This window comes from Pinus tabuliformis, chromosome 2_1 (assembly GCF_031772625.1).
Source record: "Pinus tabuliformis cultivar Carrire ecotype Pingquan chromosome 2_1, CPIR1, whole genome shotgun sequence".
Classification (NCBI taxonomy): domain Eukaryota; kingdom Viridiplantae; phylum Streptophyta; class Pinopsida; order Pinales; family Pinaceae; genus Pinus; species Pinus tabuliformis.
Genome location: NC_142299.1, coordinates 455,401,087 through 455,545,265, shown reverse-complemented (window position 1 = coordinate 455,545,265; position 144,179 = coordinate 455,401,087).

Below are 144,179 nucleotides of genomic sequence, written 5' to 3'. Positions count from 1 at the left end.
ATATCGAAGATGTGTTCGTTCAACATTTTAGAAGTATCACTAAGGAAAATAATCCAGAAAGAGAGAAATGCATCATAGAAATTACAAAAAATATCCCTAAGCTGGTGTCAAGAGAGGATAATTTAAACTGAACAAACTAGTCACCGAAGAGGAAGTCAGTGAGGTTATTAAAGACATGCAGAATGGAAAAGATCCTGGTCTAGATGGTTTCAATGTGGATTTTTTTAAGGCTTGCTGGAACATGTCAAGCAAGACATTCTGAATGTTGTGGAGGATTCCAGAAGAAGCAGGACTATTCTAAGAGCCCTCAACACCTCCTCATCTCTCTGATCCCTAAACATGATTCCAGCCCTATTGCTGATAAGTATAGACCCATTTCTTTATTCAAGTGGTATATAAGATTATATCCAAGGTTTTGGCTAGCAAACTCAAACCTCTTCTTCCTTCTTTAATCTCAGGTGAACAATATGGTTATGTGGAAGGCAGACAAATCCTTAATAATATTATTCAGTCCACGAGACAGTTCACATGCTAACATGCAAAAAAACAGGCTGGTATGATCATGCAATTAGATATTGCCAAAGCCTATGACAAGGTAAACTGGATCTATATCAATATGATCCTTTCTGCTTTTGGGTCTGATCACAACTGGGTCAGATGGGTTCTAGCTCTAGTTACCTCTTCCAACTTTTCTATTCTGGTAAATGGATCTCCCTCAGATATCTTCACTCCTTCTAGGGGCCTCAGGCAGGGTGACCCACTCTCTCCCTTTCTCTTCATCCTCATGATGGAAGGATTGGGCAGAGCCATAAAGCATGCTAAAGCCTTGGAAAAATTAAGGGCCTTCAATTAATGGAGAATGGTTAGACAATGATTCACCAACAATTTGTGGATGATACAATACTGCATGGAATTCCTACTACAGTCAAAGAAGCTTCAGCATACAAACAAATCCTGAATAACTTTCCCTTGGCTACAGGTATGGAAGTTAATCTCTCCAAATCTAATTTTTTTTTCTTAAATACCAACATTTTAATTTAGAGAAATATCTCCAGAATTCAGGGCTTTCAAAGGGATTCCCTCCCTTCAAAGAATTTGGGAATTCCCCTACAGCCAGGCCCCTGCACAAAAGTATTTCGGAACAGGTGCTCAACAAGATGCAAGAGAAAGTTAAAAAATAGACTATCAGATCATTAAACCTAGACGATAGGTTGATACTGACAAAATCCGTTCTACAGTCAATCCCGATTTTCTTTTTATCAGCCCTCCCAGCTCCCAAATTGTCTTACAGCAATTCAGGAATATCTAGAGAGACATCCTCTGTGCAAGGAAGAAATAGGCCCTTGTTTCTTGGGATAAAATCTGAAAACCTAAGAGTCACGGGGTCTAGGCTTAGATGATCAGGAAAATTCTAAGTAATGTACTAGGAGCCAAACTCTAGTGGAGATGGGTTAAAGAACTAGAATCTCAATGGGATAAAACTTGGAAAGAAAAGAAAAATATGCAAGTTCATGGCAAAAAAATGATCTTATTAGAATGTTTGGAAACATAAAGGGCTCTTACATCTAGAATAAAGCCTAGGAAAATAGAAGCCTAGTACAAGACTACAGTTTTCTGGAAATCAGAGCAGGAGATCTTGCTCTCTTTTGGGAGGACAAATGGCAACAAGAACCAATGCTGTTAAAAGAGAACTATATTATTCCCAAGCAGGAACAGATTCCCAGGGATTAACCAAAGTTAAAGATTTCTGTAATCTTCCTCACAACTCCAGAAAATGGAGAAATTTTAGAAACATAGACTATAGAGATGAGAGCCCCCTAAAAACAAAATCCGAGGCAATTATGAGCATGCCAAGACAAATGAAAATCTTAGTAATAGAGGGGTAGGATCAGTTAAAGATGGGGCTCAATAAAGAAGGGAGAAGTGTGCAAATCCATAAGAATCTTTTGTTTTAGCTGGGAATTCTTACAGAGGTATAAGCGACCTTTGTACCATAATGAATCATTTTTCCAGCTAAATGTATCAGACATACTGGAATCTTGTTGTAACTTTCGAATAAGTGCCCATACTTCTTCGTCATTCCATTCCTCTCCTCCCTTGCTTCTTTTATCCAATCTGTTTGGATAATAGAAATGGTGCACAACAATGCTTCCACATCCTCATCCTTCCTTGAGAGTGCATCTGCCACCACATTTTGCTTCCCTTTTTTGTAGATGATTTCAAATTCATAACCCAACACCTTTGTGACCCACTTTTGTTGCTCTTCAGAGGATAATCTTTGTTCTAAAAAGTATTTAAGGCTATCATGATCCGTTTTTACCTTGAAGTGTCTTCCCATTAGGTAGGTCACCATTTCTTAAGTGCATGGAGTATTTTCCAACATTTCCTTCTCATAAGTAGCTTTGTGTAAAAACTTTCCCTTGATTGGATACTTTCAAAAGCAATGGCTCTTTCATCTTGCATTAAAACAACACCAATTCCATTTCTTGAAGTATCGCATTCCACAATAAAGGTTTTTTTGAATTCTGGTGTAGCTAAGACTGGTGCTTGGCACATTGCCTCTTTAAGATGTTCGAATGCCTTTGTTGCTTCTGGAGTCCATGAAAATGCATCTTTCTTCAATAGTGTTGTTAGAGGTGCTGCTATTCTCCCATAATTTTTAACAAACTTGCGATAATACCCTGTCAACCAGAGAAATCCTCACAGATGCTTTATGGATGTGGGAATTTTCCATTCCTTAATGGATTTAATTTTTCTAGGGTCTACCTTAACTCCTCCATGAGATACAATATGACCCAGATATTCCACCTCTTATACTCCAAAGGAACGTCTGGATCTTTTTGCATATAATTGTTTCTCCTCCAATAGTTGTAGCACCCTGTCAACATGTTCAACATGATCCTTCCAAGACTTGTTGTAGATTAGTATATCATCAACAAAACTAACAATAATTTTCTAGGGAATGGTTTGAAAATTGAATTCATCAAACCTTGAAATGTTGAAGGTGCATTGGTAAGGCCAAAAGGCATGACCAAAAATTCATAATGACCCTCATGAGGTCTAAATGTTGTTTTCGGAATGTCTTCAATCTTCATTATGATTTGATGGTATCCTAAACGAAGATCCAACTTGGTGAAGTAAATTGATCCATGCAATTCATCTAGTAATTCATCAATGACAGGAATGGGAAACTTATCTTTAATAGTGAGCTTGTTGAGCTCCCTATAATCCGGACACATGCGCCATGATCCAACCTTCTTCTGCACCAATACGACTGGAGCAAAGAAAGAACTTTGACTTGGTTGAATTATACCAGCCTCTAGCATTTCTGCAACCATACATTTAATTTCACTCTTTTTGGCATCGAGATATTTGTATGGCCTGGTGTTTGGAGGAACACTTCCTCGAATCAGATGAATAGCATGATCATGATCACGAATAGTGGGATACCTTTGGAGTCTCAAATACCTTGGAATGATTGTCCAAGACTTTTTGGAGATCTGGAGAAATAGATGATTCCACTGTGGACACATCTAGCGAACATAATTGTGCAATTACACCTTCTGTTCCTTTTTTAGAAGCTTTGTCATACCGTTAGAGCTAATTATCTTTCCCGGTTTCCCTGCAATACCCCTTAATTCAACTTCCCTTCCTTCCACAGAAAATTTCATGAAAAGTTTCTTGAAAATTAAAAGCTATTGTACCCAAGGATTGTAGCCATTGGACTCCTAGTACAACATCAGCACCTCCCATTGGAATGGAAATCATTGGGCTAGTGGATGCATATTCTCCCATGGATAGCTTGATATTATGGCACTTTCCCGAGCAATTTGTTGTTCCTCCATTTGCAACCATCACTTGATACTCTAGTGCTGGATATAAGAAGCAATTCAATTCTCTTTCTACCTTACAATGAATAAAATTTTGGGTACTTCCTGAAACAATCAACACTATTACCTTTTTCTCTTGATTTGTCCTTCTATCTTGATGGTTTGAGGAGTGGTAATTCCCACCAATGCATTACAAGATATGGTTGGATTCATTTCTTCTTTATCTAGGCTTTGTTTCTGGATTATATCCTCTTATTTTGAACCTTTCTTACTCCTTTTTTCTTCCTCCTCTTCACAATGTATGTAGAATAATTTCTTCTTAGCACACTTATGACCTTTAAGTATTTTCTATCAGAATTCTAACAATGTCCTTTTGCTCTTTTTTCTTCCAATTGTTTGGTGTCAACCTTATAGGTTGTGGAATACTAGTGGAAACAACACTTCCATCTTTATAGTTGTGAGTGGTATGCTTCCTAGTTGCCATAATTTTGCTTTCCATTTTTCTTGTTAACTTGAATGCCTTCTCTAATGAATCAGGTTCCCAAAGGCGAACATCATGTTGGATATTATCCTTTAAAGACCCTATGAACACATCAATCCTATGCTCCTCTAGAATATCGTTTACCCTTATGTTTATTTTTTGAACTCCTCAATGTGCTCCATTATTCAACCCTTTTGTTTGAGACTTATCAATTGGCTAAAAAAAGTGTTGCTTTTTTTGTATCCTCATAATGTGCTATCAATTCTTCTGTAAAAATTTCCCAAGTGATAAATTGTTTACGAGAGCAAAGTCATTGATACCATACAAACTGATTTGGTTCCAAATATAAAGTTTCAATACGTACCTTTTGTGTGTTTTGCACATTATTGAGATCGAAAAATTGCTCCATCTATAATATCCATGTTGCGGGATCCTTGCATCAAACTTCCTCATATCAATTTTTGGAATATGGTAGGTCTTTGATCCAAAATTAGAGTCTATGGAATCATGATTAACATTTCTTTTGTTCTCATCATGAGTTTCCTTTAGTACCCTTTCACCATTACTGACCCTTTATTATAGCAACTTATTCATATTTATAATCAATTCTTCCATGTCTGTCTTCAAATCTATCTTCAAATCATCCATCTTGGCTTCCACGTCATTCATCTTAGCTTCTACACCTTTCTTTAAACAATCCATATTAGCTTCTACACCTTTCTTTAAACCATCCATCTTATATTCTGTTCCTTTTTGTGCAAGGGACAGTTGTTGCACATGGTCTTGTAATTTTGATATACCATGTGCATTTCTTTCTCTTCTTCATGAGTCATGCTAGAGCTTTCAGGTTTCTTACTAGGTGTTTTGAATTTTTCTTCCTCAAGACATCAGTTACCGATAATACTTCTCTACTAGCCCTTTCAATTCCCTCAAAATAACTTTCAAACCAAGCTTAAGAAAAAATTTAAGAAAATCTACACACCTCTTTTTCACTTTGTAGGAGCTCGATATTGCCTCTCATGTATCTCTGTACTTTTCAATAATCTAGATCTAGATTTATGACCTGCAGCAGCCCTTTGTGTCCTCCTTCCAATTCCACATGTCTGACCCAAATTGGATTATCCAAGGAAGTTATGCGAAATCTCCCACAGTGACTTGATTATAGACTAGTTCAGTAGAGTGAACTTGTATGATGTGCCACGAGTCGCATACTCTTTCTGTACCTTCTTCTTACGAAATTTCAATTCGATCCCCAGAGAGAAAGTTATGACGTTTTTCTCCCCAGGTCACCTATTTGGAATGTAATTCAGGAGTCTGCAAAAAGACCAACTTCCTCAGATCATATCTCAGCAAATATATTTGCAAACAGCTCTAAAATTCGGACTGGAGGTTCAGCGTGATTTCTTATCAAATGGGTTTTTTTTGCAACTTCTGAAACGTTGCAGAAAAGAAGATATAATGAAAATACCACGATGACCTGTTTGGAGCAGCGAAACCCTAGAATCCAAAGCTCTGATACCAAATGTTATGAAACCAACTCAAGAAAGGATAGAAAAGATAGATCAACGCCTTAGAATTCAACCTCTTCGAGGGGGAAACCTCCTTTACATTACATAAATGAACAATTCTAGGATGATTCAAATGACAAAACCTCCTTTCTATATATAGGAATCTAAGGAGTCACAATATAACCAAGCCGACCTAACAATAATAATATAAAGCCACAAAAATAACAATAGAGGGATTCTATGGGGCACAGTAATAACAATATGGGGATAATAGGGGCACAACAATATTAATAAGGGGTACAACTACAATAGTAATGGGTAATCACTAGTATTATAGGGACCAAACATCATTTTACATCTAGGGTTTCTAGAATCTCTACTAGGGTTTCATTGTAAACTCTAGCTACAATTATTAAAAATTTAATAAAACAACTAAGTTAGGGTTTCAATCACATGAGAGCATATACACCTAAGGTTTCATTCCTATAAATTTAAATTAACTATTATAAAGGTTTTATCATCAACCCTAAATTTCAATAAACCCTAAAGAGCTCGGGTTTTATCATATGTTATAAATATCATCAACAAAACATAAAAAGTTAGGGTTTTGTAGTGAACCCTAAGGGTTAGAGTTTTACCTGGGTAAAAAAAGATAGATAGTGTAATAAGGGTTGATTTAATTCAAATATTAAACACCCTAATAAGAATGTTGATGATTCATAATCGTAGACATGAGAGAATTAGTAATATAAAACTTTTAAAGATAACGTGATAGTACATTCTTATATGAAAAATATCTAAAACAAATCTTATAATCTTAAAGATACCTTCGTTGATCCTTTTAAAAATCTTGTAGGTTTTCCTATTGAAGGGATCCCAATGCAACAAATATTCTTTCTTTTTATTGGAGTCTCCCTCTGAAACAAGCAACAATCCTTAATCTAAGAACCTTTTAGAGCATACTTGCAAAATTTAGAAGACAAGGGGAAAATGGCGGGAGCAAGCAGCAAGGTTTCAGAAAGTAGCAATGACTCTTTCTAATGGAGGGCGACAGAGGAGGTAGCTCGGCTCCCTCCTACAAGGATGCGGTATCCAACAAAGGCAAAACACCGGTGATAAACAACAAAGGCATGGCTGAGGAAAAAAACAAAGATAATGATAAGGGGATAGAGGGACCAAGACCAAGGTAAACAGTAGCATAAAGGACAAGGAGGAAGAAGACAAAAATCATGGTTCTCGAGACCAAAAGCAAAAGGGACCTTGTAAGCCTAAAGGACAAATCACTCCCAAAATAATAGTAAATGATCCTGCTATGCAAGCGCACAGAGAACACATGGGTAACTATGCCATTATCTATAAATTTCATGGGACTATGGCCCATTGAAAAAGCTTTACAAACGTGGATCAAGTATCACTGGAAACCCAAAGGAAGCATTGACCTACATCTTGGGTCAAAAGGATTCTTCACAGTAGTGTTCTCCAACATCGAAGAGAAAGGCAGAATATTCAAAGGAGACCCTACTTTTATGTAGCAGCTGGTCTCTATATGAGGCCTTGGATGATGAACTTCATCCCAGAGCGGGAAACCTTCACCTCAGTTCTAGTATGGTATGGCTATATTCTCTACCTCTTGTTTATTGCAAGCTGAATCGCTAGCAGCTATTGGCAATAAACTACGGTGTTTTGTCAAATTTATGAAGCCACAAGAAGAGGGAAATATACCTCCTTTGCAAGAATATGTGTGGAAATGGATCTATCATAAGCTCTTCCAGATGAAGTTATTTTGGAAGTTTTTGATAAGGAATGGGTGCAAACAGTGGACTATGAGCATATCCCATTCGGATGCCATAGATACCATGAACATGGACACCTATTCAGAGTTTTCCCTTTTAGCAAAGGAGACAACAAAGGAACCTCAATACTGCGGAGGATACATAAAAATTTCAGAAAGTGGCAAGCAGAGGAAAAGGTGGAAAAAAGAGAATAAATCAACAACAGAAAAAGAGGCAGAAGGTCAGTCAAAACCAGTTTCAAGTGCTAGACGAGAATGGAGAAAACACAAAGGAAATCAATCTCAGGAAGAAGATCCTAATGAAAATGAAAAGGAAGAAAACAATAAAAAATCTCAAGATATGGGTTATCAAAATGAGACTATTATGAGTGAAACACAAATGGAGATGGACCAGGAAATGACCCAAAGAGAAATAGATCTGGAAGATCATGAATTATAGGAAATTATAGATAAGGAAAACATGGACCTGGAAGGATTCTTAAGGCAAGGATCCAAGGGAGGAATTGAATCAATACCTCCTAAAGAATGCTCTAGAATAAAACCATTATTTTTATGGAAAACCCAGGAAAGAGGGTTGGATAAAGGTAAAAGTATTCACAAGCAGGAGCACAGAGGTGTAAAAACTATGAAATTAACTCCAGGATTAGCAACTAGAAATCCAGCAAAGAAAAGGGGCAAGAAAAAGAAAAATGAGCTCTTGATGGAGTGTGGAAAGCTAATGATATATTCGGGTAAGATGAAATACTTAACCAATTACTCTTTCACAAATATTTAATTATGAAGTTCATATCTTGGAATATCAGAGGTCTAGGTAGTAAAAGAAAACAAAGAATGTTAAGTAACATAATGAAGCTATCAACACCGATATAATCTTTATTCAGCAAACAAAATGCTCCATTCAAAAATTAAAGCAAATCCATAGCAAATGGATGGATAGATTTGAGTTTCTCGAAGTGAAAGCAGAGAACATAGCGGGAGGCATCCTTATTGTATGGAAACCCTAAAAAGTCAACATATTAGATGCAAAGGCATCAAGAAATTATTTATCTGTTATTACTCAACCAGTGGGAGTCATGGATACTTTCCTGGTCACAAATGTTTATGGTCCACAAAGAATAGATGAGAAACTAAGACTCTTAAATTCCTTGGTAGAGATCAGAAGCATAAATGAAGAAATAACTTGGGTCTTAGGAGGAGATTTTAACATGATTAAATCACTTTCTGAAAAAAAAAAAAGGAGGCACCAGATTGCTTAATAAAGACTCCGAACTATTCCAAACCTTCACAGATGATATGAATCTGGTTGACTCGGCAATGCATAATGACCTTTTTACTTGGAACATCAAAATAGGAGGTGAGGCTCAGGTAGCCTCCAAGTTAGATAGATTGTTGACCTTAGAGGAGCTTATGCTAGCAAATAGAGAAATAACAACTAAATTTCTCCCCTTTAGTGGTTCTGATCACTAGCCGATTCAATTAGAACTCAAGGGGTTTGATTCTCCCAGGAATAAACCCTTCAGGTTTGAGAATATCTGGCTCTCCCACCCAGACTTCATCAACAACATTGAAAAATGGTGGATTGAAGATCTGCAGATCTAGGGCACTAATATGTTCATCCTACACAAAAGACTGCAACATATTAAATTCAGACTCAAAGAATGGAACAAGAAGGTCTTTGGTAACATTTTTGTGGATACAAAGGCAGTGGAAACCAAACTACAGGAACTCAATCAAGCATTGATCACAGAGGGTTTTGATAAAGTTAAAAGTCAGCAAGCTGATAAATACCATCAAGAATGGGTGGAATTATGCAAACAAGAGGAAATCTTTTGGAGACAAAAGTCTCGTATTCAACGGCTCAAAGAAGTGAATGTAATACTAAATTTTTTCATAGATCCACCTTAGCTAGTATATCTCACAATAGAATCTCTTCGATATTGAATGACAATGGAGAGCTCCAAATCTCTCATAAGAATATCGAAGGTTTGTTGGTTCAACATTCTAGAAGTATCACTAAGGAAAATAATCCAGACAGAGACCAATGCATCATATAAATTACAAAAAATATCCCTAAGCTGGTGTCAAGACAGGATAATTTAAACTGAACAAACCAGTCACTAAAGAGGAAGTCATGAGGTTATTAAAGACATGCAGAATGGCAAAGATCCTGGTCCAGATGGTTTCAATGTGGATTTTTTTTAAGGCTTGCTGGAACATTGTCAAGCAGGACATTCTGAATGTTGTGGAGGATTCCAGAAGAAGCAAGACTATTCTGAGAGCCCTCAACACCTCCTTCATCTCTCTGATCCCTAAAAAGGATTCAACCCTGATTGCTAATAACTATAGACCCATTTCTTTATGCAATGTGGTATATAAGATTATATCCAAGGTATTGGCTAGCAAACTCAAACTTCTTCTTCCTTCTTTAATCTCAGGTGAACAATATGGTTATGTGGAAGGCAGACAAATCCTTAATAATATTATTCTAGTCCACGAGACAGTTCACATGCTAACCAGCAAAAAATAGGCTGGTATGATCATGCAATTAGATATTGCCAAAGCTTATGACAACAAGGTAAACGGGATCTATATCAAGAGGATCCTTTATGCGTTGGGTTTGATCACAACTGGGTTAGATGGGTTATGGCTCAAGTTACCTCTTCCAGCTTTTCTATTCTAGTGAATGGATCTCCCTCAGATATCTTCACTCCTTCTAGGGCCTCAGGTAGGGTGACCCACTCTCTCCCTTTCTCTTCATCCTCATGATGGAAGGATTGGGCAGACCCATAAAGCATGCTAAAGCCTTGGAAAAATTAAGGGCCTTCAATTAATGGAGAATGGTCAGACAATGACTCACCAACAATTTATGGATGATACAATACTGCATGGAATTCCTACAGTCAAAGAAGCTTCAGCATACAAACAAATCCTGAATAACTTTCCCTTGGCTACAAGTATGGAAGTTAATCTCTCCAAATCTAAATCTTTTTTCTTAAATACCAACATTTTAATTTAGAGAAATATCTCTAGAATTCAGGCTTTCAAAGGGATTCCCTCCCTTCAAAGAATTTGGGAATTCCCCTTACAGCCAGGCCCTTGCACAAAATTATTTCGGAACAGGTGCTCAACAAGATGCAAAAGAAAGTAAAAAAATGGACTATCAGATCATTGAACCTGGACAATAGGTTGATACTGACAAAAACCATTCTACAGTCAATCCCGATTTTCTTTTTATCCAGCCCTCCCAGCTCCTAAAGGTGTCTTACAGCAATTCAGGAATATCTAGAGAGACATCCTCTGGTGCAAGGAAGAAATAGGCCCTTGTTTCTTGGGATAAAATCTGCAAACCTAAGAGTCACGAGGGTCTAGGCTTAGATGATCAGGAAATTCTAAGTAATGTACTAGGAGCCAAACTCTGGTGGAGATGGGTTAAAGAACCAGAATCTCAATGGGCTAAAACTTGGAAAGAAAAGAAAAATATGCAAGTTCATGGCAAACAAAAATGATCTTATTAGAATTTTTGGAAACATAAAGGGCTGTTACATCTGGAATAAAGCCTAGGAAAATAGAAGCCTAGTACAAGACTACAGTTTTTGGGAAATCAGAGCAGGAGATCTTGCTCTCTTTTTGGAGGAAAAATGGCAACAAGAACCAATGTTGTTAAAAGAGGACTATATAATTCTCAAGCAGGAAACAGATTCCCAGGGATTAACCAAAGTTAAAGATTTCTGTAATCTTCCTCACAACTCCAGAAAATGGAGAAATTGTAGAAACAAAGACTATAGAGATGACAACCCCCTAAAAACAAAATCCGAGGCAATTATGAGCATGCGAAGACAAAGGAAAATCTTAGTAACAGAGGGGTAGGATCAGTTAAGATTGTGGCCTCAATAAAGAAGGAGAAGTGTGCAATTCCATAAGAATCTTTTGTTTTAGCTCGAATTCTTACAGAGGTATAAGTGATCTTTGTACCATAATGAATCATTTTTTCCAGCTAAATGTATCTGACATACTGGAATCTTGTTGTAACTTTCGAATAAGTGCCCACACTTCTTCGTCATTCTTCCATTCCTCCCTTGCTTCATTTATCCAATCTGTTTGGATAATAGAAATGGTGCACAACAATGCTTCCACATCCTCATCCTTCCTTGAGAGTGCATCTGCCACCACATTTTTCTTCCCTTTTTTTTAGATGATTTCAATTCATAACCCAACATCTTTGTGACCCACTTTTGTTGCTCTTCAAGAGATAATATTTGTTCTAAAAAGTATTTAATGCTATCATGATCTGTTTTTACCTTGAATTGTCTTCCCATTAGGTAGGGTCTCCATTTCTTAAGTGCATGGAGTATTTCCAACATTTCCTTCTCATAAGTAGCTTTGTGTAAAATATTTTCCTTGATTGGATGACTTTCAAAAGCAATGGGTCTTTCATCTTGCATTAAAAACACACCAATTCCATTTCCTGAAGTATCGCATTCCACAATAAAGGTTTTTGTGAAGTCCGGTGTAGCTAAGACCGGTGCTTGGCACATTGCCTCTTTAAGATCTTCGAATGCCTTTGTTGCTTCTGGAGTCCATGAAAATGCATCTTTCTTCAATAATGTTGTTAGAGGTACTGCTATTCTCCCATAATTCTTAACAAACTTGCGATAATACCCTGTCAACCAGAGAAATCCTGAGAGATGCTTTATGGATGTGGGAATTTCCATTCCTTAATGGATTTAATTTTTCTAGGGTCTACCTTAACTCCTTCATGAGATACAATATGAACCAGATATTCCACCTCTTATACTCGAAAGGAACATCTGGATCTTTTTGCATATAATTGTTTCTCCTCCAATAGTTGTAGCACCCTGTCAACATGTTCAACATGATGCTTCCAAGACTTGTTATAGATTAGTATATCATCAAAAAATACTAACACAAATTTTCTAGGGAATGGTTTGAAAATTGAATTCATCAAACCTTGAAATGTTGAACGTGCATTGGTAAGGTCAAAAGGCATGACCAAAATTTCATAATGACCCTGATGAGGTCTAAATTCTGTTTTCGGAATGTCTTCAATCTTGATTCTAATTTGATGGTATCCTAAACGAAGATCCAACTTGGTGAAGTAAATTGATCCATGCAATTCATCTAGTAATTCATCAATGACAGGAATTGGAAACTTATCTTTAATAGTGAGCTTGTTGAGCTCCCTATAATCTGGACACATGCGCCATGATCCAACCTTCTTCTACACGAATACGACTGGAGCAAAGAAAGAACTTTGACTTGGTTGAATTATACCAGCCTCTAACATTTCTGCAACCATACGTTTAATTTCACTCTTTTGGGCATCAGGATATTTGTACGACCTGGTGTTTGGAGGAACACTTCCTTGAATCAGATGAATAGCATGATCATGATCACGAATAAGTGGGAGACCTTTGGGAGTCTCAAATACCTTGGAATGATTGTCCAAGTCTTTTTGAGATCTGGAGAAATAGATGATCCCACTGTGGACACATCTAGCGAACATAATTGTGCAATTACACCTTCTTGTTCCTTTTTTAGAAGCTTTGTCATATCGTTAGAGCTATTATCTTTCTCGGTTTCCCTGCAATACCCCTTAATTCAACTTCCTTTCCTTCAACAGAGAATTTCATGAAAAGTTCTTGAAAATTAAAAGCTATTGTACCCAAGGATTGTAGCCATTGCACTCCTAGTACAGAATCAGCACCTCCCATTGGAATGGAAAGCATTGGGCTAGTCAATGCATATTCTCCCCATGGATAGCTTGATATTATGACACTTTCCCGAGCCATTTATTGTTGTCCATTTGCAACCATCAGTTGACACTCTGGTGCTAGATATAAGAAGCAATTCAATTCTCTTTCTACCTTACAATGAATAAAATTTTGGGTACTTCCTGAATCAATCAACACTATTACCTTTTTCTTCTTCATGATTGTCCTTCTATCTTGATGGTTTGAGGAGTGGTAATTCTCACCAATGCATTACAAGATATGGTCGGATTCATTTCTTCTTTATCTAGGCTTTGTTTCTGGAGTATATCCTCTTCTTTTGACGTTTCTTACTCCTTTTCTTTTTCCTCTTCACAATCTATGTAGAATAATTTCTTCTCAGCACACTTATGACCTTTAGTGTATTTTCTATCACAACTGTAACAAATTCCTTTTGCTCCTTTTTCTTCCAATTGTTGTGGTGTCAACCTTATAGGTTTGTGGAATACTAGTGGCAATAACAATTCCGTCTTTATAGTTGTGAGTGGTATGCTTCCTGGCTGCCATAATTTTGCTTTCCATTTTTCTTGCTAACTTGAATGCCTTCTCTAATGAATAGGTTCACAAAGGCGAACATCATGTTGGATATTATCCTTTAAAGACCCTATGAACACATCAATCCTATGCTCCTCTAGAATATCGTTTACCCCCTATGTTCAATTTTTAGAAAACCTCAATGTGCTCCATTATTGAACCCTTTTGTTGAGCCTTATCAATTGGCTAAAAAAGGTGTTGCTTTTTGTATCCTGATAATGTGCTATCAATTCTTCAGTAAAAATTTCCCAAGTGATAAATTGTTTACGAGAGCAAAGTCATTGATACCATAGAAATTGATTTGGTTCCAAATATAAAGTTTCAATACGTACCTTTCGTGTGTTTTGCACATTATTGAGATTGAAAAATTGCTCCATTGATAATATCCATGTTGTGGGATCCCTTGCCATCAAACTTCCTCATATCAATTTTTGGAACATGGTGGGTCTTTGATCCAACATTAGATTCTATGGAATCATGATTAACATTTCTTTTGTTCTCATCATGAGTTTCCTTTACTACCCTTTCACCATTACTGACCCTTTATTATAGCAACTTATTCATATTTATCTTCAATTCTTTCCATGTTGTCTTCAAATCTATCTTCAAATCATCCATCTTGGCTTCCACGTCATTCATCTTAGCTTCTACACCCTTTCTTTAAACAATCCATATTAGCTTCTACGCCTTTCTTTAAACCATCCATCTTAGATTCTGTTCCTTTTTGTGCAAGGGACAATTGTTTGCTCTTGGTTTTGTAATTTTGATATACCATGTTGCATTTCTTCCTCTTCTTCATGAGTCATGCTAGAGCTTTCAGTTTCTTACTAGGTGTTCGAATTTTCTATCCTCAAGACATCAGTTACCGATAATAATGCTCTACAATGCCCTTGAATTCCTTCAAAATAAATTTTCAAACCAAGCTTAAGCAAAAATTTAAGAAAATCTACACACCTCTTTTTCACTTTGTAGGAGCTTGATATTGCCTCTGATGTATCTCTGTACTTTTCAATAATCTAGATCTGAATTTTATGACCTGCAGTAGCCCTCTATGTCCTCCTTCCAATTCCACAAGTCTAACCCAAATTGGCTTATCCAAGGAAGAGTTACGCGAAATCTCCCACAGTGACTTGATTATAGACCAGTTCAGTAGAGTGAACTTGTATGATGTGCCACAAGTCACTGTTTCGACCTATGGATTTAAAAATGCAAAAAAAAAACTACAGTCCTTCCTCTTTTGTACCTTCTTACGCAATTTCAATTCGATCCCCAGAGAGAAAGTTATGACGCTTTTCCCCTGGTCACCTGTTGGAATGTAATTTAGGAGTCTGCCAAAAGACCAACTTCCTCAAATCATATCTCAGCAAATATATTTGCAAACAGCTCTAAAATTCGACTCGAGGTTCAGTGTGATTTCTTATCAAATGGGTTTTTTTTCAACTTCTGAAACGTTTCAGAAAAAAAGATATAGTGAAAATACCACGATGACCTGTTTGGAGCAAAGGAACCCTAGAATCCAAAGCTCTGATACCAAATGTTATGAAACCAACTCAAGAAAAGATAGAAAAGATAGATCAACGTCTTAGAATTCAGCCTATTTGAGGGGAAACCTCCTTTACATTACGTAAATGAACAATTCTTGGATGAATCAAATGACAAAACCTCCTTTCTATATATAGGAATCTAAAGGAGTCACAATATAACCAAGTCGACCTAACAATAATAATATAAGCCACAAAAATAACAGTAGAGGGATTCTATGGGGCACAGTAATAACAATATGGGGATAATAGGGGCACAACAATATTAATAAGGGGTACAACTACAATAGTAATGGGGTAATCACTAGCATTATAGGGACTCAACAACATTTTACATCTAGGGTTTCTAGAATCTCTTCTAGGTTTCATTGTAAACTCTAGCTACAATTATCAAAAATTTAATATAACAACTAAGTTAGGGTTTCAATCACATGAGAGCATATACACCTAAGGTTTCATTCCTATAAATTTAGATTAACTATTATAAAGGTTTTATCATCAACCCTAAATTTTCAATAAACCTTAAAGAGCTCAGGTTTTATCATATGTTATAAATATCATCAACAAACCATAAAAAGTTAGGGTTTTGTAGTGAACCCTAAGGGTTAGAGTTTTACCCGGGTGAAAAAAAGATATATAGTGTAATAAGGGTTGATTTAATTCAAATATTAAACACCCTAAACAAGAATGTTGATGATTCATAATTGTGACATGAGAGAAAATTAGTAATATAAAACTTTTAAAGATAAAGTGATAGTACATTCTTATACGAAAAATATCTACAACAAATCTTATAATCTAAAGATACCTTCGGTTGATCCTTTACAAATCTTGTAGGGTTTCCTATTGAAGGGATCCCAATGCAACAAATATTCTTTCTTTTATTGGAGTCTCCCTCTGAAACAAGCAACAATCCTTAATCTAAGTACCTTTTAGAGAATACTTGCAAAATTTCCTTCCAAGGAAAACACAAGAGAAATGACTTTTGGTGTAAAGTGGGGAAGCTCCCTCTAGATCTCACATCAACCTAATATTTTGGAATATTCCTTTAATTCATCAAAATAACTTAATAAAAATATATATTAAATTTATGGTCCCTAGAAATAAAAAAATATTGATCCTAGAGACAAACATAAGCAAAATTATACAATAATAAAAACAATAGCATATACATGTGTAAAAGGATATATGTTCACCCAGTACCCCCCAAAATTGACTTTTCACCCATAAAGCCAAAAAGCCCCCAAATAATTTGTTTTCACTGGAATTTTAACTGTAAAACTCATTCACATGCATGCCATCTGTGAACGTCGAAGCCATCAAATCACATCCAATTACACACCAAAAATGCCGCAGACTACCCAGACATACTTGCAGCCTTTACAAAAACCCCTTCAACCATCTACAGTCACCAGTTACCCTGTTCAGAGCCATTTGACCTCATTTATAAGTATATAAACCAATTTTTCACCCACTACCCTGTCAATTTCAGAGAAACCAGTGATTGAGTATTCTTATTTAAGATTAAAATTAATTAAGGAATTTCAAGCAACATAAGCCTACTCTGTGTTGAACCACTGTTGCCCTAAAAACACTACAAAATTACCTCCCCCATTCTCAAATATACAAGAACTGAGAATGGTTGCCTAAATTGCCACCCCACTTAGACCTGGACCACCTCCCCCTGGCTGATAGGGATTTCCAGATAAAGGACACCTCTGTCCTAGAATCCCCACTCAAAGTATATTGTCAAAGTAGGGATAGATACTTGAACCACACTGATGAAATTGGTCTGTGGGAGTCCAATTACCTAGGTACCAGTTCACCAGAGTCCACATTTTCCCAGAACTTGTACATTATTTCCATGCCAACTATGTCCCTAGTCAAAGAGCTGTCATGGGCCCTAACCAGGCCATACTTTTCACTATCACTGTTTAATCTATAAATGAGATGCCACAACTCCAGCCTAGTCAAAACTGAACTCCCATCTCAATTGGATACCTCTTAGACTTATATCATAAACTCAACCCTACAAGATTGGCCCAAGTAATCCAAACCTTCATCATAGAAGAAAAGTATACCCCCAAAGATCCCTCTCCATATGTAGCAGCTTTATTTTCTCGTTGGGGCATAAATATTATGGATATGATATCTAGTTTCCTGGGTTATACCACTACTGCATATATTGATGATATTATTTTAGCCTTCACGTCCATATACACTCCAGGGCAGCCTCCTATTGTCATATATGACTATGCTTAGTTCATAGTTGATCGGATGCATGAACAGTTCCTCAGAATGAGTAATGAGAGAGTCTTCAAATACTCCTCTGTCTTGTATCACCTTTTCCTATATTACCAGTCAGACAAATTCCCACTTACCCTGAAAAATTGGATACCAAGGGCCAACAAATATCAATCATATTCTGGAGCCCATTGATTCATCAACATCCCTCCCCCTATTCATACAATGAATTCATAGATTCCTTTTTCCACCCTGTGATGACCATGCTCAGTGGAACCCCTCCACTAAGAATTATTCATGAGATTAGGAGAGTCCTTCATCTAAACATCAATCATCAAGTGGGAGATTGGTACTTGTACCAAAACCACACCGAGATCGGGATTTATGGCTATGAGTTGGCCCCATACAAACTACCTGAATACCTCCCATTGAGGTTATTTTCCCTAGAGTAGTACAGGTAGATAATAAATTCAGATGACGTAAACTTTGTTAAATCCAAAAAGAAATCCCAACTCAAGATCAAAGATGAATTGGGTCCTTTCATTTGTAATAGCAGAGAAGCTGGAAAGGAGGCAAACCTAATCCTTTAGAGATAAAAACTAAAATAGAGCTTCATATGGAGATATGATCCCTTGGATTTCATCTACAAAAGAAGGTAGGAAAGCAAGATGGTTCCCTATATCCATCATTGCATCCCTGAGATAGAAAATTATGTCAAACAATTGCAATGGGTGGAAAACACTTTATAGGACATGGATAATACTAAAGTTGCTGTGGAGAACACATTAATAGATCTGGAAAAATAACTTGATGAGGGTCCTTTCCTAGAGGTACCAGAACAATCAGATAGGCTAGAACAGTTATATAAACCAGAACAATCAAACAAGACAGAACGATCAAAAGAACCAGCAACTACTTCAACTGCCCATCCAGTCATGCAAACTCCTCAGAATGAGGAGAAGGTCCAAAAAAGGAATAGAGACAGGGATTCCACTTCAGGAATGCCTACTTCTGATGTACAACAAGAATAAAAAAAGAAGACAAAAGCCCAATCTAGCCTCTGAGCAAGATTTCACTGATGACTCAGTTGAGGTCACCAACACAAAGGTTGAAAGAAGCAGGCCCACCATTCCATCTGGGAGTATCCAAGATCCCTCCACATCACGGACTCAGATGTTGATGACGAAACAAAGTGTTGAGATATCTTCCTTTAGAATGCCTACAGATAAGGACCAAGATATTAAGGAAAGATACAAAGAGATCAAAGCTAGAAATGAGAGGCTTAAGGCCCAAACATATACCCAATTTGAAAATGACCCCTAGTAATAAAAAAGGCTAATGTCAGCCTTTTATATCAAAATGCAAATGAATTTCATCAAGCCAACCAATCAGCCTCCAAGAGTAGCATCATATTTTGAAAAGGTGGATTTTGAAGTACTAGCAAGGGATATCCATCCCATTGACCACATTAAGCTACACAAGAAAACATGGGAGATGATATACTCCACATTAATAGCGAAGGCCATTACTGCCCACCAATTACAGAACTCCCTAAACAATATATCAACACAATTTTATTTGGAGAAGGCCTCCTCATAGGCCAAGGATAATAGAATCAAGTCCTTAGAGGACTTAATGATTGAATTGGGACACAATCCCAAAGATGTAAAAGCTAAAAAGCAGCTGATTAAAAAAAAGATGATGACATTGTTGCACTCAAGAAGCAGCTAAAGATACCCCAACTGCATTACCCATAGACAAAGGAAGTCCTAGAAGCACAACAAGGACATGAAGAGCTCATGGACTTGGTCCTGAAGCTATATGATCAACTCAAGGAGACATAGAAGGATTTGGACACTTTAATTCAGTCAAAGTAAAGTGACATGGCCACAACTTCTAGAATTTTCATCCCCACAGTATCTACAATAGTTCCTTCCACACTGGCAGCATCATTTGCACCCATTGCTCCACTTGCCACAACATTGCTAGCAACAACAGAATCTACAAAAGAAATAGGTACATAGGTAGACAAAGCAGCAGAATTAGTAAAATCCATGGAAGAAATGTCTATCCAGGCTATAGAGATGAAGAGACTAAAGGAAAAGGTAGCATGTCTAGAAACTGTTTGTAAACTTGCCCTACTCCATCAAAAATAAGAAACACAAAAGGCACTGAGAATGGGTGAGAGACTCAAAATCCTGGAGAAGGATTTAACACTACCAAAACGATTGGGGAAAACCAAAGAAATGCTCTAGGCCAATATCATTGACTCTGTCAATGATATTTGGCAATCAATTCACGTTATATTTGAGCAGACAGAATTATTGAAGATAGCTACTGAAGAAGTTATCCAAAAAGTAAAGGAAGAACTGGGGGATAAACCAGAGGATGTCAATCGACTCATCCACTTCCTAAATAGTGAGAATATATGATCTCCATGAGCTTAACATAGAAGATAGGACTAAGGCCATTCTAGAGATTAGGAATTTTCTTTCCAAAAGAAACCTTATGCTTAACTTAGAAGAGAAGTTCCATAACATGGAGATGGCCATTGATAGGTTCATGGCTAAGTTTCAGATTTTGAGGGAGAAGGGTCTTCCCAGTCCTATGGTCATTAATGACAAGCTCATGCCCCAGATGGACTATGGAGATAAACTAAGAAATTTGGCTAAGGAACAAGCAAGTTCTTCAGCAATTAAAGCCCTGCCAACAGGTAGTGTTATATGACACATTGGAAAACTTATTTTTCCTAGAGCATGAGGTGAAACACTTGCTCCTCAATAAGTCAAATTTTGCAAAGTACACGGAGGCAGATGAAATCTACAAAAGGATGATGAATGCAAAACTAAATGATGCAAAATGGTGTGAAAACATGATAGATTTAGTGTAATAAATTTACATCATAAAGTTCTTGCACAGTAAATGAAGGTGACCATTAAAACAAGTAAAAGTAGAGTAACAAGGTCAAAGAGTAGTAGGGTAAAAGAGTATCAGTTGAAAGAGGAAAGAAAGAAAATCCTTGCATAGAAATGATACAAATATCGGCCAGCTTAAAGGCCTCCAACTCAACTGAAATAGCCATCAACACCACAATAAGAGGACAACATGAATCAGTTCAACATTTGTCCCTATCTTCATGAAAGAAAGCTATTTTTATTCCCTAGATTATGTCTCAAGCTGTTTTGAGATATTTTATAAATATTTTTGTATATATACTTCATATTTTGAAGTATTAAGGGTGGATTCTTATACTTTCAATAAAATTTTGCTCAAATACTGTAAAAGCTTTTGTATCACTGACTGGGCCAGCATGCTGGATTGATAATAAAGATCAGATATTTCAAGGGATTCATGTGTAAAGCAGAGTAAAAATAACTAATTTTCTTGTGTTGTTTTATCTCCCTTAAAGTTGTTTCATAATCTTAAATTTTTCATAAGTCTGAATGTTTAACTTGAATATTATTTCAGAACTTGCTTAACTGCACTCTGTCTTACTGTTATACATTATTAATGTTTTCTCTTAAACTATATTAGCTAGGGAGTTATTAACTGCTTCTTAGCTTTCATAGTTTATCCTTTGGTCTATAATAAAGGATTCTTATGTGCCCTTTACTCATGGTTCACTGTTGTTCTCCCATATTAGTCTCAATTTGAGGATTCTTGATTGCCCTCTCACCCCCGTTAAGACTCAATTTCACCATTTAGTCCAAGGATTTCTACTTCACTCTGCTATCTTGCCCCTTGAACATTCCCTTAGTGATTTAACTCCATCTTTGCTACCCCTTCTTTGACTCTATTTCCCACTGGCCTAAAGGCATCAACCTATCAGCCTGTTTTAAGGGTTCCAACACCAAATCTTCATAGAAATCAGAAACCCCCTAAACTCCAGAAGTAGCCTAGTATCTAAGAAAAAATAGTTAAATTATATAGAGAGAGTGCTCTTTGAGCCATAATTTAGCTAGATCCTATGCTTAAAATTTGGTTTGTGGTTACCTCGAAGCCTTGCCTTCCTCCAAAACTTCTAAGGAAAAGTTTTTAGTGAAAGCATAGTGGCCACTCCACTAGGGAATGCAAAACTCAATCTCCTAAAACTTTAAGGAAATCTTAATCATCATCTTTAGCCCCTTAATGTCATTTTTTATATAAGTTTTAAAATTTACGCTAAAGAACATTTAAAAGGTTATAATTCTGGCTACCAGGAAAACTCATTATACCAAGTCCAACCTGGATCCAAACCTTGTAGTTATTATGGATGATCCAGGCATTATTATAAGGAAATCAAAAAATAAGAGAGTCCAGCTGATAAAACACCATTAGTTAAAGCTAATTCTTGTCCTGATGAATGGTTGCTTTTAGAAGATCTACCTTTTTGTGTGCAATTTGATCTCTCACTGTTTAGAAAAAAAATTGAAAGTGTGCTTAATGAAACTATTCTAGATCCTGATTTTATTGCAGACCTTGAAGTTCAAAGAGCTAATAGATCAATCGACGAATATATTATGAATACTCCATTATCATCCATTATTATTGCTCTGATTGCTGAACTTTCTGCTCAATCCTCCAACATTATTAATACCCCTTCCATCATTACCACACCATCCATTATTTCTACTACAATTCATTCCACTAGTCCACTCATTCCACATCTCCCTATACAAACTAGAATCTTGTTTCCACCTATAAACACTCCCACTTCACCCATTTTCCCTTCAAGTTGACTTATAAATACTTCTATATCCCCTATACACATAATTGTCCCTTTTATCCCAATTTCCGTTATATAAACCCCTTCATCCACTGTTAATGTTTCAATTTCATTTGTAGATATTCCAACTTCAACTGTTAATATTCCAAATTCCACTACTAATATTCTAGTTTCAATTCGCAATATTTCATTTTCAATTGTAAGCAATACTATATCATCCATCCCCATCTCAACCCAAACTAATCTTCCCTTATCTCTGAGCCAAGCCAAATATTTAGCCATGGCCAATAAATATTCCCTTTGGGGTTTCCTGGTCAGTTACATGACCTACCTAAGGACTTTCAAAGCAAAATTCAATTATTTGATGCTACAGACCTACACACTGCTCAACAACATGTTAATAGAATGAACAGTTATTTTGAGCTACATGAGATAGATGATGCAGATGTAAGAATGAGACTTTTTTCCCAAAACTTAGCTGGGGAAGTTAGAACATGGTTTAGAAACTTAGTTGTTGGTAGTATTGCAAATATGACAAACTTTCATAGGATGTTCATTGAGAGATGGGAGAGGAAGAAAAACCCATTGCAGATACTTTATGAGTATGAGAACATTAGGAGAGGGACTAAAGAATCAGTTCAAGACTATTGCACCAGGTTTTATAGCACTTACGATGCCATTCCTGCCAACCTTAAGCCTCTTCTTGATCTTGCAATGATGAAGTTCCATGATGGTTTTGATCTAGATATGGCCTATCAACTTAGGGAAAGAGAGCCTGAAACCCTAGATCAAAGAAAAACCAATGCAATAAAAGTAGAGGCTAATCTTTTCGCCAAAAAAGCCGAAGAAGAGATAGAAAGGAGAGTAGGATTTGCTGATGAAGCTTCAACTTCTGATGGTAAAGTAGATCTTTTGTCCAAAATTGTAGAAATAATCATGGATAGACTTGATAACCTAGATAAAGAAGCATGGGATAATCAATAAGTACCCCTAGTTAGGAATGCTAATTTCAAAAAAAACCAAAATCAAAACCAAAACATAGGAAAGAATGGACCTGATCAAAACATTAGATCCCCTTTTCAAGAAAACTATGCAGAATCGTCTGGTCCTGATGATCCAGAACAATATACCCAAATCAATATAATGGTATTAGATGATCAAAACCCTAGATTCCTCTCCCAGTATGAGGAAGAATTGCATATGCTCCAATAGCTTCAAACCCAGTCTGGAGAGTCATTTGACTATAAACAGGTGTATGAATCTGCCATATTTGAAGTGCACACACAATATAATTTAAGAAGTAAAAAGAATGTTGGTCCTCCTGACCAAAATAGGAAAGAAATGGAATCAACCCAAAATAGCAAATAAATTTCCTGTGTCAAAGGTGCTTAAAATCCTCCCTAGACTAAACCAACGTCCCCCTAGTCCCATCATTGAAGAAATAGCTGCCAACCAACCCTTGGTTGAGCAGCCATCCACATCAGTTCCACTTAAAGAACCAGAGAAAAAAACCCATAATGATAAATCTGAAAATCCCCATGAGGAAATCCCAAGTAAACAAAAGGAAGGTAATTACAACCAAAACCCCGTTCCAAAGGTCTAAAACCCTTCCTCATCATTCAATTTGTGAGCAAAGATATCCAAGCTGAAAATTTCAGTCCCTTTGACTGAACTAGTTAAAAACAAAACTTACAAATGACAAGTAAATCAAACCCTGAACATTACTGAAAATGAAGACTCAGTTAACTTATTTGACGATAAACTATAATTAATATTTGGACCAGATGTTAATGGCAAACTACAAGATGGAGGAATTCCACCTTTTTACATTAGCCTTAATATTCATGATAAAATATTATAGAATTCCATGTTATGTTCTTGGGCTTCTCACAACCTAATGCCAAAATCAATGATGGAAAAATTGAAACTAGACATTACTAGACCTTACAAAGACTTGTTCTCCTTTGATTCAAGTCAAGTAGAATGTCCAGGGTTAATCAAAGATTTGTGTATTACCTTAGTCCAATATCTTTCCAAGCGCATCCTCATGGACATTATAGTGGTTGATATCCCACCAAAATATGGCATGTTGTTGTCCAGATCTTGGGGAGCCAAGCTTCAGGGATCCCACCAACTGGATATGTCATATGCCACAATTTCTGTGTTTGGACAACCCAAGAAACTATACAGAGAAACTTTCATGAAATACATGATAAGAAGTCAAGATCAACCTCAAAACTATCCCATCTACTCCATGCATTTAGATGTAGACTCTTTTATTATGTTCAACATTAATCAAACACCAAAAGAAACTCCTAACAACATTGTTGTAGAACCAAAAGAAATTGTAGTTTCCACTGCTAATGAATGTAAAGAAACTTCAGAATTGTGTAATAAATAAAGTAATCAGGTTGCTAGAAATAAAAATAAATGGGATACTGATGACGAGAACTATGTACATGAAAACTTATGGCATTTAGAATTCGATGGCTCTGTAAATAAGCTAGGAGTAGGAGCAAGAGCATGGATTTATAATTTAGAAAACAATCAATCAAAAGGCCATGGCTATAGGTTAAATTTCAGATGTACCAATAATATGGTTGAATATGAGACTTTGATTCTAGGTCTCAAGGTAGTTAGGAATTTAGGTGCTCAAAGAGTTTCAATCATAGGAGACTCAGAGCTAGTTTTAAATCAAATTAAATGTGTATATATTAATAAAGAAATTAGACTATGTTATTATAGAGGAACCATTGTAGAAATACTCAATACTTTCCTAGAAACACAGCTTCCAGTAGTTCCTAGGAAGCACAATATGCAAGCCCATAGTTTAGCAATGTTTTCCAGTAGCTGCAGGCTACCTTCCAACCTAACCATCAGTACACTTCTGAGGTTAGGCAAAGACTTTCAATCCCAGATAATGTGCAGAACTGGCAACTATTCTCAAATGCTAGACAGATAAACAACTTCTTAACTTTAGAAGAATAATTTTCACATAGTAACATAAACACTGATACATCCATAGATCTTAACTCTAGGGGTGAAGTAATAATAAATGAGCTAGAAGGTAGTGAAGCAGATGGTTTTAATCCCACTAAATTCACAAGGTCAGATATAGACAACCTAGAACATGTTGAGATTGATGAAACAATTAATGATGAAAACAAAGTAATTAATCTCAAGGATAATTTCTTACCAAAAGGTTTAACCCCTTTGAAAGACTTATTTGATTCAAATGATGCTCCTAGGAAGCCTAAAATGGAACCATTAAAATATAATATTTAAGAGTGTAACATAGGATCTGTAGACGATCCCAAGCTAATCAAACTATCAAAGTCACTCCCTTTAACAGAAAAGGTGAAATATATTGAATTATTGAAAGAATTTTAGGATGTCTTTTCTTGGATCTATGGGGACCTTAAATCCTATGACACCAGCATCATCCAACACATGATTCGTCTCAAAGAGAATCAAAAGCCTTTCAAACAAAAGCTTAGGAGAATTAATCCTGTCATGTTACCTTCAATAGAAAAATTCCCGAAGAGAATGTATGATGCCAAGATAATTGCACCAATACGGTTTTCTGAATGGGTCTCAAACTTGGTCCCAACCAGAAAGAAAACTAGTGAGATCAGACTCTATGTAGATCTAAGGAACCTAAATAAAGCATCACTTAAAGACAATTACTCTCTTCCCAAAATGGACCGCATATTACAAAGGGTAGTTGGGTCAACCAGAATCTCATTACTAGATGAGTTTTCTGGTAACAAGCAAATTTTTGTTCACGTTGATGACCAACCTAAGACTGCTTTCACCACTCCTTGGGGCAACTTTATGTATGTCAAAATGCCTTTTGGGCTAATGAACGTAGGAGCCACTTTCCAAAGGGTTATGGATATTACCTTTTCCAAAGAAATCATGATTTCCTTGTGATATCTCTTGATGACATTATTGTTTTCTCAAAATCAAACAATCAACATCTACATCATCTAAGGCGGGTATTTATAAAATGTAGAAAGTATGGCATCTCTTTGAACCCCAAGAAATATTTATTTGGATTGGAAGAAGGGAAACTGTTAGGGCATATCATTTCTAAAGATGGCAAAAGAATAGATCCTGCAAGAATTGAATCCATATTGTTGATACAACACCCTAAGAATATCAAAGATCTACAAGCCTTTTTAGGAAATATGAACTTCCTTAGAAGATTTATTTCTAACCTAGCAAAGTTAATTGTAGTACTAAATAACATGTTGAAAAAGGATTTGAAGCTAAGTTGGACTGTCGAAGCTAAGAAATCATTTTAAGACATCAAGATAGCCTTGAAAAAATCCCCGGTATTAGTTAGTCCCAAATTTGATAGGGATTTATTTTTTTTTTCCTTTGCTTATGAGCATACAATAGCTGCAGTTTTATAGCATATTAATGACCAAAAACCCATTGCTTTCTTTAGCAAAGCCTTAAGAGATGCTCCCTTAAAATACAACATAATGGAGAAACAAGCATTGGCTTTAGTCAAAGCTATCAAAGATTTTAGGGTATATATTTTGTATTCTCATATAGTAGCCTATGTTCCAAATTTTGTAGTCAAAGACATCCTGACTCAGGAAGGTATTGATGGGAAAAGGGGAAAATGGATTGCTACCACCATGGTGTATGATATAGATATCAAACGCACAAAGTTAATCAGAGGCTAAGGCTTAGCTAAACTTATGGCTGAGTTGAACTGTCAGGCCTTAGACATAAATTTTATTGCTACACTAGATGAAAGAGAGGATATGGCAACTCCACAGATCAGTCAAGCCTTTGTTGAATCACCATGGTATGCTGATATCACCTAAATTTTACAAGACTTACAAGCTCCTCCTGGATTATCTAGAACCAAAGGTAGGTTCTTAAAAATAAAATCTTTGAAGTTTTGTATACTTGAAAATGCTTTGTTTTGGAAAGATAATGAAGGAACTCTCCTTAACTGTTTGATAAAAGTTTAGGCTGAAAAAGTTCTATAAGAATTTCATGTAAGTGACTATGGTGGACGCCTCTATTGGAGAACCACTGTAGATAAAATCTTAAGGGCAGGTTTCTACTGGCAAACTTTGTTCTTTCATGTCAAGAGATTTGTGACCTCTTGTCACAAGTGTCAAATTTTTGAAGGAAAAGGAAAACTTCTTCCATTACCCCTTAAACCAATCACTATTGAAGTACCTTTTCAACAATAGGGTTTAGAATTCATTGGTGAAATTCATCCGCCCTCCTTTTCCCAACATAAGTGGATCCTCACAACCACACACTATTTCACAAAATGGTTAGAGGCCATACCTTCAAGGAAAGCCACATATACTATTATTAATAACTTCCTTGAAGCCAAAATCCGGGCTAGATTTGGATGCCCAACCAAGCTCATTACTGATAATTTAGCAGCTTTTAAATCCAAACGAATGATAGAATTCTGCAATAAGTATCACATTACCCTAGGACATTCTACATCCTACTACCCTCAAGGAAAAGGACTGGCAAAATCTTCAAACAAAAGCCTGGTGAATATTATTAAGAAGTTACAGGAAGATAATAAGCAAACACGGAACAAGAAGTTAGTCAAAGCCTATTAGCTAATAGACTAACCACCAAGAAGTCAATTGGTACATCCCCCTATCAGCTAGTGTATGGCATGGACATTATTTTTCCGTCCTCTTTGGTAGCACCAGTGATGACGATGCTCCAAGAACTGCAATCTGAACAAAATCATATACAGAGGAGAAACCAGACTATTCATCTCCAGCAAAACAAAGAAGAGGTCTACATCAGATCTCAAGTTGTGCAGGAAAGGATCAAAAATATTTTTGATAGAAGGACCAAGGCAAGTGATTTCTACTTAGGTGATAAAGTACTCATGTTGGACTCGAGAAGGGAAGATAAGGGTAATAATGGGAAATTTTATTTCCTATGGAAGGCCCCCTATATCATTTATGCTTACAGAGGAAATAATTCTTACTTCCTGAAAAGACTTGATGGTATTGAAGAAGGAGGACGACCAGTGAATCGTCAAATGCTCAAATACTATATTGAACCTAGTTACTAATTTTAGTTATCATTTGTACATACTTTACTTTCTAAAACCTAGAGTTGATTGGATGGTGATTTTTGAAGTTGAAGCCCAGAGAGAAGGTCGTAAGATTTAAAGGTTTTACTGTAATAAATAATAATAATGCAAAAACATAAAAAGGAAATGTTGCAAGGTAATATCACAGCAATTCAGAAGGCCATTGATCTACAAATTTCTTGACATTTCACCAGGAAATGTCATCCCCAAGTGGAGCCACTGTTATGTTCCTATAACAATAAGAGTCATAATTTTGAATGATTGAGATTAAACCTTGTAATATTTTACATACCTTTGCTTTTGCAAATGTTTTACATATTCAAAAAATGAAAATAAAAATGTAAAGAGGGTATATCCTAAAGGAATAATCAAAGGACAAAAAGAATAAAAAAGGTCAAAAAAGACGAAAAAATATGAACCCCAAGAAAAGGAAAAGACCATGAAAGTGAGCAAGCCAAAATGCCACTCCCATGTACTTTTATGCATAATAAAATATTGTGTGCAGCTTGTGACCCTTTCCACAATCCATGATAGTCAAAGTGTTTAAACTTGGTTATTTCATGTTTTCAGTTTCATGTCTATAGGTAGAGAATAAAAATCTGGCCAAACAATGTAACCTTGGCAGATAATTAGATAGGTAGCATAAATAAAAGGAGCTCAACTGTTTAATCTGAGCCCTTGGATGTAATAAGGTTATATTTAGTTAGTTTACTATTGTAAAGAAAAAGAAAAATATTTTATAAGGGTTTGCTAGCTCAAATGCACCCTAATAAAGTGAAGTAAAAATGGTAGGAAAGGTAGATGGGTAAGTAGGAGAGAGGTTGCAGAAGTATGATGATTGGTTAGACAAAAGAATATTTATCATTCTCATCATAAAAATTCTAGACATGAATGAAAATCAAGCATGCAAATGAATTTCAAAGTCAATTAATTAACTTCTTCCATTCATTTCACCTTTTACTTAACTGATTTCCCATAAATAAAGTTCAAAGTAATTAAAACCTTTAAGTCAAAGAGGCTCATAGAATTTCTTTGAGTTTTGGAGGGGTTGGAATCTTGGCTCAATGATTTATGGATATCAAGTACTGAATTCCCCTCATAAAAATTCATCCCCCACTTCAGTTCATTCATTTTCCTAAATAATGTTCTTTTTCTAAGGATAAAACACTTTTGCCTAGGAAAAGCATATTCCCCCCTACATAAAAAATTTTCATATCAAAACTCACTGAAGCACATTACCCTAAGTGTTAATGTTAACATGTGAAAATCATTCAAATCACAAAAAAAGAATTTTCTTAGTGTGTTGTGTCCCTTTTCTGCCCATTCATATTACTTTTATATATTAATTCCCATTACCCTTTCCTCTCTCTCTCTCTCTCTCTCTCTCTCTCTCTCTCTCTCTCTCTCTCTCTCTATATATATATATATATATATATATATATATATATATATATATATATATATATATATATATATATATATATATATATATATATATATATATATATATATATATATATATATATATATATAGATATATATTAAATCCCTTACATTAATATCCCTAGACCTAGTTTTAACTATAAAACTACGAATTTCACCAAAACCCCTATAAAGCCCACTAACTAATCGATCTATGATTATGTTAGGAAAAACCCCATTTAAATCCTCCATTAATCACCCTGATGGCTTAATCCCGCCTTAATCTGTCATTAAAATCGATACTGCCGCACTTAAGCACTCACGGCCCCCCCTCACTATCGTCCATGCAGTTTCCCCGCTCGATCACCGTGCGATCATATCCCTCCTCATCCAACAACCCTCATCCATATTAGGCCAAACCAATGTTCTTCCTTTACCTGCCTGAAAAAGTAGTTTTTCCACCACCCCCTAATGTTATGTGTCAGCCGATGAGTGGAATTAGATTGCCCCTCCTAAAAACCACCCGACGTCCATAAGTGGTGTGATAGAAACCGTTTACCACCCGCCTGCTACATGAAAAAAATGACCACTATTCACCCCGTACCCGCCAAAATTGACCTTTCGCGCATAAAGCCAAAAAGCTCCAAATCATTTTTTTCACTAGAATTTTAACTCTAAAACTCTGTTTACATGCGTGCGACCTGTGAACATTGAAGACGTCAACCCATGTCCAATTTCACTCCAAATACGTTGCAGCCTGCCCAGACAACCTTGTAGCATAAACAGAACCCCTTCAACCATCTACAGTCACCAACTGCCTTGTTCAAAGCCATTTGACCTCATTTCCAAGTATTCAAACCAACTTTTCACCCACTACCCTGTCAATTTCAAAGAAACCAATGATTGAGTATTCTTAGTTAAGTTTAAAATTAATTAAGGAATCTCAAGCAACCTAAGACTACTCTGCGTTGAACCACCTTTGCCCTAAAAACACTGCAAAATTACCTCCCCCATTCTAAAATCCGAAGAACTGAGAATGGTTGCCCCAATTGCCATGGATATGAGACCCATATCTACATCACACTTAGACCTAGAACACCTCCCCCTTGCCGATAGGGATTTCTAGATAAAGGAAACCTCTATCCTAAAATCCCCACTCAAAGCATTCTCCAAAGTAGGGATAGATACTTGAACCACACTAATGAAATTGGTTTGTGGAAGTCTAATTTGCTTAAGTACCAATTCCCTAGAGTCCACATTTTCCTAGAAATTGTATATTATTGCCATGCCAACTATGTCCCCAGTCAAAGAGCAGTCATCTGCCCTAACCAGGCCATACTTTTCACTATCACTATTGAATCTATAAATGAGATGCTACAACTTTAGCCTGGCCAAAAATTGACTCCCCTCTCAATTGGAGACCTCTTGGACTTATATCCCAAACTCAGCCCTGTGAGATTGGCCCAAGTAATCCAATGTTATATGATCCAAAAATAAAATATTATCATAGGTTATAAAGTTTGAATAAAATAATTATTAATTTAAGATATTAAATTAATAATTATTATTTTAGAATATCTAATTATTTAATGGAGACATTTAGAATTAGTATATTGTTGTAACAAGATATGACTCTACAAATGTGTCGTATCTTAAGCTCTATTTTAGGAGATTTGTTAGCAAGTTGTTTGAATAGCATTAATTGTAAGTGGACACTTGTTATTTAATAAGTGATCCATACTTTGAGGTAGTTAGGACATTTTAGCTTATAAATATCTCATTGCAAGAGTGTTTTTTTGTTCAGGTGTAAACTCTTGCAAAATCAATATGTAATTTTTTTATTTTTTTATTTTTTATTTTTATTTATTTATTTATTTATTTATTTATTTTTATTATTTAAATTTATTTTTACTTTAATTTTATTTTTTATTTTTATTTTTATTTATTTATTTTCTGATTAATAAAATTACGTGTCTGAGGACAATTATGCCATTATTGTGGTATCATAGCTCCAGTAATGCTACAGTGGATGTGAGGAGGAGATTCCAACTCTACAAGTTTTTGGAAAACTCCATTGAATTGATCAACAAATGATTGGTATGAAATTGTCCAGTTTTGTGTCCAACAAACAAACAAACAAAAAAATCTTATTGATTTTATATTTTTATTCTACAAATCAATTTGTGTATTATTATTAGATTTCTTTTATTGCTATTCACGTTCAGTCATTGAAGTCTGAGAGACAAAAAAAGAAAGAGATGTATTTTCCAACAGCCTAAGTACATTGAAAACCAACGAAGATCTTGTGATTCATTCTATAACTAAGAGTCATCAGCCGTGTTAGGTGCACTGACTAATGGGTTCAGAATAGGTGGGTGATCAAGGGATGTGTCCAAGAATTTAGTACTAAACAACTTGTGCAGTAGGTGTGGTTAGTACAGTGTGCTAGAAATTAACCCAGTGACACGGAGAGCCATTTGCTAGTCGATTTTAGCTAGGAATCTTGACGTGAGCTGACCGACAAAACCCCATTTGTAGTTAAAGTCTTCAATGAATTCAATGAACATTTACTGCACAATTGTCGTGTTATTTACTGTAGTTCACATACCTTAATCAGGTTTCCTGGACCGCATTTAGACTAATGCAAAAGAAATATAATATGTTCTCCAGCGAAGTTGTTCAGCGGTTCTTTCCCACTTTATTCATGACTACTATCATCTAAAATACCTACAGATCCATCAACAATGAAAAAATACAACACAAGCAAATCAATGTTGGAGGCCTGAATTTACATGTTGCAGAGATTGGATCAAGTCTAGCTGCGTTGATACTACATGGATTTCTAGAAGATATGGTAGAAGTCATGACTCTGGACGCTAGTGTACTCAGATGCAAGAAAGGGAGAAATGCTCGATGCTAGATTCCAAGTTTGTAAAAAAGCATGACACCACCATTCCCAGATGATGTTAGTGGCTTGGATTTAGTCTAACATCAATATTGACTTTGGATTTGTATTAACCACTAGTTATTTACCATACTTGATTTGTAATTTGGAGAGATAAGGTATATATTTTTTATGCAATGTTTTATTGGTGTAATAAGGATTTTGTCATATTTGTGGAGTAATAAGGTTATTTGTAATTTTTTGGAGTAATAAGGAGATTTTTATTTGTAATTTGTTTTTGGAGAGATAAGTGTGGCATTGTAACTCAAAGTAATTTTACTTTGAGGGCGGGTAATTTTTTTTTACCAAGATTTGCAAGATCATTGTAAAAGATAAATTTCAAAAGTTATATTGTAATTTTTTGAGAAATTGACTAGAGCCAAGTGCAAAGCTCAGTAATTTTTCTCCTGTTTCAACGAATATACGAGGGTCAAGGCCAAGCCCCAATAGATCATTTTTGTGTCGTGTGTTGCATGTTCTGTTGCCCATATTGATATTTTTTTTAGCCTGATTCTTGGTGCGATGGTTCAACACTACAATGTCAAAGTTGATTAATTTGTTTTCTGATTCTGACAAACTTGAAGTATAAAATATTATAAAACATGGCAACGCCTCATCGAAATCACTCTCATTTATAATGAACTATGGCATGGTATATGTGATGGTTATATTAAGCCAAATAAACCCACAAATGCAGCTGCACTAGCAAAATGGGAAGTTAAGAATGCCAAAGCAGTAGCTCTCATTAAATCTTCTGTCAATGATAAAATGTCTATCCATATAGAAAATGCTACAGATGCATGGTCTGCTTTGAGGACTTTTAAAGAATTCTTTGATACTCAACCTAAATCAAAGAAAGTCAATCTACAATTAAAATTATTGCAACAAAAATTAACTGAAGGAGGTGATGTTCTTGAATATATCTCAAGACTTAAGAATATTAGGTAGGAAATCATTAATGCTAGTTTTCCAGCAGTAGATGATATTTTTATGGTCACAATTTTAATTGTTGGACTTCATTCTTCCTAGTTTGAATATTTGTTGCTAAGTCTATATATTATACATCCTTTGGTTAAATAATAAGCACTTAATTCGACCTTGACCCTATCTCCTGGTAGTATTCATACAGAATTACATCGAATCCTACCCGAAATATGAGTCAGAATCTGATATCCATTATCTGTCAGAACTCGAAACATACCATTGGGGAGTGATTCAGTAACCAAAGCTTCCGCATGGATCAAATTCTGTTTCTTCATCGAATCTCCTCCTCTTTTGATTCAAAAATTTGACTAACGTGCTTGGATGAAGATGAATGGTGTCTCAACTTGCTTTGATTTTTCATACTATGGGGATATCTTACAGAATAAATATTTTTGGACAACATTTGGATTAATTACCATACATAACATAAAATTTCTCCTCCAATTTTTTTTGTCGAGCTTCTCAATCCGTCAAAATTCCTTGGGAAGTAGAAAGAATTACGATCCCCATTCCACCTAGAGCCTTTGGAATTTCTCAATAATTAGAATAAATTCTCAAACCAGGTTTGTTGGTATGCTTTGACGTGGTCATATATGTCCTTTTCTTCCTTCTCCGATATTTTGAAGTCGATATCAAAAAATATTTTTGGCCTTCCTGATGTTCCCTAACATCTTCTATAAAACCTTCTCGTAAACACATTTTGTGGAGACTCTACAATTAACTGGTAAGTTAGATAAATTTTAATGAGATCTGTGAAATGTTGACCCAACATGATAAAACCTTTGGGAAGAAAAAGACAGTTGGTGAAGATGTTTTCTTCACAGAGGCCAACACTAGTAAATCATCATCAAGTGACAGTTCTCGAAACAGAGGAAGAGGGAATTTCAATCAGAATCAAGCAGCACATAATGTACAAAGTTTAGGTTGAAGCCAAAGTAGAGGAAACAACTTTAATAGAGGCAACAGTTCAGGCAGGAGTAATTTTCAAGGCAGAGGAAACAATCAAGGCAGAGGCTATTTTCAAGGACAAGGAAATAATAATCAAGGTAGAGGACAACCTCAAAATAGAAGTCAAAGAAGAGGTAGAGGATAATCTTTAGGAAGAGGAAGAGACTTAAGTCACATTGTGTGTCGAAGATGTAACAAAGTTGGACATTATGATGAATATTGTTAAACTTCTCTTAATAAAATTCCCAAGTTTCATCATCACTAAGAACAATTTGCAAATGATCAAGATGATGATAACTTAGAATATGTTTTTACTTCCTTGCTGGCATTGCAACTTTCATCCCATCTTAGAATTGATTATGAAGATACATGGATCTTGGATTCAGGGGCAACTAAGCACATGACTTGTCGACGTGATTTTTTTTGGAATTTTCAAGATTTCCAACTTAATTCCGTTTTTCTTGCAGATGATACAAAACATACTCCTTATGAAAAAGGCATAATTAAATTTTTTCTCCCTAGTACTGGAGAAAAAATGATTTCAAATGTATGGTATGTAGCAACCTTTAAGAAAAATTTGTTGTCTTTAGTCACGATTTGACAAGCAAGACATCAGGTAATTGTGGAAGATGGTCTAGTTAAGATTAATTCAGTCAAACAAAGCTTGAAAATTGTGATGAAAGACTATGAAGATGAAGGACTATTAAGGATGAAAGGGACAATTATTCCAAGGCACTCTCATTTTGCAAGGGAAGTGACTACAGGAATTTCACCTATAAGATTATGGCATGTAAGATATGGACATTTAAATTTTGATAGTTTTTCTCAATTGCAGAAACATGGGATGGTTAAAGGACTTCCCACTTTCAAGAAGTTAAATGAAAAATGTGAAGCTTGCATTTATGGAAAACAAAGTCGAGAAAGCTTTCCAACAAGTTCATGGCGTGCAAATAGGTGGCTACAACTAGTTCACAATGATGTTTATGGACCACTACAGACTTCATTCGGTGGTTGCAAATATTTCTTACTATTCATGGATGATTTCAGTAGAATGACTAGGGTTTATTTCTTAAAGAAAAAGTCATAAGCATTTGAAAAGTTTAAAATTTTCGCCAACTTGTTGAAAATAAAGTCAAAGAAAAGATAGGTACTCTCAGGACAGATAATGGGGGATAATTCACTTCAAATGAATTCAAAACTTATTGCATTGATAATCGCATAAAACGAAATCTTACCAATGTTTACACTCCACAGCAAAATGGAGTAGTAGAGAGAATGAATCACACCTTGTTAGGAATGGCGAGTTCTATGTTAGCTTTTAAAAGGTTAAGTCCAACATATTGGGCAGAAGCAATTCATACAACGGTCTACTTAAGAAATAGATCTCCAACTACTTCTTTAGATAGAATCACAACTTATGAAGCTTGGTTTGGTTTCAAACCTCGACTTAAACATCTTAGAGTTTTTGGATTAGTATGTTATACCTTAGTTTTGAAAGAAAAACGAACTAAGCTTGGCTCAAGAAGTTTGAAATGCACAACAATTGGATATTATGATGAGAAGAAAGGGTACTATCTTTTTATCAATGGAAAATTTATTGTGAGTAGAGATGTAATTTTTGATGAAACCAAGAGTAAGAGTGCTGAAGAAATCAAAAGTCTTCTTCAAAAGTTAGAAACTAAAGACAGTCGAAAAAAGAAAATATACAAAGTCAACCAAATTCACCAAATTGGTATGAACTTGATTTTCCTTCATCTGAAGATGATTCATCCAGTACATCTACTTCAACAACACCATCTTGATCTTATAGAAATTCATCCACATCTCAAAGCAGTACCAGTTTTTCTAACAGTGGTTCTCCACCTCCAAAATCTCCAACTGATCGACGAACTTCAGTTTATATTAATCCTCTTTACAATGATGGTGACTTTTCAGAATCTCAAACAAGTGAACATCAACTACTGAAATGGGCAATTCAACTTTTAAAAGATGTAAAGCCTGATGAGCAAAATAAAACAGGCACATGAAAGTCACACAGAAGTGAAGGAAATTTTTCCTTGACAACACATGATTTTACTAAACCTTCCACATACAAAAAATCAGTAAAACATAAAGAATGGTAGCAGGCTGTGATTGATGAATATCGAGCAGTAATTGATAACAAGACTTGGAAACTTGCTGATTGTCCTCAAAATTTTAAACCCATAGGATGCAAATGGGTTTACAGAATTAAGTACAACCAAAAGGGCGAACTTGAAAAGTATAAAGAAATACTTTTTGCTAAAGGTTTTGCATAGCAGGAAGGCATTGATTATGGGGAAACTTTTGCTCCTACAGCTAAATGGAACACCATCTGATTAACACTTGCATTGGCTGCTCATAAAGGATGGAAATTTCATCAAATGGATGTGAAAAGTGCTTTTCTCAATGGGGATTTACAAGAAGATGTGTATATGACACAACGACCAGGTTTTGAAATTTAAAGGAAAGAACAGAAACTTTGCAAATTGATCAAGGCTTTATATGGGTTAAAACAAGCTCCCCGAGCTTGGTATGAAAAAATGGATGAATATCCTAGGAAAGTTTGTTTTCAATGAAGTAAATCTAATGATACTTTCTATGTGTGACAATAGGGCAAATATCTGGTGATTCTTGTTATGTATGTAGATGATTTTATCATTACTAGAAACAATGATGATCATATTGCACAGGTGAAAAAGGAGTTACACACAAGTTTTAAGATGACAGATTTGGGATTACTTCACTACTATTTTGGAGTTGAAGTCTTCTAATTTCCACATCATATTTTCATTTCTCAGAGTAAGTATGTAGCAGAGATTCTTCATCGTTTTGGATACAGGATTGAAAACCCGTTCTTACCCCCATGGAGCAAAACTTGAAACTTTCAAAATTTGAAGGGGGGATGGGGGGGAAGGTGGAAAATACTACTTACAGATAGTTGATTGGCAGCTTGATTTATTTGACAAATACTCACCCTGATCTATCTTATGCAGTCAGCATGCTTTCATGTTTTATGCAAGAACCACGAGACAACCACTGGAATGCAGCCAAAACAGTTCTTCGATATATCCAAGGAACAAAATATTTTGATATTCTTTACACTAAGACTAAAAAATATGTACTTGCTAGATATTTAGATGTCGACTTTGCTGGAAGTATTGATGATCGAGCATCAACATCAAGTTATTTAATGAACATAGGGTCAGTAACAGTATCTTGGAGTTGTAAGAAACAAGCTACAATAGCCACTTCTTTAGCAGAAGCAAAGTACATTTTAGCATGGGAGGTAGCATGTGAAATTATTTGGTTGCGCAGAATTTTGTAGGTCTTGGGCATTTCTCAGGCAGAAGCTACATCATTATTCATTGACAGCTAGTCAACCATCAAAACTGCTAAGAACCTAGGTTTTTATTCAAAGACAAAGCATGTGGACACCAAGTATCATCATATCAGATCTCTCATTGTCAAAGATGTCCTCAAGCTAGTTTATTGTCCTTCCAAAGATCAAATCTCCGACATTTTCACGAAACTACTTGGCAGAATACTAAGTTCAGGGATGAACTTGGTATCTGTTGCAATGTATCTTTGGATCATGGGGGGAATGTTAGGTGATCCAAAAATAAAATATTATGATAGGTTATAAAGTTTGATTAAAATAATTATTAATTTAAGATATTAAATTAATAATTATTATTCTAGAATATCTAATTATTTAATGGAGACATTTAGAAGTGGTATATTGTTGTAACAAGATATGACTCTACAAATGTGTTGCATCTTAGGCTCTATTTTAGGAGATTTGTTAGCAAGTTGTTTGAATAGTATTTATTGTAAGTGGACACTTGTTATTTAGCAAGTGATCCATAATTTGAGGTAGTTAGGACATTTTAGCTTATAAATAGCTCATTGCAAGAGTGTTTTGTTGTTCGAGTGTAAAATCTTGCAAAATCAATATGTAATTGTTTTTTTCTAATTAATAAAATTACGTGTATGGGGACACTTCTACCATTATCCAAACCTTCATCATAGAAGAAAAGTATACTAGCAAAGACCCCCTCCATATCTAGCAGCTTTATTTTCTCGGTAGAAATATTGTGGATATGATATCTAGTGTCCTGGGTTATACCACCAGTGAAATCTATTGATGAGATTATTTTAGCCTTCATGTCCATATGCACTCGAGGGCAGCCTCCTATTGTCATATATGACTATGCTCAGTTCATAACTGATAGTATGCATGAACAGTTCCTCAGAATGAGTAATAAGAGAGTCTTCAAATACTCCTCCGCCTTGTATCATATTTTCCTATATTACCAGTCAGACAAATTCCCACTTACCTTGCAAAAATTGGACACCAATGGCCAACCAAGATCAGTTATCTTCTAGACCCCATTGATTCATCAATATCCTTCCCCCTATTCATATAATGAATTCATAGATTCTTTTGTCCACCCTATGATGACCATGCTTAGTGGAACCCCTCCACCAAGAATCAGTCCTGAGATTAGGAGAGTCCTTCATCTAAGCATCAATCATCAGGTGGGAGATTGGTACTTGTACCAAAACCACACTGAAATCAGGATCTATGGCTGCAAGCTGGCCCCATACAAACTACCTAAATACTTCCCAATGAGGTTATTTGCCCAGCTCAAGATCAAAGACCAATTGGGTCCTTTTATTTGTAATAGTTGAGAAGATGGAAAGGAGGCAAACCTAATCCATCAGAGATTAAAACTAAAACATAGTTTCATATGGAGGTATGATCCCTTGGATTTCATCTACAAAAGAAGGTAGAAAAACAAGATGGCTCCCTATATCCATCACTGCATCCCTGAGATAGAAAAGTATGCCAACACATTGCAATGGGTGGAAAACACTTTAGAGGACAGGGATAATACTAAAGTTGATGTGGAAAACACATTAATACATCTAGAAAAGAACTTCATGAGGGTTCTTTCCTGCAAGTACTAGAAAATTTAGATAGGTTTGAACAGTCAAATAGGCTAGAATAGTCAACCAGGACAGAACCATCAGAAGAATCAACAACTACTTCAAGTGCCTATTCAGTCATGCAAACTCCTCAAAATGAGAAGAAGGTCCCAGAAAGGAATACAGAAGGGGCTTCCACTTCAGGAATGCCTACTTATGATGTACAACAAGAATCAAACAAAAGACAAAAGCCCAATCTAGCATCTAAGCAAGAGTTCATTGATGACTCAGTTGAGGCCACCAACATAGAGGTTGAAAGAAGCAGACCCACCACTCCATCTGGGAGTATGCAGGAGCCCTCCACATCATAGACTTAGATGTTGATGAGGCAAAAAAGTGTTGAGGTATCTTCCCTTAGAATTCCTGTAGATAAGGACCAAGATATTAAGGAAAGATACGAAGAGATCAAAGCCAGAAATGAGAGGCTTAAGGCCCAAACATATGCCCAATATCTCAAAATGGCCCCCACTAATCAAACAAGGCTAATGTCAGCCTTTGATATCAAAGAAGGGAAAATGCAAATGACTTTCATCAAGCCAGCCACTTAGTATCCAAGAGCAACATTAGATTTTAAAAAGGTGGATTTTGAAGTACTGGCAAGGGATATCTATCACATTGACCAGATTGAACTACACAAGCAAATAGGGGAGATGATATACTCCACATTAACAGGGAAGGCCATTGCTACCCACCAATTAAGGAAGTCCCTAAACAATATATCAACATAATTTCAGTTGGAGAAGGCCTCCTCACAGGCCAAGGATAATAGAATTGTGTCCTTAGAGGACTTAGTGATTGAATTGGGACACAATCCCAAAGATGTAAAAGCTACAGAGCAGTTGATTAAAAATAAAAATGATGACATTGTTGCACCTAAGAAGTAACTAAAGATACCCCCAGCTACATCACCTATAAACAAAGGAAGTCCTAGAAGCATATCAAGGACATGAAGAGCTCATGGACTTGGTCCTGAAGCTAAATGATCAACTCAAGGAGACAGAGAAGGAGTTGGACACTTTAATTCAGTCGATGAAAAATGACTTGGCCACAAATTCTAGAACTTTCATCCCCACAATATCTACAATAGCTCCTTCCACACTGGCACCATCATTTTCACCCACGGCTCCACCTGCCACAACATTGCTAGTAACAACAAAATCTACAACAAAAACAAGTACACAAGGAGACAAAGCAATAGAATTAGTAAAATCCATGGAAGAGATGTCTATCCATGCTACAGAGATGAAGATACTAAAGGAAAAGGTAGCATGTCTAGAAACTGATTATAAACTTGCCCAACTCCAGCAAAAGGAAGAAACACAAAAGGCATTGAGAATGGGTGAGAGAATCAAAATTTTGAAGAAGGATTTAACACTACAGAAACCACTGGGGAAAACCAAAGAAATGTTGTGGGTCAATATCATTGAATCTATCAATGATATTTGGCAATCAATTCAAGTTATATTTGAGCAGACAGAATTAGTGAAGATAGCTATGAAAGCTATCCAAAAAGTAAAGGAAGAACTAGGGGATAAACCAGAGGATGCCAATCGACTCATCCACTTCCTAAACAACAAGAACAGATATGAGCTCCATGAGCTTAGCATAGAAGATAGGACTGAGGCCATTTTGGAGATTAGGAAGGTTCTTTCCAAAAGAAACCTTATCCTTAACTTACAAGAGAAGTGCCATAACATGCAGATAGCCATTGATAGGTTCATGGCTAAGTTTCGGATTTTGAGGGAGAAGGGTCTTCCTAGTCTTATGGTCATCAACGAAAAGCTCATGCCCTAGCTGGATTGTGAAGATAGACTAAGAAAATTGGCTAAGGAACAAGCAAGTTCTTTAGCCATTAAAGCCCTACCAATAGGTAAAGTGTTATATGACACATTGGAAAACTTATTTTTCCTAGAGCGTGAGGTGAAACACTTGTTCCTCAATAAGCCAAATTTTGCAAAGTAGATAGAGGTAGATGAAATCTATAGAAGGATGATGAATGTAAAGCTACCTGATGTGGAATTGTGGGGAACATGATAGATTTACAGTAATAAATTTACATCAGAAAATTACTGCACAATAAATGAAGGCAACCAGTTAAAACAGATAAAAGTAGAGAAGCAGGGTCAAAGAGTAGTAGGGTCAAAGAGTATCAGTTTAAAGAGGAAAATAAAGAAAATTTCAGCGTAGAAGTGATAAAAATATCAATCAGCTTAAAGGCCTCCAACTCAACTGAAACAACCAGCAACACCACAATAAAAGGGATAGCATGAAGCAGTTCAAATTTTGTCCTTATCTTCATGCAAGGAAGCTATTTTTATTCCCAAGATTAAGTCTCAAGCTGTTTTGACATATTTTGTAAATATTTTTGTATATATACTTCATATTTCGAAGTATTAGGGGTGGATTCTTATACTTCCAATAGAATTTTGTTCAAAGACTGTAAAAGCTTTTGTATCACTGACTGGGCTAGCATGTTGGATTGATGAATAAAGGTCAGATATTTCAAGGGATTCATGTGTAAAGTGGAGTACAAATGAGTATTTTCTTGTGTTGTTTTATCTCCCTTAAAGTTCTTTCATAATCTTAAATGTTTCAGAAGTTTGAATGTTTAACTTGAATATTATTTTAGAATTTGCTTAACTACACCCTATCTTACTGTTATACATTATTAATGTTTTCTCTTAAACTATCTTTTCCAGGGAATTCTTAACTGCTCTTTAGCTTCTGTAGTTTCCCCTCTGGTCTATAGTAAAGGATTCTTAAGTGCACTTTACTCATGATTCACTCTTGTTCTCCCATCTTAGACTTTCTCTTAGGATTGTTGATTGCCCTCTCACCCCCATTAAGACTCAATTTCACCAATCAGTCCAAGGATTTGTACTTCACTCTGCTATCTTGCCCCTTGAACATTCCCTTTAGTGATTTAACTCTAGAATTTCTACCCCTTCTTTGACTCCACTGCACAATGGCCTAAAGGCATCAACTTATCAACCTGTTTTAAGGATTCCATCACCCAATCTTCATACAAATCAAAAACCCCCCTGAACTCCGAAACTAGCCTATATATAAGAAAACACAGCTAAATTATATAGAGAGAGCCCTCTTGGAGACATAGGTTGGCTAGAGCCTATGCTTAAAACATGGTTTGTGGTTACCTCGAAGCCTCCCCTTCTTCCAAAACTTCTATGGAAAAGTTTTAATTGATGACACATTGTGCAATTCTAGACTGAAGCCTTGGCTGTGAGTCAAAATTGCTCAATTTTTGAGATGAACCCCAGTGTTGGGTTGCATTTCACATTTACCAGAGGGAAGGTTTCTTGGCTGTTCTGTGCATTTCTGGAGAGAAACAAGTAGCCTAGATGAATTACACAATTTCCAAAGGGAAGGTTGGTTCCCTTCTAGAATTGCACAATTTTCCAGGTGAATACAACAACCAGAAAATGACTAAGTCCCGTAGTGTCATCTTGTTGATGGCAAGCAAACAAGTTGTCACACACAAGCCGGTAAGCCATTGAAACTCAACTGAGGCATATGTACTTGGACAGTGAAAGACGGTGGTTGTAGCTACTACAACATAATTAGAAGAGAAGTATGGCATTGGTAACTCTTTCGATTTGGCAGATATAATAAGAAGGTTAAAGGAAGAAATAAGGAGTTGTAAGGAAGAAAATGGTAGAATGTTATAGGAATAAGAGAAGTTATCATAGGTAAATGTAGTGATTCTTTAGATTTTGTTAGATTTTCAGTGAGAGGGATTAGCCATGAGCAGGAGGAAAGGACTAATGGGGCATATAGTAGTAGGTCGCATGGTGGTCACAGGTGATATGGTGGTGACATGGTCAGAGATGGAAGATTGTTGGACACTTTGGATACAAGGAGGAATATACATAGGTACCATTCTAGTTCTGGTTTTGACATACATGATGATTGGTATCATTATCATCCTTAAAGGAGGAGTGATAAGGGGTACTTTCCAGATGAGTTGAACAAAGGAAAGCCAACTACTTTTGATGGAGAGATGAAGAAATCGTAGGATGCATAGGAATGGTTGCTTGGTATGAAAAACTTCTTCAGGTTGCATGATTATTTAGAGAATAGAAAATATAAAGTAGCTACATTCAATCTCAAAGGTAAAGCATACATTTCGTGGGAAGATGTGAATAATGTGAGAGGTATACATGAGGAATATTTGACTTGGAGTGAGATTGAATGACTATTCGAGAAGAAGTATTTTTCTGAGAGATGCTTTGATGACAATGCAAAGGAATTCCATGAGCTAAATATGGGGTCTATGAAAAATGATGAGTACATTAGCAAGCCCTTGGAGCTATTGAGGTATGTGCCTTACCTCGAGGAGGAGAGGGCCAAGATTCAGAGAATCACTAGTGGGTTATTGATGGAATTCAAAGATAGGATTGAGTTCAATGAGCCTAGATCATTAGAGGAGGCCATCTGGAAGCTAAAGCGTTGTTATGAAAAATCGAAGCACAGATATGAGACCAAACCAGACTTGAAGGGAAATGAAAAGAGAAAAGGCAAATGCAACAAGAAGCGAGTAAGATGACATGATTTAGGTAATAAGGGGATTGTTGCACTGCCAAAGAGGTTCAATGCATCAGATAGAGGACAAGGACATCGATCTTAGGAGCATAATGAGGGTGAATGATGGAAGCCTATAGAGTGTTGGACTTGTGGAAAATATCATTTGCAGTAAATATTGTCTATAGAATTAGGGTGGTAGGCCTCAGATATATAGTGCACAAGACAAACAGAAAGTTTAGGATGTTGGTCAGAGCATTCCTCGTATTTATGTAGCATTAGATAGCAAATAGGAAGAACATAAGGCATCTATCATTAAGGTGGATGGTAATATTTTTGATCAAGTTATTTATATTTTGATTGACCCTGGATCTAATTAGAGCTATGTTAGTCCTGACTTGGTGCATAAGTGTGGTCTGAGTAAGGAATTCCATGCAGAATCTTAGTTAGTGCAGTTGGCTACAGGTAAAAAGAAGCGAGTTCATCATTGGCTAAGATCTTGTGAATTTGATTTTAACGGTATGCCTACCACAAAAAATTTGGATGTATTATCGTTGGGATCATACAGTATGTTTTTGGGCATGGATTTGTTGTATCTTCATAGAACCTGTTTAGTTAATTTACTTTCCTAAATTTCTTGCATAAACTATCAACTAAGGTTTGTAAGCTGATGAAGTGTGGTGCACTATATGTGCTTAGTTAACCTTTTTCTTACTTCATTTTTTTTTTTTTTATGTTGTTTTTGGGGGGTTTCTGTTCTTTGATGTCTAAGAATGTACAACCTAAAACTATGAGAAAATTTAAGTGAATCTAATGAATTTTAAAGGAAAGGAAATGTTCCTAAGTTAATCTAATTTCCTAAAAATGGACCAAGAACAGTTGGCTAGTTAGAACCTAATTAAAAAAACAAAGAATTTATCTTATCTTATCATTAGTCCTAATCCTTGGATCTAATTCTTAAAATGAAGAATGAAATTGATGTAGAAGGTAACTCAATAATTGCATTCATTAAACATTCAACCATTCAATTTTGGAATATGATTAAATCAACCTCCTTGAAATGATTATTGGGAATATGAGTGATGCAACTAAGTGAGGATATGAAACCAAAAAGGTAAAAACATGTAAAACTAATTTTAAACAACTAATGTCAAGCATTACCATCTTGAAGTGTTGTGCAAGACATCAATTATACCTTAGTTCCTAAGTTCTGTTATAGACATATTTGGGCACTGCAACCCCAATCTTATATGTAGATAAACCAAGGGCTCTTTAACCCCTAAAAGTGTTGTTTCATACCTGTTGTGCCCTACAACAACCCCCCATTTCATAACATTTTTATCACAAACAATTTACATATGAAATGGGTCCCTTTTAAAATTTTTAATTGGCATTAATAAACTTGTTCAGTTAAGGTATGATAATCAAATGAATTTGTGCATAAAACCCTTGTTGAACAAATAATGAGCAATTTTTGAGGTTAAGGCCAGAAAAAGCAATCGCAAGATTGGCTGCCATCTTGGTTTTTCCCGATGCGATATCGCTATCAGTCATCGGCGATAACCAATGCCCATAAAGAAAAAGCACATACCTTTTTCCCGATGCGACACGATATCGGCGATCGGCTATCGGCACGACACTATGTCTTGTGAAAAGTGTTTTAACGCTCCGACCCGATGCGATATCGCTATCGGCAGTCGGTAGAATCCTACGCAGTTTCATAAGACGTTCATATCTTTTCCCCGATGCGATATCGCTATCGGCATTCGGTAAATCAATTGGGAATTGTTTTCGCGCGCTGATACAATGTCGCAATCGGCGTTCGCTAAAGATCCTTCCCAAATGATAATGTCATTTACACTCCCGATGCGATTTGATGACGCTTAATGATGACCTCAGTTTCCAAAAGGTGATTATTTCAAAACATTAAAGTTATATTTAATCCGATTTGACAACAACACAGATCTCAAGATACCGTTAAGTAAAGGGATAAGGTAATGCATGCGTATTTAAAGCTTTGCCCCTTCGAATTAACGAGCAATTACGATTAGACCTTTGAAAAAATCTATTACACGCTTTAAGGGGTCATTCGGTTTAATAACTTAAGTAATGGTCATTTATGAAGCTGCAGGCCGTAAAATCACCATCATTGCATCTACGATGCCTTCTCAAATCATTAGATCCGCAGCCTCTTTTAGGAATAATCTCGCCACGCTTCAAATCATATATTTATCCCGTTATGGATTGTCATTGTTATTTCTTTGTTACGATTTCTCTTGCACTTGTGTAGAATTCGACTACCGAGAGAAGTCTGAATATGATGGGAAAGAAGTTCAAGAAGGTGGCAGGTTCTACTGCGACACCTGCCTCAGGCCAAGCTGCTACAGCTTCAAGGAAAGGCTTAATCTCAGATACTACATGCACTGGTCTTACTGGTACTACATGGCAAGGGACATACAATTTGCTAGAAGGAGAACAACCAGAAGCAACAGTAACGGAGGCAAGTGTGGATGAACTAAGAAAGTCTGAGGCAACTCTTAAAGATTTGGCTGACTCCTTTCTGCACAGAATAGCAGCCAGGGAACAAGTCTTGCCTTATACTGATGTGGTACGTTGGGCAATTGAAGAAATTCCTCTCACTAATAGAACCTTCATTACTAAGGATGGAAGGATTTTCGGCTCCTTCAAGCCTGACGACTTGAGACGAATGTATCATTTGCCCAATCCCGAGCAAGTCCATAACAGAGCATTTGTGGAGAAATTCGCCAGAGAGAATGAATCACCAGCCGAACCTCTCCGAGATTGGAGGCAAAATCCAGCAAAACACAAGCAGGATATGTCGGGTAAGTACTCCAATGCTTCTTTGGCTTCACCTTACTGCTATGTTGGACTTATGATGTGTAGATTGTGGGGATTTCATGATTCTGCAAATATCCATGTTGATATGGTTCCCTTAATGGAAGCGGCCGTCAATAGTATAATTATGGATTGGGCCACTATCCTGTCTGATAAGTTGGTCTTAGCTATTCGTGAGTTTAGGGCCAAAACCAGAGTCACTGAGAGAAAAATCCCACCTTTCTATTACTCTGCCTACATTATGGATGCCCTTTGTTTTAATTCTGAGTTTCCTGTCCTTGGTTGAAGATGGACAACCCATGACCCAACACCTATTCATTTGTATCATCGTAAATTGTGGAAACCCTCTCACAAAGACCATTTGTACCAAATCTGCAATGGTTTTATGGTTCCCGTTCACTATTCTATTTTTGACAGACCTATCCCTAGGATTTCCTATGAAGCCTCTTTTGACCTACCAGCCGTAGCCCATTGGTTTGGCGAAGAATGTTTTTCTTATATCAGAGTTTTTGGAAGCAATGCCAGGCCACATGTTCTCCCCTTATACATGCCAGACAAATTGTTAGCCCGAGAAATCTCCTATCAGATCATGTCTGAAGGTGTCACCCAAACTCTCAAAGAGGACAAGAAGAGAGGATGGCCATCTTTTCCTTTAAGAATTGGAGTTTATACGCTGCTAAATTATAAGCATGCAGAAAAGGAAGCAGCAAAACTCCAAATGCTATCTCTAGTTTCTATTCCCAACAGACTCTATGACCCGAAAAAGACTGCTTTCATTGCCTTAGAACAGGCTAAGCTGACAAAGGTTGTTCATCAAGAAGACCAGTTCGACGACCTGTTCATGGGTGTTGATTCAATAAGCCAAGTCAGACAACTTGCTGCGATGAGATATGAAGATGTGGAATTAACTGAATTTAATAAACTTAGAAAGCAAAGGTTGCAAACTTTGCCTCTAAAGTTATTATCCACAACCCCAACTTCATCCTCAAGCGAGCCTGATCAGCCAGAAATAAATTCACCTCCCGTTACAATTAGAGAACAGGAGGAAAGTCAAAGCAAGCTGCAGGCAGAAAGACATAGAAGAGAACAAATAGAAAGGCAGCAAAAAGCACAAATTGAACAAGAGCAAAGAAGGCAAAGGGAGCAAGAAGAACAAAGAAGGCAAAGGGAGCAAGAAGAACAGAGAAGGCAAATGGAGCAAGAAGAACAGAGAAGACAAAGGAATTGGAGGAACAGCAACGAAGAGCACAAGAAGAGCAACAGCGGGAGGCATTCGAAGAACAGCAGAGGATAGAAAAAGAGAAAGAACAGAGTAAGCAAATCTCTGTTGATACTGAATTGATTAAAGAATGGAATCAATTTGATTCCATTATAAGTGGTAAAGAAGCCTCCAAAGACTCAGATGCCTTAAAGACTCCCGATACTACTCTTTCTCCGGTTCTTGAAGGAACCAGCGGCCCACCCATGGTACAAAGTGTTGAGGAAATTACTCAAAGCCCAGCTGATCAAATTGATCTTCAGGTAGAGGAAATTCCTCCCCTAGACATTTTCTACAGCCCTAAGCATAGAGCCGTTGTAAGACGCTCAAGGAAGAGACGAAGGATTGATCAACCTTCTGTTTCAAATGAGCAAACAGTCACGGGCAATGTCGTCTGGAAGGGAGAATTAAGTCCCTCTGAAGATCTGACAAAGCTGTCGCAATTTGCGGGAGCTTATTCAACGGCAACCATTGACAAAGCATCCGAAGTGAGTCTTCTTTTGAAGACTAAAGAGCATGAGGTCTACACATTGCAAGCGGAAGTGATAGAAGCAAGGAATAAGGCAACACAGGCAGAAGAACAATTGCTGGTCCAACAACAAGAAAATCATTTGTTAACCCAGCAAATTGAAAAACTGAAGATAGATCAGAGTGACATTCAAAAGGCACAAGAATTGTCAGAAGCACTATCTCAGTTGGAGGCAGCAAATGAACTGTTGTTGAAATCTAAAGAGGAGCAGATAATTCAGCTGTCAGCACAGCTTGAAAGTATCAAAAGTGCCAAGAGTATTGATGATTTCAAAACAGAGGCAATTCTAATAAACGGCGCATTGATATCTCAGACCAGACTCTTGTGTCAACAACTAGTCGAAGCTGAGATGCTCTGTGACACATCTACAGCAGTATGTGAGCAAATCGAGAAAGCCAAGAGTAACTTGGATCAGGCCGAGGAAGATATAACAGATTATATTGAATGGCAAGACACTCCAGAAGGTAAAGCGTCAAATTTTTCCCGAATCTGTGTAACATATAAAGACATACTTTTTATGGAATGGAACACACAGGTAATGAAGGCGGAAAGGGCAGCATCCAGGTGCAAAACAATTTCCAAAAACATGATCAATCTAGTCAATGATACATTGTATCTGGCTAACATGATTTCACAATGCACACCTGGAAACATAACAACCGCGAATATGCTGGAGCACAAGAATTATCCTCAGCTGGAAGAACAAGGGCGGTTAATTGCTGGAGTGAATACCTTGACCGCCGACGCATACTGGCTTTTCCTGATTAAACCGCATTCTCAAAGGTCGGCTCTTAACTGCCTAACCGACGCTCTCCGATACCTGATTGCCGATTTCCAAGATGCCACATACGATGCACAGCTGACTTCGCGCCTCAATACTCCACCAGAAGTAGAGCCAATGCTGGCGATATGTCAGCGAAGGAGTAAAGGCAAAGAGACCTCTGCCTGAAGCATCATCGCCGACTGCCGAATCATCCAGATGGACAATGATATTTGTTAATGCCGATTTAGTTGTTTTTCAGTTTTAGATATTTAGATATTTTTAGATTAGTATAGTATTTATAGACCCTTTCATTGTTTTGGAAAGGGTCGTAAAATTTTGTAAAAGACTAAAAGGCTGAAGTTTGCACTATTGTGCTTCAGTCTATATTCTTTTTGAAACTCGACCACTGGTCCTTAATTTTACTTGGAATGCTGTTTTAAGTAAATTGTGCACTATTGTCGTTTGCTTGGGATGCTTTCTGGTTGGAAGGAAGGACCGCGACATAGCGATTAATATATTGGATTGATCAAACAGCTTGCATGGTACTATTATCTGTATCTGTTCTCTTTTCTGTTATATAAATTGCTGTGTTATTACTCTGCTATTATTGATTACATGTATGCGATATAAAGACAAATTTACATTTCATATCACTATTGAATGTTTTGTGATTTGTTATCTCTTTCACTCATGTATGTAACAATGATATAAATGACTGAGTGCAGTAATTCGCTATTATCGCTCTGCATAACTATTTATGCAGAGCAATCTTAAATGGTTTAAACATTTATGCTTACTGTTAGTGACATCTATATGCCTGCCATTAAGCATAGGTTATCAAACGCTGCATTGTCTGAATCGATAAGTCCCGGGATTAGCTTATAGTTATTATATTTCTTTCATAGTTTAGTTATTTGTTTATTATCACTTCATATCCTAAAATCATCCATTCATCCTGTTTACTTATAAATCTTTGGGAAACTGGTCCCATTATCCCCAGTCGGAGCCACTATTCCAAACGGAAAAGGAGCTGCACTAAGTTCCGGACCGGGTGGTTTCCCCGATGTTGTTGCAACGAATTTCGGGGCATCAACGATACCCTAAAGGATCATGGTCAATTGATTACATCATTCCCCAGAAGTTCCACCTAAAAAACCACTCAGAACTCGCCAAAACTAGACCATACTAACTGCTCCACTGTTAGGGTGCGATGCATACTGACTCCTACACTAGCTAGGTGAGATGCATACTGAAGAGGCCTTCTATGGGGTGCGATGAGTGAGAATGGACAAATGTCTGAGACAATTTGCTAAGTGGATGCTCATGGAATCTTCTAGAAACTTCTCCTATGACACTTGCCTCTCTCAATTCACGCAGGAATGAGTAAGAGATCCAAGAAATCTCCAAGTGGAATCAAGAACAACAAGTGGAATGACACTAATAAAAAACCGAGAGATGACTCACACCCTTGCAGACATCTATAAATGGATCCCTCATCTGAGAGATCTAGAGGCTGGAATTTTGTAATTTGTAAGGAAGTGTTGTTAGTTTTTCTTTGAGAAGGAACATTGTATTGTTGGGTGATCTTGCTTTTGATGAGGTGAAGAGGGCTTTGATGCTGGGAGGATGATGCTGGATCAGACAGCTGAGTTGTAATCCTCTCTTCTATTATTAATAAAGTTCTTTGAGTTTTCCTCCATACAATCGTGTATTTGTGAATGTTTTTATTTGTAAATGCCATTGTATGCTCATTGTATTTCTGATTCTATAATGCTTATGATATCTTAGATCAAGATGCTTTGATGGTGTTGTGTTGCTTCATTTCTACAGGTATTCTCTAAGCGGGACAAGTAGGAGAAGAGTTGCAAGCTTTATCAAGGAGGAGAGAAATCAATCAAGAAGTCAAGAAGAAGATCCAGGTTGGTCCCTTTACTTCTCTCTTATCTATCGTACATAGAGGAAATCGTAAATTGCTTTGATTGTTTGTTTCTAGGATAGCTTCCAATCCTAGTGGGACTAGCAGATCGAAAAGGCACTAGTTTTCTCAAAAACAGAATGGAGACTCCACTGGGGAGAAAATATTTTGTTTGTTTGTTGTTTTTGTTTGCTTTATAAACTATAGATGGAGCCTGAAGTGAGCCAGATAGACTTCAAACTACTTTTGCTATGCAATTGCAAAGTAGATGAATGCCACTTTAGTCAATCACCGGTTTAGTTTATGAGTTGAAAATCTGACTTACAAGCATCCTAGATGCCCTTGTGGTAGCTCATTAACCTCCCAAGATCATACCCCTGTACTATTCTCTTTACTGTCCATAATAACTCAGATTAATCCACTAAAATCAGTCGTAAATTTGAGCCAAAACCCATCACAGTTGTGCTCCCTGGCCCATCGCACTGTCTGTAAGTGGAATCTAGTATGCATCGTACTTCCCATGTGTAGTAGATGAGATGCATCCCTATTTTTATGAAGCAAAGGTGTGATGACTGAGTAATCCTATTTCTCTCCTTCAAATTTGGGGTTTTTGTCCTTGTTTTTAGCTCTGTTTGATTGTTTTGTTGCTTATGAACAATATCTCATTGTTGAAGCCTCCTTGCTTTACATAGTTCAACCTCCATTGATTAGTATTAGTAAATTCGTTTATGTATTTTTCCATCATTTACAGTCCTTCATCGAAAAGTTTCTTAAATTGAACTGTCGTGTTGGTGCAAAAAGTTTCGTAGCTGTCGTTTTCATCAAAAAAGAGAAGTGTCGTAAAGTCTTCCTTCTCTAGATAGTCAATTGAACTTTTTGTTTTGTATTTTATTTGATTTTTTGTTATTTGAAGTGTCAAAATCATTTTCTATTAGAAATTGAAAAGTTTCGTTTAGTCTTCCTTTCCATTCTGAAAAGAAATTGTCGAAATGTCACTTTGAAGAAAATAGTTCAGATCTATACTTAGTTTTCCTTTTTGGCATTCCTCACATTAAGGGAATAAAAAAAAATAACATGCATTTTCATTTTAATTTATACTGTGTGGGAAAAATGATTTAGGAAAAGTGCATTTAGTTTGTGCTCTTTTCTCTTTGTTTGAAAGAATCGTAATCTTCTTTCCTTAGTAGCTAGGATTTTCATTGCTAAAAATAAACAATGATTGTTTATCATTTTAGATTGCATATTTAGGAATTTTACATCTACATCACGTGGTGAACCTTGAAAGACAAACTTCTAAAAAATATCAACTCTAAAATAAATCTCAATGAACTTAACAACGCTTCAGAACCTAACACAACAGATCTAGAGGTCTAGGCTAGAGGTGTGTTCCGGCGTAGTAAAATCTAGTAACTATCGTTTTCATCGAAGGTTGGGTGATTCCTTCTCTTTGATACGACAAGTGCTAGCACAAACTTGTGCTCCCCATACTGTTGAGTATATATTGGGAGACCACAATAGGCTTATATCCTTTATCCATAGGAAGCTACGTCTACCGCCCTGTCGATCGCAATACACTGAACACAGCATTCGGGAAGATTGACTGTCATACATAAGTCCTTAGTAATTTCTCTTTAATTTACCACCAAGGTGTATATTGTAGTTTTGCGATTGGATTGGTAATCCCTCTCTCTAGATCTCTAGAGTAGTCAATTTCATTCCCTTTTAACTCCTTAAAATAAAAGTTCTATCTTAGCACTTGTCACTTCAAGCTCATTAAAAATCGAAGGAGACTAGAGTCGTCTTTAGCTTTTTCTCAACTCTTAAAAATTGAAAAAGAAAAGTTGTGTCAAAGCATTCTTAAAATTTATTTAATATGGAATAACATTTTTCCCCTTTATTCTATGTTGATCAAGTAATCTGCAATTGTGGAAGAAATTTAATCAAAACCCTATTGATTGCGGAGACTAGTGAGTCAGCCGTCTTTGACTCCAGAAAAGAAACCATTCTGGGAAAAATGGTCTCGTTTAACTGAGTCCAATTCTCCTAGTTTATTTGAAACTTGTGTTTCAATATCATTAGAGACTACAGTTACTCCGATCATTTCTGGTACATCTGCCTTTACAGAAGAAGTTCCACAATTACAAGAGGACATTAGAACTGATCCTAGTGTAACGATGGACACTTCTATACCTGAAACAGTTCTGGCAAGAGATGATCCAGAGACTGGAGTTCATTCACCTGAACATCTGGAAATTGAGTTCCAGAATTCAGAAGGTGTCACCCCTCCAGTATCTGTAACCGCAAAATCTATACCTTCTTCGGCTCTAGAAATATTTTATGGACCTGATCGTCTACCTCTTCCACCTAGACTGATTGCTATAGAAGAGATACTAGAGGATCTTCCATTCAGTACCCAATTACATTTTGGAACTGGGATCCACTTATATCATTGTACCGCTGAAGTTAGTTCTTTTAATCATCCTTCATCGAAAGTTCTTGTCGAATCGCTAGGAAATATTTTGGATAGACTAAATATGTCTAAACAACCATCAACATCTAGGATTGTTTCATCTGATATAGCCACAACAGAACTTCCTGTTGCTATTCCTACGATGTTTGTCGATATACTATCTATGCCAACTAGTTATCACTCACTAGATTGAGTCCACTTAGGGACTGTTTCGATGACATGGTTTGTTCCTATTTGTTCATCCGGAATCCTATATGGCATTTCTTATATTGAAACTCAACAAATTGCTCCTGCATGCTAGTATCAAATTGGGCAGTCCAGTCTTCAAAGACCAATATATCTGTTGAGCACTGGATTGCCGCCATATGGAGCGAAGTATGCTTTTTCATTGTTCCCTCTTGGAGAATAACCATATGAGAGTTCACAACAAAATTCAGGTCAAACTCGAATTACATCCAGTGGTTGGGTACCATTATTGCCTCAACAACCAAGGGTTGTATATTCAATGAAACTAGCCCAACCCATGTCAAATATTCCCACTACACCTGTTATTGTGACTGTGTCACAAGTACAAGCTCTACCTATTGTGTGTCAACCTCAAGTCTCTCAAGTTGTAGTACAACAGCCTCTTGTCTCTACGACTCAATCACAACATCAGGTTAGTGCTTCCTTAACTGGAACAACTCAAGCTCAAATGGGTACTATCACTATGCATCTAGGTCAATCATCCAGTATTGGGCGATAGAAAATGATCCAACAACCATGGCTGGTACAATATCAACAACTGCAATTCCAACAAACTTACTGAGGACCTAAGCAACAAGGCTTTGTAGGTAATGGACAACCGCATTTTCAAAACAGTTATCAACAACCATACTATAATGGTTATGTTCTTCAACCCTATCAAAATTACCAACATCAGATACATTATGCTGGTATGCAAAGACCTACTGCTCAGGCGATCCCATCTTATCCTAGGTATGCTTCGCCAAACCTGAATCAATAGTTGCTTTTTGTAGAAACTCTAGAATTACTATATTTGAACTAGCTGACAAATGATCCACTTGCATATGCCCCTTGGTGGCCAGTGATTCCTCATAAACTTCCCTCCTATATTCCTAAATTTAATGGAAATCTAGGTGAAGATCCATTGTGTTAGGCCCCTATACTACTAGTGTAACCCATTATTGTTATTAGTATAACCCACTTATTACATTGATGTACCCATGTAGTGCCTATATTGTTACTATTGTGCCCCATAGAAACCTACTATTGTTATTATTGTGCCCTTACATTATTATTATTATGTCGGCTCTGATTATGTTATGACCCCTTAGACTCCTATATATAGAAAGGAGGTCTTTTCATTTGTATCATCGAAGAATTGTTCATTTATGTAATGTAAAGGAGGTTTCCCCCTTGAAGAGGCTGAATTCTAAGGCGTTGATCTATCTTTTCTATCTTTTCTTGAGCTGGTTTCATGACATTTGGTATCAGAGCTTTGGATTCTAGGGTTTCGCTGCTCCAAACAGGTCTTCATGGAATTTTCACTATAACTTTTTTTCTGGGACGTTTCAGAAGTTGCAAAAAAAACCCATTTGAAAATAAATCGTGTTGAACCTTGGGTAAAAATTTCAGAGCTTTTTACATTATATTTACGGAGATATGATCTAAGGAAGTTGGTCTTTTTGCAGACTCATGAATTACATTCCAAACAGGTGACCTGGGGAAAATCGTTATAACTTTCTCTCTGGGGATCGGATTGAAATTTTGTAATAAGGTACAGAAAGAGGATGAATGGTAGTTGCGTGTATGAATTTTTCAGATCCAAAGGTTGAAACAGTGACTTGTGGCACGTCATACAATTTGTCTCTACTGAACTAGTCTATAATCAGGTCATCTTGGGAGATTGTGCATAACTCTTTCTTGGAGAATCAAATTTGGATCAGACTGGTGGCATTGGAAAGAGGACACAGAGGGCTACTACATATCACAATTTTAGAACTTAGAGATCTGAAAGTATAGAGTTACAGTCGTTTCAACGTCGAGCTCCTAAAATCAAGAAAAATCAAGATGAGGATGTTTGATGGCAAGGATCTGGTAAATTGGATACTCCAGATGGAGCAATATTTTGATCTACATGGTGTACAACTGTTACAAAAGGTATGTATTGCATCTTCATATTTAGAACCAGATCAATTTTTATGGTACAAAGGGCTTTGTTCTCGTAAACAAGTTGTTACGTGGTCAATTTTCACGGAGGAAATGATAGCACATTATGAGGATACAAAGAGCAACACATTCTTTAGAGCAACACCACAACAATTGGAAGAAAAAAGAGAAAAAGGGCTTTGTTACAATTGTGATAACAAATGAACTAAAGGTCATAAGTGTACTGAGAAGAAATTATTTTACATAGAATATGAAGAGGACGATGAAAAGGATCAAGAAACAACAAAATAAGAAGATATATGCCAGGACCCCACCCCAGAGAAAGAAGAAATGAAGCAGACCATATCTTGTAAAGCATTGGAAAGAATTACCACTCCTCAAACTTTCAAGATAGAAGGACATATCAAGAAGAAAAGGTGCAAGAAGTGAAAGATCACATCGACAAAGAAGAAATGAATCCAACCATATCTTGTAATTCATTGTTCTAAATTACCACTCCTCAAACTATCAAGATAGAAGGACATATAAAGAAGAAAAATGTTCAAGAAGTGAAAGATCACATTGAGCATCAAGAAATGAATCCGACCATATCTTGTAAAGGATTGGAAGAAATTACCACTCCTCAAACTCTAGAGATAGAAGGACATATCAAGAAGAAAAAGGTTCAAGAAATGAAAGATCACATCGAGTATCAACAACAAGTTCTCCAACTTTTAAAGGATAATGCCACTTCAGTGAAAAATCAAATGAAACAACAGGTAGATCAACATCATAGTGAAAAATGTTTTGATGTAGGTGATTGGGTATTTTTACTGCTACATCTCAAGCAAGCTATTTATGAGAAGGAAATGTTGGCAATACTACATGCACTTAAAAAATGGCGACCTTACCGAATGGGAAGACTCTTCAAGGATGAGGATGTGGAAGCATTATTTTGTGCTATTTATATTATCCAACCAGATTGGATAAATGAAGCAAGGGATGAATGGAAGAAGGACGAAGAATTATGGCCACTTATTCAAAAGTTGCAAAAGATCCCAATTCAAACAATATTTCCAGAAATTAAAGAGGAAGGAAAAATCATATTGGAACCTGGAGCAGTCACAGAAACAAGAACCCGAAAGCTACGAAAGCGATCAATTTCAGAGTATCTCATCAAGTGGAAGAACTTACCCACTGAATATTCCACATGGGAGGACAAGAATTTTATACAGAAGCATAAAGAACTACTCAAGCGTTGAGGACAACGCTTTTTGAAGGAGAGGGGCATGTTAGGCCCCTATATTACTAGTGTAACCCCTTATTGTTATTAGTATAACCCACTTATTATATTGATGTACTCATGTAGTGCCCATATTGTTACTATTGTGCCCCATTGAAGCCCACTATTGTTATTATTGTGCCCTTACATTATTATTGTTATGTCGGCTATGATTATGTTATGACCCCTTAGACTCCTATATATAGAAAGGAGGTCTTTTCATTTGTATCATTGAAGAATTGTTCATTTATGTAATGTAAAGGAGGTTGCCCCCTCGAAGAGGCTGAATTCTAAGGCGTTGATCTATCTTTTCTATCTTTTCTTGAGCTGGTTTCATAACACATCAAATCACGTAATGACTTTTCATTTTTCGTGCTCATTTAACACCCTAAATGATGATTCGATTAGGCTTCGCCTTTTTTAGAGAACGCTGACTGGTCCGGCAGCGAAATGGTATATTGAATTTCATAGAACTTCATTTGACAACTTCAGTACCCTTTCCACTACTTTTCTAACCCACTTTCAGCTACCCATAAGGTACAAAATGGGGACAGAACTCCTTACCAACTTTAAACAGAAAACAACCACTCACATATCTAATCATATTCATGAGTGGGGGCATCATCGTCGAATGGTAAAGATGTATATTCCTGATCAGCTCCTAGCTGAGTGGTTTATTAAGTCATTATTACATTCAATTACGGAAGATGTGGCGAAGGGAGGAGTTGTCACTAAAGAGCAAGTCATTGCTCGTGCACAATATTTAGACTTAATCTATACTCAGTCTGGAACGCTCTATGACAAAATTCTTGATGCTCCTAGGCCAGAATTTTTCATTTCTCCCCCTCCTAAATCAAATTGGGACTCTCACATCGGTGACGACGTAATCGGTACCTTAAGCACGCAAACCACAAAGGCTCCATCTGGTAGAGCCCTTGCAGTTTCTAGTCAAAAATAGAATGACAAACCTCTTGCCTGGGAGATTAATGTCGTGTCATCTGACAAGGGCAAGAATCCAAAGCAACCAGGGGGAAAGAAGAAAGGGAAAAATAATAAGAAGAAACATGAGAGTTCACCTCCTGAAAAATCTTATAAAAACTCTACTGGGCAAAAGAAACCTCTTCAACCATGTTTCATATGTAATGAGGACCATTTCACAAAAAAATGTCCACATTGACCTGAGGTTATGAAATTTTTAAAACTTCAACTACCTCAATGGTGTTGATTGATCCATTTCAAAACCTAGAAACTAATCTAGTTGCTATCGATCATGCTTCCACATCACAAGTGCTTATGCTATCCATCTCGAAATAGCAAAATGATGCTTTGATATAGACAAGGAATATATATTATGGGAATCCACAGTTGTTGAACAACAAGGCTACAGATCAACCTAGTAGTTCGGCAAAAAGTTCACCAGAGGTTGTTCCACCCATCATTCCTAAATTAACTATAAAGCCACCAAAGGGAGTAGTACATAAATCGACATTTAATCCTCATGCTCGAGCAGCATAGAATTATAATATAGTGGAGGATCTAGCTCAATTGCCATCCGCTATGTCGACCCTTGAGGTACTACAGAATTTCCGCTCCCAAAAGTGGGCTTTGTTATCAGCAATAGGTGGGATTTATCCAAAGGATTCCAATATTGTGGCCATTAACCATAAAGGATACGAACCTTAGTTACCGGCCCAACTCGCTTTCCTTATCTAGGTAAAATCCCTTAATAAAACTGTTCATCGAACAATCATTGATGAGGGGGCACCTACTTGCATTGTGTCAATGAGTTGCTGGAAAACTTTAGGTTCACCACCCTTGTCGTGATCATCAATGACATTAAAAGCATTCGATGGAAGAACATACACGCTGTATGGGATTTTAAGTAACTTGCAAGTTGAACTGGGGGGCAAGACAATAGAAATTGAGGTCAAAGTGATTGATCGAAACCTTGACTACAATATCTTGCTGGGAAGGCCATGGATTTATGCTATGGGTGCTATTGTGTCTACATATTTTAGAAAGATTGCATTTCCCTTAAAAGGTGGAATTACAATTGTTGACCAACTGACCTTTTTCCCCAACAGTTCACAAGCTACAGGAAGCATTCCATTGATCCATGGAAGTTCTCAATCGCTTTAAAATATCGAAGTAGGTCTCCTAAAAGATCCTTCCTTAATGGGTACTTTTGCCCTCCCACCTTCAAGCAATCTGGCGGAAGTGGTCACAGTGGAAACCTGTCATATGATATCTTCTACATCATCAAAGATTAAGAAGAACTCTAACCATTTTGAAAGTGTGGATCATCGCGAGGTGTTGCTCCCAAGCCCCATTGAATCTTTGTAGTAGTCAATTTTCTGGGCCTGGGCAGCGAACCCAAATCAACACTCAGCGAGTGTTTGGATAGATAGGTCTCTAGAGTATGGTAACTCTTCCGATCCTTGGTCTAGTATACATTCTATAGACGAAGGAATCATTTAGTCGATGATGATAGGAGAGACACCATAAGAAGATTATCACCATCATTCCCACCTTCAAGGTAACGATGAAGATTATTCAAGTGACCTTAATCATCCTTCATTTTTTTATTTTCTATCAAATACTATAAATACACTAGATTCTAAACAAAATCTATCCAATATTGAGGAAACTATTGCCATTAATATCTCGACCAAACCTAATGTTGTACAAAATATTCATGTTGGAAAATCGTGTTCTCCTTCAGAATTGGAAATATACTGTGCTCTCTTTCATGAATTTAGAGATGTCTTTTCATGGTCATACGAAGAAATTCCAGGCATTGACTTGAGCATCATTGAACATGAAATCAAGATGTATCCAGATTCAAACCAATATGACAACGTCTTTAACTGGCTCACCCAAATAAAGTCAATGCCATTAAAGCAGAAGTTGAAAATATTTTGCATGCTGGTTTCATTTACCCTGTTCCTCTCACTAATTGGGTATGGAATATTGTCCTTGTGATGAAAAAGAAAGGAACAATTAGAGTGTGTATCAATTATAGGGATGTAAATAAAGCGTGTCCAAAGGACAACTACCCTACACCCTTCATCGACCAGATAATTGATGAATGCATTGGATGCAAAATATTTTCATTCATGGCTGGATTTTTCGGATACAACCAAATCAATATCTGCCCATAGGACCAGTTGAAGACTACATTTATATGTCCATGGGTCATGTTCGCGTACTGTAAACTACCTTTCAGTTTGAAAAACACAAGGGCAACTTTTCAAAGGGCAATGAACTATGCCTTCCATGACATCAAGCACATTGTTCAATTGTATCTCGACGATCTACCAATTCATTCGCGAAAGTGGACTGATCATATGTAGCATTTGAGAGCCATATTTCTATGTTGTCGACACTACAAGATACAACACAATCCACATAAGTGTGTGTTTTGTGTTGGTTCCAGTCGATTACTTAGTTTCGTAGTTTCTAAGGATAGAATTTGACTCGACCTATGTAAGGTTCAAGCAATCCCCAACATGCCTCCACCTTCAAATTTGCTTCAGATTCAGAAACTCCAATGGAAAGAAAACTTTCTAACGAGGTTCATTCCAAATTATGTAGAACTTGCTAAAGGTTATACGTGTCTTTTGAAGAAAGAACTACCCTTCAACTGGGATCAGGTTGTGTAAGCTTCCTTTGATGCTTTAAAAGGTTCCCTAGTAAAAGCATCATTAATGTATGCTCTTGACTATCAAAAATACTTTAACCTGTATCTCACCGCTACAGATACAACCATCGCCATGGTTTTAGTACAAGAAGATAATGGAATAGAACATCTTATGTATTATTTAAGCCGCAATTTAAATGATACAGAAAGCAAGTACTCCTATGTTGAAAAGATGGCCTTAGCAACTATTCAAGCAGTACAGAGATTTCAACACTATATTCTCTTTCCCAAAACCACCATTTTGTCATATTGCAACCCTATGACCTAGATTCTATCGTGTCAATTACTAGGGGGAAATACTCCAAATGGATAGCCATTTTGCAAGAGTTTGATCTGGAATTCACCAAATCCAAATCAAATAAATCTCTCATCTTCACAGAGTTACTTTGTGACCTCCCATAGTTGTCCAATGATTTAACATCTAAAACATCAATCGTGGATGAGACTCTGTTTCTGATATCATCAAGCGATCTATGGTACGGAGATATAATGATCTATCTCCAAACCCAAACCTTTAGGCCTAATACCTCTTGCTCTAAATAGCAGCGTATTCGATACCAAGCCAAAGACTACATGATCGTCGACGATGCACTTTACCATCGTGGTGTCGATACAATTCTACGAAGGTGCCTCACGCATGAGGAGGCTGAAAATGCCCTGAATTACTGCCATTCAGGTGCATGTGGGGGGCATCTATCTGGTTATGCTACTGCACAAAATATCTTACGAGCTGGTTACTTCTGGCCCATTATATTCAAAGATTACATAATTGCAGTCAGAATTTGCCATGCTTGTCATATTTTTTATCGCAAAACTAGACTACCTCCTGCACCACTACATCTAGTAGTTTTTGTTGGGCCATTCGCTAAATGGGGCATAGATTTCATGACATGTAACCCCACCTCGGTCGAGGGGCATGGGTATATTATAGTCGTTGTCGACTATTTTACAAAATGGGTTGAGGAGATGCCTACATTAAACAACAGCGGCGAAACGGCTGCTCTTTTCTCTTTTAATCATGTAGTCTCTATATTTGGTGTTCCACAGGCTATAGTCACAGATCATGGATTGCATTTTTGCATTCACAGACCATGGGTTTCATTTTTGCAATCACATGATGGTCGAATTGGCTGGAAAATTAGGACTGTCCCATGATAGTTCTACTCCATATTATCTGCAGGCTAACGAACAAGTTGAGGCAATCAACAAAGTCCTTAAGCACATGTTCCAGAGAATGATTGGAGTCCACAAAAGGAATTGCATTTAATCCTGTACTTAGCTCTGTGGCATATAGGACTTCAGTGAGAAATACGACCAGATTTATGCCTTTCCAGTTGGTGTATGGTCTGGAAGCTATCTTACCCATTCAGTGCGAAATTTCATCTCTCAAGCTCGCCATTGATCTGATTCACAAAACTTTAGAGGAAGAGGCTCATTTCTTGGAACTAATCCACTTGGATGAAACCCGTTGTGATGCCGCAATGGCTAATGAATCTCATAAGAAACATGTCAAGGCACAATTTGACAAAAATGTCAAGCCTTGTGTCTTCTTAAAAGGTGACCTAGTCTTGCTTTACGATCAGGACTCTGATAAATTGGGAGCAGGTAAGTTCGAACCATTATGGATAGGCCCCTACATTGTCAAATTAGTATTGACAAAAGGAGCTTACGAGCTGGTCAATTATGATCGGATTCCACTATCGCAACCCCGAAACAGGTTGTATCTTAAACATTACTATGCTTGATTAAGTGTAGTAATCTATTTGTTTTGTTACATTTTTTTTCCTTTAGAGTTGTCATTTTGGTTAGGTAATCTGCTTCACTTTTGTTGTAGATGGCAGACATTTTGGAACCATTTGTTGGGTATGCCGATGGAGCTATTCATAGTACGTGGAACCTATCTTCTGCGGCTTGGGACATTTTTGCTCCAAGCGACGAGTTAGTGAGTTTCAGGGGATATGTATTCGTCGATTGATGAACAACATTGCTAAGTATAGTGCATTGATTTAACTTCTCTCTGATACCATTTTTCATGGCATATGTTGACTCATTGTCAGGCTAGACTCACAACTCGTCATCCTACAGCTTACTGGCGTTTATTCCGTTCGGAACCCAGCTATTTATTGTATGTTCTTAAGAGCTAGGATTTTGTAAAGACAGTTTGATTCCATTCAATATCAACACATTTCTAGAAACTTAAACACATTAACTGATTCATTAGCAAACTATGTGTTGGATAGACATTTGCAACATTTGTAAAGAAAGAATTTCACATTAACATTTGCATCTGGATCGCATAACTTAACCAAAATAAAACTCAGAAAATAAAAAAATATAACTGTTTATAGTTTTTACAAAATGATTTGTGTCTAAGACAAAATTGGTCATATGACCAAGAAGATAAAAAATGAATGCAGAAAAGCATCCTAGACTAATGATGCTGGTGATAACATGTCACCACCTGTGCAATCATACGCAAGAGCCTAGTCCATCGACTCGGCACGCCAGTAGTATGGCACTGTAACCTTAGAGGTAACTCGTCGGTCCTCACATCTTGAATACTAAGAGTGAGGTCCTCGATCTGATCCTGTAACACTACTAGGGTCTTCTCTACGTCCACATCGTGAAGGATGGCCCTCCCTACAGCCTCTCCTACTGGAACGTCATTTGTCACCATTGGGCATGCCGCTGGTCGCACTGGTCCAATATCTGCACAAGTATATGAGTTTGATTAGTCTTGATAACTTTTAAAGACAGAAAAACATTATAAAATTGATAAAAAAAGATATGGTCAAATCATTTTACCCATAACACTCCACTGCTCACCAGCTGGTAACGCCAAATCCAGGTCACCTTGGAAATCCATCCCAACATATGGATAATCTACAAATACCATCTCCTGACCGTCGAACCACTCAAAGAAGGCATCAAAGAAGGAAATCTGTGATTGACCCGTGTGTCTGGCCATAAGATCAACCCACCTCTGCATCCGTGGTTCCCTCGGTGCTAGCAATCCTAGTGAAATGTACTGAGGCTACATCAGTGGAATCATCTCCAAGGCAAAAGCAGTCAAGGAAGTATCGCCTCACACCAGTTGAACACCTTTATCAATGGAATGGATTTGCCTCTGATCTGGAATACCTAGTTGATCGAATCCCAAGCATTGAGAAAATACTGCAACAAACTGATTTGTTTCCTCATGCTAGATATGCGGAAGAATTTGAGCAAGTCACAGTTTCGCAATGCAGTAATTGTAACCTGGTCATATAAAGAAATCATGTCCTCTTCTTCATGTTCACGTTCATGCCATGTGACAACCATCTTGATCCAAAAAATATCTGAGACACAGAGAAAAGATTAATTAGGATCCAAATTTGAGCAAAAGCAGGCAAAATTTCATGAAAAATCATTGTATAAAGATGCCCTTCTACGCCCATTGCACCCTGCCTTTGAGCAAGGTAGGATGCATACTGACTGGCCAGTTGGTAGCTCAGTATGAATCGCACCTTTCGATACTAGAAAGATGCGATGATTGGGGAACAAAATCTTCAAACCCCAAGGGCCCAGAAATGTGAAAAAACATGCTCAGAATCAAAGAAGGATGGAATGAAAATGAAGAGCTCAGGGTTAGCTCTTACCTAGTCCTGATGGTGCAGAGAATATTCCACCAGATCTCCCAAAAATGACCAGTGTAATTTGAGGGGGAAAACCACTCCAGAGCTCAAAATCTAAAATTTGAAATAAAATGATGAAAATGAAAGGTGAAACTTCTTTTATGATTTCTATTCACGTACTTCAAGAAAATTTTTATTTTTAACTCATTTTTCATACATATATATGTATTTTTAATCAGTTTGATGGAGTTATTGAATAGGTTGAATGACAAATGAAAGAATACAATGTGCTAAACAGTGAATTAAACATTTTGACCACAAAATGAGCAATGTTATCGCATGGTTCAAGCTCGTTAAAAAATAAACCTACCAATGAGCATATGTTCCCCCAGAGTTCAAGCTTGTTAAAAAATAAACCCACCTTCAGTAAATAACCTTCGTGATTGCCATAATATCAGCCTTTTGAGCCTTGGTTGTGTTCCTACCATCACCTCCATTCTTTTGGCTGATCATATGCTTCCACTTGATTGTTTACCATTTTGAGGAACAACTGTGATGAGTGGTCCTGTTAGCCACCCTCTTCACATCACCATGTTTTGAGAAGTTCAAAGCTTACCCGGAACCAGCTGCTACCATAAACACCACTCATTCTTCAAAAAAGAGTCTACTTTAAACTCTTTTCAGACTCATTAAATGTGGAAATATTGTCGAGCTATTGGCCTCTCCAGCTCGCTAAAGTGATTGGAAGTGCCATACCTCCTGTATATTTTAATATTTTTCAGACCTGAGGGATTATATCACGAAAAGTTCGAGCACTTGTCTTTTTGGCTCGCTAAAGTTATCGAAAAATCATCCCTTTCATATTATTTTAATCTTTTTCAGACTTAAGGGATTATGCTATGAAAAATAAATACTGAGTTTCCTTTTCGTCCCTTCTCAAACTCTCTAAACATGAAAAGACCAAGTTATCCTTGTCATTAAACTCATTAAAACAATAGTAACAAACTTGTTCGTCGGGACAAGAACAAGTTTCATTGTCGCTACGCTCGCTAAAACATAGCGACAGGTTTGCCCGAAGGGCAAATTTTAGAACAAGCATATGTTATCCTCCTCAAGCTTGACAAAAATAAAGAGGTAATGGTCAACAATGACTGGGCAAAAAGGGAAGAAAACTTAAAGAATTTTATTGGTAGCAGGTCACTTTTGAAAATGGCAATTTCACTCCATCACCATGATTGAGTCGGGATGGGTTATTCCATTCACCGATCATATCACCATTGGTCTTCTACACCATCCATATTTTGGGGTTACACCAATCCATCTTAGTGTCGCCAATATGTTCAAGAGAAGTCATTCAGAGAATTCACCATCTAGTTAATGCCTCATCCACTGCAATACCTTCACCCTCCATTTTTCATGGCTGCCATTCCTGAACCTCATATCATCAGATCGTTTTCACCTCCAGAAAATCATTTTCTTCATTTCATGTCGTTGATTTGGGATACATTAAGGCCCTCCTATGACGGGTCAATTCTTGTCGACATCAGCTCATTATCCAATAAGTTGACTTAGAAACAACCCTTTCAGTACTTTGAAGCTTGCATGCCTCAGTGGCAAGTTTCTCACTTCCGGTGACAAGTTTACATCAATGGGCTTCGACCAAAAGATTTTCCGTGGCTTTTGACATCGGATCATATATTCACGCCACATAAATTGTACTATAGTACCTTGAGGGTCATTATCATTATCGGTGATTCCTCTCACGCCTGTTAACAGCTTACATTATTGGTTGGTAATCAGGCGATGTCTTTCCATGTTTGACTTCAGGACATCTTTTCACATGGATCAACTTGTACATCGGGCAAAGATTGAATGAGTTTGAAGACCCCAGATCTAGTTTCATCCATCCGGGCTGTGATATATTCAAGAATACAAAGACATCAAATGTACACAGAAGCTGCACAAATGATCATCCAAGCTAAGGGATGATGACTCTACAATAAAGAATCATTAGTCAGCAACTGCAAACAATTATCTGTCCTAGGTAGATGAAAATGAATTTATAAAGCTGAGCATGGGAATGCCCACTTCAGCTAGATCATCAAAATAATTTGATGATGATGTATTGTATTGTATCTTATACAGTTCATATTCCAGTTCGAATACCTCGGATCCTCATGATAAAACAATTCACCTGACATCTAAGGATTTACAACTTCATGCTTTAGGGGGAAAATGTTGTAGACATATTTGGGCACTGCAACCCCAATATTATATGTAGATAAACCAAGGGCTCTTTAACCCCTAAAAATTTTGTTTCATACCCTAAAGGATCATGGTCATCTGATTACATCATTCCCTAGAAGTTCCACATGAAAAACCACTCAGAACTGGCCAAAACTGGACCAAACTGACTGCTCCACTGTCAGGGTATGATGCATACTGACTCCTACACTAGCCAAGTGAGATGCATACTAAAGAGGCCTTTCGTGGGGTGCGATGAGCGAGAATGGACAATGTCTGAGACAATTTGCTAAGTGGATGCTCATGGAATCTTTTAGAAACTTTTCCTAGGACACTTGCCTCTCTAAATTCACCCAGGGATGAGTAAGATATCTAAGATATCTCCAAGTGGAATCAAGAACAACAAGTGGAATGACACTAATCAAAAACCCAGAGATGACTCACACCCTTGCAGACATCTATAAATGGATCCCTCATCTGAGAGATCTAGAGGCTAGAATTTTGTAATTTGTAAGGAAGTGTTGATAGTTTGTCTTTGAGAAGGAACATTGTATTGTTGGGTGATCTTGCTTTTCATGAGGTGAAGAGGGCTTTGATGCTGTGAAGATGATGCTGGATCAGACAACTGGGTTGTAATCCTCTCTTCTATTATTAATAAATTTCTTTGAGTTTTCCTCCATACAATTGTGTATTTGTGAATGTTGTTATTTGTAAATGCCATTGTATGCTCATTGTATTTATGATTCTGCAATGCTTATGATATCATAGATCAAGATGCTTTGATGGTGTTGTGTTGCTTGGTTTCTACAGGTATTGTTTAAGCGAGACAAGTAGGAGAATAGTTGCAAGCTCTGTCAAGGAGGAGAGAAATCAAGCAAGGAGTCAAGCAGAAGATCTAGGTTGGTCCCTTTGCTTCTCTCTTATCTATCATACATAGAGGAAATCACAAATTTCTTTTATTGTTTGTTTCTAGGATAGTTGCTAATCCTAGTGGGACTAGCAGATCGAAAAGACACTAGTTTTCTCAAAAACAAGTTCCTAGGAAAATAACAGTGTACTGAGTAAATTCAATCACTGTATGACTTAGACATTTAACCATTTAGTTTAGGATCATCATCATCTTGAAATGGATTTTGAAAACATCCATTAACAAAGGTAATTAGCAATTCTATTCTAAGAAAATGAATGACAAAATAGTATGAAAACTAAGAAGTTGTGTATTCTTATTACTTCAATCTTAATTTAGTTTGGAAATAGAGTCATTTTTCTCCACGAAATATCTTAGAAGAAAAAGGTTGTACAATTATGATTTATCATTATGCTATTGATTAAAAACTAAAATGAAATATCATCCTAATTTAGAAAACAGATTTGCTGAAAATAGAGTAATGGAAATTGAACTAAAAATAACAAATGAAAAACCTCTTTCAATGCAGGGACCCTCTACAACTAGCGTGGCTAGAATGCTAGCTAGTTAAGAATGCACTTTAAACAATCATTGGTAACACAAAATTTGTATTATGAGAAAAACAAAGTTTGAATACATAGTATCAACGAAAAGCTTGAACTTAACACACAATTCCTTCTAACTTCTAACTTCTTATCCGTTCCATGCAACAGATATTTAAAATAAAGTAACATAACTATTTATGAGATATACTTGCTACAGGTGGGTAATTCAAATTAAATTGTACATGATTGTTTATGAGATAAACTTGCTACAAGTGACTAATTCGAATTGCAATAGGACTATTGAAAACTTTTATTAGCTACAGGTGGCTAATTCAAATTAGATTTACAACAAAACTGTTAAACCCTTGATTAGCTACAAAAGAGTAAATCAAGAGTCCTAGATTCCATCTTTGACCATGACCTTAGGCTTGCTTTTCCATCAATCTGGACCGGGTGAATAGGATATAATCGATGTGGAGATGATTCTAGAAATGCCCATGTGGCCCAATTCTTCACTTGACCCCTTGAACCTGCCAAACCATGAGAGTAGCTATAGAATCCACAGTTAGCTATAGAATAGGCTGCATTCTATAGCTAATTTGCAAAAATATATTCAAATAGTAAGAACATGAAAATATAATATGGTAATCATTTCAATTCTTTCCTTAATACAAAACACATAATTTATCATTGATTGGGTCTGTAATATTATGAGAAAGTGAGGGAGAAGGGTGAGAAAACATGTCAAGGAGAGGGTAAATCCTGAGGTTCAACATACCCCCACTGCAAAATCATTGCATGTCCTCATGCAATTTGCCAAAAAATGTGAGTTCTTCCTCCCCGTTGCATTTGCTCAGACACCTCTACTAGTACATCCAATTTCCTTTTTTTGTTCTTCTTTGAAGTGACTATCATTATGGGCTTTCTCATAAGAAGCTTGTACTTAAGGTTAATGACTGCTCTGTTCAAAATCTTATTCTTTCTTTTCAATTTCCTATTTTTCTTATACCATAGTCCTAGATGTAGAATGGTATTATCATGAATTGCCTTGTCCAATTTATTTTGTTCCTTCAAGGTATCATTCTCCTATTTGATATGTCTGTTCAATATCTTTAATTCATTAATTTCCCATTTGAGAGCAGCAAGTAAGCGTTCTTGTGGATTGATAGAAGGTTCTAGGTTCATTGAGGCACTTCTCTTCTCTAGTGATTCTATATAGTCATATATATTTTGCTTCACTGGGTCTATACCTGGAGATATTCTACTTGGGCTACCTTAAAAATGATGAAAAGGAGAATTTTGAGGACTGTGTGCTAAAGAGATGTTAACAGGAGATGGTTCTCGGGTTTCTTTGTCTAAATTTATAAACTTTGTCCCTTTTGATGATGATTTCTTTACCAAACCTCAGAGTCTAGAGCTCCTTCTAAGTTGTGGGGGACTTACATTCTCCTCATTTGTGACCTTTTTCTCCTTTCTTATCTTCCCTCTTGCTTTGATTTGCTTCCTAATTTCTGTCAGTTCTTTAGATATTAACTTTTTATCGTCTTTCTACAATGAAAACTCAGGTCTATTTTCAATAGTTATACGAGTCTTCTTTCTTCTACTTCTTCTGAAATTATCTTCTTTAGGTGACTTTGGTGCTTCTTGGAAATGGTTTCTAATAAGGAAATTCTCCTAGGTATATCCTATTCTTTTTAAATGAAACTCAATCAATATCTTTATTAGCCCATGATGATACATGGTTGTATTTATGAACTATATTCTCTTTTGCACATTTGAGGCCATCCTTCTTAAACTATTTAGCAAGAAGAAAGGAAGATTGATTTCTCCATTTTCTACGAAATTCATCAGTAAATGGATATGGTAGACATACATGCAGCCAAACATTGCCTCACAAGTGATAAATTTCTATAAAACCAAGAGCATGTTCCTCCACTTACTTTTAAGAGCTGAAATGGGAATACCTTTTCTAAAAACAGAGACATCCATACCTGGGTTTTGGAGTATTACTTTTCATGATTCATTGTGGAAATCCTTGTTCTTGAACCATCTTTCACCATTCCTTGGAAGTTCTGTAGCCTCAGTCATGAATGACTCAGTCACTGCAAACTTGATATCCCCAATTTCTACCTCTGTGCCATCAAAATATTGAGCAAAGGATTTTGTAATCTCCTTATGAAAACCATCAAATTTCTTAATGAATTTAAGCCATCCAGATTTCTACAACATTTCTTTGAGATGTGGGTATCCTTCCATGTACTTTACTCCTACTGGTTCTTATCTGACAATGATCCCCATCCCTTCTACTACACAGAGTTCTCAACCTTCAGAATTACCCTTCCCATTTTATGAAATGAATTAGCTACGAATATGGTGAAAGGATCTACGGGTTTCTATGAAATAAATAGTTGGTTGAGGTTTTGGAGAAACATAGACAAGTATGTCATGTCATAGTCATGACCATTAATAATCAACGAGGGAGTTAATTATGGACCGTTATTTGACAAAATATGGAGGATGTGGCAGATATGTAGTATGATGGAGATTGCAATCAAATAAAATGTTGATTTCTCAAGGAAACATATGAATATCCATATTATATATGATTTATGTTTTAACCTTGCTATTTACAATATGCTTTTGCACTTTATATTTTCGAAATTAACCTTTTCGTTTGTTATTTTCTTTGGTGTTAATCCGTAGGTACCCTTTTAGCATATTTGTCTTCAAAACAAGATTCTTCAATTTCCTGCAATCATCATTTGTTTGTAAGTTGTATAATTATGCCAAAGTTTCTCAATGAGATATGGTTGCAGAATCAAATTAGCTGCAGAATGGAATCAGCCACGAAATAGGATAAAAAAATGAAGTATGGCTATGGAACATGAATGTGAAATGAAATGGAAATGGAATATGATAGTGAAATGGAATGAAAGTGGAGTGAGATGGAATGAAATTGTAAAATAAAATGAAAATGGGGTGAGATGGAATGAGACTGTAAAATGAGATGAATTTTCAGATTATGAACTGCAAATGAATGTAGCTTTATGTCACTATTTATGACAGAAAGGAAGTGGAAAATATAGGATGTCAGAAATCTTTGATTTTCACCCTGTATTTTTTGTATAAGTATGCCAATTAATGATTGGTTTTCATACTTATACATTTTATTATCATTATTATTATTATTATTATTATTGTTTATGTTTTTTTATGATTATATATATATATATATATATATATATATATATATATATATATATATATATATATATATATATATATATATATATATATATATATATATAGCAAAAATAAAATCTAAGTTAGTGGAGAAGAAGAAGAATTCTTCACCAAATTCATTTCAGTGTTATCTTGGAAAATCTTGATAAAATCCTCTCTTGAAATTGGCTTATGATATATCTTCAACCGATGACCATTCACAAGAAGACATACCTTTCTTTCTATTGTCCTTATTCTCATCGCTCCAGTATTAAATACTTCTTCAATCTCATTTGGACCAAGCCAATGAGTCTGAAACTTTCCTTGAAAATATTTGAATTTTGAATAGAACAAAAGTGCCCAATCCCCTTCTTGAAACTTCTTCTCCTTGATATACTTATCATGACATTAAGCCATTTGCTGCTAGACTATACTAGTTCTTTGAATTGCATCTTTCTTGATTTCAACAAGCTCATTGAGTTGCTCCAATCTATGTTTCTATGCTTCTGATAAATCTAGTCTTAATTGGATTTCCATCTTGAAGGTTCTAATTTGAAACTCTATACAGAACATGACTTGCTTCCCATCAACAATCTCATAGGGAGTATGTCCTGTTGTGTTCCTCCATGTAGTTCTGTAGGCCCATAAGGCTTCAGGAAGCCTTTCTGCCCAATCTTTTTTGTGTATATGTACATTCTAAGTGAGAATTCCTTCAATCACCTTATTGGTACATTTAACTTGACCATTTTCTTGTGGATGATAAGGAGTAGAATTTCTATGTTTGATCTTGTAATATTCCACAAGCCTTTTCCATTATTTTAGATGTAAACTGAGATCCCTGATCTGTCATAATTTCTCTTGGAACACCAAAATGAGTGAAGATGTCCTCAAAAAGAAAATAAACTACAGATTTTTCATTAGCAAAGGGTAATGCTTTATCCTCTACCCATTTAGTGACATAATCAATGCGTACCAAAATATACTTCTTTTGTTTAGATGGAGGCTTAATTGGTCCAACAAAATCCAAGGCCCATTTTTCAAAAGGTTCAATGAGTACTTGAGTTTTTAGTGGCATTTCATCTAAAGGAGCAGGCTTTCCTACCCTTTGGTAGCTATCACACCTTTTGACATATTCTTTGGCATCTATGAAGATGGACAGCCAATAATATCCATAATGAAGGATTTTATAGGTTGTCCTCTTGTCAAAAAAGTGTCCACCATAAGGTTCATCATGACATGCCTTAAGAATTTTATGAATTTCATCTTCTCGAACACATATTCATATCATGAGATCTAGACCTGTTTTATACAATTCATTAGTAATCCATGAGTAACTTACACTTGTTTGAATGATTTTTCTTTTCTCCTTAGGAAACAAATGTGAAGGTAATTTTCCTGTGACTAAGTAATCAGAAATATCTACAAACCAAGGGGTCTGAGTAGTTACTGCAAAAATATATTCATCAGGAAATTTATCTTCAACTGGAGTGGCATCTTTGATATTTTGATTCTAGACAAGAAATCAGCAACTGTGTTTTGTTTTCCAGGTATATCTAGAACAGTGATGTTGAATTCATGCAAGGGTAATAACCATCTTGTAACTCTACCATTAGTAATAGGTTTATTCAATAAGTACATAATTGCAGAGTGATCTGTATGAACCAATCTTTCATAGCCTGTTATGTAATGTCTGAACTTGTTGATAGCATGAACAACATCTAAGAATTCCTTTTCAGCCGTAGTGTAATTCAACTTAGTGGGAGTCAAATTATTGCTTGTGTAATAGATGGCATACGGGTTCAAATCTATTGTTCCTAATATAGCTCCTAGAGATGTATCTGAAGCATCTTTTGAAATGTGAAAAGGTAGTTTCCAATTTGGACCTCTTAAAATGGGTGCTTTAGAAATTTCTTATTTTAAAATCTCAAATGCCAACTAGCAATCAGGATTCCAATTGAATTCATAGTCTTTGGAAAGTAATTTAAAGAGTGGGGATGCTAGTTTAGTGAAATTTTCTATAAACCTTCTATAGTATCCTGTGAATCCTAGAAAGCTTCTAACATCCTTTTGAAAACTTGAATTGATATTTTAGAGATGACTTCAACTTTGGATTTATAAACTTTAATTCCATCTCTTGAAATATGATTTCATAAAACAATCCCTTCTGTAAATATCATAAAAGAAAAAAAAAATCATGGCTTAGTGAAAGGTTTGCTTCCATACATCTTTTAAGTCATCCATATACACCTCTACACAATCATGTATTAGATCATAAAAAAATCCTAGTATTGCTCTTTGGAATGTTGCAGGTGCATTGCACAATCCAAAAGGAATTACTCAGTAGGCATAAGTTCCCCATGGACAGGTGAATGTGGTTTTATCTTGACCTTCAGGTGCTACCCGAATTTGATTGTAACCACTAAAACCATCCAAAAATGAGAAATACTTCTTACCTTCTAATGTATCTAACACTTCATATATAAAGGGAAAATGAAAAATATCTTTTAGGATATCTTTATTCAATTCTCGATAATAAGTACATACCCTCCATTTACCATTATTTTTAGGCACAATCACTAGAGGAGGAACCCACTGGCTATCTGAAAGTGGGTAAATGAAGTTTACATTTAGGAATTTTTGCAACTCCTCTTCCACAATTTCCCTAAGATTTGGATTCATCCTTCTTTGAGGTTGTCTGATAGGTTTACAATTTTCCTCAATTTATATGTGATGTATACAAGTCTTAGGACTAATTCTTTTCATGTCAGTGTATTCCCATGCATATGCAGAAGAATGTTCTTGTAATGTTTTGATTAGCTTTTCCTATTGTAGTTTTTCCAAGTTATTGTTTATGTTCAATGTTTTACCTAGAAAGATTTCAACTGTAGAGCTACCAAATTCTTCCATTGAATAAAAATACATATCCCTAGATGAGAAATATTCAATATTGATTTTTTCTTGAAATTTTTCATATTCATATTCTAGAGATGATTCAATATTTTCCATTATATTTAATATTTGACTATCTTCACTAATGGTTGAAATAGTAAAGAGAGGCTGAATATCATTTTCATCTATCCCTGTAATTGTTCTTGCTGGATGATATAGAGTGAATTTCTTAGTTGAGTTACCATCATAGATATACATATCACCAGATCTACAGCTAATGAAAGCATCATCTGTAGCTAGCCAAGGTCTTCGTAATATAAGTGGATGTCCTCCTAGATTGTTCTTAGGGGTTAAGATCATAAAATCAACAAGGTACTCCCAAGAGTCTAAGGACAATAAAATATCTTCTAACACACTATTTGGTATGATTACAAATCTATCTATCAATTGCAGCAATATAGGTGTATAAAGAAGATTAGGAAGCTTGAGTTGTTCCATGGTTTGTTTGCTCATGATGTTTGTTGCTGCTCCTAAATCAATCAATGTATTCAGAATTTCAACTCCATTTATATGTGTTTTTACAACTAGACTTCCTCGATCTACGTATTTTTGTATGCCAATTTTTCCCATCATTATGTCTACTATTTTTCCCACTGGATGAATTCGTTTTATTTCTTTTGTTTTTCTTCCTGGTTTCTTCATGCTCAACTGTAATATTTTAGCTAGAATTGGAATCTCCCTAATGGCTTGTAACAAAGGGATTTTGATACAGACATTTTTCAATTCATTTATAAAATCATAATTACGCAACATAATGTTGGAAATAATACTGAGCGGGGGGGGGTGAATCAGTATTATCAAAACTATAAAACTTTTTCAATGCTCAGAAACATATACGCTACTTTCGTTAAGTGAACCAGCGTGTACACGCAACTGTGTCTAAAGAAAACAGCGTATAACCAGAAATATTATAATTCAGTTAGTTTATCTTCAGTTAAGTGCATAAGGACATTATTCACCATATTAAGAGTAAACAGATGCAGTAGAAAAGATCACACAAAAACCACACATATGAACACCATGATATAAGGTGGAAACCCAATGTGGGTGAAAACCACCTGCTGCAAGTCGTCTCTATCTTTCTTTAATATGAAACTTCAGTTTACAATCTTTTGTACTGGTGCAGCCTTATACCAGTACGCAGGCTACAACCTGCAGAAGGCTACAACCTTCTCTCGTTCTCCAAACTTGGAAAGGAGCTCCAACCCCCTTTGCTCTTGTACTAGCCAAGATACTAGTACGTAGGTGCTGGCCTACAATCTTCTTTCTTTCAGGTACCACCTTTCATACATTTTCAGACTGGATATTCCTGAAGCACAAAATTACAATCTGAAGACCACAATTCATTCAACTTTCACAACAAATCATTGAAGCACAAGACAACCAATACTAGCATCATCAATCTTTGAATCACTGAACCACTGAAACCATGTCAACACCTATCACCAGAACACAGAGCAGACTACAGAACTCTGAAATATCAGTCAGACCCAACTGCAAACCCAAAAATCATGCTTCAAAAGATACACGCTACTTCAATGAAGGCAACCCGCGTATACACGCGGTTTTACCGAAGACAACCTGCGTACAAATCTAGAAATAACTTTTCATGACTTGCAGCTATACCAGATATCAGTTAGACCTAGAACATAACGTTGCGTCAATATGCAGATCTAGAAATACGCATAATCAACCATATCATAATAGTGCATTTCAAATCATTAGATCCCGATCTATCCTTAGATCTAGTCTTCCATCACCCGAAGTGATCTCTCAGCTTAGATCAAGCAACCCAGAACCTGCATACCAGATCTCTTTCTTTTTCAGATATTCAAGCCTTTTTCAAAAGATGCACTTGCCTAATGATCTTCTTCTCCTTATATAGCCTTAGGCCTTGCTCAATACCAAGAGCCAAAACCATAGAAATCCAAAACCATCAACTTCAAAACTAGAGATCTACACGTCTGTCGAGGTACTTTGGTCCAAAGACATGGGCACAAGTACCGAGGACTAACTACCATGGACCAAAAGGAAACTTCCCGACATATACGCCCTTTTCTGTTCATGCATCTTTGTGTATACGCGCCTTAGTATATAGCTCTCCTGCGTATACGCGACTTAGTATGCATATCACCTGCGTATATGAGATTTCTCTTCATTCTTGTAGTCTGGACGGAGATCTGTCATCAAAGAGAGTTGCCATCAAGGACAACACCTGTATCATAGCGCCACACCTGAGCCAAAATGCCAACAATCTCCCCCTTTGGACTTGATGGCAACCTTCAGATCCGTAGAATCATTCTCCCCCTTTGTCATCAAGGGCAAAGGGCTGTGCTCCCCCTGAGGACATGCTGATACCTCTGCTTGGCTATGCTGAATCATGCTCCCCCTGACTGTAGGCCAGATCTGCAAAAGATGTTCTTCAACAAGAACCAAGACTTATACACCATAAGGGACGTTCCTATCACCAAAAGACTCAATACATACATCCATACTCCCTACCAAGAGGGGACACATCAGAAACAACCAATTATATTACATCATTCATCCCAGGCATAGTGGGGAAACCAACATAGGCCATTGCATGACCTTGACACCATAAAAGAGATATCACACAAAAAAATACATGACATAGAGACAACAGATCTAGACCAAGACTTATGAAAGTCACCAGCAGCATCTGATAAACATTTTTTAGATCAACAACCAGGATTTATTTCTGAGCTCCTTCTCCTGAAACCAACAACCAAAACATCTAAATGCCAACAATGCTTTATGAGACTTTTAAGCTGCTCCCCCTGAACCTGTGCCTGCTGCACCCCTTGAAACTGTGCCTGAAGAATTCTGACATACCCATCTCAGACCTTTTCAAACCAGAGATTTCCCTTGCTGTTCAGAACTCCATATACGCGATTTCACCTGCATAAACCAGCGTATGTACGCGGATATACTTTCTGCAACAAGCGTACAACATACACTACAACATACACGCGACTTACCCCGCATAAATCCGCGTATATACGCCGATATCCCTTACGTAACTTGCGTATACCAACTTTTCTGTAGAACAGACAAGCTTTAACAGCAGGATGAAGCATCAACTACTCCCAGCTTTTGTCTGAGATATTCAAAAGTTTCCCTGGGCAGTGGTTTTGTGAGAATATCAGCAACTTGTTCCTTAGAAGGAACATACTCCAACTTGACCTTCTACTCAAGTACTTGTTCCTGAAGAAAATGGTACTTGATTGGTATGTGCTTGGTTTTTGAGTGCATGACTGGATTCTTTGAAATGCTGATTGCACTTGTATTATCACATAAGATAGAGACTGGTGGAGTGCAAGTGATTTGAAAGTCCTGCAAGGTCTGCATCATCCAAAGAAGTTGTGTGCAACAAGATGCCGCAGCCACATATTCTGCTTCAGCTGTAGATAAGGCAATCGAACTCTGTTTCTTGCTGAACCAAGATACTAATCTGGAACCCATGAAGAAAGCACCACAACTTGTGCTTTTCCTATCATCCACACTTCCAGCCCAATCTGCATCTGTGTAAGCATGAAGAGTGAGATCTGTATTTCTAGGATACCATAAGCCATAGTTTTGGGTCCCTTGAAGATACTTGAAGATTCTTTTGACTGCCTGAAGATGAGTTTCCTTTGGGTTGGCTTGAAATCTTCCAACAATTCCTACTGCATGTGTAATATCTGGTCAGGTACCTATCAAATAAAGCAAACTCCCAATCATGGATCTATAAGTGGGTTGGTGAACTGCTGCTGATTCATCATTTGCACTGAGGCTGCATCCTGTAACCATGGGTGTATATACTGGCTTTGACTCTTCCATGCCATACTTCTTCAAGATCTGCTTGAGGTATTTGGTTTGAGACAGGAAGATACCTCCTTCATTTTGTTGGATTTGCAATCCAAGAAAATATGTCAATTCTCCAAGTAGTGACATTTCGAATTCTTTCTGCATAACCAAGGCAAAGTTTTGACTCATAGTCTCTTCATTGCTGCCAAAGATAATATCATCTACATAAACAACAAGAATTAGCAATTTGTTATTTTCAACTTTTATATAGAGATTGCTATCTGCTGATCCTTTTGAAAAGCCTTGTTGGTGAAGATATTTGTCCAACCGATAGTACCAAGCCCTTGGAGCTTGTTTGAGTGCATAGAGAACCTTTTTCAATCTGCATACAAGGTTTGGATCATTCCCAAGAATGAAACCATCTGGCTGCTCAATATATACTTCTTCTTCTAAGTCTCCATTCAGGAAGGCTGATTTCACATCCATTTGAAATACCTTGAAGTTTTGAAAGCTTGAGAGAGCAAGGAACATTAGGATGGCCTCAAGTCTTGCTACAGGAGCAAAGGTCTCTTCAAAATCTATCCCTTCTTGCTGCGCATACCCTTTACAAACAGTTCTGGCCTTGTTTCTAATTACTTCTCCATTTTCATTCAATTTATTCTTGAAGACCCATTTTGTCCCTATGACATTCTTATCTTTTGGTCTAGGAACCAGTTCCCAAGTGTTGTTCTTTTCGATCTGCTCAAGTTCTTCATCCATTGCTTTGACCCAACATTCATCTTTGCATGCCTCTTTCACATTTTGTGGTTCAGTGGAGGAGAGTAATGCCAAATAGCTTGAAGCTTCTACAAGTGTCCTTCTTATTTGTACTCCTGCTTCTTTCTGCCCCACTATCTGAGATTCTGGATGATTCTTTTGAACATATCTGGATGGAGTCTTCTCTTCTATTCTTGTCTGCTCCTCTGGTTCTTCTTGAGGTTCTTCTTCTTCATCATTCTGCCTTTGAGGATAATCTTCATCTTCTTCAATTTCTTCACGATGAATTTGCTTAGGAATGTATCCCTTCTCATCAACCACTACATCAATGCTATCCACAATTCTCCCAAGTCTTTTATTGTAGCATTTGTATGCTTTGCTATATGGAGAATAACCAAGAAGAATACCTTCATCTGCTCTTGGTTCAAGTTTTCCAAGTTGCTCATCAGTATTCTTAATATAACATTTGCTCCCAAATATTTTGAAGTGCTTCACCGAAGGAGTCTTACCACTCCAGAGCTCATGAGGTGTTTGAGTGCTATTTACTCGGACATTTGTTTTGTTAAGAATAATAACAGCAGCATGTGCAGCTTCACCCCAGAAGGTTGCAGGAGTACCTGATTCATCGAGCATAGCACGAGCCATTTGTTGGATAGTTCTGTTCATTCTTTCCACAACCCCATTTTGCTGAGGAGTTCTAGCTGTAGAGAATTCTCTTCTTATCCCATGTTCGTCACAGAAATCAAAAAATTCATTTGAGGTGAACTCCCCACCTCTGTCAGATCTGAGGCACTTAATTTTGTGTCCTGATTCGTTTTCAACCAATGCTTTGAAGGATTTGAATTTTTCGAATGCTTCATCTTTGTGCTTCATAAGCCCTAACCAAACAAACCTTGAGAAATCATCAATGAATAATATCAGATATTCTTCTCCTCGAGGTGTCCTTTTCCTAAATGGACCACATACATCTGTATCAGGGAAAATTTTAAGAACCCCCCCTAAATTTATAAATATAATAAATGGGCGAATCTCCATGGTATATAGGAAAAATGGAAGGCGATTTTATCAATAATATAATATGTATATATAATTTTTTGGCGAATCTCTCACCAGGCATGGCGAATATTTTACTCAATTATAAAATATTGTAAGATCTTGCGAGTCTTTCACTAAATAATAAAACTTTGTAAATTCCTAGTGAACCTTAGCATAGGCTACATGCTGGTTTAATTCCCCCATTTAAATAGGCTACATTCCAGGTGAATACCATGGGTCAATACCATGTGCCATTTTGGTGAATACCATGGGTCAATACCATGTGCCATTTTTGTTTTTATTAATTCTAATATTAGGGTTAATAATGGTTTTTTGCATGGTATTAATAACAATCTAGTCCATGGTATTTGTCCCATAGTATTTTGGCCATAGGTTTCACCTAAATATAACCCATTTTTTGAGTGTTCGTAAATATAAGGTGACTTATGGAGTAAATATAAAAAAATGTTTTATTTGTTTACCATACCTCTCGTTTATTTATATTTTTATTAATTTACCATACCTTTTTTACAAAGATGGTATTTGGCCCATAGGATTCACTTAAATAAAACCTCTTTCTTGAGCCTTCATTATGGACTAAATATAAAAAGAGGTTTTATTTATTTACGATACGTCTAGTTTATTTATATTTTTATTTATTTACCATACCTTTTGAGTAAGTATAAAAAGACGTTTTATTTATTTACCATACCTCCACTTTACTTATATTTTTATTTTTTTACACCTTTACATATATATAAGGTGACTTATGGAGTAAATATAAAAAAGGTTTTATTTATTTACGATACATCCACTTTACTTATATTTTTATTTGTTTACACCCTTACATGTATATAAGGTGACTTATGGAGTAAATATAAAAAATGTTTTATTTATTTACCATACCTCTCATTTATTTATATTTTTATTAATTTACCATACCTCTTTTATAAATATGGTATTTGGCCCATAGGATTCACTTAAATAAAACCTATTCTTGAAAATGGGCGAATGGATTCACTTAAATAAAACCTATTCTTGAAAATGGGCGAATGGAAGGTTGTAAGTCCTAATTTCAAGGCTAAATTTACCTTTTTTACCCTCTCCCTTAAAATAAGGTGGGCTATTTGAGGTGATTTGTAAAAATGTACTATGATACAAAATATTCGCCCACTAAAAATTTAAAACCCCTTAATTTCGCCAAAGGGCGAACATTCGCCCCTAAAATTATCCTTGATCTGTATGGACTAGCTCAAGAGGCATGCTAGCTGATCCTTCCTTCTCTGGAAAGTTAGTTCTGGTTTGCTTTCCAAACTGACAAGATTTGCATATGGTGTTGTCTGGAATTTTGATATCTGGAAGACCACGAACTGCCTGATATTTGCATGCTTTTCTTATCTGTGAAAAGCTTAGATGCCCCAACCTTCGATGCCATAGCCAGTGTTCATCATCCTTGCTCAAATAGCATTGTTGTCTTTCCTCAAAGGTATATAGATTATTTGGAGTCCTTCTTCCCTTGAGCACTGTTTCACCTGTATCAAGATCGCGAACACAACATCCATTTGATCTAAATATTACCTCTGTTCCTTGATCGCACATCTGACTGACACTCAGAAGATTATGCTTCAATCCATCAACATATAAAACATTTCCTGCTTTGACCTTCTCTTTCAATGGAGCAACACCTTTTCCTTTTATGGCTACAGAGATATCGTTTCCAAAAGAAACTTTCTTCCCCTTTTCTAATGCGGTATATGACTCAAGCTTTTCTTTGTCCCCTGTCATATGCTTCGAACAACCGCTGTCAATGTACCATATACTTTCTTGACCTTCTGCATAAAAGGCTATCCCACATCTTTCTAGTTGCGGTTCCTTTATTCTCCATGTTCTGACATTTGAAGTTTGTTCCTTCTGAGTTGTCTTCCGGAACCTGCTCCTACATTCAGAGTCTTCATGACCAAAGTTATTACAAATAGAGCATTCAACTTCATTTTCAAGAACCGAAAAGTTGTTATAAGTTCTCTTCATGGTTTCAGTCATTCTCCCTTGCTTTTGAGCTTCCCTAGTCATGATTGTCTTGTAGGCAACACATTGAGCTGCTTTGTGACCGAAGTTATGGCAAGAAAAGCATTAGCCATTAAATAAACTTCTGCGATAATCAGATCTATCATCCAACCGATTGTAGCTTCTATTCACATTCATTCTTGGAGCAAATTGGGAAGTTTTTACCTGTGGCTGATTGTAGCTTTTGTTTGTCCTTAAGATGGATTGCCCCTGATAGTTTCTGTTTGCAATTCGTCCCTGCTTTACCTGATGGTCTTCATTGTGCTTTTGCTCATTTCTTCTTGTTGCATCAAGATAACTTTTAGAGGTAGAGGCTTGAGATGTTTCTCCATTATATCCCAGACCTGTCTTGATCAGAGGAGATCGCTGCACATTTATAATCTCATCCAAGGTTTCAGATCCTTTAACAAATTTGAGATTAATAGCTTTTGTTTTCTCAATCTCTTTTCTAAGACCAACAATTTCACCTTCTAATTTTTCAAGATGTCTTTCCTTTTCGTCAATTTGAAATTGTAGAGTATCAATGATCATATTCTTCTCTTCTATACATCTCTTAAGTCTAGTAATTTCTTCATGAAAATAATCCACATCTATAGCATCCATATATTTATCATCTTCAAATGCCATTAACAATTTATATTCATTACCTCGTTCATCTTCATCACTGTTTGATAGACCATCACTATCTTCATGAGTGTAGTAGCTTTTCTTATTTGCACTTTGTTTCTTGTTCCATCTAGCAAGCTCCTTTCCTTTATCCTTATAAGGACATTTTGCAGCATAATGACCTACTCTTCCACAAGCAAAGCATTTAAAAGGCAACTTACCTCTGAACCTTCCAGAACCCCTTTGAAGATTTCTGACAAAGTTTGATTCTTCTTCTTCTTCTGGGACGTGGTTTGCTTCATAATAATCTCCTTTCCCTGATGCCTTGAAAGCAGCTTCTCTTCTGTCTGATGGACCTCCCTTTCTCATTTCATAAGCAGTTAAAATTCCATGTAGCTGAGACATAGTAAGAATTCGTAGATTTTCTTTTTCTTCTATTGCAGATACTTTAGATTCAAACTTGGGGGACAATGACCGTAGAACCTTTTCAACCACTATAGCCTCTTTTATTTCTTCACCCAAATTTTTCATACAATTAACAATCTCATCTACCCGAAGAAAATAGTTAGCCACACTTTCATCATTATACATCTTGAGAGTCTCATATTGAATCCTGAGAGTTTGAAGTTTAGCACGCTTTACCTGTTCATCTCCTTCATAGCTCGTGACAATTTTGTCCCATATCTCTTTTGCGGATTTTTAGTGCATTACCTTCATGAATTCTGTTTGGGATATACATCCTAATAGGGTATTGACTGCTTTCGCATTTGTTTCATACTTCTTTTTCTCAGCTGCATCTGTAGGAGTAGCTGAAGGAAAAGCGTAGCCTGTTTCTACAATGTCCCAAACTTCTGTACCAAGAGATTGAAGATATGCAGTAACTCTTACCTTCCAATAATTGAAGTTTGTCCCATCGAAAACGGGTGGCCTGATTGATGCTTCTCTCTCGTAGTTGCTCATGATGAACGATCTACCTTCAAGCGATCAAGCTTCTCTGAAGGACCTGCTCCGATACCAATTGTTGGAAATAATACTGAGAGGGGGGGGGGTGAATCAGTATTATCAGAACTATAAAACTTTTTCAATGCTCAGAAACATATACGCTACTTTCGTTAAGTGAACCAGCGTGTACACGCAACTGTGTCTAAAGAAAACAGCGTATAACCAGAAATATTATAATTCAGTTAGTTTATCTTCAGTTAAGTGCATAAGGACATTATTCACCATATTAAGAGTAAACAGATGCAGTAGAACAGATCACACAAAAACCACACATATGAACACCATGATATAAGGTGGAAACCCAATGTGGGTGAAAACCACCTGCTGCAAGTCGTCTCTATCTTTCTTTAATATGAAACTTCAGTTTACAATCTTTTGTACTGGTGCAGCCTTATACCAGTATGCAGGCTACAACCTGCAGAAGGCTACAACCTTCTCTCGTTCTCCAAACTTGGAAAGGAGCTCCAACCCCCTTTGCTCTTGTACTAGCCAAGATACTAGTACGTAGGTGCTGGCCTACAATCTTCTTTCTTTCAGGTACCACCTTTCATACATTTTCAGACTGGATATTCCTGAAGCACAACATTACAATCTGAAGACCACAATTCATTCAACTTTCACAACAAATCATTGAAGCACAAGACAACCAATACTAGCATCATCAATCTTTGAATCACTGAACCACTGAAACCCTGTCAACACCTGTCACCAGAACACAGAGCAGACTACAGAACTCTGAAATATCAGTCAGACCCAACTGCAAACCCAAAAATCATTCTTCAAAAGATACACGCTACTTCAATGAAGGCAACCCGCGTATACACGCGGTTTTACCGAAGACAACCTGCGTACAGATCTAGAAATAACTTTTCATGACTTGCAGCTGTACCAGATATCAGTTAGACCCAGAATATAACGTTGCGTCAATATGCAGATCTAGAAATACGCATAATCAACCATATCATAATAGTGCATTTCAAATCATTAGATCCCGATCTATCCTTAGATCTAGTCTTCCATCACCCGAAGTGATCTCTCCTTAGCTTAGATCAAGCAACCCAGAACCTGCATACCAGATCTCTTTCTTTTTCAGATATTCAAGCCCTTTTCAAAAGATGCACTTGCCTAATGATCTTCTTCTCCTTATATAGCCTTAGGCCTTGCTCAATACCAAGAGCCAAAACCATAGAAATCCAAAACCATCAACTTCAAAACTAGAGATCTACACGTCTGTCGAGGTACTTTGGTCCAAAGACATGGGCACAAGTACCGAGGACTAACTACCATGGACCAAAAGGAAACTTCCCAACATATACGCCCTTTTCTGTTCATGCATCTGCGTGTATACGCGCCTTAGTATATAGCTCTCCTGCGTATACGCGACTTAGTATGCATATCACCTGCGTGTATACGCAACTTTGACTTAATTAACTTGCGTATATGAGGTTTCTCTTCATTCTTGTAGTCTGGATGGAGATCTGTCATCAAAGAGAGTTGCCGTCAAGGACAACACTTGTATCATAGCGCCACACCTGAGCCAAAATTCCAACACATAATATGTTTTTCTACCCCTCTATCAATTCGCAATCTTTTAGGAAAAGGAGGTGTAGAAGTAGATACTGGTGGTTTCTCTATGATAGGAGTTAAGTTTATTGGTTCTTTCTATTTTTCATTTTTAGTATTCTGGTTTTGAAGAGATGTTCCTTCAAAACTTTTATTTGGTTGTAGAGAGTCTTCCTTAGAATTGTCTTGTTCTTGAATAAATGCAAAAGGTTTTTTCTTTTCTAATATCCTACCAGATCTTAGTTGGACATCATTGAGATCTAGAGGAGTGATCATATAAGTTGGAAATTGTTGTCCTTCCACCATATATGTATTTTGAGAATTTTTTTTGTTGGGGTTGGGTAATGGTTGGGTAGCTAACTGATTTGGTCTCTATGGGAATGGTAGTGAAAGTTGAGAATTTTGGTTTTGAACTTGGGAATATTGATTTTGTTGAGGAATTTGTTGGGGAGGATAGTTTGGATATGATGGAGGATATTGATAGTATTGAGAGAATCTTCCATAGGGATTTTTCATTCCTTGAGCCCAAGGTTGCTGCCAAGAATTCCAATTTGGTGGGGCTTGAATATACATTTGGTTGTTAAAACCCTGGTTTTATGGCCCCTGCCAAGGTCTTCTAGAGACAGAGCAAAGAGATTTGTTGGATTTGAAATTGTTTCCTTTTGAAAACCACCTTAAGACCAAGAATTTAAGGATAACCCTTGGTCTCATATTTTTCTAAACAAATCACACAAGTGTCTATGATTTTTGCATAAAAGGGAATTCTCTTAAAGCATGCTTCTTTCTGCATTTGGGACAGAAAATAGCTAAGACATTTGTCTCGACTTTCTGCTTGTTTTGTAACTTAAGGGTGTCTATCTGTTCACTAAGGGTCCCTACAATATATTTTTTGAATTCATCAAGCACATTTCCAATTTCTGCTCTACTCACTGATCGAGTTGCATATTTATTCTTTCTAGCAAGAGAAGGATCTCTTAGACCTATCCTAGTTTTGGATTTTCCTTTTGAGATATAAACACATAATTCTCTAATGTCATTTCTGCAATTTATGGCACTACCAAGGCACTACCTCTCATAATTTCACATAGCAAGCCTGGAGGCGAGTGCTCGGATAGATTTGTGCAATTCATGGGAGGAAGGTAGATATTTCACTCTCGGAAATGTGCGTTGCAAGCTAGAAAAGGCGAGGTCTAGTCCAAGGTAGCTTAGACCTACTGACGAATGACTGAAAACATGAAAATTTTGAATGCACAGGGAAGCTGAGTGCAAACAAGAGTGAATGATCATGCATGAAAACAATGAATGCAGGATTTAGAAAATAGGAAAACAAGCATGTGTGTGAAGTGATTTGCCACAACGGAGACCACCATTGCAAAAATAGTGTCATGCGTGCGATAACAGTGAGATGCAATGAAAAACTTGAAACAAATCTTCTACAAGCTAACATGCATTAAAACAACAACAAGCTTTCAACAAAACCAAGCAAACAACACTCACACAAACCAAAATACAAAAAGCGATAGAAAAGAAGCAAAATAAATGAAAAGCGAACTTACCCAGAAAAGGTTGAGTTGAATCTGCTAATTCTCTTAGATGCGATGTGGGATGTCATAGCTCCAAGATCGATGTGAGGAATAAGCTCTAAAGCGTCGAATACATAAGTTCGATGAGATCGAGGGTTATGATGTGCATGCTACAAATCTAGGAAAAGTGACACTTGGTTGGACTTTTCAAAAACAAGTTTTGCATGTAACCTCTAGCTGCTAAAAGTGGATCCCTAAAATCAAGGGAAACTTTTTGCTTTTTTTCTTTTTGAGGAAAAATTAGCACATGCATGCAAATCAATATTTCTCAATCCTGGATGGGATCGGTAAACCTGGGAGCACATGCAATAGTCTACAAGATTGGGAATAGCATTTTTGTAGTTTCTGGGTTGAGAAATTCTAGTTGTCGCTCATGCATTGTGCAATTCTGGACTAAAGCCCTGGCTATGAGTCAAAATTGCGCAATTTTTTATATGAAGCCTAGTGTTGGGCTGCATTGCACATTTTCCAAAGGGAAGTCTACCTGGTTGTTTTACACATTTCTAGAGAGCAACAAGCAGCCTGGATGAATTACACAACTTCTAGAGGGAAGGTTGGTTACCTTCCAGAATTGCGCAATTTTCCAGGTGAAAACAACAACTAGAAAATTACTAAGTCTCAGAGTGTCATTTTGTAAGTGGGATGCAAACAAGATGTCATACACATGTTGGTAAGCGTATGTACTTTGAGAGTGAAAGACATGTTGCTAAGGATGGTTGGTAGGGAGGCTCCAAAATGAAGGAAAGGAAAAATTTTGGATGGTGGTGTAGCTACTACAACATAATTAGAAGAGAAGTATTGCATTGGTAACTCTTTCGATTTGGTAGACACAATAAGAAGCTTAAAGGAAGAAATAAGGAGTTGTAAGGGAGAAAATGATAGAATTGTATAGGAAAAGGAGAAGTTATCATAGGTAAATGTAGTGATACTTCAAAGTTTTTCAGATTTGCAGTGAGAGGGATCAGCCATGAGTAGGAGGAAAAAACTAATGGGGCATATGGTACTAGGTTTCATGGTGGTCACAGGTGATATGGTGGTGACATGGTTAGAGATGGAAGATTGTTGGACACTCTAGATATGAGGAGGAATATACATAGGTACCATTCTAGTTTGGTTTTTGACAGACATGATGATCAATATCATTATCATCCTTAAAGGAGGAGTGATAAGGGGTACTTTCTAGATGAGTTGAAGAAAGAAAAGCCACTTACTTTTGATAGACACATGAAGAAATTGTAGGATGCATAGGCATGGTTGCATGATTATTTAGAGAACATGAAAGCCAAAGTAGCTACATTTAGTCTCAAAGGTAAAGCATACATTTGATGTAGAGATGTGAAGAATGTGAGAGGTATACATGAGGAAGATTTGACTTGGAGTGAGATTGAACGACTATTCAAGAAGAAGAATTTTTTAGAGAGATACTTTGATGACAAAGCGAAAGAATTATATGAGCTAAACATGGGGTATATGGCAAATGATGAGTACACTAACAAGTCCTTGGAGCTATTGAGGTATTTGCCTTACCTCAAGGAGGAGAGGGCCAAGATTCAGAGATTCACTAGTGGGTTACTGATGGAATTCAATGATAGGATTGAGTTCGATGAGCCTAGATCATTGGAGGAGGCCATCCGGAAGCTAAAGCATTGTTATGAACAATCGAAGCGCATATATGAGGCCAAAGTAGATTGGAAGGGAAATGAAAAGAGAAAAGGAAAATGTGACAAGAAGCAAGTAAGACGACATGATTTAGGTAATAAGGGGATTATTGCACCACCAAAGAGGTTCAATTCATCAGATAGATAACAAGTACATCGATCTGAGGAGCAGAATGAGGGTGAAATATGGAAGCCTATAGAGTGTTGGACTTGTCGAAAAGATCATTGCAGAAAATATTGTCTATAGAATCAGGGTGGGAGGCCTCAGATATATAGTGCACAAGACAATAAAAAAATTGGGGATGTTGGTTAAAGCATTCCTTGTATTTATGTATCATTGGAGAACAAACAGGAAGACCATAAGGCATCTATCATTGACATGGATGGTAATATTTTTATCAAGTTATTTATATTTTGATTGACCCTGGATCTAATTATAACTATGTTAGTCCTTACTTGGTGCATAGGTGTGGTTTAAGTAAGGAATTGCAGTACACTCTTAGTTAGTGTAGTTGGCTACATGTAAAAAGAAGCAAGTTCATCATTGGCCAAGATCTTGTGAATTTGATTTGAATAGTATGCCTACTGCAACAAATTTGAATGTATTACCATTGGGATCATACAATATGTTGTTGGGAATGGATTGGTTGTATCTTCATAAAACCTATTTAATCAATTTAGTGTCCTAAATTGCTTGCATAAATTATCAACCGAGGTTTGTAAGCTGATGAAGTGTGGTGCACTATATGTGCTTAGTTAACCTCTTTCTTACTTTGTTGTTTTTTATTTTTGTTGTTTTTGGGGGGTTTCTGTTCTTTGATGTCTAAGAATGTACAAACTAATACTATGATAAAATTTAAGTGAATCTACTGAATTATAAAGGAAAGGAAATGTTGCTAAGTTAATATAATTTCCTAAAAATGGGCCAAGAACTATTGGCTAGTTAGAACCTAATAAAAAAACAAAGCATTTATATTATCTTATCATTAGTCCTAATCCATGGATCTAATTCTTAAAACAAAGAATGAAATTGATGCAGAAGGTAACTCAATAATTGCATTCATTAAAAATTCAACCATTCAATTTTTTAATATGATTAAATCAATCTCCTTGGAATGATTATTGGGAATATCAGTGATGAAACTAAGTGAGGATCTGAAAGAAAAAAGGTGAAAGCATGTAAAACTAACTGTAAACAAATAATGTAATTTTGACTTTCTCCAACATTGAAATGTGAAGCATTACACTCTTGAAGTGCTTGTTTAAGAAATCAATTATACCTTAGTTCCTAAAATCCTAGGAAAGTAACAATGTATTGAGTAAATTAAATCAATGTATGAATTAGACATTTAACCATTTAGTTTAGAATCATCGTCATCTTGAAATGGCTTTCGAAAACATCCATTGACACAATTAATTGACAATTTTGTTCTAAGAAAATGAATGAAAAAACAGTAAGAAAACTAAGCAACTATGTATTCTTATTACTTCAATCTTAATTTAGTTTGGAAACAGAGTCATTTTTCTCCATGAAATATCTTAGAAGAACAAGGTTGCAAAATTGTGATTTATCATTATGTTATTGATTAAAAAATGAAATGAAATATCATCCTAATTTAGAAAATATATTTTCTGAAAACAGAGTAATGGAAATTGAACTAAAACCAACAAATGAAAAACCTCCTTCAGTGTAGGGGCCCTGTACAACTAATGTGGCCAGAATTCTAGCTAGTTAAGGGTGCACTTTAAACGATCATTGGAAACACGAAATTTGTATTGTGAAAAAAACAAAGTCTGAATACAGAGAATCAGCAAAAATCCTAAACTTAACACGTAATTCCTTCTAACTTCTAACTTCTTCTCAGTTCCATGCAATCGATATTTAAATGAAAATAACATATTTGTTTATGAGATAAAATTGCTACAAGTGGCTAATTCAAATTAAATTTAACATGGTTGTTTATGAGATAAACTTGTTATAGGTGGCTAATTCAAATTGCAATAGGACTGTTTAAACTTTTGATTAGCTACAGGTGTATAATTTGAATTACATTTGCAATAGAACTAGTAGAATCTTGATTAGCTATGAAAGAGCAAATCAAGAGTCCTACTGCTTTCAGATAATGTACTTTGACTCCATATTTGACCATGACTTTAGCCTTGCTTTTCCGTCGATCTGGACTAAGTGAATATGATAGAATCCATGTGGAGACGATTCTAGAAATTCCCATGTTTCTCAATTCTTCATTAGACACCTGGAACCTACCAAACCATGAGAGTAGCTACAGAATCCACAGTTAGCTACAGAATAGGCTGTGTTCTATAGCTGATTTGCAAAAATCTATTCAAATATCAAGAACATGAAAATATAATATGGCGATCATTTTAATGCTTCCCTTAAGACAAAACCTAGCATTTATCATTGATTGGGTATATAATCTTATGAGAAAGTGAGGGAAAAAGGTGAGAAAAAATGTCAAGGAGAGGGTAGTTATGAGGTTCAACAGAACCAAGGTGGATTTTTATGACAAATCCATTGAGACTTGTGTTGTTGACAGTGGAGAACCAAGAACTTTACAAGGTAAGGAGAAAGTCTCATTAGTTAGGATGGTGACAACTATGCAAGAAAAGTGTAGCCACAGAAAAGGGTATGTTATTTGCAGTACACATTTCTAGTGATAAAGGTAAGGAAGTTAAGGATGCATATGTGTTGATAAGTTACCCATTTTATAGCAGTTCAAGGATATATTTCCTGATAATATTTTAGAGTTTCCACCTCACTGGGAGGTAGACGTTTCTATTGAGTTGGTTCCAGGAGTAGCTCCGAATTCAAAACCACCTTCTAGGATGAGCACATCTAAGTTGGTAGAGTTGAAACTACAGTTGAAGGAAATGTTGGAGAAGGGGTACACTAGGACAAGTGTATCACAATGGGGTGCATTGATATTGTTTGTGAAAAAGAAATATTTTACTCTTAGATTATGCATTGACTACAAGAAGTTGAACAAATTGACCATCAAGAACATGTATTTGTTACCAAGGATTGATGAATTGTTTGATTAGTTGAAGGGAGCAATAGTGTTCTCGAAGATTGATCTAAGATTTGAATATCACCATGTACACATCAAAGAGGAAGATATTTACAAGACAACTTTCCAGACCAAGTATGGTCATTATGAGTTTGTTGCAGTTCCATTTGGCTTAACTAATTCTCTAGCTACATTTATGTGCTTGATGAATAGTGTGTTGCATCTATATCTGGATAAGTTTGTTATTGTCTTCATTAATGACATATTTTTATATTCTAAAAATGAGGAGGAGAATTTCGAGCATTTAGCAGCAATGTTGAGGTTGTTGAGAGAGAATCAATTGTATGCTAATCTTAGCAAGTGTAGTTTCTTTCAGAATGAGGTACACTACTTGGGGCATGCTGTCTCCAAGGAGGGCATTGCAGTAGATCTAGAAAATATAAGGGCCATCATGGACTCTGTAGCTCCTAAAAATGTAGACGAGGTAATATCTTTTATGGGGTTGGAAGGCTATTATAGGAGGTTGATCAGGAACTTATCACAAATTTCTTATCTTATCACATCCTTATAGAGGAAAGGTAAGAAGTATGAATGGACGAAGGAGTGTTAACCTAGTTTAGAGTAGCATAATAAGTTGTTGACACATGCACCAATGCTAAATATTGCAGATCCAAACAAAGAGTTTGTGGTATGCACAGATGCTTGCAAGAAGGGACATGATGGAGTCCTTATGTAGGATGGATAGTTGGTATGCTATGAGTCATAGAAACTTAAGGAGCATCAGTAGAACTATCCCATGCGTGATCTTGAGTTGTCAACAATTATATATGTGTTGAATATTTGGAGACATTATGTTTAGGGAAGGAGGTTTATGTTGATGAGTGATCATAGTGGTTTATAGTATCTATTTGACCAACCAAATCTAAATGGTAGGCAAACTTTGTGGTTGGCTATGATCAGTGAGTTGAATTTTTAGATCAAATACATCAAATGTAAAGAGAACATAGTGGCAAATTCTCTTAGTAGGAAGATCCATGTAAATCACTTAGAAACTACGAGCTCCTATGAGATAGACTTACACGATAGGATTTCATAAGAAGGTTAGTAGGATTTCATAGGTAGCTCAGTAGGATTTCAAATATATGGATATTATGCATAGGTTGTAGTAGAGTACGTGTCACAGTAAATGTACATGTATAGGTGATAGTATAGGTATAGGTGCAGGTGCATAGGATGTGGACTATTTCCTTACAATAGATGGATTGGTTAGATTCAAAGATAGGATATATATTCTAGATAGAAGTGAGCTCAAGAAGATAATATTGAGGTATTTTCATGCGAAACGTTATTCAAGGACCGAGGTTATGAAAAGATATTCACTATAGTTAAGAAATTTTATTTTTGGCTGAACTTGAAGAGGGATGTAGTAGTATTTGTGGCTAGGTGTTTTGATTGTGAGTGTGTGAAGGAAGAGTGTAAACATCGAGGTGGACAGCTACAACTGATTGTGTTATAGCACCATGTACCACTCTTGGTAGACTTGATGCTATAATTATGGCCTAGGGAAACCCTTCCTTCTAGACTTGGTCCAAAATCTAAAAAATAGTGTTTTATTCCCTATACACTACTTTGCCCTGTGATAAAATTGTGTACACATAGGTCAACATATATCCAACCCACGTACATATGTTAAAAAACTTAAAAAAAAAAAAATTCCTTAATTTTAGGTGGAGTTCATGGATTCTACTTATTACTCACCTCCTGTTGCCCGTGGCCCAATTGTTTCCCAACTGAAAAAATAATTTGGAGAAGTGTAAATAAACCTCCATGGGAAGGCCTTAAGGGAAAAGAGATGAGATATTGATACTATAGTGAGATTATCCTTAATCGAGTCTAAAGAATTTGTGTGCCTCCTACACTCCCCAAAGCTTGAGAAAACCCTTGTTTCCTTGATTATAGATATCTCCCATCTTTCTTGAGATATCCTTGTATTGGTGATGGAGGAAGATTACTAAAGGCTGGGAAAGGATGGATCTGGAGGACTATTCCACTTGGAGCCAGAGAAGGACTTAGGTCTTATTTCTCCACTTTACTTGTAACTTACTATTGGGTGCTAAAAGGTGTCTTTTAAAACTCATAATTGCTTCACATTAATTATCAACTTGGGTAAGTCTTTTTATTCCAAGAGTGTACACAATATGTGCAAGTTATAAATCCATAGAGTAATTTTTTAAATTAATCTATGAAATTCAATACAAGAGTAAACAGATGCAATCATAAATCTCAAGCTTGTAACTCTAAAGGAAATAACTCATCTAAGCATCATGACTCTATCTCAAACAATATTGCAATTCAATCTAAATCAACCAAATTCAAATGAAAATCAACCGAGAGCACTGTAGTATTAACTAAGCTCTCTCAACATGTTGACATGGGTAATATTTTCTATGCCAACAAGGGGAACTAACCCGATCTCAATCCCCAATCAGGCCTGATTTCATTTCGAATAACTAGTTCCAACAGGTTTTAAGGGACCTCGTGAACTATTAAATGCATTGATAGATTTCTTTCGGGTGGAAGAGTTCAATTAAATCGACAAAATAAAATATCTAACCTCTATGTGTTAAATCTTATCTATACTACTTCTAATTACTCTAATCTAGTCCTAGCTATCCTAATCAATCCTGCAAGATCATAATATAGAGGTTTAAACATCATAAATATGTTAAGTAGGAGCATGATAAAGAAGGTTAAACATCATGCATAGATTCAAGTCCAAATGAATCAATCATTGGATTCATAGCTAGACAAGAATGAATTAAAGCTAAATTGCAATCCAATCACTCATATAGGAATCCACATTCTTCTATGGGATTAAAACTTGCAACTGATGTTTAACTTAGTTTCAAATGAGAGACCATTCACAAGTTAACCATGAAACTGAATCACATTCAATTTAACAAGACTAATAGTGAACTGTAAGTCATCAATATGCATAAATACAAATCACATTTACATTCATGCCAGTAATAACACTCTGACTAAAAAAAATACAATGACTCTGAAACTATGGCTCCTCCTTGAACCAAACAATCCCTTTTATTCACAATAAATCAAAACTATTTTTCTCCAAGCCAAAAACCCCTTTCTCCTCCTCGGAGGTAATACTTATGTAGCCCTCAATGACCCTTCATCCTCCATGACCTTTGATCTCCCCTCTGTACATTACACAGATCAACATATCTAGATGAGGACAACTGGTGAAACTGCTGACAAGCCGAGGTCTCCTTTGGCGGAGCATTCTACTTCCTGGGGGAAATGAATGGGTGTCGATGAAATATAGAATGGCCGCCTATCATTTCGTTGCACCTGTGTGGAGCGGCTATTATTCCTTGTCATTTCTGGAGGAAATTGAAGAATTCGCACCTATCCTCCACAATTGTCATGCTTTGAGGTATTTGTGGAGGGAGTGACATCTTGATGGATCAGCAATGTGCTTCCCTTTCGACACATAGCAGGCCTTCATTAATGCATTATGGTGTTTCATGCCCCTTTCTGCAAGCTTTGTCTTTATAGTATCGACACCGGAGGTGCAAAGGTGTCATATAAATATATAGTGTGTTCATCTCCTTCCAGATCCACTCATGTGCCTTTATTTCTCACCTGCAGAGATGGTTATCATTAGTTTCATGATTTTGAACAACAAAACATAAATGTTCAATCCAAATGTAAATGCTGCCTTGATTAATTTTATAAAACTACAGGAACAAGTGTGAAAAGGATTTAATCATAAAACACTGGCAACACACAATTTCCCGTTGAATCCATAGGCTTGGCAAGGTTTTCGAGGGCTTCACTTAATCGCAATTGGGTATCGGCCCCTCCACGGGTTGTAGTACCCATGCCTTCTGCTTCCTTGATGGATAATTACACTATCAAGACTCCACCGATTGCGATCGATGCGACGAACTTTGAACATGAATATATATATATATATATATATATATAAATATATATATATATAAATATATATATATATATATATATATATATATATATTATATATATATATATATATATATATACATACCATATTTGATAGGCTCGGTGTTAGAAAATTATATATTACGAAGCAATGGAACACATAAAATATTGTAGAAATATAAACATAGAAAATGCATAAATTAAGAGATACACAAATATACGTGGATCACCCAGTTTGGGCTACGTCCACGAAGAAACAACCAATCCTATCTTTTATATTATCCAGCAAAATGAAGAGATACAACCTACAACAAATCCGCTGTAACACCCTCTTCGCTCTCAATCTCCTCTCTCTTCCTCACTCAGAATACAGATATACATAGACACAATACAATTCCCTCATATATAGTGAGGTGTTGCCTTCTGGGGAAGAAAATCCCTAAACTAAACATAACTTCTACCGTCAGATCATCTGCCTAATGAATGGCCTAGATTGACTAGAAATTAGTAGACTTTTACAAGGCAATTTTACATCTATTTTTAGCTTTGGGGGCGCTGCCCCCGAACCCCCACCGAGGGACTGCTGGCCCGAGGACCAACCAGCTGGGGGGGATTAGACCGCCCACACTCCCTCGCGTGGAGGGGTGTATAGTCTTCCTGGGGTATACATCTGGTTGAGACCTTTGAATACATAAGATAAACAAGCTCCACACCCAACACTCGGTGGGTCCTCCATATCGCTGCGCGTATTGTGTATAAGGCCCGTGCTCCGCCGACATTCGATATGCGACAGGACTTTGGACCTGACATATATATGATGTGTTATTAATAGTACCATCAGGTCTGGAATATAGGCTTACCTTTGAAACCAGGGTTTCAATGTTTTTTGAGAACAATGGAATATATGGAGAAACCATGTCCGGCCCTAAGGTCGGACTTGAAATGTTATACACTCCAATCCATAATAATCGATGGGTCTGGAAGACATACACGCTCTTTATACACATAGCTTTTGGGCTTGGCTAATAGCGAATTGCGATGGGGTTCCAGACCTGAAATGTATACATTTGAGTTAATAAAACCCGTCGGGTCCGGAATCCATGAATGCCTTGTGTTATTTGCGATGGGTCCAATAGGGTTTATGCCTGTGTTGACAGAAAATGGTTTTTACTGTGGATTCTCCGATAACTAAGTCAAAATATATAAGCCACAGATGTCTTGAATCCAGGGTTTATGCCTATTTTGTGGAGGATTTTGGTTATGAGGAATTATGATAGAAAAAGGATGCGATCGAAGATTTCATGAGTTAAGCACACCGACGATTATGATAAGGGTGGGGGTGATTGTTTTTACGGGCATAAACACATCATCCTAATGAAGGGAGTGAATAAAGGGCTAGGCCATGTCAGGAATGAACCATTGCAGAGGTTTATTCAATGGCTTAGCCATCAGGCAAGGAAAATATGACTCAACAAAGAGTTAACATCTTTGTGATAAAACAGATCATTCCGACAAATGAAAAATCAAACTTCTAGGGGACCCATTCAAAATTTTTCTATCAAAGCATGTTTTAATAGGGTGGTAGTTGTGGCCACAAAAAATGGTGAACTGCTAGGTGTACCAGTTATCTATGTTTCCAAATAACCTTCAGATCAATAAAGCATCACAATGTTAAGATAAAATTGAAATGCAAACTATATAGATGGAAAAGCATGGGTTCCACTTAAACATTAACTACTTCAGGAGGGATAGAGACAAATAGCTTCTACTTACTGATATGATTTTGACAGACACTCTCTAATGGTAGTATTATGGGGTTTATTGACCTTCCTTTACCTGTTTTCCACTTTCAAAAATGCCTTTGGGGCCGTCACTGGTCTTTCCATGCCTTTTTAGGTGTGTATTTCAGTTCTTTATTGCTCATCAAGCTTGATGTAGACATGTTTATCTTGCACTTTATATGAGAATTTCAATGCTATATTTTCATTGATTGAATGGGGCATAGTCATGGATCATGCCACATTTTTAAACTGCTTAAGCAATGTTGGGCTTGCTGTGTCAACCGGTACTCTAAGCCCAGCAACAGTCCTTACTCTAACCGGCTTCCCAAACAACCTGTCCTTCCAGATTGGCATAAGGACTTGACATTTCATTTCTTTTTAGATAAGTCCTTCCAATTTCAGGCATAAGGACTAGAGCACAATTAGATTTTCCACGGGGTATGAGACAATGAGCTTAGCCCATGAAAGGAGGTTTACCTGTGAGTAACAAGTATTGGACCATTTAGTGTGGTGGATGGGACCAATGGAGAATGACTGTAAACCTTACAAGCAAGTATAGGCTAGGTCTGAGTGGGATTTACTTAAATGCAACATTCCTCCATGCCAGTCTAGCTATAGTTACATATTTTTTGTTTTATAAAGATGCCCCTACATGCTCCAGATATCCAAGTTATCAAAAAATCTCACATAGTTCCCAACAAATGCCAATTAGGGGTTTCAGTTTGCATTCCACTACTGATTCTCAGGTGCTCATGGGTTGATAGAGAGTTTGTTTGATTTGCAAGGAAATGATGGATTTCAGGAACAACATAATCATCAGCGAGTTAATTAGGAAGGGAAAGGCCAAGAGTAGTGAATGAGGGCAAATCTCAAAGGTAGAACAAGACTAGAGGACTACAATTAGCTGGTTGAAAAGGAATGTAATTCAAAACAGCAAGAAAATAGACTTGGTAGAAAACAAGAGAAAGGAAAGAAATACAACTAAACTAACAACAAAACGTAATGAACTCTAACCTACTCAAGAGGTAACCACCATGTGGTGGCTAATGGAAGTATCTCCTGAGATGATGGCCATTAACATGGCGTTTTTCAGTTTCTCCCTATAAAGTTTTCAATCTGTAAATTCCATGACTGATTTTTTCCAAAACTTGGAATGGGCTCAGCCATGAGTGTTGTAATTTTGTGTGCTTACCTGTTGGCTCACTCATGAGAGATGAAAAGTAAATAAATTTCTCAATGAAAGATATCACCTCATCTTCACTTTTTTTTATAAGTTTGTCATGCTCCTTTTTGTTAATGGCTGCCTTTCTAAGTGTTCTTTCTTTCTAAGTGTTCTTTCACAATGTAGGAACTCAAGGATTTGATTATCACCTTTGAACACCTGCCATTTTGAGATGTCATCAGTTATGGATGCTCTGAAAATCAATTCAACATGAAATTTATTCTTGTTTAATCTATGATTAGGAAAAAGTTTCGTAGCCATAGCAGCCATGAGAATGGCATCATGGTTATACTTTCGAGGTATGTATGTGATATTGACATAATCAAAAATGTCAATTAAACTGCATACCTCATGTTTGTACCTCACCAGGTGTGGCGGATTGCTGTATATTTTTCCTTACCTAGTTCACCATTATCTATGGGTCATCAAAAACTCTGGGATTTTTTACATTCCTTTCAATGGCTCTCTTCAGGCCTTTGAGCAAGCCTTCATGTTCTACTATGTTATTGGTGCACGTGCATTCCAACCGGTTGGCTATCAGATGTTGGTTCCCTTGTGGGTTGATGAGAATGTTTCCAGTGCCTGCACCTTCAAAGTAGTTAGATACATCAAAATAAAGTGTCAAAAATGTAGAAATTAATGTACGTGAATTGGAATACTATCTACGAAACTATTCCTATCATCTATTACAATATAGGGTAGCTCATCAGTTGGAATGTGGGGGCGTTTAATTCTTTCTTCCAACTGTGTGTTTTTCAAAGCCTCCTTGATTGTTTCTACATGGAATTCTCTTAAATAGGTTTCTGTGGCATAAACATCAAAACTATAATTCCCAAGGATAGAGTTATAGAACATTACAGGTTCATTGGGGCTATTTAGATCTGTTACCACATATTTCATGTATCTTTCTCTATCGATTCTTAGCATATCACCTTTTCCCCTCTGAGGTAGCAACATATGGGACTAATCAGTTGAGAAATATCCATTTATATTTGATGACCAGTCCCTACTAAGCAGCATTCCATAAGCCTTGGGTATATCCACTACCACTATATCAATGACTTAAGTGTATTGAGGTTTGGCAGCCATCTGAATCAACACATCTTCTAGCTCCCCAATAACTCTCACATTCGTTCTGTCCAACTACATAATTTGAGTTTCACGTTTATTGGGTATTGTTTTAAGTCTCTTAGAAATATCATAAGGCATAGCAGTGGATGAGGTGCGCGATTCTACCAAGAAAATGTGCACATTCATGTTGAATATTTCAAATGTGATAAGAAAGGATGGAGTCATAGATTTTGATTTCCTCCCTATCATGGATGCACTGACATCTTGGGGCTTTCGATTCACTTTAAATAGAGTGGATTCCATAACTGATAGTATTTGGGAGGCACTGGAGGGAATGATAGGTCTGGCCACTGGCTTCTTGGTTTGGCTACTTGGGGTAGTAGGGGTTTTGCAGTTCCACTCATTCATAGCTTCCAGTAGCAAATCTCTTTGCTGCGTTAATTTTAACAAGTTGAAATATGTGATATTAGCTCTATACTTCTTGAGATCATTTAGAATATTATAGCCAATGTTATAAATGGGATAAGGCAAGGTAAACATACTGGTTTTTCCATTCTGAGGTGGGAGTTTACCATCTTGAGTCACCTTATTTGCAGTGGGAGATGTCTTATCCTTTTCTAGATGGTTTGCAATTGGGGTATTCTTGGAATCACCACTAGATCTATCTTTCCCAACAAAAAATTTGAGAGTAGATGCTTTCATAGGGAGAAATTCTTGCTTTTTCCAGTCTACGGGCTTTGTTTCGCCTGGTAGTGGCCCTTTAATTCACATGTGGATTTCATTAGCATTGAATTCTGTGGTATTATCTCCCTCGTCGTCATTCTCATTACTATGGAAATCGCATAGCACATTAATTTGGTTTTCCTCCTCCAAGGGTTCTTCTACTTGGTATTCCTCCTCATCTCCTTTTTCTCGTTCGAGCTCCACTATATCTTCTTCTTTGTTAAGGAGTGATCCAATAAGAGCCAACTCTTCTATGTTTAAAGCCCCTTCATTAGGTGGAGCAGGCAATGCAAGTTGACCATGACCACCTTGTATTTTTTTACGATATAAAGGCTTGAAGGGATTTCTATTGTTATAGTATCCTCCATTACCACCAATACTCTCTCCATGATTCCTTTTCATAGCAATGACTATGTTCATTAGTTTATTAATGATCTGATGCAACCCTTCCACATCCATGGTGTCCATTTCTTTAGTTTCAGCCCCTTTATTATCATTTCCATTATTCTTTTTGGATGTCTGAGAAGCTTTATTTTCTCCAGTTGTAGGGTGGCATGCTATAAGACTGATCATTTCATTCTCAACCTTTACTACTTCATCGATAACACCTTGTGAGGTTTGCACATTACTCCTTTTAATCCACATCGCTATAGGGACAGAGAGAGCAGAGACATAGAACTCCATGAGCACTTCCTCAGTAGGTCTAAAGGTGGATGGGATTCTATTGAACAAGGTGTTAAACCGGATGTTGAAATCCTTAACCTTCTCCTTGGTTTCCATTTCCAGATGACATATTTCTAAAACTAAGGGTACAGGTGTTTTGTCATCACCAAACTTGTCTAAAAAGGCCTACTAAAAAGCATCCCAAGAGGAGATTAACCCTATTCTCAAGCTAAAATACCATCTAGAGGTTGCAGCAGTCAAAGTAAAAGAGAATAGGCGGCACACCATATCTTCATCGGTGACCCACAACCTGCGCAAGGCTAGGAAGAAAGAGTGAATAAGGTTATCAACAGTATCTCCCTGCTCAGGGTCGAAATTAGGTAATGCTCTTTCTATATTTTTGGGTAAGGGATGCTGCTGCCTAGGTACCACTATAGCATCCTATGCAAGCCAGGGAAGGAGTGCTCTTGGAGGAGGTGGGGGTGATTCCCACCCGGAGGAGGAGGTGGAGGCTAATTCCCACATGGAGGAGGAACATTGGCCATATTATGGATAGGGAAGTTTTGGTCAAAGGCTTCTCTGTTAGGATTCTAAAAATCAAGTGAGGAGTTATCTTTAGAAGGGGAATCCTCAGAATTTATTCCCAAGGGGTGTCGATACTTTGCAAGGATTCTAGCACAATATCTTCGAGAGAAGTGGTTGCAGATGTATCTTCGCTCAGGGTAAAGATCCTTGGCTTTCTCTTAGCTTTCGGTGATAAAGAGTGAAATATGGGAAGCTGAGAGAGGGAACGAGCGTAAGCCTGAGTAAGCATTCTGACTAGTTGTTCCTAAATGACAGGATACTCCCACAGTCCCTCTTCCTTGGGTGACTCGGAAATAATACTTAGAGGGGTATCTGTTTCTTCGAAATGAGACTCTTTCAAATGGGTGGAGTGGCCTTTTCAACGTCTACGATCCATACATTAATCCTTTTGAATCCATGCATGACACTTATATATGAAACTTTGAAAAGCTAGGGACGATGGTTCAGGCCCTCCTTCTAGCACCAATTTGTTGACATGCCTAATTTTCTCTATGCCAACAAGGGGAACTAACCTAATTGCAAGCCCCAATTAAGCCTGATTTCATTTGGAATAGCTAGTTCTAATGGGTTTTAAGGGACCCTGTGAGCTATTAAATGCGTTGACAGATTGCTTCCGGATCAAAGACTTCAATAAAATCAACAAAATAAAACAACTCACCTCTATGTGTTAAATCCTATCAATACTAATTCTAATTACTCTAATTTGGTCCTAGCTATCCTAATCTATCATGAAAGAGCATAATACAGAGGTTTAAACATCATATATATGTTCAACAAGAACGTGATAAAGAAGGCTAAACATCATGCATAGATTCAAGTCCAAATGAATCAATCATTGAATTCACACTGGAAAAAAATGTAATAAAGCTAAATTGCAATCCAATCACTCATATAGGAATCCACATTCTTCTAGGGATTAAAACTTGCAACTGATGTTTAACTTAGTTTCAAATCAAAGACCATTCACAAGTTAACCATAAAATTGAATCGCATTTAATTTAACAAGACTAATAGTGCACTGTAATTCATCAATATGCATAAACATAAATCAAATTTACATTCATGCCAATAATAACACTTTAACCCAAAAAAATACAATGAGTCTGAAACTATGGTTCCTCCTTGAACCAAACAATCCCTTTTATTCACAATAAATCAAAATTGTTTTTCTCCAAGCCAAAAAGCCCTTTCTCCTCCTTGGAGATAATACTTATGCATCCATGAATGACCCTTCATCCTCCATGACCTTTGATCTCCCCTCTGTACATTACACAGATCAACATATCCAGATGAGGATAGTTGGTGAAACTACTGACAAGCCGAGGTCGCCTTTGGTGGAGCATTCTACTTCCTAGGGGAAATGAATGGGTGTTGATGAAACAGAGAATGGTCGCATATCATTTCGTTTCACCTATGTGGAATGGTTATTATTCCCTGTAATTTCTTGGAGGAAACTGAAGAAGTTGTGCTTGTCCTCCACATTTGGCATGCTTTGAGGTATTTGTGAAGGGAGTGACATCTTGATGGATCGGCATTGTGCTTCCCTTTCGACACAAACTAGGCCTTCATTAATGTGTTATGGTGGTTCATGCCCCTTTTTGCAAGCTTCATCTTTGTAGTATCGACACTGGAGGTACAGAGGTTTCATGTAAATATATAGTGCCTTTACCTCATTCCGGATCCACTCCTGCGCCATTATTTCTCGCCTGCAGAGATATTTATCATTAGTTTCATGATTTTGAACAATAAAACATAAATGTTCAATCCAAATGTAAATGCTACCTTCATTAATTTTATAAAACTAGGGGAACAAGTGTGAAAAGGATTTAAGCATAAAACATAGGCAACACACAATTTCCCGCTCAATCCATAGGCTTGGCACAATTTTTGAGGGCTTCACCTAATCACAATCGGGTATCATCCTCTCCGCGGGTTGTAGTACCCATGCCTTCTACTTCCCCAATGCGCAATTACACCATCGGGACTCCATAGGCCCATCTTTTACATCGAAAACCCGATCCCTTTATTATTTCAAAAAATTTGGAAAACAAAAAAAAAAAAAATCCCACCTTGATCACTCTGGCCAGCACTCAAATTTTATATATCGGACATATAAATATCGTCAGGTTCGACATATCGCATATTGCAATTTGCACAAGCTGGGACTCCACTGATTGCGATATGCGGTGGGACTTCAGACCCAAAAATATATATCCCATATTTGATAAGCTCGGGTCCACCATATCGCTGCGCATAGTGTGTATAGGGCCCAAGCTCCACCGATATGCGATATGCAACAGGACCTTGGACTCGACATATATATTAAGTGTTGTTAATAGTACCGTCACGTCTGGAATATAGACTTTCCTTTGAAGCTAAGGTTTCAATGTTTTTCGAGAACAAAGGAATATATGGAGAAACCACGTCCGGCCCTAAGGCCAGACTTGAAATGTTGTATGCTCCAATCCATAATAATTGGCTGGTCCAGAAGACATATGCGCTCTTTATACACATTGTCACACGGAATGAGTCGATCTTGCGGACGAGATAGACCTTCCTAGAATCTAACGATATCTAGTGACAAGCAAGCCAATCAAAAACTATCTTTCTCTAAATATGCATTTATAAACAAAGGAAAACAAGTGTTTAGGGCTACCTTAGGTCCAATGCAAGTTTGTGGAAGCCTCGCTCCTTTGATCCAAATGAGCTCCCTTGTTGCGAATATGCAAACACAAACAAGCAAACAAATTAAATAGCACCTGAAAAGCCAATATCATAAAACATACTTAACATGATGATCAAGGAATTCATGAAACAAATGACATAGGACAATTTGTTGAGAAAAATGAATCTGATTGTATTAATTCAAATCAAAGAAGAACTTTACAACCTGTGCCTTGATGTTGTACAAGCTCCTCCCAGGGTCCAACAAGAAGTCTCCTCTACTTTGACAAGTTGCACTCTCTTCCTAATGAAGCCAAAAAGGTATGTGATCTCTCATCTCAAGCTTAACTAGGAAGTCTCAATTCCACCAACATTTACCCTAAAAAATGTTTAGCTTCTAACCTCCCTAGCAACCAGCCCAATGCCTTAATTTATAGTGCAATGGAGGGAAGTTACTAGGTCCTCCTTCAAAGGGATAAAGCCCTCCTTCAAAGGGATAGATCCTCTCATCAAGGGATTAGCTCCTCTTTTGGGATGCATGAACCACCTAAGAGTGACCAATCCACGTCAAAATTCCTTCTAGAATCATCTAGAATTAACCCAAAGTGAGTTTTTAAGAATAAACTTGCACCTTTTTGACTTTCACAGGGGTCTGCACCCACTCCTTTAGGGAAAGAATGGGCAGGTCCACAGTTTTTGTGAACAGGCGGTGTGGGACCGCAGGCAATAGTGAGAGAAAGTGCGGAACCAGAGCTTTGTTTATTTTCAATGTCTTTCTCTCATTTTCAAAGTTTGACTTGAAGAGCTGAGGTCTAAGACATGCTTAGGAGGACAGTACAAGTGATGATAGACCCATACTGACTGCAAATAATCATGGTGACGATATTTTTGTGTAACAGATTGCTCCATAAAGTGTGAAGTCTGTAGTAGATGAGGATTTCATTATCATTTAGGAAGAGTGAAGTACTTTATCATTTCAAGGATCATCTTGTGGAGAGCCCGGTTGGAACCTGTAAAAACATTCAATGCAAGATATATATATGAGATCATATCATCGCTGAGGTAGGAATTCCCATACTCAGATCAAAACTGACTTAGAAAACTAACTACTGCTCTGATACAGGAATGATCTTGTAATACATCACAAGTATAGACTCATGTGGACACAGTATGGACATAGCCATCTGTTTAAGAATAGTCCACCATATAATGAATACAAAATTCCTCGCAGCCTGGATTGCGGAAACTATATCCAGGGTCTTCATTTCTACTTCCCGAAACAGTACGATTCTATCCATGCGAATGAATGTGTTGAAGTCGAACATGGTAGAAACCACTTGATTACCAGTCAATGATGTAAACTGTTAACAAGTGTGAGAGAAACCACCAGTGATGTCAATGGCTCTCAAAGTACCAAGTACAATCCATGAGATGTGAATAGATGTGTTGATGTCGAACATGTCACAAAATCCTTTGATCGAAGGTCAATGACGCAACCTATTGTCAAAGGCGAGAAACCTGCCATTGAGGCATGCAGATCCCAAGGTACAAATGATTTCTAGATCATCTTTCTAGATAATGAGCTAAAGTCGATAGAAAGCGATCCGTCGTAGACAAGCCCACAACACGAAATCATAGATCAAGTTGAAGAAATTTAGGTGCAAGGACTGACTCAGGGATGGTCAAGATGGATGACAGATATTTTGCAGCTGAATGGCTTTATTGGCAGTGACCTCTTGAACACATAACGACACAACAGATGGTTTGGTGACAATTGACCCAAAGTTAATACCCAGAAACCGGCTGAAGACTTTCAATGTGGTTTGATCAACTGTTAGGCAAAGGATTTCCCAACCCAGGTGAATAAAAGTGTCATGTTCAAGAGTGGTTACAAAGTATGACAAACATGTTCATTTTTCTCTCTTTTCCCCCACCATTTCTGGCAAGTACCTCTTTATTTTTGACAAGCTTGAGGAGGATAATATTTGCTTGATTATAAGCTCATCCTTCAGATGAGTCCAACTTAATTTAAATTTGAACCCTAAGAAGGAGTAGTTCGTTCCTGTTTGTAATTGAACAGGTCCTTTACTGTTAAATTTTAACGAGTCCAGTATAGGAGAAACTCAGTGTTTTTCAATTTTAGAGAGTCTGAAAAAACTTAAGAAGACTCCAGGGCTGACCTTTTTCATAAATTTGTGTCTCCCAAGCCTGAAAAAGTATAAAATAATACTTGAGAGAACCACTTGATCTTTACGACCACGGAATACTTTTCGTAATTAGTGCCCCTGATCTGGAAAGTAAAAAAGCGATTAATGACACGTCGTTTTATAACCAATATCGAATTTGAAACGACAAAAATCCGGCAATCTTTTCATGTTTTTATGGTCAGAAAAAGAGCTGTAAGTGGACCGTATTTTTAGTTCCATTTTAATGAGTTTAAAAAGAAAAACTCAGCGATATTTTCATGTTTTAGGAGTCAGAAAAGAGCTTAAAGGTGACTCTAAATGTTTTTTCGTCAAAAATGATCAATTTCGCCTGAACAATCCGTTATCCTGAAAAAAATTGCAAACATTACTCATACCTGTTTGAGATAGATAAAAATGCTGCAAAAATTACTTTTCTAAAGTGAAACATAAAAAAATTTACAATTTATTTATTCAAAAAACTTATAGAAAGGGCTTTCGTCAATTTATTTTTACCATTTAAGATTTGGGTGAGAAAATAATGCTTTTGTTTAGAAACTTCTTGTGAAGATTGCGGAAAATCCATCTGTCGGAATCAAACGCCGTCTCCTCCAAGTAATACACATCATCCTATTATTTAATTTCAACCGTTTCAATTTGTGTTTTAGGGTTTTATGTCATTTTTTAGATGGTTTTTAGGCTAGAAACCTGTGCGCGGGGGTCCGCAGGCATAACACTGGCAGCCGGCGGATGCCAAATTTTTCTCAATGGGGAAAAAGTTAGGGGTCCACACCTTCCATGAAGGCAAGGTGCGGACCCATGCATTGTCTCTAATAGAGAGGGTGTGGACCCCGCAGCAAGGGTTTTCAACCCAAAATTTCTCAAAATTGACCCAAACAACTTAATATCTTGCATTCTAATTTGCCTTTTTCTTGGATGTAGAGTGTAAATCATGCTTGATTGGCAAGAACGGGAGCATGAGGACGTGGATCTTTCCGCGTTGAATCACTAACCTTCGATCAATGCATTGAAGGCATGCATCTTGTACAAATTCTGGGCCATACCTGGCATGAGGGCCCAGGTGGATTTCTTACAGTGGCTGGTAGACAAGTGAAGCATACAGGACCAGTGCTTCTTCATTGGTGGCCACCAGCTTGAAATTGAGCCAGCAGATATATACTTTTTGACTGGTTTGCCTAAGAGAGGCGAAGAATTGACTCTATTCGGGACTAGGCCAGGTGGCTAGTCTGTCGATAGCCTCCGGCTAGAGTTCTATAACAACCAGGCTAGAGACAAAGGGATAGACATTAAAACCATATCCCGTCTTGAACTCATGGTGATTTCGTTTACTGTTACCAGACTTTGAGGGAGTCCCGCACTACATATTGCCACTGGATCCCAGATGGGGATGGCAGTTGACTGCTTTTGAGGCACCATCTTCAACTGGTGCGATGCTGTGTTGGCTAATGTAAAAGGCCAACTGACCAGAGCCAAGAACAGAAAACTGAAGACCTTTGGTTATGGGGCTTTGGTTGTGAGTTTTGGTCTGGAGAGGGTCCCAATGTTGGTCCCGCAGCACCTTATTGTTGGAGCTGGGCTTCCTCGAGAGCCCAAACTGATGCGATGGGTTGCAGTTATGGCCTGTCATCCGGACGAGGGGACAGAGGTCGTTCGATTAAAACCTAAGTATTTCCATTGGTTGGAAAACCAGGTTTTTGCTATTCAGGACTTCCCTTATGCTGGGGTAGGTTTTTGCGGTGATCCAGACATGGCTCTTCCACCAGGAGAGCTATGGGATGATTCAGGTAAAATCATTTTCAACATTTTCCTATTTAAATTTTTTTTTTTTTGATATATCGTCCCAAAACTGATAGTAAAAGTTTTAATGCAGATGTGGGTCCACAGTGACCAGCCGCTCTCTGGCCTTACGAGAGGAAACAACCAGCTGCAGCAGCGCTAGCCCCACAGGACGAATCAGCAGAGACCTTGGCCGAGTTTGAGAGTCATCTAGAGCACTTGACAGGGGACATTCCAGAGATCGGCATAGATGACATTCTTCGTCGACTACAGTGCTATGTGATTGGGGTCCGAGGACCTTTTAGGAGGTTCCTTTGTAAGGTGGCCCGTACAGTGGTTTCTTATCGCGATCATCACCAGTGATAGGATGATTGCCTATTGTAGACACATATGCAATTTTTTCTTTTTGTACTTATCATTTTTGCCGATCATAAGGTGTTTTTCAACCTATGATCGAGGACGATGTATATTTTGACACACTCCAATATATATATATCACTATTACCGGCTTATCTTGTAAATCATGTTATGGAATGGTTTTAAATTTACATGTATGATCATTGCAAATGTCTACTTAACATTCGAGATGCAATTGCATCTGGTAATGTATTTAAAGATATTGGAATATGCTGATATTCAATATAATCAAATTCACGTTCCAAGAGACGCACTCTCAAAAATAATCTCAATAACACTGAATTTCTAATGGCATACACTCTATTAAGTTGTAATACATCGAGTTCAGAATCTAACCTCACTATCAAACTTCGAATCCCAAATGAAATAGATTCAGATAATAACTCAATCACTGACTATAATCGGCAATGTTGTTTGTTGTTTGACCGAGGCTTACCCCATGCATAGATACCAACTCGTCAGAGGGCGAATAGATAACCCAAGCTGCAGAAGAAATGTTCCATGTATTACGACAAACACCATCAGCGAAACCAATGTATGTTTGGAGAGGCATCGACATATGCAATATCAAGAGTAAAACCAAGACAAGCAGGAATAATGACGAAAAACACTCTCTACGCTAAGCACACCTTTTAAACTAAAACACACCAGCTAGAAAGAAAACTATCCTAACTAAAATTCTCCATAACCATTCTTTAAGCATAATACCTCTTCAGGTAAAGACCATTTCTGGGTTTACCTAAAGAGTCCCTGTCAAAGTCTACCAATTCATAGGCTCCTTTTCCTAGCTTTCGATTGACAACATAGGGACCATGCCACATAGGAACAAATTTTCAACACCTAATTTATCATTAGCTTGATCGTACAATAAGGCTAGATCTCCTTCTGAAAAATTTTGAGGGGTCACATTTCGATCATACTGAGCTTTCATACATTTTGCGTGAGTTTCGATCACCAATGCAACATCACGTCGATTCTCATCTAATTGAGCCAAGTATAACAAACGTTTTTCCTCTTCAGATGTGGCTGGAAGTAACTCGATGGCCATTTGGAATGACGGGATTTCACATTCAATGGATAACACAACTTCCAAACCATAAACTAGTTGGAAAGGAGTGAACCCTGTTGATGTTTTTACTGAGGTTCGATATGCCCAAAGTGCTAAAAATAGCATGTTATGCCAATTCAACCGATGAATCCCAATGATTCATCGGATCATGATGACTAAAACTTTGTTTATGGATTCAACCAGACCATTAGCTTGCAGATAATAAGGAGTTGAACTATCGTGATGCAAGGCAAGCTGGCCTGTAAGTTCGGTCATCACAAAGTTTCATAAATGATGCCCATGATCAGTGATAATCGCTTATGGAACACCAAACCTAGCAATTATATGATTTAACACAAAAATTGTAGCTGTTTTACCATCTGCGTCAAATGTAGGCATCGCCTCGGCCCACTTGGTAAAATAATCTACTGCAAGGATGATATACGCATGCCCCTCGGCCAAGTGAGGGTTACATGTAATAAAATCGATACCCCATTTGGAAAAAGGACCAACGAAAATTACAGGGTGGAGAGGAGCAGGTGGAGCGCGCATATTTCGATCAAAAATTTGGCAGTTGTGGCATTTTTGGACCGCGTTAATACAATATTTAAACAAAGACAGCCAGAAGTAGCCAGCGTGCAATATCTTTTGGGTTGTGGCATACCCAGACATATGACCGCCACATGCTCCAGAGTGATAGTCATTTAGAACCCTTTCAGCTTCCTCGTGAGTTAAACAATGTTGAAAAACAGAGTCTGCCCCACAGCGATAAAGAGTATCTCCAATAATCCTGAATTGTTGGGACTAGAATCGTATTTTTCGACGTTCTGACCTTGAAATTTTTTGGCTGAAAGGATTGGGTCTGGAGATAAATGATGATATCCCCATACCATGGATCGAAAGTGCTAATTAGAAACAAGGATTTGTCCACAATGGGCTCCTCCGCCATAGTTTCCGTGTCAGCACGCGGGAAGTCACACATTATCTCTGCAAAAACTAAAGATTTCTTAGACCTAGATTTTTCAAATTCAAAGTCGAACTCCTGCAGGATCACAATACATTTGGAGTACTTGCCCCCTAGCAATTGCTTGGTCAAAATGTAGATCATAGGGTTGCAATCAGAAATCACTGTAGTTTTACATAGTAAAATGTAGTGACGAAGACGTTGGACAGCTTGAACAACAGCCAATGCAAATTTATCCACATGTGAGTATTTTAGCTCAGTTGGATTTAAAGTTCGACTAAGGTAATATATCACATGTTCAGTACCGAATTCATCTTCCTGAACTAAGACCATTCCAATGGTGGGATGAGAGGCGGCAAGATACAAGAAGTAGTCCTGGTTGTAGTTGGGAGGATGCAATAACGATGCATGGGTCAACGCGTGTTTTAGTGCATCAAAAGATTTCTGAGCTATCTCATCCCAATAGAATGGAGTATTCTGTTTCAACAACCAGGTAAAACCCTTTGTAACCTCGGTGTAGTTAGGAATGAATCGTCGTAAAAAGTTTGCTTTCCCTTGCAAACTTTGGAGTTGGCCAAAACTCGAAGGAGGAGGCAATTTGACAATAGCTTCAACCTTCGAGGGATTGACGCGAATGCCGGCTTTCGAAACAACAAACCCTAGAAATCGACCTGTTTCTATACAGAAAACACACTTGTGTGGATTCAACCTAATCTGATAATGCCTACACCTCATTAAGATTGCTCGTACATGGATGAGATGATCAGCTCGATGTAATGAATGAGCAGGCAAATCATCGAGATAGGGTTGCACAATGTGCTTGATGTCATGAAACGCATAAGACATGGCCCTTTGAAAAGTTGCCCCAACATTCTTGAGCCCAAAGGGTAATTTTCAATAGGCAAATGTCCCCCATGGACAAATGAAAGCTATTTTTGGTTGATCGGCAGGTAGAATATTGTTTTGATTGTATCCAGAAAAACCATCCATGAAGGAGAATATTTCGCTGCCGGCATAATCATCAATGATTTGATCGATATAGGGAGTTGGGTAATTGTCCTTTGGACAGGCTCGATTAATGTCCCTATAATCAATACATATTCTTATTGTCCCCTGCTTTTTGTTAACCAAACAATATTTGATACCCAATCCGTTAACGGAATCGGATAAATGAAACCTGCTTTGAGTAATTTTTCAACTTCTGCTTTAATAACAACAGCTTTTCTTGGGTGAATCTAACGTAAACTTGCTGAATGGGTTTAGTATCTGGGTAAGTCTTGATTTCATGAACAACAATTGCGGGGTCAATTCCTGGCATTTCCTCATATGACCAGGCAAACACGTCGCAGAATTCTTGAAATAGGGCCTTATATATTTGAATTTCATCTTCTGTACATGAGGCACCTATATGAATGTTTTCAACAATTTGAGGCTTAACCGAAATGTCAATAGGAATAGTTCGACAGATGTTTCCCAAATTTAACTTTGAATCAGGATTTTTCATTGGATTCTAAGGTTCCTTGACATATTCAGTTGTAAAAATTGATGAAAAAATATTTTCAAAACGATCATTCTCGGGTAAGAACGAAGATCTATGATGGATATCTTCCCATGGTAAATCATCTACACATAGGATTTCACGACTTTTTCATCAGAGTGAACAAGTTCAGAAAATGTTGTTGAATCCGAGCTTGATGTGAAAAGTGATTCCTCACGGACCACATTCATTAAGTCAATTTTGGTTGAAGATGGGTCGGAAAATGATTGCACGGCCTCATACTCAATTTTATATGGACTGAAAGGCATAACATCACCAAATGAGTCTATCTAAGATTCAGAAGGTACAATCCAAGGATCGTCATAAACAATGGTGTCTGACTAAATCATATGAATGGTTGCAAATGAATACGATGCGTTGATCGGAGGAAAAGGAAAATTTCCCAATAAACCGACATCTTTAACTAGTCCTACTCCAACATCCTTATACGAGATAGTCGTTTTACCGACATGTTGAATGCTTTCAAAAGAGGCTGGGTCGGATGAAAAGTAAGCCAGCTGGTCTATTGTTACGATCTTTCCATTTTGAGGAAACTTTATAACCCGAAAGACCGATGAAACGACAGCTATCATAGTGTAAGACCAACTACGACCCAAGAGAAGGTTGTAATCTAGAGCGGCATCAACCACCTCCACATCTAGATTAACATTTTTTCTTCAACCCCCATAGGTAAATCCTGTAGAATGCCAAAAGGATGAAACCCACGACCACCAAAGGCTTTTAGAATCATCGGGGATTGATTTAGTGAAGGAGAACCAAGCGATCTCCAACACTGTATCGACATAATACATGTTGAGGCTCCCTCATCAATCACAGTCCTATGAATAGGCCTGTTTTTTACTATCACTGGGATCTGGAAAGCCATTTGATGAGGTAAGCATGGTGTACTATTTTCTAGATAAAAAATTATTAGGTTCGAGTCCTGAACATCAACAATTCCTATAGCCGACAAAAGTAATTTACGCTGTGTTGGACATGATTGCAGCACTTCCAAAGCCGACATTGCTGAAGGTGAAACAACTAAATCCTCAACAATGTTATAGTTCTGAACCGCTCTCGCATGTGGATTGAAAGATGACTTTCCAAGTATACCATTGGCGGGCGGTTTTATTACTAAGTCTGGATTAGGTTTATCGATCTGTAGTGGATCGGAACCGGGAGCTGAGGTTGATGGGTTAGAATGAGAAGATTCTGCTTCTTTACCGTCAACATGACTTTTACTACCATAATCATGCGATCAAGTTGCAATCCTAACATGGCACATCATCAGTATGGGTTCTTCATTGGCACTCGAAGAAGAACCTATCATCTTACTGTCTTGACTTGGAAAAGGATCCTTCAAAATAGCAGGCGTTTGGGAACCTTTGACAATATTCGCAACCTCTGCACGATGAGGGCACTCTCTTGTAAAATGCTCTTCATCACAAATGAAACAAGGATAACAAGGTTTGTGTTTCTCATCATTTCATTCCACTTTTTCAGGTTTCTCTTTTGAATTTTTATCTGTTTTATTTTTCTTCTTCCCTTTATTCTTACCACCGGATTTTGATTTGGCTGTAGATGACTCTACAACATGAATATCGGCAAAAATTTCCACGAAAGAATCTCCTGTTGCGGAGTCTGGCAAGGTTATGATAGGAGAAGAATTCCTGGAAGACTTCTTCTTACTTTTTGTGTTAACCGTACCAATCATACCATCAGCGGCATGAGACCCTGAAGGAGCTGCAGCGATTTGATTTTGCTTAGGAAGATCGGGGATTTTCTCGTGTAACGTACCTGACTGAGTATAAACCAAGTCAAGGTACTGTGCTTGAGCAATTACTTGCTCTTTAGTAACGACTCCGACCTTAGCTACATCCTCAGTGATCTTTGGCAATAAAGATTTTACAAACCATTCAGCTAAGATCTGATCCGGAATAAAAACCTTCACTAAACGTCGTTGACTTCTCCATTCATGAATGTGATCTGAAGTTTAAGTGGACGTCGACTGCTTTAATGAAGTTAGTAATTCTATGCCATTGTCATATCTGACTGGCAACTGAAAAAGAGTTAAAAACGAGGTAGCTAACTGACTAAAGTTATAAAAAGTGCCTCGCGGTAACCAATGTACCACTTGGCTGCAAGACCAATTAGAGTAATGTCTACGGGACTTCCTCGATAATTCAGCCAGGTTTAAAAAATTTTAACTACTTCACATGCAAACAAAGTAAAATCTCATTGAAAACCACCTAAAGCCTTCTAAGAACCAAACAATTGTGAATCAGACGCCTAAAGAATCTACGAGATCAAACACACACAAACAGTAGTTTTCCGTACTGAAAACACTAGTTGGTGATGAAGCCCAACATCGCAGAGTTCAATACAGAAATGGTGGTTGGAACAGTTACCCTGGAAACCTGCTTAATGAATAGACTAGCAAAAGTTTCTCCACTAAGCCGTCTCGAGTGAAGAGAACCCCCCAAAAAATCCAAGTGAGTCTAGTCGACGTCTGCTCCAGGTACAGTGGGATCTTCCCACCACTGTCACTTTAGGAAGAATCCTATAGAATATGGTCACTAATGTTACCAACGGGAACAAATATACCTGGGGGAACAGTCTACGATCCGATATGTATGCAAGGGTAGAGTAACAAGCTCAATCCCCTTGAAGGCTCCTTGAAATAATCCAAGGTTTACCAACAAGTGACCCCAGGCTCCTCGACAATGGTTAATATGAGGTTTACTGTTTTTAATACGTGAATATCTGGTGTGGTTCCCAATGAGGAAGGATTGATTCCCACACTAGTTCGGACACGATCTCGTGCTTCTCCTTTAAGAGGAGCTTTCCTAGAGCATAAATGCAACAATTGGATTTCTCTCCTACTGCAAGATACAACTACTTGTTTGTTTTACTGTCTTGGAGAGTTAATTACTCCCTACTCCAAGACACTAGCCTAAGCTATATTGGTGTATGAGAGCCCTAGAAATAAAAATATTACTAGATAGATTTTACTTTAAGCATTATTTTTATTGGTTTTTGTTTAAGTCAAGAGGTGTAGAGATGAAACTCATGGTGTGAAGACTCGACTCGAAATCAGTAAAAAATGCACTTAAGATGATTAAGCAATCTTTTCCCTTCAATGGACTTCTAGCTAGGAAAGAGTTTGAGAATGCAAATACTTGTAAACAAAAATCTTTCTTAACAAACAAATTAAAAGAAGAGCTTTTTTTCTTTTCCAATGCACTCAAAATGAGACAACTAGTTATTTTCACAAAAATTTCCCTTTTCTTTCAAAACACTCGACCACTACAAAAACAAACTTTTTCCAATAGAGATTTTTTATTTTTTATAAAACACTCAAAACTATGGAAATGACTAATCTTGAGATATATAAACTATAAAAACCTATTTGAAGTCAAAGCTTACAAGATGTCTTTTTCAAGGATGTTTTACTTAGCTACAAGAAAACTAAGGACTAATTTGTCCAGAATCACAAATCAGTCAAAAAACAACCAATTTTTTGTTTTCTTTTCTAAAAATGAAATCCAAACTTTTAACACAAGCTTTTTCAAAGTTTCGTAAAGATAAAACACAAGGTGGATTCCTCAACAAAGGTAGATTTTACAAATGGTCAGACTCATAAGAAGGCTAGTAAAACCAAGGTGACCCGAGGTTTCTACAGCTTCTAAGCTCAGAGCTACTACAAGGCCAAAATGAAAACCAAACCCAACAATAAAAAATTCTAGGATTTCACCTAAAACCCTAACACCAATGGAATTAACCTAAGAAAAGCTTCTGACAAGTTATATGCAGGTCTAGGTAGGGGATAATAACATCTAAACAAAAACTAAGCTGACTATCAGAGAAAATCTTAGGTTTTCCAAAATTTTGACAGGTCCCCAGGCTCACAGTTAACACAGGTGCGGTACCGCTCTGTGCTAAAAGAAAAATTGTGGATAGGTCTGCACTGTGTCACAAGCCGAGGGTGCGGTCCTCTCCCAAAGTTATGAAAAAAAAAATAATCCCAGATCTACTAAATCTACCCAATTCCACACACAACAAGCCAAAAACGAAAACAAAAACACAGTTTCTCAGGTCAAAGTAAAAACAAGGAAAAAATCAAGTCCCCAGCGGAGTCGCCATTTTGTCACATGGAATGAATCGATCTTGTAGACAAGATAGAGCTTCCTAGAATCTAACGATATCTAGTGACAAGCAAGCCAATCAAAAACTATCTTTCTCTAAATATGCATTTATAAACAAAGGCAAACAAGTGTTTAGGCCTACCTTAGGTCCAATGCAAGTTTGTGGAAGCCTCGCTCCTTTGATCCAAATGAGCTCCCTTGTTGCGAATCTGCAAACACAAACAAGCAAACAAATTAAATAGCACCTGAAAAGCCAATATCATAAAAAATACTTAACATGATGATAAAGTAATTCATGAAACAAATGACATAGGACAATTTGTTGAGAAAAATGAATCTAATTGTATTAATTCAAATCAAAGAAGAACTTTACAACCCGTGCCTTGATGTTGTACAAGCTCCTCCCAGGGTCCAACAAGAAGTCTCCTCTACTTTGACAAGTTTCACTCTCTTCCCAATGAAGCCAAAAATGTATGTGATCTCTCCTCTCAAGCTTAACTAGGAAGTCTCAATTCCACAAGCATTTACCCTAAAAAATGTTCAGCTTCTAACCTCCCTAGCAACCAGCCCAATGCCTTAATTTATAGTGCAATGGAGGGAAGTTACTAGGTCCTCCTTCAAAGGGATAAAGCCCTCCTTCAAAGGGATAGCTCCTCTCATCAAGGGATTAGATCCTTCTCTTTTGGGATGCATGAACCACCTAAGAGTGACCAATCCACGTCAAAATTCCTTCTAGAATCATCTAGAATTAACCCAAAGTGAGTTTTTTAGAATAAACTTACACCTTTTTTACTTTCACAGGGGTCTGCACCCACTCCTTTAGGGACAGAGTGGGCAAGTCCGCAGTTTTTGTGAACAGGGGTGCGGGACCGCAGGCAATAGTGAGAGAAAGTGCAGAACCAGAGGTTTGTTGATTTTCAATGTCTTTCTCTCATTTTCAAAGCTTGACCTGAAGATCTGAGATCTGAGACTTGCTTAGGAGGATAGTACAAGTGATGATAGACCCATACTAACTGAAAATAATCATGGTGATGATATTTTTGTGTAACACACATAGCTTTGGGGCTTGGCCGATAGCGAATCACAATGGGGCTGCAGACCCGAAATGTATACATTTGAGTTAATAAAACCCGTCGGGTTTGAAAGCCATGAATTCCTTGTGTTATTTGCGATGGGCCCAAAAGGGTTTATGCCTATTTTGTGGAGTATTTTGGTTATAAGGAGTTATGATAGAAAAGGGATGCGAGGGAAGACTTTGTGAGTTAAGCACACCGTCGATTATGATAAGGGTGGGGGCGATTGTTTGTGTGGGCATAAACGTATCATGCATGTTTGTGAAGATTAAAAGGTCCTAATGAAGGGAGTGAATAAAGGGCTAGGCCGTGTCAGGAATGAACCATTGCAGTGGAGGTTTATTCAATGGCTTAGCCATCAGGCATGGAAAATCTGACTCGGCAAAGAGTTAACATCTTTGTGATAAAACAAATCATTTCGACAAATGAAAAATCAAACTTCTAGGGGACCCATTGAAAAATTTGCTATCAGAGCATGTTTTAATAAGGTGGTAGTTGTGGCCACAACGCAACTGTACTTAAGTTATTGGGTAAAAGGAAAGCATTTAATCAATCACACTCAATTCTACAGTTAATTGGAAATGATTTTTTAACCGCTAACTAATTCAATCCATGACACAAATTAAATAAAACCAACTATGACTATGCATTAATGAAATGAATGCCAGAAATCGGATTCAATGAAAATACATCAACTGAAAATCTATAAAGGAGAGTAACTTCCAGGAAACAGAAAATGCATAAAATAGGGAACAACAGTGAGTTCCACCAGAGACTAGGCCCTAGCCATCAATGAACACTTCTTAACGATTTTAGAAGATGCGGACAAACAACAACACAAGTTGTATATTAATCATCAAAGTCACTTATCATTACAACATGATATTGTTTCTCAGAATCACCCTTCTGTAATTAAAATTACAATCCAAGTAAAAGACGAGAGATCCCTCTTCAATCTTCTCTTTTATAGTCAAAAGGAAAAGATAAATGTGATCACAGGATCAAGAGATCCTGAGGGATTCACAACTACATTCTATCTTCAGAAAATTATTCTATCTCACGCTGATCTCCTTCACTTTTTCCTTGGTTTGACTACACCTGACATGTCTCATTTTCCTTGATTATCTTTTTTTGTTCTGACTTGGGAACAATAGTTGTTCCTTCTGCTATTTTACTACATAAAGAGTAACAAAAGTTAGCCTACTTGATCAAATCATATCAAGAGTTGTTTTATTCATTCATTAACAAAATCCTATCAATTTTTTATTATATTATGGCACAAGATGGATAAGAAAGTGATTCGAATTGAATCCTAAAACACTCTCTAAGTTTTCATGAACTCTGTAAAATTCATGCCAAAGTTTCAAAGTCTTATAAAGATCGAGATTATCAGAAATATCCTCGAAAAAGTTGTAATTTGTGAATAATGTGGAGCAACGAGGACCCTCTGTCAAGCACACAGATCACTGGCCCATGGTAATGCGCATTGTCACGAATTGGCAAAACGGGAGGTCTTTTCGAGAAACAAGGGTGATTTCTGATATCGCTGGGAAAAACCCTCAAAGAAGGAAAAGCCTCGAGTGACTCAGACCTGAAAAGCTATAAAATGTAATGGATATCGTGCTAATTCCATCAGAGGCAGGGTCACACAAGAAACTAGCAGAATATCAGAAGGGCTTTGAGCGGTAAGAGGTTTTAGCCGAGTCCCGCCTTATGCCACACAATGGGTGCCACGCGTCTAGTGGAAGAGAGAGAAAACCACTCACATCAGACGGGTAAATGTCATGTTACTTACCCACTTGATATGAATGATGATCGTAGGATGTGGAGGCTCCACATCGACAGCGGAGACATAATCTGATGGATTACCATATTCAACAGTGGAAACAGGCAGAGTTGTATAAGATTTGAAGTTCGACGTGGATGATGCATTGTCAGAGGATCATGTACGCAAGAATTCTTGGAGCTAATGGTAAAAACGGTCATTTCAAAGACGTCCAAGAGAACTGATGCTCAGTTCGTTATGAAACAGGAGGCCACCTCCCTGTGAGGCATTACACAATGTTGATTACGTAGAACAGAGTGATTCAAATGAACAAAGGTAGGGAACCAGAAATCCGGGAAGAGGAAATGAACAGTTGGAAAACCGATTGGCCTTAAAGCCACATATTGACAGAGGAAGAGGCAAAGTTAGTTGAACGTAGAAAGCTAAGAGAAGAAAGAAGGAGCCAAGCTGACCTGCAGAAGAAAAAGGAAACATCAAGCCAGACAGAGAGAGAGAGTCAGAGAGAGTCTGTGTACTCCAGAGAAGGCTTGAGAGGTTCAAGCAAACTCCTCTATATATTCCGGTCATGTATGAGTCTCAGAATGGGCTCATACTATTGTGACTAATAGAGGTGGACTTTAAGTAAGGAGAGTCTGTGTACTCCAAAGACTTGGTGTTATAGACATATTTGGGCACTGCAACCCCAATCATATATGTCAATAAACAAGGGCTCTCAAACCCCTAAAAGTGTTGTTTCAAACCCTAAAGGATCAAGGTCAACTGATTACATCATTTCCCATATGTTCTCCCTGTAAAACTACTCAGAACTGGTCAAAATTGGACCATACAGACTTCTCCATGCTAACGGTGTGATGCATCTCACAATTACACACAAGGTGTGCAATGCATATTGAAAAGCCCTTCTGTAGGGTGCGATGAGCGAGAGCAGACAAATGGCAGGGGCAGTTTGCTAGGTGGAAACTCAAAGAATCTTCTAGAAACTGCTCATATGACACTTGCCTCTCTGAATTCGCCCAGGTATGAGTAAGAGATCATGAAATATCCAAGTGGAACCAAGAACTATCAGTGAAATGACACTATTCAAAAAACCAGAAGCTGACTCAACCCTCTACAATATCTATAAATGGATCCCTCATCCTAGATATCTAGAGGCTGGAATTTTGTAATTTGTAAGGAAGTGTTGTTGGTTTCTCTTTGAGACATTGTATTGTTAGGTGATCTTGCTTTTCATGAGGTGGAGAGGGCTTTCATGTTGGGAGGATGATGCTGGATCAGACAGCTGGGTTATAATCCTCTCTTCTACTTCTACTATCAACAAAGTTATTTGAGTTTTACTCCATATACTTGTGCACTTGTAAATATTGTATTTGTGAATGCAATTGTATGGTTAATGTACATCTGATTCTACATTGTTTATGGTATTATAGATCTCTATGATTTGATGGTATTTTGCTGCTTTGCCTCTACAGGTGTTCTTTGAAGTGGGACAAGTGAGAGAGGAGTAGTGAAGCTCTATCAAAGGAGAGAGGAAATAAGCAAGGAGCCAAGTGAAACACTGAGGTTGGTGCTCTTTACTTCTCTCTTATCTATCATCCATAAAAGAAAACACAACTTGCTTTGAATTCTTTGTTTCTATGATAGCTACCCATCTTAGTGGGACTAGCAGATCAAATAGCGACATAGGTTTTCCCAGAAACAAAATGGCGACTCCAATGTGGAGTGAATATTTTGTTTGTTGTTATTGTTGTTTTCTTTATAAACTACAGATGGAGCTTGAAGTTAAGCTAGGTAGCCTTCGAACTGCACTTGCTATGCAAGTGCAAAGTTGATTAACGCTGCTTCAATCAATCTTCGGGTTGGTTTATGAACTGAACATCTAACTTGCAAACATCTTAAGTGCCCTAGTGGTAGCTCAATAACCTCATAATATCATACCCCTATACTTTGTGTTTACTGACCATCATAGCTTAGCTTAAATAACTAAACTTAGCTACAAATTTTGAGCAAAAACCAAGCTCAGTTTCATTCGTTGGTCCATCGCACTTTCTCTCATTGGCAGTCTAGATGCACCGCACCTCCCGTTTGTTGCAAGTGAGATGCATCCCTGTTTCCCTTAAGGACAGGTGCGATGATTCAATGAGACTGTTTCCCTCTCTGGAATTTGGTTTTTTTCTTCATTATTTTCAGCTCTATTCAGTGGTTTTGCAGCCTATGATCAGTATATCATTGTTGAAACCTTCTTCCTTTACAGTATTCAGCCTCCATTGATAAGGAATTGTGGATGTTTTTTATGTATTTTTTTTTTATCATTTACAGTCCTCCTTTGAAAATAGTAGCTTAATCAAACTGTCGTCTTTTGATTCAAAAGTGTCGCAACTGTCATTTTGAGTCAAGAAAAAGAGTGTCGTAAAGTCTTCCTCTTTCAGATAGTCGATTGTACTTTTTCCATTGTATTTGATCTGAATTATCAATATTTGAAGTGTTGAAAGCAGTTTCCCATTCGAAATTGAAAGTGTCGTCTTAGTCTTCCTTTCGTTTTGAAAATAAATTACTAAAGTGTCTCTTTGAAGAAAAGTAGTTCAGATCTGTATTTAGTTTTCTTTTTGGCATTCTCACATTAAGGAAATGGAAAAACAAATATATGCATGTGCATTTGCATTTAGACTGCATGTGGAAATTGATTTAGGAAAAGCACATTTAGTGTGTGCTCTCTGCTCTCTATTGAAAGAATCATACTCTTCTTTCCTTAGTAGCTAGGATTTTCATTACTAAGAGAAAAAAATGAGTGTTTATCATTTTAGATTGCATATTTAGGAATTTGACATCTACATCATGCGGTGAACCTTGAGAGGAAAACTTATTAAGAAAGATCAACTATAAAATAAACCTCAATGAACATAAAACCACTTTGGAACCTAATGCACAAAATCTAGAAGTCTAGGTTAGAGACATATTCTGGCATCGTAAAGCTTGATAACTATCATTTTCATCGTAGGTTGGGTGATTCCTCCTGTTTGATACGACAAGTGCCAGTACGAACTTGTGCTCCCATGTACCGTCGAGTATATATTGGGAGACGACAATAGGTTGATATCCTTTATCCTTAGGAAGCTATGTCTACCGCCCTATCGGTTGCAATGCACTGAACACAACATTCAGGAAGAGTGATTGTTGTACGTAAAGTCCTCGGTAATTTCTCTTTAATTTACCACCGAGGTGTATATTGCTATTTTGCGATTGGTTTGGTAATCCCTTTGTCTAGATTTCCAGAGTAGTCACTTTTGTTCATTTTCAACTCCTTAAAAAAAATGTCCATCTGAGCACTTATCACTTTAGGCTCATTAAAAATAAAAGGCGACTAGAGTCACCTTTAGCTTTTTCTCGACTCTTAAAAATTGAAAAAGCAAGTTGTGTCAAAGCTTCATAAAATTCATTTAATTCAGAATAACAACCTTGTTCCCTCGTTGATCTTAGGTTGAGGTAATGGAATCCACCAATCAAGGATTTCCCTTTGGGGGAAATCCTAGTCCTTTCTCTTCTTGAGGAGATATTGGTGCTCCGTACATGGCTACATTGTCCCTTCCAGGAATCATAATTGGCCTGTCGATATGGCTATTCTCAACCTCTGTCATTCAAAACACCGTAATTCCTCAGCAATCGAATCAGTAACTAGATGATACTGGAGTTGCTCCCTCACCTTCTACTTCATTTGTTTCTCCCTCTCCTTCGTCTTCTTCACTTGGTGAAGCTAGTTGTTGTGGGGAAAAATGCCTATGCAGGACGATCCTATCCACCTAAGGTGTGACAGTGCCTTAGCAACAAACAGAAACAGCTATCCTAGTATTCTTCCTTTATGAATTAAGAATGAAGAGAGATGGATGGACTAACCGGTGTCTTTCGTTTGTCCCTCGATCCGGTTTCTCTTCTCTTTGGGAGTTCCCAGCTACTTGCCTTCTCGCTCGCCCAACTTCAACAGGTTCCTGCAAGATCACAAGAAGAGAACACTACACAAAGACATAGATTCATATTCATAACTAGTTCAGGATTAGAAATAAACTAAACATACTAATGCAATCATACATCAAAGATACATCAGTATATAGGAGAAACCAAGATAGCTTTATTGATGAATAACAAGGTTCAGGAAGAGATACAACCCAGAAGGCTCCAATCCAGCATCTCCTTCCAAGCAAATGAAATTCCTATCTTCACCTTCCTTCAAAGCATTAAGCACCCAATGATTCCAATCTCAAACCAACAGCAATTCTTTGCAATAACAAAATTCCAACCCCTAGATCTCATGGAGGAGAGATCCATATATAGATGTTTGGAGAGAGGATGAGTCAACTTGAGACCTGACTAGTGTCCTCTCCCTCTGTCAGTTCTTGCTTCCACTTGGAGACTAAGAGCCTCTTACTCATCACTAGTCGAATTCCTTGAGGCAAGTGTCATTGGAGAAGATTCTGGAAGCTTCCAGGGTCTTTCCACCTCATTGAATGAACTTGACATTTGTCACTTCCCGCTCAGCGCACCCTGGTAGTGCTTCTACCTGCGTTGCAGTGCACCTAGCCAGTGTAATCTCTGCATTTCAGCGCAGACAACTAGTGGAGCCTCTGAATTGATCCTGAATTGACTTGTTTTTGAGCAGTTTCTGGTGGAGAACTTCTGTGAATTGTTGTGGTTTGTTAGCCTTGTTCCTCTAGGGGTAGGAACAACATGTTTAGGGACTTTGGATCCCTTGTATTATGGACATTTCATGCTTAATTTTGTAAGGCACAAAAATGTCTATAACAGTTGCCCCCTAAAGTATGAGGCCGTTTATCGGGTGAAATGCTTTATTAGGAGGATCCGAAGTTCTTTCAATGCTGGGAGGAGACCTGTAATAAGATACAATACAATACGTTTTTTTTCATACTGCTTTCATGATCTAGCTGAGGCGGGCATTCCCATGCTCAGCTTTATAAATTCATTTTTCTGTACATAGAACAGACAATTTTCTGATGATAGATTGATGATTCTGCTGAAATCATCATCCTTTGGTAGGATGATTGTCTGTGCTGCAATGTTGTACATATCAATGTCTTTATTTTTCCTGAATATATATCACAGCCCGGATGGATGAAACTAGATCCGGGGTCTTCAAACTCATTCGATCTTCACTCTAAGTACAAGTCGATCCATGTGAGAAATGTTCTGAATTCGAACATGGAAAGACATCGCTTGATTACCGGTCAATGAGGTAAACCGTTAACAAGTGCGAGAGGAATCACCGATAATGATAATGACCCTCAAGGTACTGCAGTACAATTCACGTGGTGTGAAAAAAGGACTTGGCGTCGAACACCACGCAAAATCTTTCGGTCGAAGGCCATTGATGTATACCTGTCGCCGGAAGTGAGAAACTTGCCATTGAGGCATGCAAGCTTCAAAGTACTGAAGGGGTTGTTCCTAGATCAACTTCTTGGATAATGAGCTGATGTCGACAAGAAGTGATCCGTCAAAGGAGGGCCTTAATGTATCCCACATCAGTGACACGGAACGGAGCAAATAATTTTGATGGAGGTGAAAACGATCTGATGACATATGATTCAGGGTGGCGGACATGAAAGGATGAAGGATAATGTATGGCAGTGGATGGGACACGATTGACTTCTCTAAACGACTTCTCTTGAACATATGGCGACACTTATGCGATGGATCGGTAGCATTACCCCAAATATGGATGGTATGGCGAGACCATGGTGATGTGACATGTGAACGAAACAACCCAACTCGACTCAGGCACGGAGTGGAAGTGTCATGTTCAAGAGCGACTTGCTACCATCAAAGTTTTCTTGAGTTTCTCCCAATTTTTCCCCAGTCATTGCTGACCAGTACCTCTTTATTTTTTTCAAGCTTGAGGAGGATAACATATGCTTGTTCTATAACTTGCCCTTTGGGCAAGCCCATCGCTATGTTTTAACGAGCCTAGCGATAGTGAAACTCGTTCTCATCTAAAGACAAGTTTGTCGCTATTTCATGCATTTAACGAGTCTAACGACAAGGATAACTCGGTCCTTTTCATTTTTAGAGAGTCTGAAAAGGTACGTAAATTCAACTCTGAAAGTCCTTTTTCGTCATCTAATCCCTTGAGTCTAAAAAAGTATAAAACAATATAGAAGGGATGAGTTTTCGATAGTTTTAATGAGCCGAATAAAACAAGCACTCGATCTTTTTGTGCAATAATCCCTCAGGTCCAAAAAGATTAAAATCTAGAGGAGGGATAGCTCTTTCGGTCACTTTATCGAGCTGGAAGGCCAAAACTCGGCAATATTTTCATATTTTACGAGTCAAATGAAAAGAGCTTAAAGAAGACTCGTCTTTTGAGGAACGAGTGATAAAAGGGTTAGCAGCTGATTCCAGGTACGGGTTGGAATTTTCCAATCACGGCAGTGTCACAAGGATGGCTAGTGAAATCACTCTTCGCAGCTGTTCCTCAAAATGGGTAAACAATCATATGGAGGTGAACGATCGGCCAATGGAAAAGTGGAGGTGACGGTGCAAACACGACCAAGGCTTTAATGGCTGATAATGTTACATTCACTGTGGTTATTTACCGGGAGGTAGTTCATTTTTTAACGAGCTTAAACGCGGAAAAACACTGCTCAATCTTATGTTTATTTTTTAACGAGCATGAACTATGTGCTAAAACTACTCGGATCTTGCATTTATTTTTTAACGAGCATGAACTGTGTGCTAAAACTGCTCGATGATAAGTTTGCATGACCCCAGCATAATAACGCTATTCGAGGTGCATGCCCCCAAGCTTCATTGCATTCAACTCGGTGATTGGAATAAAGGCTTACCTTTGAGATTTGGAAAGGGGATTTGTTTCATTTTTTAATGAGGTCGACACAGTAAAAGAACCATCCTCAAGACTCCTTGTTTCATTTTTTAAGGAGGTTGACACGAGATAAGAACCATCCTCGGAGTCCACTGTATTTACAGTATTTCTATTAGGGCGATGATCCACGCTGACAAAATATTTAGGAATCTTCTAAATCCATTAGATATAGAAGATTTCATATTGTAGGTTTCCACTGTGGCCACTTCCGCCAGATTACTTGCAGGCGGTAGGGAAAAAGTACCCATTAAGGCAGGGTCTTTTAGGAGACCTACTCCAATATTTTGAAGCGAATGATTGCTTCCATGGATCATTGGAATGCTTCCCGTAACTTGTGAACTGTCGGGGAGGAAAGTTTGTTGGTTGACGACTATAATTCCTCCTTGAAAGGGAAATGCAATGTTCCTGAAGTAGGTCGAAACAACTGCGGCCATGGCATATATCCAGGGCCTTCCTAGTAGGATGTTGTAATCGAGGTTTCCATCAATTACTTCAACATCAATTCCTACTGTTTTGCCCCTAGTTCAACTTGCAAGTTACTTAAAATCCCGTATGGAGTGTATGATCGTCCATCAAATGCTTTTAACGTCGTTGATGATCTCGACAAGAGTGGTGAGCCTAAATTCTTCCAGCAGCTCATTGACATAATACATGTAGATGCCCCCTCATCAATAATTGTTCGATGAACGGTTTTGTTGAGGGCTTTCACTTGAATAAGGAAAGCTAGTTGAGCTGGTAACTGAGGGTCATATCCTTTATGATCAAAGGCCACAAGATTGGAATCCCTTGGGCCAATCCCACCTATTGCTGATAATAAAGCTTGCTCTTGGGAGGGGCAATTTTGCGATACCTCAAGTGTCGACATAGCGAATGGCGATTGGGCCAAGTCCTCTACTATATTATAATTCTGTGCTACTTTTTCACTAGGATTAAATGTCGATTTGTGTACTACTCCATTTGGCGACTTTATCATTGGTTTTGGAATGATGGGTGGCACAACTTTGGTCAAAGTTGTTGTCGAACTATTAGGTTGTTCATTAGCCTTGTTATTCGACAGCTGTGGATTCCCGTAATCTTTAGTCCTTGTCAAAGCATCGTTTTTCTTCTTTGAGATAGACAACATAAGCACTTGGGATTGGGAAGCATTTTGATTAGCAACCAGCTTGGTTCCCGGGTTTGTAAATGGATCAGTCAAAACTGCTGAGGTTTTTGAACTCTTAAAGAATCTTTTAAGCTCAGCTTTGTATGGACATTCATTTGTCCAATGGTCCTCATCGCATATTTGACACCCGAAAGGGGGTTTCCTTTGCCCAGAAGGGTTTGCAAAAGCTTTTTAAGGAGATGACTCATCTTGCTCCTTTTTCCTCCCTTTATTTTTCTTCTTGCCCCCTGGTTGCTTCAGTTTTTTGCCCTTGTCGTTCGACATGGCATTTACTTCCGAGGCAAGAAGTTCCTCATTTGCATTTTGACTGGAAATCTTACGGGCTTTTTTGGAGTCGGCCTTTGCCGACTTCGTGTTTGTTGTGCCGATCACGCCATCACCGGCATGAGAGTCATTGTTTGATTTAGGAGGAGGAGGAATTGAGAATTCCGGTATAGGGGCGTCAGGTATTTGTCGTAGAGCGTGCCAGACTGAGTATAGACCAAGTCTAGATATTGCGCACGAGCGATAACTTGCTCTTCCGTTACGACTCCCACCCTTTGCCACATCTTCCATTATGGCAGGAAGTAGTGACTTGATAAACCATTCAGCTAATAGCTGGTTGGGAACGTACGTTTTTACCATCCTACGACGACATCGCCACTCAAGTATATGATCAGATATGTGAGTGGCCATTTTCTGTTTGAAATTGGTTAGGAGTTCCGTTCCCGTTTCATACCTTATCGGTAATTGAAAATGGGTTAAGAAAGTCGTGGCTAAGGTACTGAAATTGTCGAATGAAGCTCTAGGCAATTCAATATACCATTTTTTCGCTGGACCCATTAACGTCCTCTGAAAAAGGCGAAGTCTTATCGAATCATCATTCAGGGTGTTTGATGAACACCACAGATGAAATGTCATCAAATGATTCGACGGATCTTCACCCGGATTTCCATTAAATTTAGGAATATCTGATGGAAGTTTATGCGGAATCGTTGGCCACCAAGGGGCATAAGCAATTGGATCATTCGTCAGCCGGTTTAGATCTGGTAGTTCTAGATTTGCTACAAAGGGCAACTGTTGATTCAGGTTAGGCGAAGCATACCCAGGATAAGATGGAATCGCCTGAGCAGTGGGTCTTTGCATACTAGCATAATGCTGGCAATTTTGACAAGGTTGATGGGCATAACCACTATAATATGGTTGCCATTACTTACAAAGGCTTGTTGCTCAGGTCCTTGATATGATTGCTGGAATGGCGGTTGTTGAGATTGAATCAGCCCTGGTTGTTGGACCATTTGCTGTTGTCCAATACTGGATGATTGACCAAGATGAGGAGTCATAGTACTTGTTTGAGCCTGAGTCGCTCCAGATAAGGAGGCACTAACCTGAGGTTGTGATTGAGTTATCGAGACAAGAGGTTGTTGTATTGCAACCTGAGAAACTTGGGGTTGACATACAACAGGTAGCGCTTGTACTTGCGACGCAATCACCATACCAGGTATAGTGGGAATATTCGACACAGGGTTGACTGGTTGCATTGAATATGCAACCCTTGGTTGCTGAGGCAGTATTGGTACCCAACCGCTGGATGTAATTCCAGTTTGAGCTGAACTTTGTTGTAAACTCCCATATGGTTGTTCTCCGGGAGGGAACAATGAAATGGCATACTACCCTCCATATGGTGGCAATCCAATACTTAAAGGGCAGATGGGCCTTTGAAGACACATTGGATCAATTTGTTGAGTTTCAACATAAGAAATACCAGATGATAATCTGGATGAAGAAATAGGAACTAACCATGTCGTCGAAGCAGTCCCTGATGGGACTCCGGCTTGTTGTTAATAACTTTCCGGGACAGATGGTATACCGTCGAACATCGTTGGGGTAGCAGCAGGAGGCTCTGCCGCTGCTGTGTCGGATGACACAGTCCTGGATGTCGACGGTTGTTCAGACATATCTAGTCTATCCAAAATATTTTCTAGCGATTCTATAAGAACTTACGATGAAAAGAGACTAACTTCAAAGATCAACGAGGGAATGGTGATGATTATTCCATTTAAAATAAATTTTAACGATGCTTAGACACAACCTGCTTTTTCAATTTTAAAGAGTCGAGAAAAAGCTAAAGATGACTCTAGTCTCCTTCGATGTTTTAACAAGCCCGAAGTGACAAATGCTCGGATGGACTTTTTCCGTTATAGAGTCTGAAAAAGGCCAAAAGGAACTGCTCTGGAGTTCTAGGTAGAGGGTGTGCCAAACTTTTCGCAAAACCGCAGAATACTTTTTAAGGTACGGGCGGTCAATCTTCCTGAATGTTGTGTTCAGTGCATTGCGATCAGTAGGGTGGATGACACGGCTTCCTAAGGATAAAGGTTTTATGCCTATAGGGGTCTCCCAATATATACTCAACGGTACGTGGGAGCACAATCCGTACTGGCGCTATCGTCCCTCAGGAGGAATCACCCACCATCAGTGAGATCGACAGTCACCAGGCTTTACGACACCGGAACACGTCTCTAGCCTAGACCTCTATGTTGTGCGTTAAGTTACAAAGCATTGTTAAGTTCATTCAATTTATTTTAGGTTGATCTTTTTAGAAGTTTGCCTTTTTGGATCACCACGAGATGTATGATACAATTCCTAAATGCAGTCTAAAGATGATAAGAAAGCTTTTATATCTTTTCAACAATGAAAATCCTAGCTACAAAGGGAAAATAAAGACACCATCTTTTCTCAAAGAGCAATCAGCACACTCTAATGCACTTTTCCTAAATCAAGCATGCAAACTATCAAGATGCAAATGCACAATGCAGGTGTTTGTTTTCCGCTTTCTTAATATTGATGCCTAAAAAGAAAGCTTTTTGTACAACTTTGAATTTGCTTTTAAATGACAAATACAAACAAGTTTACTTTTTTCGAAATCAGAAAGGGTAGAAGAGAATACGACACTTAATGATTTTCAAAATGAATACTTGTTTTGACACTCAAAAGAGACAAGCTCAAACCTAAAGAAAAAATGAATGTATAATCAACTGTAAACAGCCAATGAACTCTCTCCTAAGATCACAATCAACAGATCCGAATCAAGGGCTACAGGATGACTATTTCACTCTTGAAATGGAAAACTGTAAATGACGCCACAAACACATAAAAACACTCACAGTCTTTTTGTACGAAAGGAGGCGGAATTTAAGCAGAAAAAGGAGTTATCAGACAGGTACCTATGCTGGTTACAGGCTACAAAAAACAGAGATCAAAACAAGGCAAAACAGAGCAGAGAACCCCAGCTGCACAAGGCCTAACTATATCAACGCACCCTCAACACAGAGGTTTTGACATTCAGCGCAGGTAGCCTTCACGGGACCTGCATTGAAATGCAGAACCTCTTCACAGAGTCTGCGCTGAAGGAGAAACTAGAGTTCCTCACTGGGTTCTGGGTCACAATTTGCTATTTAATCTACAGTTTCAGGCCAAATCAAAGAAACAAGCAAGGTACAATCAAAGGGATGCTTTGAGAGAGGGCTAAGATCTATCACAAAGGATCATCAAATCATTTGTGAGTCCATTGTTCAGATCATAGACAAATCCAGTGATTGGATCAAAGCAGCAACTGTCTACTTTGCATCTGAGAATAGAAGATGCAGTTTAATTGCTTCTCTTGAGTCTATGAAACAAACAATGATAGAAACACAAATAAAATGACTAAACAGATCTCCCCAGCGGAGTCGCCAATTTGTTGTGGGGAAAAATGCCTATGCAGGACAATCCTATCCACCTAAGGTGTGACAGTGCCTTAGCAACAAACAGAAACAACTATCCTAGTATTCTTCCTTTATGAATTAAAAATGAAGAGAGATGGATGGACTAACCGGTGTCTTCCATTTGTCCCTCGATCCGGTTTCTCTTCTCTTTGGGAGTTCCCAGCTACTTGCCTTCTCACTCGCCCAGCTTCAACAGGTTCCTGCAAGATCACAAGAAGAGAACACTACACAAAGACATAGATTCATATTCATAACTAGTTCAGGATTAGAAATAAACTAAACATATTAATGCAATCATACATCAAAGATACATCAGTATATAGGAGAAACCAAGATAGCTTTATTGATTAATAACAAGGTTCAGGAAGAGATATAACCCAGAAGGCTCCAATCCAGCATCTCCTTCCCAGCAAATGAAATTCCTATCTTCACCTTCCTTCAAAGCATTAAGCACCCAATGATTCCAATCTCAAACCAATAGAAATTCTTTGCAATAACAAAATTCCAGCCCCTAGATCTCATGGAGGAGAGATACATATATAGATGTTTGGAGACAGGATGAGTCAACTTGAGATTTGACTAGTGTCCTCTCCCTTTGTCAGTTCTTGCTTCCACTTGGAGACTAAGAGCCTCTTACTCATCACTAGTCGAATTCCTTGAGGCAAGTGTCATTGGAGAATATTCTAGAAGCTTCCAGGGTCTTTCCACCTCATTGAATGAACTTGCCATTTGTCACTTCCCGCTCAGCGCACCATGGTAGTGCTTCTACCTGTGTTGCAGTGCACCTATCCAGTGTAATCTCTGTATTTCAACACAGACAACTAGTGGAGCCTCTGAATTGATCCTGAATTGACTTGTTTTTGAGCAGTTTCTGGTGGATAACTTTTGTGAATTGCTGTGGTTTGTTAGCCTTGTTCCTCTAGGGGTAGGAACAACATGTTTAGGGACTTTGGATCCCTTGGATTATGGACATTTCATGCTTAATGCTGTAAGGCACAAAAATGTCTATAACACTAGTGATACTAGAAACCAAATAACTGAGAAGAAGAAGAAAGGGAAGGAGGAGAAGAAGAAGAAACGGTCCAACAAGGGGGAACCATGCATCGTCCCACGAAAATCCACACACCGCATGTTCTAAACCCAAAACTCCATGCATAATTTTCAAAGGAAACCACTTTCATCAAGATTTCCCTTGCATTCCACAGATCTTGAGAGACTGGTCTCCCCTCTTGCACCATCTAGTGTCATCAACCTCTGTCGATCATGTTGAGAATACACCATCGACTAGTGAAAATGAAGTCAATGGACAAAAAGGAAGATCTAAATTTCCTTGTAGGTTGTGTGAGGGCGATCATGCTCTCCACCGTTGTTCATTTCTAGATGAAGCTAAAAGTGTCTTGGATAACTGTCCTGCTTCACCACAATGACTTCCACCTGGATACAAGAAACTCTTGCCAAGTCTATCGCTAGTTGAAAATCTGACTGAGATGCCTTTGTTGTTGGTCAAAACGCCTATCATTGAAGATAAACCTTCTGAGTCCACACTGGACCAAATTCAATAGATCGAGGCGGTAGCTGACCCAATTTTGCCTTTAGAAGGTCCACCTTCAGATGATACAGTCTCCAAAGAGAATGAGAACGATACCTTTCAAATTATTTTTGTTAACACGGGGTCTGATGAACATGGGGGAAATCTACCCATTCCTTTACCACAGGAAGGAAGTTCCCCATTTCAAGAGACTCATCTGACCATTTATTCGGTCCCTCCTCCAAGCAATCTAGTCATTTCCTTTGATTGGAATCTACTAGTGGGACCCTACCTTCCATCTAATGTGCCATTCAGAATCATAGTACAAGTTTACAGAATGATCATGGCTAGCACTATCATAGATGAAGGGGCTTCTGTGAGTATCCTTTCCTAAACTGCTTGGAAAGTCCTTGGTTCTCCATCGCTTCTGCCTGAGAATCGAAATTTGTCAGGCTTCAATAAATGAACTAGTCAACCGTTGGGGATCCTTCCAAATGTGCCTATAACTTTGAGAAGGAAAAATGTTCACTTGAATGTGATGGTAGTCCAAGGTCCACTAAATTACAATCTACTCCTCGGGCATGACTACACTTATAGAATGGGAGCTATTGTTTCCTCACTCTTTCGGGTGATGTGTTTCTCGTATGAAGGCAGAATGGTACAGCGTGTTGACTAGTTTTCATTTCCCGGTTCAAACACAACTATGAGTCAAATTCCATCCCTAAATGGTCTCTTTGCACAAGGAATTTCTCTTCAACCTCCAGTTCATCCACCTAATTACCATGAGTGATTCAGTGAATGTAAAAAAGCTTGGGGGTATGCACCCTGGTCTGCTTTGGCAGGCGAACCTAGATTAAAAGATAGATTTCCTCTTAGGATATATGATTGGACTAAAACACCATTTCTGTGTTGGATATGGGATCAATCCAAAACAGGATCTCCTCGTCGTAGGTTATATGATTGGTCTGAAACTCCATTTTTGTGTAGGATATGGGATCAGTCCAAAACAGGATCTCCTCGAAGGTAATGTGATTGGAAGTGCTGACCCATACCATTCACCTTTGTCCATTTCGATGGACAAAGCCAAGGAAGTGTTTTATCTACTCCATAGATGAAACAATCTTGCTTAAATGCAAGGCTTCCATATGGTGAATTGGAAACCCTACTTTTCTTTACTCCTAGGGGCATGCAAACCTTTTTTACGCAAGTAAAAAGCGACTAGCATAACTCTAACCCCGTAGTATTTTACTAACTTCAACTTCTTAGGTTAGGTGATTGGTCTGATCCACCGCTCACCTTTTTCGATGGTCCCCGTGAAGCAAAGGAGATGTTTTTTATAAATTTTCCTGCCTAACCTCAGTAGTTCATTAACTCTTAGCTCTGTAGTTGGTCATTTCTAGCCTACATACAAAAGGGAAATGAGCAAAGTTTCGCATGGGGCAAGCTCACTAAAAAATGAACCTACTAAATAAGAGACATATTTAAAAGACGACTGGAACAAGCAATGTTTCCGCAAAGTTAAAGCTCATTAAAAGATAAACCTATCAACGAGCAATGTTTCTGCAAAGTTCAATCTCATTAAAAAATAAACCTAGCAAAAAGCAATGTTATTGCAGGGTTCAAGCTCGTTAAAAAATAAACCCGCCACTGAGTATAGTTTCTAAAGATTCAAGCTCATTAAAAAATGAATCCACCTTTGGTAAATAACCTTTGTGATCACATTGCTATCAGCCTTCTGAGCCTTGGTCATGTTCTTACCACCACCTCCACTCTTTTAGTTGATCATACGACTCCACTTGATTGTTTAACCTTTTGAGGAACAACTGCGACGAGTGATTCTATTGGCCACCTTCATTATGTTGTTGTGTTTGATAAGTTCCAAACTTACCTGGAATTAGTTGCTACCCAGATACATCACTTGTTCCTCAAAAAAAAGTCTCTTTTAAGCTCTTTTTAGACTCGTAAAATATGAAAAGATTGTTGAGCTACTGGCCTTTCCAGCTCATTAAAGTAAAGGGAAGTGCCATCCCTCCTTTATATTTTAATCTTTTTGGACCTGAGGGATCATTACACAAAAAGATCGAGTGCTTGTCTTTTTCGACTCACTAAAACTATCGAAAAGTCATCCCTTTCGTATTATTTTATACTTTCTCAGACTTAAGGGATTATACCACAAAAAAGGGCTGCCAGAGTTTCCTTTCCGTATCTTTTCAAACTCTCTAAACATGAAAAGGACCGAATTATCTTTGTCATTAAACTTGTTAAAACAATAGCGACAAACTTTTCCATCCAGATGATAACGAGTTTCACTGTCGCTGGGCTCGCTAAAACATAGCGACAAGTTTGCCCGAAGGGAAAATTATAGAACAAGCATATGTTATCCTCCTCAAGATTGAAAAAAATAAAGAGGTACTGGTCAACAATGACAGGGGAAAAAGGGAAGAAAACTTGAAGAACTTCATTAGTAGCAGGTCACTCTTGAACACGACACTTTCACTCCATCACCTTGATTGAGTCGGGTTAGGTTATTCTGTTCACCATCACCATTGGTCCTCCGTACCATCCATGGGGTTAATGCTACCGATCCATCATAGTGTCACCGATATGTTCAAGAGAAGTCGCTCAGAGAATTCACCAACCCAACTAATGCCTCATCCATTACAATACCTTCACCCTCCATTTTTCATGACCTCCACTCCTGAACCCTGTATCGTCAGATCACTTTCACCTCCAGAAAATCATTTGCTTCGTTTTGTGTCGTAGATGTGGGATTCATTAAGGCCCTCCTAAAATGGGTCACTTGTTGTCAACATTAGCTCATTATCCAAGAACTTGACTTAGGAACAACCCTTTCAGTACTTTGAAGCCTGCATGCCTCAATGGCAAGTTTCTCACTTCCAGTGATAGGTTTACATCAATGGCCTTCGACCGAAATATTTTGCATGGTGTGTTGTAGATCTAACCTGGCTCTGATACCACTTGTTGTAGCTCTGATACCACTTGTTGTAGATCTAACCCAGAATATTATATATCTGATATAAAAGTATAAGATAATGCAAATAAACCCAGAAATGATATGAAATGATTCTTTATTGATCAAACCCTTAAGGTAGGGCAACACCATACATTCACTCCTTAAGGAAGGAGAACACTCCACAAGCCATATGCCTGTTCATACAAGAATACTTCTCTTCCTATTCATCCATGTGGAGTCTCTAGCCTCTATATAGGCCTCATACATACAATACCATGCATCATTACCATGGTTTCCTCATACCATCCACTAATACCATGGGCCCATTACATTATTATTAACTACTTGTGGTCCCTTACATGACATGGGTTAACCACCTTATTTATTACTATGTCCCATCCCATTATTACATTATTACCTTGGGTACCTCCCTTGGTACCCCATATTATCCCCCCTAGGTATATAACAATACATTATCTTCATATTACTTTCATGATCTAGCTAAGGTGGGCATTCCCATGCTCAGCCTTATAAATTCATTTTCATGTACATAGGACAGACAATCGTCTATGTGGCAGACTAATGATTCTTGTAGAGCCATCATTCCTTAGCTTGGATGATCATCTGTGCAGCTATGGAGTACATTTGATGTCTTTATTTTCCTGAATATATCACAGCACCGATGGATGAAACTAGATATAGGGTCTTCAAACTCGTTCAATCTTCGCCCGATGTACAAGTTGATCCATGTGAAAAGATGTCCTGAAGTCAAACATGGAAAGACATCCCCTGATTACCAGCCAATGATGTAAGCTGTTAATAGGCGTGAGATGAATCATCAATAATGATAATGACCCTCAAGGTACTACAGTACAATTCACGTGCTGTGAATATAGGATCTGATGTCGAACACCATGTTATATACCTAGGGGGGATAATATGGGGTACCAAGGGAGGTACCCAAGGTAATAATGTAATAATGGGATTGGCCATAGTAATAAATAAGGTGGTTAACCCATGTCATATAAGGGACCACAAGTAGTTAATAATAATGTAATGGGCCCATGGTATTAGTGGATGGTATGAGGAAACCATGGTAATGATGCATGGTATTGTATGTATGAGGCCTATATAGAGGCTAGAGACTCCACATGGATGAATATGAAGAGAAGTTTTCTTGTATGAACATGCATATGGCTTGTGGAGTGTTCTCCTTCCTTAAGGAGTGAATGTATGGTGTTGCCCTACCTTAAGGGTTTGATATCAATAAAGAAGAATTTCATATTACTTTTGGGTTTATTTGCATTGTTATGTATTTTCATATCTGATCTATAATATTTCTGGGTTAGATCTACAACAAGTGGTATCAGAGCTACAACAAGTGGTATCAGAGCCAGGTTAGATCTACAACAAGTGGTATCAGAGCACTTTCTTGGGCAAACAGTGTAGAATTATTTTTTTTATTTTTTGCAGGGTTTTGAGGGCGGCGACTTTGCAGATCAGATATGTAAATTTTGGTGCAAGATCTGTAGGATCTAATTGCATATCTGTATTCCTTGTGCAAAAATAGCCAATTTCAAAAAAAAAATCGGTTGAATCGGAGTCCGGATGAAGGAGATATCGCTGATTTAAAAATCAGTGAGGTTGCAGACAATTTTTAGGGCAGCAAGGTTGCGGCGCAGATCTAGACGTCCTGGTACAAGATCTACAAAATCTAATTGCAGATCTGGATTCTTTGGGAAAAAATACCCAACTTCAAAAAAAAAATCAGTCGAATCGGAGCCCGGATGAGGAAGATGAAGAGAAGTATTATTGTATGAACAAGCATATGGCTTGTGGAGTGTTCTCCTTCCTTAAGGAGTGAATGTATGGTGTTGCCCTACCATAAGGGTTTTCATAATAGAGAAGCATTTTATCTATATTCAATCTTATTATTCTTGGGCTTATTTCTATTCTCATATATCTTTTGGATCAGATCTACAACACACAAGTGGTATCGGAGCACAACAAGTGGTATCCGAGCTACAACAAGTGGTATCAGAGCACAACAAGTGGGGTTGCAGATGAAGGAGATGTCGCTGATTTAAAAATTAGTGGGGTTGCAGACAATTTTCAGGGCAGCGAGTTTTGCGGCGCAGATCTAGAAGTCCTGGTGCAAGATCTGCAAGATCTAATTGTAGATCTGGAATCTTTGTGAAAAAAACACATGATTTCAAAAAAAAATCAGTCGAATCGGAGTCCGGATGAGGGAGATATCGTTGATTTAAAAATCACCTCTTTTTGCAGAAATTTTGGGTGACGACGGGAGAGTAGCAGCGCAGATCTGGAATTCTAGTGCCTGGATCAGGATTTCTATCACATGGGCAGATGCAGAATGATTGCTCCATTTCTAAAAATAGGTCATAATAAGGATTCTGAGCAATATTGACGAAACTGTGAAAATTACACATTTTCGCCAAGTAAGTGAATTTTTTCCAAACCATTCATGGCTTCTAGCAAGGATCTATATTTTATAGGAAAAGATGATGGTCCTACTATTGAAGAATTCATACAAATATACAAGTCCAAATTTGGGACAACAGGTTGTTTTTGGAAGTTTCAAATGTTGTCTAACTTTAGAGGTGAGGCTCAAAAATGGAAATTATTACTTGACTACGACTGGTTGAACAAAATTTCAAATCGAGAATTTGAAAAAGTCTTTTTGGACAAATGGTCTCGGGCTAGGAAAAAGGAGAATGAGACACATAAGGGGTTAATTCCTACAGGTATATCCTTATTGCAGATTCATGGATTGCTTCAGAAAGAAAAGATCGTTGTTTCTATCAATCCTAGTTGCAAGCAAAATTTTATCAGTGTTAATTTGGCAAAAAAATTGCAAGTCCCAGCGAAACAAATTGAACATACACAGGTTAATCATGAGGATGTTCAAGTGTACAAGGATTTCAAGATTTCTATGGATAAATATGTGTTGCATGGTGATTTTTATGCTTCAGAGATGGATAATATGGATGTTGTTTTGGGATATCCTTGGATGGAATCCGTGGGTACTATCAATATTAATGTGCGGAAGAAATTCCTGAAGCTATGGTATAAAAAGAAGAAAATTACATTACAGGATATTTCCATCCATAAACAGGTAGAGCACATGGAGGTTGAAGCAGAAGATGTTCAAGGGACTGACATATCAGATGATGAGCCTTTGATGATCGACAATCAAACACAAACAGAGGCTGCAGAAGAAAAGGTTACAAGTGATGATACATCAGAGGAGGGCTTAGTGGTTGAAGTCATATTAAAAAAGAAGACACCACAACAGGCACCACAGCAGGGTGAAGTCAAGCACAAGCCATCGTGGGTTAAAACTTCAACATATCATCACCCACATCACCCCGCAAGACAACCATCATGGAAACCAAGTAGTCACATGATGCATAGAAAGGAGAGACGATCCACCTACTACACATCAACACAAAAGAGCTGCCACGGTCAACTTCCATCTCAAGCGAGCGAGGCACCAGCGAGATCGAGGGTGCACCTTTCTCTTGGATGGCTAGATGCACGTGCATGGTATTAGTGGACTACTCTTTTGAGTAGATCTTATTACTTATGTTCTTCCCATGTTTCGGGGACGAAACATGCTTAGGGGGGTGGAATGTTATATACCTAGGGGGGATAATATGGGGTACCAAGGGAGGTACCCAAGGTAATAATGTAATAATGGGATGGGCCATAGTAATAGATAAGGTGGTTAACCCATGTCATGTAAGGGACCACAAGTAGTTAATAATAATGTAATGGGCCTATGGTATTAGTGGATGGTATGAGGAAACCATGGTAATGATGCATGGTATTGTATGTATGAGGCCTATATAGAGGCTAGAGACTCCACATGGATGAATATGAAGAGAAGTATTCTTGTATGAACAGGCATATTCCTTCCTTAAGGAGTGAATGTATGGTGTTGCCCTACCTTAAGGGTTTGATATCAATAAAGAAGAATTTCATATTACTTTTGGGTTTATTTGCATTGTTATGTATTTTCATATCTGATCTATAATATTTCTGGGTTAGATCTACAACATGTATTGTATTTTATTTTATACAAGTCACCTTCCAATTCAAAAAACATCGGATCCTCGTGATAAAGCATTTCACTCGACATTAGAAGATTTATGACCTCATGCTTTAGGGGGCAACTGTTATAGACATATTTGGGCACTACAACCCCAATCATATATGTCGATAAACCAAGGGATCTCAAACCCCTAAAAGTGTTTTTTAAAACCCTAAAGGATAAAGGTCAACTGATTACATCATTTCCCAGAAGTTCTCCCTGTAAAACTTCTCAGAACTGGTCAAAACTGGACCATATAGACTGCTCCATGTTGAGGGTGTGATACATCTCACCTATTACACACAAGGGGTGTGATGCATACTAAAAACACCTTCTGTAGGGTGTGATGAGTGAGAGAAGACAAATGGGAGAGGCCGTTTTCTAGGTGGAAACTCAGAGAATCTTCTAGAAACTGCTCATATGACACTTACCTCTCTGAATTCACCCAGGGATGAGTAAGAGATCATGAAATCTCCAAGTGGAACCAAGAACTATCAGTGAAATGACACTAATAAAAAACCCAGAAGCTGACTCACCCCTCTGCAAATATCTATAAATGGATCCCTCATCCTAGAGATCCAGAGGCTGGAATTTTGTAATTTGTAAGGAGGTGTTGTTGGTTTCTCTTTGAGACATTATATTGTTGGGTGATCTTTATTTTCATGAGGTGAAGAGGGCTTTCATGCTGGGAGGATGATGCTAGATTAGACAGCTCGGTTGTAATCCTCTCTTCTACTTCTACTATCTATAAAGTTATTTGAGATTTCCTCCAGATACTTGTGCACTTATAAATCTTGTATTCGTGAATGCATTGGTATGGTTAATGTACATCTGATTCTAAATTGTTTATGGTATTATAGATCTCTATGCTTTGATGGTATTTTTCTGCTTTGCCTCTACAGGTGTTCTTTGAAGCGGGACAAGTAAGAAAGGAGTGTTGAAGCTCTATCAAAGGAGAGAGGAAACAAGCAAGGAGCCAAGAGAAAGACTGAGGTTGATGCTCTCTACTTCTCTCTTATCTATCATCCATAAAGGAAAGCACAGGTTGCTTTGAATTGTTTGTTTCTAAGATAGCTACCCATCTTAGTGGGACTTGCAGATCAAATAGTGACACTAGTTTTCCCAGAAACACTTGGAGGATCCAGGTACAGTCTTACTGATTTATATTTGTTGGGTGAGACTCAAATTGAGTTCATTGTTGTAAAAAATCTGCATGAAAGCATAAAGGGAGGCCACCACTGAAGGCTGGACCAGGAGACGTAGCCCAAGATTGTTGGGTGAACTCCTTATTAAACTTGTTGTGTTTACATTTTTGCCTATTCTGTTTTTCTCTAACTTCTTCAGTGCTTCTGTATTTCTCAATCTTATTGATCCATTGCATAAAATAACATAGGCACATCCATGCACATGAGTCTGTAATACCTTAATTAATTGCCTTGGATCAATTCCAGATTAAGTGGTATCAAATCTCTAGGTTGCTAAGGTTAGACAAGCTTGTGCTAGATTTGTTGTTGAATGCTAACTAGATGAAAGCTTAAATGAGGAGAAGGAGAATTGGTTGAAGCTAACCCAGAAATTGGAAGAGTCTATCCTAAGAGGAAAATTTCAGAAGAAAGTCCCTTGGAATGATACTCCCAGTTCATGGACAGTTTCTTGACCATGAAAGCCATGGTAGAAGAAATGTATAGAGAATTTAAGAAAGGTAGAGATGAAGATTCATCAAACTCCACACAAGATAAAGGAGTAGAAGAATCTCTCCTCCATGACCACTCTAAAGGGAAAGGGAAAGAAGAAAACCTTCCCACACCTCCTAGTAGCCCTGAAAATAAAAAGAAAACATCTTTGATTAAATTAGATGTTGAATTTTATTTTCCAATATATGATGGAGAGTTGAATGCAGAGAAGCTGGATAATTGGATTAGACATATTGATGTGTATTGCAAGGTGCAGAGCATTGATTCAGACAAGAGTAAGATTTAGTTGGCTAGCCTATGCCTTGGAGGAATTACCTTGGTATGGTGGGAAGGTAGGACATAAGCTGACATGAAGAAGCATGGTAAAATTCTTTCTGTCTAGAGTGAATTTGTTTCTACAATTAAAAAGAAATTCTATCCACTAGCCTATATGTAGCAAGCCATGATGAGCTGGAAAACTCATCACCAATTAAAAGGGAAAAGTGTACAAGGCTACACCCAAGAATTTAGGAAAAGAGCTTTGATTCTAGGAATTTCATTAGACTCACCTTAAAATTCGCTGAAGTATATAGGTGGTCTACACAACTATTTAAAGCACACCATTCTCATGTTTAATCCCACTAGCATAGATGATGTATCTGTTTAGGCTACACACATAGAGGCTAGAGGCAAGAATGTGAACCCAGAAGTTGGGGGATCATCAAAACCCACTGCAAGCAAGAATAAGGAGAAAATAAAACAAAAATGGAAAGAGAGGAAGACAAATACTATACAAAAGACCAAATCTTCATGCACTCACTCTAAGAATGATGGGCATGATGATGAACATTGCTAGATTCTGTATTCGGAGATGAAACCCAAGAAGTGCGATGGCACAAAGAAGAACATTGTTACAACTATTAAAAAATATTTGGGGTCAGACTCAGGAGATAAAACAACGATCGCAGCCATAGGTATAAAAGGTAAAAATTCTTAAGCATCCACTAGTAATTCTACACAATCTACTGATAACGAAGATAATGAGAAGAAAAGACATGAGATTTTTCATATTAGAGTTATTTCCAAGCATCAAAAGTATGATACTTTGTTTGATAGTGGCTCACAACTAAATTTAATTTATGAAGCAATTATAAAGAAGCTGGGATTAAAAACCACACCTCACAAGAGGCCATATCCATTAGGTTGATTATGTGATAAAGCAAAGCTACAAGTGACTAGACAATGTAAACTTAGGTTTTCTCTGGGTCAGCAGTTGTAGATGAAGCTGAGTTAGATATTGTTCCCTTGGATATATGTGGAATTTTTTTAGGAAGTCCTTACTTGTATGATAGAAAAGCTATTTTCTATAGAGAATAAAACAAGTATCAACTCATTAAAGATGGAATTGAATATATTGCAAGAGCTCATCAAATGAAGAATAATTATACTCTTATAAACTCAGGGCAGATGAAAAGAATTGTAAATTCATGCAAACAATTTTTACTAATTTGTGTAGATATTCTTTCGGATTCATCTCATTAATTTTCTTTAGACCGATGTTTCGAACCACCAATGGTGGTTCATCTTTAGGATGTGATAGAATGATGAAAATTGAACTTTATTTCTTTTAATAAATAGTTAAGAGATTCTTTGCCGACATATATTTCAATCGTAAACTAATATGTTATTGTTTTAATTGTCTTTGTTATTTCATTTGTTTTAATTATGTTTTATTGCCTCAATTATATTAATTTAGATTTGTTTATAATATATAATTTTAATAAGCTACGCTGTTTTAGATTTATACCCTAATTCAATTTTTATATGTTTTTACCGTAGGGCATGATCAACATTAGATTGAGCATAGTTTCCAAGTTGCTAATCAAGTCTAGCTGTATATCAGCAAAGACAAAATGCAAGGTGAAGGTAAGAAGTTGAATCCAATAAGGTATGGACCTTTCAAGATACTTGAGAAAATTGGTGAGAATGATTTTCACCTTGATTTACCAGCTTACATGCACATCTACTCAGTTGTTAATGTAGATAGCTTGAGACTATTTGAACCTTCATTGATTGAAGATCCTGAAGAGCAGAGTCAATTGCCTTCTATTGATGATTTTTTTCCTGAATATCTCAATGACTTGCAAGAAGATACAGTTCTGGACAGGAAGGTGAGAACTACGTGCAAAGGGGATGTTGAGTACCTTAGGAATGGGCTCAAAGGTTCAAAACCAAGCAATGCAAAAAGGATAGAAATTGGGCAAGCAAGGAATCTATAGCCTCACTTGGTTGATGCTTAAAAACTAACTTTTTGTGGTCCAAAAGCTTTTTCAGTAGGAAGGTCGTGATCCGAATTGGATCGTAAAACACTCTCTAAGTTTTCATGAAATCTATAAAATTCATGCCAAAGTTTCAAAGTCTTATAAAGATCAATATTATTAGAAATATCCTCGAAACAGTTGTAATTTGCAAACAGTGCAAAGCAACGAGGACCCTCGGTCAAGCACTTAGACCGTTGGCCCATGGTAATGCGCACTGTCAAGAATTGGAAAAATAGGAGGTATTTTCGAGAAATGAGGG